Raw genomic sequence first — 110,912 nt, 5'->3', positions numbered from 1 at the left:
CTAGTAAGGTTGTATTAGGAGTTAATTCAAAATAAGTGTGAGTTATGACCTCTGCCCCCTTACCATTAGTCATACCACCACTAATAGTAACAAAGGTGAAATCATATTTCCTGAAAAACAAGTTGTATTATCAGTTTGATGTAATTTTCCATTAACACATACTTTCAATGTTTTGCATAAGGAATTATAGTTTGAGAAAGTTAAATATGTGACAAATTCTACTATAGGCGTGTGTGTGATTTCTTTAAACAGGCAGTTGATGCTGGATCCACTTTAAACTTCAGTGTGTCTATGTTGCAGAAGAGTGTCCTCTAGTGGTCTCAAGTGTCCAACTGATTATATCCCAGCAACCACCAGAGAGTGCGGTTAGTTCAAGAGACCCCAGACAAGACACATAACCCACTATTATACACTCTCCTAACCTCTGACCGCTACACTGAAATCGGAAAAGAATGCGACAATCTGTGTGTGTGTGTGTGTGTGTGTGTTTTCTTTAAAGGGCAATTTAGTTTAGACTGATTTTTACCCGGATTTTATCTTGTGTTTCCAAGCATCAAAGATCTTCTTTTTCCTGTGCCTAGAGGATCCATTAACTGCAGCTAAAAGAACACACAGTGTTTAATTTGGCCACAGACTTTCAGTGGGAAAAACATGTAAGGCAAAATGAGAGAATAATTACCCAGAATACTTCACTGTTAACAACTAATTGTTGGATTACCTTGATTTTATAATCGAGCAGACAAAAAAGATGGTTGCATTGATACAATAATATTTAATGGTTCTGTTTTCCTTAAGGGAATGATACCAAATCATCTTTATAGTCTGAAGAAGCTGACTGAAATTTTTCTAAGTCTTCACATTGTACGTGTCTTTTATTCTGCACATGCAGATTCATGGCTGTCAGCATTATATAGGAATAATAATAATAATTTGAATAGAGTAAAACATTTCATTAGTAATGGTGTGTGTGTGTGCATGTGTGTACTTGCAATCATACTAATAAAGTGTTCCACCCACACTAGGGTGCATCAAAAAACAGAGTTCCAGCATATTGATCTGTCTGGGTGCTCAAAGTGTTACCATCCATGCAAAAACAATAAATGCAAAAATATTTTTGCGATACGTGGTGATCTAGAGGTGGAACGGCACACAGTTTACTAGCTAGCTAGTATAACTTAGCTATGCTACCTCATTGTTAGCTAATGTTAGTTAGCTAAAGGTTTTGGAGATCATTTTGGCCCTTCCTATGGGCCTTATTCTATCAACGTCACAAAAGCCTGGATGAAGATTGCAACGCCGATGAAACAGCTGCTCCACCGGCTGAGAACACACCCACCCGCAAGTGTAAGAAGACTGGCACCACAGCCTTCATTCCATCAGACATTCTCAGCCGGCCGAGTCTTGTGTCAGTGGCTACACGGTTGAAGAACACACAGGCTGCCTTGGTGTGATCTGTGACCCGCGGCCTGATCGAGGAGTCAATTGGCAATTGGGCAAAGGTCTCCACATCCTACGCGACAGCAGACCGAGCACGCCGCCACACGCTGCAGGCCATCATTTGTGAGGAACACCACCTCCCATGTGCACCCTGCACTGGGACAGCAAGTTGATGCCGATGCTCACCAATGTGCGCCAGTTGGAGGAGCGTCTGACAGTGGTGGTCGGAACTGCTTGGTGTGGCAGCATACATGAAGGGAACTAACAAACCATGAGGAATGATCATCACCCGGCTGACATGCAAGCTGCTGCAGGGGTGGTGCTGCACCGATCAGGTTGTCAACATGGCATTTGACACCACCGCGTCAAACACTGGCTATCTCATGGCAGCATGTATTGCCATCCAGCTCTCACTGGGTTGACCACTGCTCTGGTCTGGGTGCCGGCACCACATCAGCGAGGTACTCCTCAGCCACATTTTCACTGACCTCAGGGTGGAGACGTCAAGCTCGCCAGATGTTACATTGTTTACATGGCTACGGGACCCCTGGGACCTGGTGCCACATAAGGACAGCAGACCATTGTCCCGCTACATTCCTGACGAGGTTGAACCACCGTTCCTGGACAAATTTTTGCATGCTGAACTCATTGCGTGCACTGCAGGAGTGCTCGACTACAAGCGAGGCGACTACAGCGAGTTCGTGCAGCTGTGTCTTGTGTATCTGGGTGCAGACGGTGCAGCACACACTCCAGTTACCTTCCAACGGCCAGGAGCACTGCACAAGGCGTTCTCAAACTGGCCTCGATGTAGCAGCACATTGAGTCGCTTCCTCAGGAGACCATCACAACGTGGCAGCAGGTGCGGAAGATTTGGACGTTTGCCAACTTCATTACGCACCTCTTCGCAACGTGGTGGCTGACCTGTGACACGGCCGTAGATGCCGCATGGAATGACCTCACAGTCTACCATCACCTGTACGCGTACAAGTCTGTTGACGAGCGTATTGCAGCATCAGCGATCAAGGCCCTGGAGCGGCACCTATGGTACCTGACAGGCGAGATGTTGCCCTTGGCACTCTTCAGCACCAAGCCAGCCAACCAAGACTGCTGGTTCGGCATTCACCAGCTGCACATCGATCCAGTGTTTCTCTCACTGGATGTAGAGGATTGGGCTGCCAGTGAAGCATTCCAGATGGGTGCTGTGAATGTACGTGCCATCAATGTTGTGAATGACTGTGCTGAGCGTGGCGTCAAACTCACATCAGACTTTGTGGCAGCATCCAGGAGCGAGGAGCACCTGCAGAATGTGCTGCAGGCAGTTGAGCATGACTGCTCTAAACAGTCAAATCTGCGCCACTGCAAGTGCAAGCTAGACCAGGACTAGGACTCGATTTATTTTTGTTCTTAAATAAATAAATGTTGTTCTATTGAAAATAAATGGTCTCAAAAACAATTACTTGCGCATTTTTGAATTGCCTAGGAAAACACCTAAAACGGCCCACCTTCAAATTTTTGACATGCTGTGTTCCACCTCTAAATCTCAATGAATTTTCCCAAAACTTTGCATAAGTCATTTTTATGTGTGTCCGAACAGAATGCAACCCCAGATAGTTTGATATGTTGAGATTAAATTTTTGCATGGCAATTTGATGCACCCTAACCCACACATCATGAATTAGTTTTTTTGCTATGGTCCATTGCTCCTTAAGAAGCTTAAATCCATCTGGTTTGTCAAATCCATTTCACCACAGCACATTCCTTCATCATCCTTTCCCTCAGTTTTAACCTTAATAAAAACCAGTTCCATCTGGCTTCACACACAAGCACTCCTTCACACTCACAGTGGGAGCGGCTTGACTGGAGCTTGTGGGGGTTATATGACCTTTGCCCCCCCCCGCCTGATATTTAAATGTTTGTTCTTTCCGTTTCTCAGACACTGCAGTAAATCCTTCCCTCACCACACAATACCTGGATAAAGGCAAGCGAGTGACATAAATTGTATTATATGGTATATTATGCTTGTGTAATATATTATTAACTCTATAGTCAGGACCCAGAATCCAAACATGTTCAAAGAAATCCTGTGTTTTGCCTGCACTTCTACCAGTGTCCAGCAGGTGTCAGAAATCCTCCACTCTTCAGATAAAATCCGAGGCTTCATCGGAGGATGTGTCTCTACAGCTTTTTCTAAAATAATAAGTGCTCAGTTTAACAAAGATTAAAACGAATGCTTTCGTATTTTAACTTTACTTTATTACAGTCTATGGTAATTGGTAAATGTTCACTGAATATTAATCGCTGCAATTCCAGAGTAGTAATAAATACAGGAAATGTATGACTAAATTACAGCATATGTCAGTTATGAAGAAATGGATAGCTGTTTATATTTTTCTTTGTTTAAAAAATGTTGTCTGTTTAGATAAAATAAACAATACAGACGATGAATTACCAATCACAATGGTGCCTTTACCATCTTTAACTTTGCCATCACCATGGTGCTGGTCACAAATAATTCTAAAGTATAAACTGATCCCACTGTTCATTTTTTAACAGGTAAGCCAACTAGCTATCGAAGATAAAATATCGTCTTACCTTTCAGGCTGCCCCGCCATTGTGTTCTTTGTCTCGCCAAAGTCATTGTTCACTGATTCTAAGCATTAAATGAAAATCCAAGTTGATCCTGTTCTCTTTTATTTTGCAACACTATTTCATTAAAAAGCTTTATGTGTTGTTTAAGGTTGCATAAAAATGTCTTGACAAATCTATCAAAATTCAACAAAATTTACTTAATTTGTAGTTTGCAAACTGTTTGACAACCAAATCCATCTTTTCAATTCTTCACAGTTTTCAAGGAAGACTGATTCAAAAGCAGTTTACATTGTTGTCGTCTTATAAAACATGTAATGAATGGTGTGTATTCTATTTTTAAATATACATCATCTTAGTGCAATGTATTTTCGTTTTGTTCAACTGTTACAGTGTTAAAACGTGTTGTTGTGTGCAATGAAACTGAAATGAACTGATCTAAACTGAGTTTAAAGATTGTAGAAAAGAAGTAGTACAACTGTTGGTATATTTAATAATCTCGTTAAGGAAGATTAATTTGAAAATATGATTTCCTTTTTGTTTTGATTCATCAAAGTCAGCGTCAACTTTATTTTCAATTCTGCCATATGTACAGGACATAGACAAATAAACATATAAGTAGACATATAAGTATTACAAAATAAAAATACACAGCATATGAGTGCACATGTCTGCCATTTAGTCAATTTCTATTCCTTTGAATAAAATGTCAAAACAAGTGTATATTTTGAAAAGTGTGTTAGGAAGTGAGAAGTTTATTGTTTGGTTTGACAGCGGTCACCGGAAGTGTCGCGTGACTGTGGGGTCGTGGACACATCTGGTGGTAACTGGAACATTTCTCCACCTCGCCTGTTTTCAGGAGTAAGATCAGAGTCGTTATTTAACATCAGTCCACTGATCAGCGCGTTAAATCATAATCCGAGTCGTGGCTAATGGAGGCTAACGGAGGCGCACTCAGCTGGTGGTGGGAGGGGGGGCTGGTGTCATGAGCTCCTCTGTGGGAACTGGTCACAGTGACCTCATCACCACACGTGTTCAGAAGAGACAGCACAAAACAACGGAGTTCAGCTGAGTTGTGAATGTTTGTTCTAGTTTGAGCTTTCAGTGGACTTTAGATTTAAAATGAATTTAAAGTGTTAAATGTTACCGAAAGTTGGATGTTATTCACCTATTTGTCGGCGTGTGACAGCGCTACAGTGAGCGGCATGGATCAATAAAAGCATCCGGGGTAAACAGCTACGCTTTAAGCTAGTTGTCAAAGTAAGCCAACTAGCCATTGAAGATAAAATATCTTCTTACCTTTCAGGCTGCCCCGCCATTGTGTTTTTTTGTCTCGCCAAAATAACTCTCATATCAGTTATTTCGACGTCTGACTTGGGTGAAAGTTTAACCGTCTTGCTTTTACTTTGAAGCAGAAGCGTGGAGGCGGAAGGGCGGATGCTGCTCGTTGCCTGCGCCTCGACACACAGAGAGGAGGACACACTCCGCGGGGGAAGCTGCACATCATCGCCGGGCGGTTCTCCGGAGATCTCTCCCCGTTGTACGCCTAGGTTAACGGTGTCGCCCCTGGGATGAATCCGCCGAGGGACGTAGCTCGGAGGCTGGCTGGTGTTCGGGGATGTTATGTCGCTAAGATGGAGGGACGGAGCTGAACAGAGACCTTGCTTCTCCCCTGCCGCTGCTCCCCTTCACTCTGCCTGGGAAATTAGCTTCGCTAGCCCGGCGCTCTGTTTTCCACCTCGCAGATAGCAAACGTTTGTTCAGTCACATCCACCAGCTGCTGAGATATTCCACCAGTTCACCCATTCCCCATCTCCTCCAGCCTCCACTGGTGTGAATTAGCCGGGGACATGAGCAGGAGAGGAGGATAAGGAGGTCGGCTTCCTGCGGGATTTTTGCACAGGCATTTTCTTCTTGGTTTTTCTTCCCGTGGACATGCCTTGTCTATGGAGGAGGGAAGCTGAGCGGAGCTAGCTGGCCGACAAGCCCAGCTAGCGCAACCTTTCCTGGCTTTTTGGATGAGTGTTCGGCTCCAGGGTTAGCTGATTTAATTTGGGATCAGCCCCACCTGTCCCATCCCCTTCCCGGGGCGAGGAGGCAGCATGGGGGAGCCCAGCCTGGACGACGCCAATGTCAAGGTGGCAGTTCGCGTACGGCCCTTCAACAGGAGAGGTGAGGGGGGGGCTGCTGTCTGCTGCACACATGACTTCAGATTGTTATTGAGACCCTGACTCAAAGGGCACTTGTGTGAATGGAGACCGCATCTGTCAAGTTTCCGGTTTACATGTCACATACAGTGACACACACACACACACACACAGAGCGAAGGGTCTTATCATCATGAATAGAACAATGCAACATCAGTGGTGTTAGTCTATCTCAGACCCATATGCTGCACAGTCTTTCCTCGGGTTTGCTAATTACCATTCTCACAGAACCATTGTCCACAGGAGACTGGCTTGATTTACTCTCCCCCTGTTTAATTTCCTGGGTGCCATTCAGAACTGACCTCCCATTAGTGAATTGAGCTGCTGCAGATTCAACGAGGATGTGGTCTGGCTGGCACATGGTCGTACAGAGCCGCTATAGGGCTTCCCTTGTGGCCGCCTGCCATCTACAGAGACTTAAAGTCAACTTGCAGTGTGAGATCTACCGTTTAAACTGTCTGGACTCTGCCTCCTCTTGCTGGCTGATACAGATGCCAACAGCTTCTTCTTAATCTGTCGCTCGCTGCAACATCAATGGCAACTCGTGAGCTAAAAATAGTGTTTTTCTTTGGTCTTTGCTTTTCCACTGTCATCACTTTCCTCACTAGCGTTAGACCAACGCACTCATATCTCCAGTACTTCCCCTGGGGAGATGCATGTCCACTCACATCCTCTACTCTAATTTTAAAAGCCGGGGTAACAAAGGCACAGTGTTGGACAAATCTGCATGCACGCTCAAACGCTCCGGTCAATTATATTCCAGATTTTCACTGTCATGGAGGAAGACAAGGATGACATTTCCTGGTTGATTGCCAAGTTGTATTTTTTTGGCCGTGGGAGACCATGTGTCCCATGAAAGGAGGAGGAGGAGGAGGAGAGATTCTGAGGCTGAGTGGTTGACCAACAACTGACCGAATAAAACACGCATCCCCTCTCTCTCTCCTCTGAGCCAGAGAAGTCGGTCACAAGACCAAGGCAGTAGATTCCCCCACTGTTCCCATTGGCAGCAGTTCACCGTGAACTCAAGTGTCGTAAAACTGAAGTGGCAATGACATTTTTGGGTGTAAGCTCTTTGCAAGGTTAGACGTTTGTTTTGGACACACAAAAATCCATGTGTATCTCTGAACATCAACCATGAGTCAGTATGCTGGGTGCTTATGAAGACAGTGGTGACACAGAGAGGTAGAGGACAGATGTGCTCTTTCAGAATTAGCTCTCAGATCAGGTGTATTTGGATTAACAGAGGTAGAGAGAGCCTATTAATACATTTCTTCAGCCATATCCCTTTTATTACCTCTGACAAGGAGCTATTAAAAGGGGATGTGGCTGACAGTTTGCCTTTTTGTTGGTCTGTTTGATTTTCAGCAGGATTACACTACTACAGAATGGATTTCCATGAAACTGAACTTGGTGGAAGGATGGGTCATGGTCCTAAAAAGAACCGATTACATTTTGGCATGGTTTCAGACAAAGATAGCAAGATTTCTCTCTAAATTTCGAGATAGGGTGTTTATTTTTTTCCTAATTTTTAAGGACAACAATACCAAGAAAATAGAAAATAATATTCTTTTCCCTTTCAGACTGGTCAAAAACCCCCATTAACATCTGCTAACATCTGACTTTTGCCTGCACTGGGAATGGATACAATCAATACTCACTCCCAGGTCGAATGACTCTGCTGTAGGCACACGTTTTTAATGGCTCTTGCTCTGATCGGCAGTCATGGAAATAAGACACCCGGGTGAAAGTGCTAATTTGGCATTTCCTCTACTGGCAATGGGACAGGAGTTAATCACCCTTTCAGCAGGTTTATGAGCATTACAAATTAAAAAAATAATAATTTAGGTGTAAAAGAGTGTGGGTAATTTTGTGTGCGGCTTGATTGAATTTAAGGGGACTGTTGCGTTGAGCCTTGTCAGAAGTACAGTATGTGCTTTACTGAGTGTCCTTCTAGTTTCCAACAGTTTCTGTATCCCTGATGCCTCTGCTCTCCTGTCAGTGTGTTCTCTGAGGTGACTGCAAGCTGTCAGCCAGAATCATTTAACTCATACCATCATCTCCCCTTTTACGTTTTCTTCAATTCTGGTGTGGGACAATGTTTAAAAAAGCTGAATTACAGCGTTATTAAAAACTTTCCATACAGATGAGAGTTTACTCTGATGGCGGCCTTGACTCAAGTTTGTAAACTAGTTTAGTATCAAACCTAAAGAAAATTTCAGAGGTTGAAGTGACGCTGGTATGAAGCCAACTTTTGTTGCTTCATAAAGACAAGCAGGGACAACATGGTGTTTGCTGACGGTTGTATGTGTTTAGTTAAAACAATTTCTCCAGGCTACAGCTACCTTTTTAAAAAAGTTGCCTGAATCATTGGCACCTGCAACACATGACCAGCTACACTGTTGCAAGGTATCAAACATGCAAGACTTCCTCCATCAGCATTGTGCATCTTCCGTTGCTCAGCATAGAATAATTAAATCATGATTTTGGTAAAAGAGACCAGACGGCAAATTGATGGCTTCCTGTAGCCAGTGGGTTTGGAAAAAGCAGTGCCACGTTTCCAGCCGTTCTGAATTGCTTTCTTTCTAGTTTCTCTGACTGAATAGGACTTCTGTCCACATCTACCAGTGTTGAGACTTGAATGATTTGAGTTAACCAGCCAAAGGACATGTCAGCTGAGAGAAACAAATATAAAAAATCGTCAGTTACATTTACCCTCTGAAATGGGAAAACTTAAAAGACAAAAATAAAATCTCCTCAGCCATTAAAGATGTTGTTCTCCATGCTGACATTCACACCTCTGCACTGCTGAGTCTTGTCCAGGCACCTCTTTTCCGTTCTCTGCTGGTGTCAGTTGCTTCAGGACACAGTAGCCATGGTTGTGGGTGGGCTGAAGATTACTCATTCACTTTCCTCTCTCACATTTCCTAAGCAGCGGTAATTCAGACCTGGGACACTGTAATATTAAGCAGGCTTCTTTTACCTCGAGGCCACTGTCCCTGTGTATCCCAGGTTGAGGAGGAGATGTGGTGTAGCTGCCTGGCTGAACAAAGGCAGGAAGGGAGTGAGTCTGAATGAATATTTGCTAATGTTGCGTAATGCCCCTTGTTCCCATGGCCGTGGCCTTCGAAGAACGGAGCAACCCCAGGCGTAGCAACGGCAGCACTCTGGTCAATCGGCTGATGTCAGGGCTGTTGTGCCAAAACCTCAGCACCGGTAGCCCAGGGAAGGACCGGAGAGAAAGCCAGTGGAAAGTAAGAGCCGCTCATGGAGCAAGGAAAGGCAGATAACAATGGGTACATTTATCCTCTCAACCACACCGCATCACACTTTCCCTACTGCTGAGGAGGAAGCCCAGCTGCAGAACTATGGGCATGTGGGTAATGTAGGCAGCAGCAGGGCAGAGAGCAGAACAGAACGTTTCCTCCCTCATCCCCAATTTGTCTGTGTTGCTCCCCATCTTTTTGAACTTAATCTCTTTCTTTCTCCCTCACTGTCCCTTCCTCTCTGGTTCACTTCCCAATTTAGCTTTCTAGTGTCTGACAGCTGAAGAATTAGAGGCCGATTCAGGTCTGGGACCATCGACACCAAGTTTCCATGGCTCTACCTCTTTTCCTGCCAGTAACAGCAATGATGAGGCTCTTTAAATAGATACTCCAGCCCTAAATCCCCACTCGTCCTGGTTTGAAATGGCACGGTTAACCTCAGATTTATAGAACTGCACTGGTTGAGATTCGCTATAGTGTCATCCCCAATCAGACTAATGGTAATGAATTTTGACTGTGGCTGGGAACTTAAGCTCATCATTTCTAGCCATTCAGAAGAGGTAGAAAACTTGTGAACCCACTGTGTACAGATAAAGTGGACATTTGCATTGAGATTGTTAGGAAAACATGCTAATAATAAGAGGATACCCCCCCCCCCCCCCTCCCCGTCGACCACCTGCAAAGCAGTTCGAAACCCTCTTGGCAGAAATAGAGGGGCAGTAGTGTGGCCTGGTACCGTTCGGTTACGATGGCTTCTTGCAACAGCCCACATCATCAACAAATCAATAAGTTGTCGTCTGCTGGAATCCGAAAAGGTTTAATTAAAATTGTCCCTGTCTATAAACTGTCATGATCAAGCATGTGTGGTGCATTGGTTAGTTAGAATAATTTCTTTATCAAGGAAAAAAGGGACTGTATTCAGCTGACAAGATGCTTATCATTTTTTATCTGCACATTTTTTGTTAGTTTTCAAAAACTCCTCAACCAATAGCCATGAAATCACCCAAGGGGAAAACTCTAAAATTTGATATGGATTTGAGGTGACTGTTATTTATGTGTGGACACTTTGGTGCTGATCCTATTAAAATGCAGATCCTTTGTATTTAAATGTGGTTTGAGAAGTAGACTGTTGGCCGTGGAGGAGGTATGTGCTCTCTGAATAACATTCTAGTTTTCTCTACATGCAAATCTCTGCTTCAGAGACGCCAGGTAATATTTCTTTTGAAAGTTCTTGTCGAAAAGGGATTAAAAAGACAATATTTTTCCTGTCTAGGCGCATTACAATGATATCAACAGCCATCTGGGGCATGATTAACTGATAACAACCTTAAACAGTCTACATGTTTATATGTATCTACATGTTTATACTGGGCACCCTGTGATGTAAATATGGTGCTAAGATACAGAGCATACTTGGCAGTAATGATTCACCTTTGGAAAAGAATAGTCAGTTCGTTCTGAGTGGACATTGAGCAGGAATGGTCACTTGTTTACATGTGAGCCCTGAACCAGGTCTTACATTCGAAGGACAGTGGTTATTATCAGAGGGTTTCCTCACTGATGTTGTGTCCTTGAGCAAACGCTGATTTGCAGCGCAGGGAGTGCTGTGACCTCTGACCCCCTTGTAAAAGGGGTCACAATAGAAGAGGATATCCCTACCAGAGGCAACACAGGGGGCAAAGATTCCTGAGCCCAGTCTCTAACTTCTCTCTCTGGTTTGTATTGCCTGCTTTTACAAGCAAGCTTTCAAATGAAGGAGAAAATCATGTGGGTGAATTGTAATCGATGTTTCTAATGTTCACACCCAGTTAAAAAAGTTTATTTAAAAAAAAAAAAACTATCATCCCAGTCAGGCCCCAACACATACTTTTTATTACTGTAATTAATTGTCTTAAGTATTTCAATCGCTGGGGCCTAAAAAATAATGGTAGCCTGCAGCTGATACATTTGTCTGCTTTACAAGTAAGCAGTTATTAAAATACATTTATTTTTTGTTTGTTTTCCGAATGACCAGTTCTGCCAGATACTGAATGCCCAGGATGTGTTGGCAGCACTTAGCCTGTGTCTACAACCATCATTAGGTCTCATTGGCAAAGACAGATGAATGGAGAGTCTTTGCAGCTTCATGAATTTACAGTGTGGTCCATGTTGATATTTTTCAAAGCTTCTGCTGGTGACTTAAACAGCAAGGCTTCTATTTGAACGTTATACGACTGAATCTGCTATCAAAACAACCTAAATATGCAACAGTTTAAATGTATGAACACTGACAGTTATCTGTTTTAAATTTGTGGAAAAGTATTCAGCTACACTGTTAAAGTCTTTCTTACATTTTTATCGGAAACGTGGCATTTTTTCCTGACGGGTCAGTGGAATTGTAAAAGGCAAAACTACAACCACTCCTTATGTTCAAAGCATTTCGTGTTTTGAAAGCAAAGTGTTTTATCATGACACAAACAGGTCAGTAAAGGACATCCTTAGGTGTGTATGTGTGTGTGTTTGTTTTGATAAAGACTGTCTTGTTGGTTAGCCTAAAGGTCCATCACAAAGGAAAAAGGTCATCTTTAGAGTCACTGTTTCCAGATCTGCTCTCACTATTGTTTGAGGTTGATGTTCAACAGGAAATCATTGTGCTACTATGCCACTTTTCACACATGCTCATTCTATATAATAGGCAGCTGGCTTAATCACGGTCAGATGAATGATCCTAAACGTTTGTGTCCTTGAAGGGAATGTAATACTTAATACTTCAAATCTAAACATCAAGTAGAAAAAAATGTGGCATGTCAAATTTGGCAGCTTTATTTCCACCTTGGGAAAGACTTGGGGGAAGATACATATTGCTGTTTTGGGAATGGTGACTACATCTGTGGTTACATGACACATTCTGCTCCGATTCATGAGGTAGAACTGGACATGTTTAGGTTGTTGTGAAGTCCAGTGATTTTAAAACTAACCGTTTGTCGTCTGATCTACAGAAAAGGAGCTGAACACTAAATGTGTTGTGGAGATGGTGAAGAACCAGACGATCCTCCACCCTGGGGGAACCAACCTTGGCAAAGCAGACCCTAGGTACGTTTGTCACCTGACGACATTTTGTGTCCATATTAATTCATTTATTCTTTTCCTGCACACCTAATTATCATCTCACCATTCAGTGCTTATGTATACATCCACCCTCCTTTGATATTTTTCCCCTGAATTGTTCAGTGTATTACAGCATATAGCTTCTGTAGCACCACGTGAAGACTTGTTGATACATTAAATAGATTCTTTAAAAGAAAAAAAGATACATTTATTGATCCAAACACATGCACAATCCCACGACATGCAGAGTAGGGAAATTTGTCTTCTGCTTTTGTCCCATCTGGTGAACATCACAGGACACACAGAGCAGTGGGCAGCCATGCACAGCGCCCGGGGAGCAGATGTTGGGGGAGTAAGGTGCCTTGCTCAGGGGCAAACTTTATCAAACATAAGTGAATTTTCAAGCTGCGACCGACCCTATCCCTTCCTTCGTCGGTTCTCAGAATTGATGTCGCATCTGCTGGCGCAAGTCCGTCACACAGCGTTGTTTCAGCTTTTTGTGCACCTCCTAACTTACTTGCCGCAGGCCAGCACATTCACAAACATGGAGTGAGCTGGAGACAAGAGAATGCGAACTGGTCAGTCTCTAGAGAAATCTCTATGCTCCCTCAATAATGTCATAATGAAGGAGCATAGAGATTCTCAGACAGCTCCTGGAAGGAAATTGCATAGACTGTAGGTAAAGACGAGGCATTCAGCAGGAAACCATGGAAAACAACTCAAGTCTTAGTGGGGCTCCTGCTGGGCAGTCTGTGCCAAAACCTTCTGTGTTACCTCTTCTTGTTACCTTTTTCTAGCGGTGTGGTTGAAGTTTCTCAGTGGCGATAACAATCATGCCTGAGAAAAACTTCACAGATCAAACGTCACAATTGGTTCACTCAATGACCAATCTGTCAAACACTACCACAGCTTTTCTCTGCATGCGTTTAACAGTTCCAATTTACCAAAATGTGAATGGATGGCGATGACGACAGGGAGTGTTTGGGGCTTGCAGTTATCTTGATTTTATCTGAGGGGGAGCCCACACTGTCAGACTTCAATAACCGTCTCTAAACTACAGGAACTACTCACAGCCATGAGACTCGGTAGCTTCCTCTCAGCTGTCACAGGTCACTTTCTATTGACCTCATCACACACACACACACACAGTTTGTATTGATACAGATAATCTGTAATCCATACTGCAAACCTCAAAACATTTCTTGTGTCCATTCCCTGACCTCTTCTTAAAAGGCTTGTGTCTAATTTGTTTGGAATGTCCCCTTATAATTATGACCTAATCTTTGGCAGGAAGCTGACCGACCAGCTGCTTACTAGTGACAGGTGTATTCCAACACAAGTCACTTGTTTCCCCTCTCTTTCCCTCTCACCTCCATGTTGTTAGTCAGCGGCTGTTAGTGGGTAATGCTGAATTGTGCTCAGGGTCTGAAGAAGGCCTGAGATCATTTTAATTGTGGTTGCATCTGGCAGAACAGGAATGTGTGCATGAGTTCAGTGTGTCTGTCTGAGCGAGGGAATGTTTCAGCAGCGATCACACCCCGCAAACCAAATGTGAAGTTAATCTTCTTATCTATAATGAAAAAGCTCTTATGAATTACAGTTTTTTTGTTCTGATTAAGCCAGTAGGCTCTGCTCCTCTGTCGATCCACTATCTTGGAGGTAAGCAGCTAAGAAAGATCTCCTTGTGACTGGTGGAGATGATCAGAAATGGTGAATAATGTTGGCCTCAGGCTGAGGCTCAGGAGCAGACAGCAGCAGTAATGTGTGTGTTTTTCAGAGGTGCCTGTGTCTGGAAGAGAGACACAAGAAAAACAGACTCCACTCTGCTCCACACTTCCCTCTCTATCAAGCCATAACTCCCCACCGCCTAGCTTCCTCCCTTTTTTTCTTAACTCTTCCGTTTCCGTGGCAACACAGGGGGAGGTTAACCCAGGGTCGCTGTCAGTGACCGTGAAGCCCCTTCCTTGAGTGAGGACATGATGGTAGAGGGGGAAAAATCCTAATTTACTCGAGCATCTGTCGACCATAAACTTCTCTCGATGACTTTTATGTTGGACAGAACAAGAGCGGAGCTGTAATGTCTCAGTCTGTGTCTCGGGGACAAAAGAGCGAGGAAGCAGCAGGAGGATGGGCTGACTGACGGCTGCCCTCCGCGTGCAGATGTCATTTTCCTTTGATTTACATTTACACAGTGTACATTGGATCATTATGTTTTTTATGCAGCATTTCACTTGGTTGCTAAAAGTTGAGAAAGTTTGCAGTGCATAGAGGAAGTTTGCTGTAAAGTTAGGATATTGCAGTTGCAAGTTGTTTGCTTAAGCTATCTGAGTTACCACAAGGATGCACTTTGTTTGAAACTTGGAAGACATACACCTTCAGTTCACCTCCATTCTACCAGTTTTATTTAGATTTCAGTCCAAATCCATTGAATAATCGTAAATGTTATTTAAGAAAACAACCACCGAACAGATTTGCACATAACTGGTGGAAGGATGGGCCAAGAAATGGGCCAACTCATTTATCTTTAGGGTGGATCAAGGATACATGACATTGGGGGAAAGGGATGTTTTTTTGACATTTCCACAGATTTCCAAGAGAATAACTCATGGGTTTTGATTTATAAAAAAAGTCAGGCACATTTAGGGGACTGATATCTACCAGCGTGTGCAGTTTGATGCAGCTTGATTGAATTTAAAGGGACAGTTTGACTTTGATGAAGGTATGTGCTTGAGTGCCATCCTAGTTTGTTCTATGCCTTAGTTCACAGTATACTGACACATTACATTTTGTAGATTCAGTAACAACTGGACAAACTGGAGCTAACTGACTTATGATGCATCTGTGGCTTAAAGGGATAATACACAAAACTTAAAATACACTCATCTACTCACCACTATGCCGATGAAGGGGTGGGTGAAGTTTGTGAGTCCGCAAAACACTTCTGAAGTGTGAGAAGTAAACTTTTTAGCAGCCGAATCTGATAAATTTGATGTAACTGCTGACCGAGAATTATAAACAACAGAAAAAACATAACATGCGTCCATACTGCTCGTGTGGGTACCTCCAATTGTCCGCAAGCCCCGTCATTTATATTCAAATCAAAACAAGGTTATTTACACCATGTTTTAAGCCTAAATGTCAGCTGATCTCTTCCTATGAGGTGCATTCACGGACCGTCGGACACACCATTGTGTACTTAAATTTGCTAGCTTAGCCACTCCGGTGGACTTTTAGGCTTAAAACACTACACGAGCAGTATGGAGGCATGTTATGTTTTTCTGTTGTTTTATTATGTCTGAAGCACAGGTCACCGTTGACTTCAATTGTATCGGATTCGGCTGCTACAAAGTTTACTCCTGAGATAGAATGTTTCTTGGACTCAAACAGTGTACCCACTCCTCAATCATCTTAGTGTTAAGCAGATAATGAGTGAATATTAATTTTTCAGTGAACTATCCCTTTCATGGCAAAGATTAGCAGGATTGTCTGACTCAAAGATTCTCTGTTAATTTAACCAACACCAGATTTTAACCAACAAAAATATTTCCTATGAACTGATTGGATTTGATAGACAGATATTTTTCAATAAGCAGCAAGACGTCAGGCCGTTCTTCACTGTCGCACGGCAGCACCAACATTAATAATGTCACCAGAGGCCAAAAGTTGTCTGTTGCCATGTTCAAATATCATAACTCTCAACTGTCATAATAACACAGCTCAGAACTGTAGTGACACTCAAAACATTCACAGACTATTTTTGTATATGGATTCTAAAATATTAATAATTTGAAATGTCCTCACTTTAAGGCTGTTTACTTTACTATTTTTTTTAAGTTAAGTTTTTCCTTCTTCCTCTGTGTGCTCTTCTTGTCGGTCTGATTCAGTTTTTCCTCCAGTAGCGCTCTCTGGGCATGCCAGATTTAAGTTCCTCTTGCTGCCACCCTGAGTGACTCACCACAGTGCTGACATTAATCCTGTCTCATGAAGTATTTTGATTCCTTTAAGCACTGTTTAGAGAAGACATGGTTTACATGGTTTTCTTTGCCATCTGGGGATAGAAAAATCTTGCATTGCCTCATAAATCGTATTCTGTCTCCTAACTGTTTTTCCAACCGCCCTGCCTGAATCACTTTGGTTAAATCACTCACCTGACCTCCAGGGATGTTTTAACCTCCAGAGTTGGAACTGCTGGCTTAGGTCACTGTGTGCTAGTGTGTCTGATAAGCAGCAGACTGCTCACCTCTGTGCAGCTGTGTGGTTACATACTGCAGTCTGCATGATGACCTGAGGCTGTTTGCATTGGACCAGTGAAGCTGAATGTTGACACACTCTCAGGTTCTGTCAGATGTCAATGAGGCGAACACAAGTGCCTTGGTTGCTGTGACGATGCACAAAAGAGGCCGTGTGGCCTTGTATCATGGACACGCACATTTTTCTGTGTATCAGCATGTGTGTGAGGTATATGTGGTGTAATAGTACTCAATAATACCTGTGTTTAAAGTATACAGCATGTTTATTGAGGAAGAAAGGTGATATTGAGGTAAAGTGTTTGACCAGTGCAGTCTGAAGTAACCATATGAGGCTGTGAGTTCTTTACAGGCCTCTAGCATAATGACGACGTTAATTAATGAGTGAAAATCATTGACAGGCCCCTGTGGCATGTTTTCTCAAGTATGTTGCTTGCTTTGAATTTATTTGGTTAGACTAAGTCACACTCAACAGAGCCGATGAATCCAGGAAACCTGAATTTACAAAACCATAATGGTACTGCAAGCATTCTGCAGCACATGCTTGTAAGTGTGTGTTGAGTTCAAGTGCATGTGGTAACTTGGGCATCTGAAAAACGTCATACGAGCCGAGTAACATTTCATGCTTTCACACTTTCACAGATCACAAATAATCTGATATAGAGAAGAAAATGCAAGCAAAATGTGTGTTCTGGTCAAAGACTGATGACGTTCGGTAGGCTGCTAAGCAGCTCAGTGGACATTGGACTTTCAATAAACCATGGGCATAAACTGAGTTACCATGGGCATAAACTGAGTTTGTTCTGTCTTCAGTGAGCAGATGTATTGAGCTGTAATGTAAACACATGAATGTTGTCCCTGACCATAAACCATTGAAATATTTTAATTTGTTACCATAGGCAACACTGCCTGTAATGCAAGGACCATTTTCGGCCATAGATATCCATCCATCATAGTCAGACAACAATATCATATCAGAAGGGCAGCTCAGGAACTACAGAGGTACCCCAAGGCCACCACCCTATCTCAGTGTGAGTGTATATAATTAGCACCAAGCTCAGGTTGGCAAGGGGAGGGAAATCACTTTGTGCTGTTTGGCTCCGGCCTGACCATCAGGACGTGGCTAAAGGATGTGGACTAATTGTAGACTAATAATGTGTTGCTCACCTTAAAACTATTTCACCAGGATGTGAGTTCACAATCCAGAATGCCTATGCACTGTAGTCTTGCTCGCTTCAGTCAGACATGCCCAACATTTAACTTAAAGCGGAGCTAGAAAATGTCTTACTTTTATGAAGTGCTTCACTGCTGGTAATGGGTATAGGATAAATATGAACCATGCAATCTTGAATTTTTCCAGGTCAAGTTTTCTGTTAAATATCTGTGAAGAAAGTCCAGTTACTGTGCAACACATCTGATCGAGGGGCTGAATGTGGAAGACACACAGATCCTTGATTTAAGTTGTTCTTAAAGCCTCAAACGCCCCTGTCATCAGCTTAGTGTGAGCAAAATCGGTTGGTGAAATAATAATTTATAAATATACTGCATAAATGTTTTACTGATCTTTTCAGAAGGATTAGATTATATTATCAAATGAGAATTTAAATACATATGCTAGCTTTTTAATTTTGAAGTTGAATTTTCAAAATTTTCTCTGAAATAAATTGAAAAGAACAAAATTGGCATCCTTATTATTCCATATTATTTTAAATGATACAGCACATGCCAATGGTGCTCAACCTGAAGTACAGTAGCAGTACGTCGCAGCTGGTAGTTTGTCACACTGTTCCACTTCTCACAGGTTTGATTCCAACCTGAAGTTAATGTCTTTTCACAGATAGTCAATTGGTTTAAGACCAGGACTCATAGAAGGCCACTTAAGAATAGTCAAATGTATGTTTTAGATCCATCATCTATTGGATGAGCCCTTACCTGTGACAACTTGGCATGGTAAATGTTTCACTTTAGACTTGATAATCTTCTGAGTTCACTGATACCCTGCAGAGATTAAATAGACCCTGTTGACCTCCATTTGTCAGTGTGGGGGTTGTGGTGTTGATGTTATTTAGCAAAAAGCTATTTTTGTTTCAACTGTCCACAGGAATTCCCTCCGAGGCATTTTCAGTTGTCAAAATACAACGTCAAGTGTTTTAGCTAAGTCCAGACAGCTTCAGTCCAGCTAACTTGAAAGTTTCTCTTTTAAACATGAGCTCTTCCTTTTGCTTTTAATTTAAAGGTGTCTTATGGTGAGACCAGACATTGATGAACATTGGAATTGGTCTTTTTGACGTTTAGCGTGGTTCTTTTTTCCATCATTTGAACTATTGATTTGTTCAATCAGTTTTTATTTATCTTGCAGCTACTGTTCATCCAGGGAGTTTTCTTACACTTCTTATTAATATAGCGACTTTGGTCACAGCAACATCAAGAGTCTCAGTGTGGACATGTTTGGTAATTACTTTCTTCTTTGTCTCCTCCGACAACTCAGTTTTTCTTTATTTTGTACATGCTCAGTTTAGCAAAAACAATGATACTAAACAGCAAGGTTCGTTTGAATCTTATAGTCAGTGAAACTGATCATAAGATTGGAGATGTGATATTAATTAAAGACAATACTGTGCTTATTTATTACTAGTAATCTTGTCCAGGGTGATTTAAAAGACCTTTGAAGAATAAACAAGAATTCCGCTCTTTTCTCAGCTTCTTTGTTGAAGCATGCAGGTATACATGGAAAATAAGCGTTTAATTAAATACAGTGCATTGTTTCAGTGAGGTGTGAGGGCACCAACCCTTTTGGACACTTCTGTTCATGCAAGTTAAAACAATGGCCTGAGCAGATTGCTGCAGTATTCACCAGCTTCAGGCCAGATATGAACAATATGAAATTGTATATGTGGCATTTAGATTTCTTTCATTTCAACTTTGGTTGCCATTTTTTCCCTGGTGCTGGATCTTCACCCTGTTTATCACTTATATTTTTCTTATATGCAAATTGCATTTTATATACTGGAACCTATGTTTTTATCTGGAACATATTGCATAGCTACTGCTGTACAGCTGTCATCTTCCCTGTATGTGAAGACCTATGGTCCTTTTCCATGTCTGTCACCACGTGCTGAATTCAAGCATTAGCCTGTTACAGTAAATGTCCTGTTGTCCTGTGCCATCAGTATGTTTCAGCTTAACATTCCAGTCTCGGTCCCAGCCTCTTTCCTTTCTAGCACCCCCTGGCTACCTTCAGCCTCCTTTCTATCCTCGATTCCTCATTCCTGCCTACATGGTAGTGAATGGTACAGTCCTAGAGAGAGGAAAAAAAAGAATGCAAGAACAGTAGAGAAAGAGAGAGGAGGGGGGAGAAGCAGCCATGCATTAAGTTATTTTTTAAATGATGGTGATCAGAGCGGAGGAGCAGGCTGAAGGGAGGAGGGACGAATAGCTTTCGAGGACCTAGGGAGGCGGGTTCACAGCTCTCCTGACCGCCTCACTCTCCCCTCTTATTGGTCGTGGTTTGTTCCAGCTTCAGTAATGGGAGCTTGAGCGCAAGACATGGGTGACCCTTCTTGCCTGCAGCCTTTGAAGCAACCATGACAGCTGTCATCACTATGTACGTCAAAACCCGCCATGCTGATCTCACCCCTGAAGTGTTTGGAGGCATGATGGCAGGCATGTAGGGAGCTCTTAAGCCCCTGAGAAGAGCGTTCAAATAAACAAACATCGACAAATCAGGAAGCTAATGTCAGAGAACCCTTTAATGGTATCATGCTGCATCAGTGTTTCTAAGAGGATGATCTTCTCTTTGTGTGTTAAGAGAATAACATGTTGTAACACAGATTCCCCCTCGAGTTTAGATGGTGAAAAGCACTTCAAACACATCTAGATGCTGGAGGTCTTGTATATTTCAAATCAGTGCTGTGGAGAACTGTCCGACCTGTGTACAGGAGGTCCTAATTGTCCATGGATTTAAAGGGCTAGTTGAATCAATTAAGCTGCAGATGAGGATTACTCTGCATGTTTTTGCTCTGCTGAACGCAGCCCGTCAGCAGTGGAACGTCAGTGAAATATGAAGTGTTGCAGATTGGACGGGAGGCTGGCGGCTTTGGTGGTTTTTAAAGAATGCACAATGGTAAAAGGAAACAGGTGTTTGTGTGTGGGTATGGGTGTGTGTATACTTGTACAGATTTCTTTGTAGGGACCATTTTTTTAGCCTACTATCTATCTACAGAGTGAAGACATTTTGGGAAAGTGATGACACTTGTGTGGCTGGGCCTCAAATTTTGACCTACTTTTGATGTTTGTGTTGAGACAAGGGATAAGTGTTAGGTTTTGATGGTTAAGGTTAGGGTAAGGGGCTAGGGAATGCATTATGCCAACGAGTGTCCTGGCTAAGATTGATGTACGTGTGCGTGTGCGTGCGTGTGTGTGTGTGCGCGACTAGACGACTCTTACCTCTGGCCTCATCGTCTAACTGTATATGCAGCTCTCTGACAGCTGCCCTCCCCCTGTGGGCAGATCCAGCGATACACAGATGTAAGAGGAAGATGACAAGAGGTTTCCAGCAGTGAAGAAGACATGAAGAGAATCAGACAAGGGCATAACAATTATGTCTGTGGAACGAAAAATGTCATTAAAAACCTGACAGGAGATGTCATTTAGAAATGAATAGGTGAATTGAGAGGATCAGGACACAAATTCTGCTGGGGTTATGGATTCTGCTCCCTCAGGGCCCATGAGTCCCGACAGTGATGTATTGCAGTAAGTCTTATGTGATTAGTGCCAAGCAAATGGCCTGATGACAGTAGTCTTAATGCAATCACAAAAAAGCATGTCAGTGACTTTTATCGTCATTTTAATAGCAAATCACATGACCATGTTAATGTTGACCCACTGATCAGCAATACATGTTTACGTGCTGGATATAAACTCCAAATGTCCATGTTTGAAGTTGATACTTTTTAGGGTTTTGAAGTATTGCGTAGAATTCTAATTACACTGACTGTGACTCTTAGTGTCACCCGTCTCAACAACCATTGACCACAACATACAAAGTGGCACCCCTGAACATCTGGACTGGTAAATCCAGAAACTAGCTGTATGCAAAACAAAAAACCCAGTCTATACACTGGCTTTGATGCCTGAGACTCAGCCAAGAGTTAGAAACACTCAAGTGAACACAAAATAGCAAGCAGTGGACTGGTTTTCGCATTGGCAGGGCAGGTATATGGGAGACACCAAAACAGTCTGACCACTTTCTTGGTGCGTGTTTGTGGGAGGACGCACCATTTAGCTTTTTGAAATCCTCCAGGCATTTTGCTGGGGATGTGTGCGTCTTTGGGAGGTGCATCTTTAAATAGGCTGTTCGTCACAATCCGTGCATGTGTTGTGTCCACAAGGTATAACGACAACACCCTGCCTGTGTTACTATGCAAGCACACACGGAAACCATTATAATGGTTTAAAATGTTGACAAAATAAGGACAACTGACCAGCAGTTGTAACCTGCATGGTGTGGGTTTTCCACTCAGAAGCATGGTGTCAGTATGTCGATTTTTAAAATGAAACGTCCAGTGGAGCTTGTTCTCAGATTCAGCTGATGACTATAAATATGACTGGGTGCCAGGTAATTTGGATGCTAAAATGAGTTAATGGCCATTCAATTTTAGCAGAGGTCCAATCTGTGCCCTGTGCCCTACACAATAAATTGAGATGTTTTATATCTGAGGGATGTGATCTCCTAATACCAGGCTCTGTGCTGTTGCATGTTTTGGATACAAATTAAAAGCAAATATTTTAAGGTATCAAAAGCTGAAGTTACACAGGCAGCTACAAAATTCATACAATTATGTGAAATAAATTGTTTGTTCAAATACACTGTTTTCCATCATACAAAAAAGACATCTTATTTTTTCCCACAGCCTTAAGTGAAAAGTGTTGCAGTTTGTCTTTTTTAACTTTATCAAGCCAAAGTCAACTTTATGGTGAATTCTGCCGTATGTATAGGACATAGAAAGGATTAAAATGCTGTTTCTCTCTGATCCCCAGGTCTAACCACATAAGTAGACATTAAGATATTAAGCACTCAAAAAAAAACTGAATGCAACATGATACACAGTCAAAAGGCACCCAAGTATATGTGAGTAGTGCAAAGCAGAATGGAGCAAAAATGCATTGAGAAGTGACAGTCATTTACACCCACAGGATGGGTAAAATGGCATGTTTTATCATTTAAAAATTATTTTTGTAACTTTTTATTTATTAAAGACATAAGAAGTAGGTCATGTGTTCTAGAAAATGTAGGTATAGTATTGACAAAGCAGGGCAGTTTACCTGTCGCCAGTGTTCTGTTCTGGCCTTTGTGTTTGGGCCTGCTTAATTTTTAGGAGGTATTTCAGTTGGTACATTATCCTGTCCTGGTCGTGGTCTGATATTTCCTGACATGCTGAAATAGCCTGATGGAATGATGGTCTGAGTGCTGAGAAGATTCGTTGTAAAGGACATTGCTACTGGCTAAATGCTCATAATACAGACGTGTTTGTGTGTGGGTTCATGTGTGTACTGTTCAAGAGTGTTTGGCATGCACATGTGTTTCCCTAGTTTTTCTGTAGAATATCACGCTGAGACTGTGGGCAATCCTCCCTCTTTTTAAATGTCAAAAATTCAATCTTAACATTCAAAGGCCTTTCCCCCACATGTCTGTACATTTCTGTGCGTGACCTGGACCCAGTAACCCCTCCACAGCACCATCTGATTCACACACTATCCCAACACTCTGCCAGCTTCAGCACCAACAACCTCCACCACCCACTCATCCGACACACACACACACACACACACACACACACACACACACACACACACACACACACACACACACACACACACACACACACACACACACACACACACACACACACACACACACACACACACACACACACACACACACACACACACACACAACACACACGCGCACACACTCACTCACAGACGTTCCCACAATGTCACCAAGTTCCAGAGATGTTTTTGTCACCCCGAGCCATCAAAGATGAATGCCCTTCCTAACATCCACAGACACACACCCTCACCAAATCCCAGAGAAGTTGGTTTTGTCATGTGACAAACAAGCCACACACAAACATACACACACACACACTCACGCTCACACAAAAGTTTGATAATGTTTTTACTAAAATGAAAAGAGGGAAGGCTTGAGGCCAGTGACTGTGACTCTCTCTTTGTCTGTCTCTGTTCACTTATCCTCTACTTTTTATTATGGAAAGAAAATCTGACAGACACTAAGATACGTAAATGATTCCTGCTCTCGATCTGGAACAACATGGGCCAACATTCAGAGTATGTTGACTCTGAATGTCTAGCATACTGCATCCTCTCTGACATCTGCACTAAATGTTTTTATCTCTCTTTCCACATGCTCCCCTGGACCTTGAACCTCCCAACTTCATCAGGAATCAGTCCAAGGTAGCGGCACACACAAACGCACACAGACATTTTTAACACTGAACTAATTCCATGGTAGTGAATCACCTTTGTCAAACAAAGAGGCCAATGTATTTCTTCAACTTACTAGTTTATGAGCTGTGTGCAACTGTAAAGGCAGTGCTATAAAACAATAATTTGTTTAAATATATTTTCCAACAGAACCTTTTTTTAAATTAGTATTTAACATATCCGGAAAACTTTTTGCTAAAAGCCTTCTTATTTACTTTACTATATATGTTGATATTTCCCTTATGTGTTTTTATCTTTCACCTGAAAATGCCCAAACATGCTACATATCTAGATTTAATTTCTTAGATATTTAAGAATAGCATTTATTATTTACCCAAAAATATACTATGAATATTTAAGGTTGTTATAATATTACTTGAGAGTACAATTTCGATATTATGATAATTAAGTCATGATTTTATGAGAAAAAAGTTGTATGATTAAAGTCATAATTTGAGGCTATCAGTTATAAGCTGGATACCAGAAGAACAGCTTCTTAAGTTATTCTTTGGTACAGGTTCCAGAGATAAAAATATACTTAATCTTTTGGCACACCAGCATAACATTATCATAAATATTAGAGCTTTCAAAAGATTGAGCTACAAACTGAGTCTATTCTGGAGTAAGAACTAATCAGACTTGGAGGAACTTGCTCCTTTTTTTGAGGAGGAAATGTTAGTTGATTGTTAGTGTTGCTGTGTTTCAACCAGCCTGCGTGTCTCTCATGCTGGTATTCTTTATACTGTGTCTCCAGGTCTTTGCCTACGATCACTGTTTCTGGTCCATGGATGAGACCGAGAAAGAGAAATATGCAGGTTTGTTTATTAACACTGTTATTGTCATGTCATCGTCAATCCAAGCTTTGAATAGAGATTGTTCACAGTTGCACAGGATGACATGCTCTGTGTGTTTGTGTGTGTGTCTCCAGGTCAGGAGGTGGTGTTCCAGTGCCTTGGGGAGAGTCTTCTCAACAATGCCTTCCAGGGCTACAATGCCTGTATATTTGCCTATGGACAAACTGGTAAATTACTGTGATGTACCTCACTGTTCTGAGCTGTGCACAGTACGCACATACCCTGACTAAGCCCTATTTCTCAATGTTGAATAAGTGAAGACAATCCTGGATCCACCCTTTTGTTCAGATCCTTGCCAAAAACGAATAGCCTGGCCCATGTCCCATCCTTCCACCAAGTTTCCTGGAAATCCGTTCAGTAGCTTTTGCATAATCCTACAAACAATAACAATAACAACAAAAAACATCCAATAAACAACAAGCCAGTGGTGAAAAAATAACCCCTGTGGCAAAGGTTAACATGTCTATTTCCCATTAATAGCAAAGTGCCTTGGTTTAGTTAAATGATTAAGAGGAGTGTCAGTGTTGATGTGTTGGGGCAGGAAGCTTGGCCAGCCTCTCCTTTCTCCAGAAGGAACAACATGCCAAAGCTCAGAGCCATCATAGATATGCACCTTGTTGCCGTGACTCAAACACGCGTCACCAATGTCAGGCAGACGTTGGAGATATCTGCAATGGTCTGATTTATTTCGTTAGGCATGATTTGCAACTTCCCCTTAATTCACCTATAATAAACTATCCCCACACTACAAATATGTCAATAAACAAGTTGGATTAATCCGTGAGGTCCAGTGTCAAGATGAGTTGTAAAATACATGAGGTTTTATTTGACAGTCAATGACTCAGAGGGAGTAGCATGACTCAAAGTCTATCATCATATAATCTCATACACCTATTATATCTCAGGTAGCAACATTACATCACGTTTGAGTGGGTGCATGTGTGTGTGTCTCTGTTGTCTGCAGGCTCGGGAAAGTCGTACACAATGATGGGTTCAGTGGACCAGCCTGGTCTGATTCCGCGCCTGTGCAGTGCTTTGTTTGACCGAACCCAGAAGGAACAGCGGGAGCAGGAGAGCTTCACTGTTGAGGTTTCCTACATGGAGATCTACAACGAGAAGGTCCGGGATCTGCTTGACCCCAAAGGGTATGACCCCCACCTCTAATTTCACAGATTGAACTGTAGGCTACAGTGGCCTAAGCACTGCCCACCTACTGAGCTGCATTTGTTTTTACATTCCCTTCCACAAGCCAAACTTTATGCAGGTTTTTATGCAGATTGTGTCTTCGTTAACATCCTGTTAGAGCAAATTTAAGTTATTGCAGCCTATTGAAATGTAATGCTTGGTGGAAGGATTTTAATTTATTTTAATAGAAGCTGGAGCCTTCTGCAGCGACCCGGCCCTTTGCTGTACGTCTTCCCCATTCTCTCTTTTCATTTCACGCTTGCACTGTCCTATTAATACAGGCAAAAAGGCCCAAACATATCTTCAAAAAGAGTTAAATGTTGATCCATAGTCCTATTAGATTAATTTACAAAGGACCCATGGACAGGAGTTTCATTGCACTGAATTGGAATTTAGAATGTCTCAAACACTTGGGCATTAACTTCAGATATATGTTACCTTTATAGGTGCTTTCAGACATTCACTGAACTCCGCAGTTCATCCATATTTTCTCCATATTTTTTAAGCAAACAGACACTATTCGGAGTCATTTTCAGTTTTAAACTACATGTTAGTTGGTAGAACAGAGAGTCTCTGGTCGACTCTGTTATCACCAGCTGCTGTGGTCAGTGGATAAAAGGATCATCATCCTGCCATGCAGTCACTGACTGACGCCAGTTCATGTCCAGCAGGTCAGCAGTAAATCAGCAGCACAGGCCTGTGTCTGCTGCCCCAGACAACATAACCTCTGACCTTCACTCGCTATATGACCTCCAACCTCTGTAAAACAGGCCAAAGAGGAGAGGGCCATCCGACAGCCATATGGGCTTTGCAGTGGAGCAGAGAATGATGAAGCTCTCAGGCCCACAGCAAGTTTGACTCAGAGTCTGAGAGCAAAGTGTCAAAAAGTGTATACTGGGGATTGTTGTAGTGGTCTCCAGAGCCAGAGTTTATTTAGTCATTCCTACTATAACAGCAGATAAAGGTGATTTAGTAAGTGGAACATTGTTGTTTGTCTGTTTTTATTAACCTGTTTTTTGGTTTCTGTCCAGGGGTCGACAAACTCTGAGGGTGAGGGAGCATAAAGTGTTGGGTCCTTATGTGGATGGCCTATCTCGACTAGCCGTGGCTTGCTACAAGGTAAAATAATTTATAATTTACTTTTTGTTTCACGTTACTGTCAATTTTAGCGATTCCCTCAATCACACCCCCAACATCTACTAGACAGAAAGAGGTTGGCTCGAAAAGTGTTTGAATTTATAACATTTTGTTGTTTAAACAAGGCCTCCTATATAAACACTCTTTATCAAATACAATGGTCAGCAAATATACAATCTTGGAAGCCATCAGCTATTGTCTGATGATGAATTAGCCTCTGGGGGCAAAGGACATTATTTTGTGGCTCCCAATCTCTTTCGTTTTAAGCACACTGTTCATACTCATAGTTTCACTCAAGTCAAATGTTCTTCCACACAATCACTGATAAAGGTGTTTTAGGTACACACGTCATTTTGACCAACCTTTTTTGACAGCTATCTTTATATGAAAACAGATATATTAGAAACTAATTTCTATCAATGTCGTTTTCCAGCAATCTAACGTGATTGGTTGAACTATAAACGAAAACCAGAAGGCTTGCAGGTCTATAGTCTTAATCCTCACCTACAACTCGTCACAGAGATTATCAAATATATAAACAAGCCAGGAGTCTGTCAAACACAGTGGCATGTATGATGCCCCACAAAAGCAGTCCAGTCTTAATTGGAAGACATTATTCTTACTTATTAATCAAGATGTGATTTCTGTTGTTCTGACAGGACATTGAGTCTCTAATGTCAGAGGGGAATAAGTCTCGGACGGTCGCTGCAACCAACATGAATGAGGAGAGCAGTCGATCGCACGCTGTCTTCAACATCATCCTCACACACACACTCACGGACTTGAAGTCTGGGGTAAGACCATATCATACAAATCAGTGTTTTCCACAGAATTGGATTCAATCTGTGGTGTTACTTGCCAGGAAGGCGTTATGGATGTTTTGACGGCCAACTGACGCGGCAGGATTTCTCCCGGTGCTGCTGATGCTGCTGAAGCGAGCTCTCGATTGTTCTGAGTGTGTGGTTGATTTAGTTTAGCCATCAATCATGTGTAATTGTAAAAGTCCACTAGATAATTGGCTTTTTCACGGCCCCCACAGGGAGTGGAGCCTTCTTCTGCTGCAGGGGGTAGGTCTGGGATGGTCACTGGGTGGGGATTGCTGCTGTCACAGTTGGAGTTAAAGGATCATGGTCACTGCAAAGGGATTGTGTACGCTCTGCTTCTACAGCCTCAGGGCGCAGAACTCAATGGCTATGGCACCTGCATGGGGGTTGGAGCCCAGAGAAGCCTTTGTCGTACTTGTTTACTTATTCCAGTATTTTTTAAGAATGAGCTCTTTCTGTTGTCAGAGAACAGTAAATAAAGTATAGAAACTCAACAGTAGCCACTTCAGATATAAACATTATATACAATATGTGATTGGTAATTTCCTTGAGGTTTGGATCCAATTCCATAGGCCCATAAAGTGCATGCTTTAAACTGCAAACTGCCATTCCATCAGAAAATTCATGTAAAAACAGAGAATAGACATGGTCAAACACATCTCAACAAGTTTTTTCTAAAAACTAGGTGGGTCTAATTCCAATAAGGATAATGAGTCTGGCCTGTACTGAGAGGCAGAAACCCCAGGCTAAGGTGCAACACTATGGATTGAGAAGGAAAAAATGTTGCCCACACTGGGAGAAAGCAGGGTGGAGCAATGGAATTACCAGCAGTGCAACGGACATGAAAATATTGTCTCTCACTGAGCACAGTCAGTGCAGTGACCAGGCATCAGCTGTCAACATAATCCAACAGCAAGCTGCAATGGTACGCCACAGTGTGACGGCTAACGAAACATTCAACATGAAGCTGCACTCTCAGCTACAAGTTGTTCTTATAGCACTTAAGGCTCCATTCACTGTTCACAGCGATTCTGCTAATGACACAGTGATAGATAGTATTGACCGTGATTTCTCCTGTTTGTCTGGGACGCAGAACTGTTCCAGGACACGTGAAACTACTCTCTGGTCCTCTGTTGTCCCAGAATCCATCTGTGTGTCATTTTGTGCACTTGGACTATACAAACAGTGTTTTGATCAATCAGCTGCTGGAGGGTGTTGTCAGCTCAGCGGTCTGACCAGTACTCTGAGAAAAACCTTAATGGCTAATTCTTCGTCCCTGCTGACCCACTTAGCCTCTGCTGCTCTCACTCTTTTTCCAGACCAACCTGTCACCAGTGAATCCTGTTAATAATTCACAGGCTTGACTGTGAGACCGTCAGCTGATACAGGATGATCTGTTTTCAAGGAACTTCCAGAGTCACGAAGTCTGTCAGTCAGTAGATTCATCAAGCAAACAGCCAACACTGTGTAGTCAGTGAGTGAATCACTTAGCTGACACATCCTGTAGTTGCTTGTATCAGTTGTTTATCTTTCACTGGGGATTTGTATTCTCTCCACTTTCTAAATACATTTATTTTCAAATAAATATATTAAAATTTCAAATGAACTGAAAATGTCAAATTAATTCATATTATTTAACAGAAACTTATTTATGACCGTTTCAAACCCCTGCCACTTAGGACACATGTTCTTTTCAGTGCAGTGTGAATGATGTTCAGAACCTATATTTGTTGTGTAGTTCAGTTGCCTGTTTATCTTCCACATTGTGTTGCTTGTTGTTACTAAGCAGTTGCTGTGTGGAGCGCTAGACCTGTCTTCAAAATGCTGAAGAAGCGAGTGGACAATAAAAAATGCTGAGTGTGCAAAATACCTTCTGAAAACAACAGTTAATAAGTTGACTGCTGAACAATGAAACAATGTTCCCAAGGCAATGAGAGGCCATACTATCATCCATCTGGAATAGTCCCCAGAGTGTTTGCTAAATTCATGCACAGTGTGTATGTAAACAGCCACATATAAAGAGGAGAAAGTGAGGGAGAGAGAAGAGAGGGACAGCTAGAGGAGAGCTGTTGTAGTAGTTTACCACTGTCATACTGGTTGTTCTAATGACAGTAACAGTACTCAAAGGTATTAATAACATCAGAAATGATAACAGCGCCAGTTATTAATAGTAACAGATCTTCCACTGCAGTAACTTCTCATCATCCTGAACCTGATCAGTGGTTCTCAAATGGGTGTCCGTGAAAAGTTAGAAGATTCATCCATTCAAATTATCACAAACATTTCTTTTACCTACTGATCTTTACTCAGTGGGTCAGCAGGAATGTTACCTGGGTCTGAATCTTCTTTGTTATTTCACTGTTGTTTTCGTCTTCATCAGTAACATGTCTTGAAAATGATGAAAAACATGTAAAATGCATAAATCTCTCATCCAGCTCTAAAGGGAGAAGCACTGAAACTTTGCCCATTTCTCTTGTATTGTTCTTTCACATTGGATGTGTATAAAAATAGGCTATGTCAAATCCTCAAATTGTATTGCTTTAGAGGATTGACTGTAGATATGGAAGTGGAGCTCATCTGCACCATCTACTGACTCAGGATCTTTGTGAAGCAGACAGCAGAGTCACTCAGTGCTGGATGAGTCATTCTGCAGCTCGACAGCTCATCAAAGGATTTCCTTTCAGTGGCATGGTGTGCTCAGACACTCCATTCAAAGTTCATTCTCTTAGTACTTTGGCCCTGTTTGTCACCAAACCCTCAGTTGTTTGCTGTTTTGATCCCTGCTTTGCTGACTCCAGACAATCTTTTGCATGTTTATCCATAATGACAAGCATGGGTAGTTACGATGCCCTGACACTTGTTCTGTGCTAAAACCTTAAAGCTGCAAAGGCTGACAAGCTAAATGTCCTTCTTGCTGATTTGGTTACTGACCCTGGTGTCATCTCTCCCGCTTACTGAATCTTTTATTTGGGAAGACGATGCCACAAGAGCTGGTATTTTCTTCTCCTCGCTATCTCACCAGCCAAGATAAAAAAAGAAAATCTGTAGATATTGACACAGATCATCACAATAAATGTCACATTGTTATTTATTTTTTGCTCTTTTTTTTTATGAGCAGAGAATGACACATCTGAGGTTGATCAATTACATGTTATATCTCCTCACCGTGAAATGCAAAAGATTGTATCAATATCTATATATGTATGTATATATATATATATATATATTGGACTTTTGTGTTGCGATAATTGTTGATTTTATTACCCGGCTCTAGTTAAAATAATAATAGAAATAAAACCACTTGGTGTTTTCCTTTTATGATAAAAGTCCTTAATACATTTATCCATCAATGATGTGCACTGAAAAAAATTGTTGGTTTCCTGACAGAGTGTAACACCACCAGGTAAAAGGGCCTGCTGCTGTACGTTAAGCTCCAGTCACTGGTTATTGCATTAAGCAGCTGTTATAAATCAATTACACTAAGTTGTTATTTCCCACTGTATGTGCTGATGTACACATTCACCAGGTTTGCCTCCTCTCCATCTGTTTGCTACAACAACAAAACCAGGTTTTATCTGTCTTTTGATCTCATTTTGCTCAGAGTTACAGATACACATCTCTTGTTTGTTTAATAGTTTGCTTTACTCTCGGCCACAGGCTGATCTGTACCAGTACTCCCAGAGGTTGATCTCTATCAGTTCATTTCATGACTGGGTCTTTTCAGCAGTGAGCTTTTTGGTTTAAAGGAACTTTACCAGGGGACCAAGATCCCTTTGAGGAACGTAAGAGCTAAAACTGTGCGCAAGTGGAGGAACGAGGGACTAAATTTAGCTGCTGTACAACAGTTTCAGGTGCTTAAAATAGACACTGCTACTGATGTCGTACCTTCCAAAGGTTTAGGAACAGACAGAGACAGGGTGACAGGGTTTTCAGAGCATTATTGATCAGTCAAACACAGATGCTGCTTCAACCCACGTACCACTTCACACATACAACAATGACTTACTGCAGTACTGATTCAATTAATTTCCATGACATTTGATTACATTTTTATTGCACAATATAAATCATCTCAAGGCCCTTTGCATTGCAAAGTGGAGACCTTACAATACAACCCAGCAGCTAGCACATGAGCCAGCACTTGGCAAAAGTGAAGGATGAGTCAGTCAGGGTTCCTGACTCCTTTTAAAAGAAGACTGAGAGCGAAGAAGTGAATGAGAGGGAGGGGAGCAGCAATAAAGAGAAGGGGAGAGAATGAGAGAGAAATTCAGCTTAATTTGCGGATTTGATTTATTTAGCTGTGTTTGTAAGCAGAAATAAATAATAGTCTGGAGGTGGGATTTACATTCAATTCTCAAGAGACTTGAGGATTTTTTGTTTTGCTCTTAACTTACATTTTTATGCTACTATGAGAAAATCTGTGTCAGAGGTCACTGGGTTGTTATTCTTGCTGATATATAATAATGCTTATATGGAAAATATTTATATTTATCTGTATTACATTTAGAAAGAACACCTGAGTAGTTCTTTATCAGATACATATGGTCAACAGAATAGCAGGTCACTGGTCCAGTGCAGACACAGGACTGCATCAGCGGACGTTCTGCTCTGGCTGCAGGTGTAGATCGGGTGTTACATTCAGCTTTGTCAGCTACTGGCTTGTCACGCTCGGCCTGAAGGGAATCTGATCTGTACAGTACAGATGGGGGAGTGATATCTATATTCTCAACAGCTCTTGGAAAGACACAGAGAGAAACTGTCGACAAAATACTTAAAGATGGGAAACCAAAGCCTGACAAAAAAAGCGTAAGCTGTTAAAGACAGTGAGAAAAGAGCAAGAATGGACCAAAGCTTCCAGCCCAATTCACTTCACAGCTAATTAATGAGGGGAGGTTTCTGAAGAAAAGTAAATGCCTCGTTATTTATCTCTGGGTTCTGTGTTGCTCTGATGCTCACAAATCAGGGCGGTGCTCAGTTGAAAGCTGTTGAAAAGTCAGCAGTTGATTGTCTTGGTGTTGAGTGTCTAATGATTAATGTTCCATCAGAGGTTGGTCAGACCTTATGTGGCTGCACCGAGCTGCTTGGAGTGTCAGCACATCACGATCTGCGTAAATGTTCCAGCTCCAGAATATTTGTACGTCTAAACACCAGGCTGGACATTACATCCCTCTTTGCCATTTGGAATCCTACCCTGAATCAGGAATCTGTACCAGCAGTAAGAAGATGATCAGGCGAAACATGGACAGAATTGAAAATGCTCAACCATGTCATACTCTAACTAAATCAACAGAACATGCCTTGATGACAGTGGCATTTATTGCTTTGAGTTACATACAGTATGTCACTTTCAAGTTGGCTGGTGTAATTATTTGTGGGCAGTAGTATTTCATGTTTAATATAGCCTGTTGTAACTAGTTGGGACTAAAAGAGACAAAGTCTGAGGTAGGATTAACTAGAATTTCCCCCCAACTTGAATAGAAAAGTGCTTGTGGGAAGGAAAAGCTTTTGATGAACAGTAAGTTACAGTAAAAATTACATTCAGCAAAGTTTAAGTAAAAAATGACAGCAAGTTTATCAGTTTACCTGTTCTCTTTAACATTCAAGTTAATAATCTGACGTGTCTTTGTCTGTCTCTCTTTTTCTAGACGAGTGGTGAAAAGGTCAGTCGGTTGAGTCTGGTAGATTTGGCTGGGAGTGAGCGAGCAGCAAAAACCGGAGCTGCAGGAGAACGACTGAAAGAAGGAAGCAACATCAACAAGTATGCAAAAACTGACCACACATTTACAAAATCATGATTGCTTGTCATCCCATTTAGCTGTTTACTTGACTCTGAACTCCGAGATTGTTTACAGCCGTGTTACATTTGTTTCCCATTTGTATTATTTCAATAGAGAGTTGTCATATCACTCTGCAGGTGCACTGAACCTGAAAATGTGTAAGAAATTATAGAGATAACGTTACAGTTTTGGAGAATTTGATGTTATTTACCTCCAGATAGCAGATTGTAGCAAGTGAAAAGCCCCTCTCATTGTTTTTGTGTGTATGTGTGTTTCAGGTCTCTGACGACTCTCGGCCTGGTGATCTCTGCGCTGGCTGAACAGGGGACTGCCAAAAACAAGACCAAGTTTGTCCCTTACAGAGACTCTGTTCTGACATGGCTGCTAAAGGTACAGAAACCATAGACTTGCGTGTCCACCACAGAGAGGAAATGCATTCTATTGTGCATTTTCTCATTGTCTCATGAATCCAACACATCTAATTTCCACTCCTTTCTCTCTCCTGTGTCCAGGACTGTCTAGGGGGCAACAGTCGCACAGCGATGGTTGCAACCGTGAGTCCTTCAGCAGACAATTATGAGGAGACGCTGTCGACGCTGCGTTACGCAGACCGAGCTAAGAGCATAGTCAACCATGCTGTCGTTAATGAAGACCCCAACGCTCGTATCATCAGGGAGCTCAGAGAGGAAGTAGAGAAACTGCGAGTGCAGCTCACTCAGGCAGAGGTGAGACAGCTTCGAAATATTTGAAATCTGCACGTTAAAGTCTCGGCTCTCCCCCGCTCTCATTCACAGTTTTCTTTCTCCAGTCTTTAAAAGCTCCTGACCTGAAGGAGCGCCTGGAAGAGTCTGAGAAGTTGATTCAAGAGATGACCATCACCTGGGAGCAAAAGCTTCGCAAAACTGAGGAGGTTGCACAGGTCGGACGAACAAACATCTAATAATTGAATAGATTTTCTGCATTTCTCTTTTTAATCCCTGCTTGAGTATGATGGGTTTGTCCTTGTGTTGTGTTTGCAGGAGCGTCAGAAGCAGTTGGAGAGTCTGGGTATTTCTCTCCAGTCATCAGGGATTAAAGTCGGAGATGACAAGAGCTTTCTCGTCAACCTTAATGCTGATCCTGCTCTTAATGAACTGTTGGTGTACTACCTGAAGGTACACACACACTGTGCCCCTCATGCTCTCATCTTCTTAATTATCTGTTTAGGTTTTCTCTAATTGACGAAACAACAGTGTCACTAATCATTAAGCGTCTGTGTAGACTCAGATTCAAAACATCACATCCCTGCTGAAATAGAAAATCCCTACAAATGCACACTGTTGGCAATATACAAACTGAAGTTGCATTTTAACAACTAATCGGCGGATGTCATGTGACTGACAGTAGCTGCTGGAGTGGAAAGCATCAAACAGCTTTCAAGATTAAATATATTGATGTTCATTGGCCTGGATAAGAACTGATGAATTCAATACAAACTTGTAGGTATAGGAGCACACTTAAGTATATGTCTATTTTAATTTAAATGTTGTGTCTCAGGAACACACCAAAGTGGGTTCCGCAGACTCTCAGGACATCCAGCTGTGTGGGATGGGTATCCAGGGAGAACACTGCATCATCGACATTACGCCAGACACTGCTGTTGTCCTCACCCCTTATCGCAACGCTCGGTAAGTTACATAACAGGGCCAGGCTCCAGTGTTAGGCAACTCTCAGTTTTGAGGGAGGAAAGTAACACTGCAAGGATCAATAATTCGTTAACAAACAGAAACATCGGGTTTTAAGAGTAAATCCGAATGACACCGCTGTTTGCATTGTGTTATAGGACATGTGTTAATGGTTCTCCAGTAACCAGTGCTCTGCAGCTTCACCATGGAGACCGAATCTTCTGGGGAAACAATCACTTCTTTAGGTAATTTTATACAATCCCTAAATGTTTTCATGTTGTGTGGAAAATAAATTGAATATGTTGTTGTTAACAATTTGAAGATGGAACAATCAGGTTTTGAGCAAATTGACCAAATGATACCAAAGATCAGAAGTAATAAACCTGCGTCCTACCTGCAGGATCAACCTGCCTAAGCGACGTTCCCGTGGAATGGAGGAAGAGTATGGTGAGGGTGGAGTCATGAAGAGCAGTGGCAGCAGTGAGCAGCTGGATGCAGATGGTGACTCAGCCAGCGAAGTGTCCAGTGAGGTCAGCTTCTCCTACGAGTTCGCCCAAACAGAGGTCATGATGAAAGCCCTGGGCAATAATGGTAAGGACACGTTGGGAAAATGAAATATCTATGTACTGCAATGTTCATAATCGTGCGTCTGTTTTCTGACTCTTCTCTGTTGTGTCCTGTCAGACCCCATGCAGGCCGTCCTCCAGTCTCTGGAGAGGCAGCATGAGGAGGAGAAGCGCTCTGCTCTGGAGCGGCAGAGTCAGATGTACGAGCAGGAACTCCAGCAGCTCCGCAAGAAGCTGAACCCGGACCGTCTGTCCACAGGTCAGTCTGGAGCGCCGACGCCCGGCCAGCAAGTTCCAGGACAACAGTCACACTACCGCAGTCTGGAGAGACTCAGCATGGGAGGGATGAGCCATTCCACCAGCGCTCAGAGCAGACTGAAGCAGTGGAACGAGGACAGGTGAGTGTCTGTGAGTGTGTCGGTATGTGCCCGCTTGTTTTGTTGCAGATTAAACATTTCCTCTTCTTCCCTGACACCCCCTGCAGAGAGGCAGTGTTGGTGAGAAGTCTGAGAAGGTTGAGGGAACAGATCGTGAGGGCAAACCTCCTGGTGCAAGAAGCCTGTTTTATCTCCGACGAGCTGGAGCGACACACTGAGTACAGAGTCACTCTGCAGATCCCCTCAGACAACCTCAACGCAAACCGCAAGGTACACAAACACACTCATGAGCAAGTATCCTCTCTTCTGTTCATAATCCATAACCTAATCACATCTGTGTGTGTGTGTGTGTGTGTGTGTGTGTGTGTGTAGAGGGATGCTGTGCTCAGTGAACCAGCGATTCAAGTCCGACGACGTTGTCGAGGGAAACAGATCTGGAGCTTGGAGAAGATGGAGAACCGACTGGTGGACATGAGAGAGCTGTACCAGGAGTGGCAGGACTACCACCAAAATCACCAAGACAACCCAGTGAGTTAGCACGGCAACTTTAAGACATGTCAAGTCTTAAGATAATAACCTTTCCTGGTCACAATGACATCACCATCAGTAGCAGGAGTGTATACATTCTTTAAATGACTGTATTGATTGTGACTTGTGATTAAAAGGTGCTAAACCTTGCATTTATTTAAAATACATTCTCTCTTTCTCTTGTCTAGATGATGCGCTCATATTTCCGTCGGGCTGACCCGTTCTTTGACGAGCAGGAGAACCACAGTCTGATCGGCGTGGCCAATGTCTTCCTGTCCTGTCTTTTCTACGATGTCAAGCTGCAGTACGCCATTCCCATCATCAACCAGAAGGGAGAGGTAGGGATACTGAGGAGTTACACAGTATAAAAGTATAAGAAATTAGATGTATCCCCCATCCATTTGTAGTGATCCCTCTGACACCTGTCAAGAGTGACTCATTGATCAACTGAAAGAGATTAAATCAGTGGATCATCACCATCGTAACAGATGGAAAAATGTCAGGGTCAAAGGTCACCTTAAGACCATAATGTTGTTACTACAATGATAATGAATATTGAAAATTCTAGGAAAAGATAAGCGGACAGTAGGATTATTAAATGTTAAATCTTCCATTGTGTCTTTGCGTTCCCTCCTCTCCCTGTGATCAGGTGGCAGGGCGTCTCCATGTGGAGGTGGTGCGGGTTGGAGGCGGCTTAGAGGACAACATAGCTGGAGGAGACGAACCAGAAAACAACCAAGACAACGAGATCCAGGATCGCAAATTTATATGCATGGTAAGACTAATACATCATCAGAGTGTCACTTTCTCCTGTGTCTATTGTGATTAGTCAGAAAGAGTCAGATTTTGCCTTTTTATTTTAATTATAAATATGTTTAAACGACCTTTGGCCTGTGCATCCTCTGCAGATTAAGATCCTGCAGGCCACTGGTCTTCCCCAGTACCTCTCCAACTTCGTCTTCTGTCAGTACTCCTTCTGGGACCAGTCTGAGCCAATCATCGTGGCTCCTGAAGTCGACCCATCATCCTCATCACCCACCTCCAAGGACCCACACTGCATGGTGGTGTTTGACAGCTGCAAGGTGAGTACTGGAGGGGGAGGAGAATCATCTTGTATAGCAACAAACTTAACAGCTTTCATAAGTCATTTGTGGGAAGATTTTTATAACAGGGGTGGGCAAGTGTTCACGTCCAGGTTGTGAATATGACACTGGGCTCTATGGGCACCGTAGGAACTGGCAGTGTCAGTGACTGAGGATTTCATCGAGTACCTCACAGAAGGGGCGGTCGCCATCGAGGTTTATGGCCACAGGCAGGCAGATGCAGGCAGGAACCCCGCCCTGTGGGACCTCAGCATCATCCAGGCCAAGACACGCACACTACGAGACAGGTAGACTCAAACACACACACTCATCTCAGTCTGGCTTACGTGACTAGTTTTCCAGCAACTGATGCAAAACCAGTGTTTTGTTGTTTCGGAGTTGTCTTCATGATGTTGTTTTTTGCAGATGGAGTGAGGTAACACGTCGTCTGGAGCTGTGGATTCAAATCCTGGAGATAAACGAGAACGGAGAGTTTGTCCCAGTGGAGGTGGTTCCTGCTAGAGATATACGGACCGGGGGAATCTTCCAGCTTCGGCAGGTAGGAACAAGCAAACTCCAGCAAACATGCCAACTTCTAAATATTATACAAAAATGTTTAAACTTATGTCCTATCCGCTATACTTCCTCTCCCTGTTCATCTGCAGGGTCAGTCCAGGCGGATCCAGGTGGACGTGCGTTCAGTTCAGGACTCGGGCACCATGCCTCTGATTTCAGAGATAGTGCTTGCGGTGTCAGTGGGCTGCGTTGAGATCAGGAACACTGCAGCAAACCCGGAAGAAGATGAGATGGACAGTTATCAGGTAGATCAGTGGAATATATCTGTCTGTCCATAGTGTCTGTTTACCTAATTTCACTAAACCTTAAATCAATTTTGCTGCTGAATTGAAGCCAAAGATGATTGAGTGACTGCTTTGTTGGACAGGAAAGAGATCTGGAACGTTTGCGGGGGCAGTGGTTAGCCGCTCTCACCAAGAGACAGGAATACCTCGACCAACACCTGCAAAGCCTGGTCAGCAAATCAGGTAACACACAATTGCTCCCTTAATTCCCAGCGATGTAGTCGTCTATAGCGTCTTCAGAGGGGCTTGCTAAATGTTTGAGTATTGTTGTGTGCACAGAGAAGACAGAGGATGACATGGAGAGGGAGGCTCAGCTGCTGGAGTGGCGCTTGACTCTGACAGAGGAGAGAAACGCCGTCATGGTGCCCTCTGCTGGCAGCGGCATTCCTGGAGCGCCTGCTGAATGGTGCGACAAATGGCAGGACGTGTTCCTGTCTCTGATTTATTAATGTTTCCTCATGTTCAAACTACATCACTTCAAGGTACAGACAAATACATGTAATGATGACAAGCTGTTGTGCATGTGTGTTCACAGGGTTCCTCTGCCAGGCATGGAGACTCATACTCCTGTCCTCTTCCTGAACCTCAAACGTACGTCACTTTTTTGGGTGTAAAACCATTTAGTTCTGATCCATACGCCGATAATTATATTACATCAAATTACGATCTATATTAAGAAACACTTTTATTGGATGAGTAATTTTTGCTTGAAGGATTGTTTTTCCACTCTCAGGCTGCTTTACAATGGTTTTCTTCTTGTTGTCACTCCAGCCGATGACCTCAGCTCTCAGGACCAGTTTGAGGTTCCTGAGGCCGGAGGTTTGGATGCGTCTCTGAGTGGAGAAGACGAGGATGACTTCTTTGACCTGCAAATTGTCAAACACTACGATGCCGAGGTGAGCATCAGGGAGGAAATGCTGTGGAAACTTCCCTCTGGAGAGTTAACTTGTGACAGCACTAGAATTCATCCAACATTTTACAGTGGCGTGTAGGCTCAGTAAGTGTGTGTGTGTGTGTGTGTGTGTGTGTGTGTGTGTGTGTGTGTGTGTGTGTGTGTGTGTGTGTGTGTGTGTGTGTGTGTGTGTGTGTGTGTGTGTGTGTGTGTGTGTGTGTGTGTGTGTGTGTGTGTGTGTGTGTGAACTGTTATCTCGTGATGCTGCCACATTCGTCAGACATCAGAGTTTGCAGATCAATGTTATCATGTTCCCTAGTGTCATCAGGTCAAATCTGAAATGTTGCAAAATAGGCGCTTTTTCCTCCCTGGGGGGCCACCTTGTGCCACAGTCTGTCAATTCTCGTCCCATCACATGATAAGACTCCACTTCCCTGCTGCTGCACTGAGCAGACACTTTCTATATATAACTATAGCGTCAGACTATGTATTTATATCTAGTATTTTACAAATCAAAAACTTCTGATCTGCAAAAATCAGCCAAATGAGTTTTGTCTATATAAATGAAATAGAGAGATGGGCTGGTGATAAAATAATGTAATCAGTATTTGTTTGAACGCTCTGTAGCACAGATAATAATGTGGCAACTCTGGTGAGGATGAACCTGCATTAAACAATTTTAAAGGAATTCCTGGAGTCCCTATGTTCAACAGTTTCACTGACAAAATTGTGTGTCGATTCCACAGGTGAAAGCAGAAGCATCATGGGACTCCACCATTCATGAATGTCCCCAGCTCAGTCGTGGTGGAGCGTGGCCCGAGCAGCGGGTATACCTGACCATCAGAGTAATGGTTCAGCTCAGCCATCCTGCCGACATGCAGCTGGTGCTGAGGAAGAGAATCTGTGTCAACGTCAATCCCGGCCGCCAAGGCTTTGCCCACAACTTCCTCAGAAGGATGTCCACCCGCAGCACCATACCAGGCTGTGGGGTCACGTTTGAGGTGGTCTCCAACATCCCCGGGGTGAGGAAATGAAAAGATGTCAGACATTCTGTGTTCAGCACAGTGGATTACTGAACACATGTTTTCAAATGTTCTGTCCCATCAGGATGCCCCTGGATCAGAGGACAGGGAGATGCTGGCCAACCTCGCCGCCAGCGCACACAACAGCCAGTCAGGAGATGAAGAGGCTGCCATCGAGAAATACCTCCGAAGTGTCATGAGTCTGGAGAACATCCTGACTCTGGACAGACTAAGACAGGTAGATGGAGAAACTGATAGAAATGCATATAAACACCCACAAAACAATAGATATGATATTTGTAGAGCTAGAATAAAACTACAAAGTGTCAATGTGTGTGTTTTGTTTTAGGAGGTAGCAGTGAAGGAGCAACTGGCTGGCAGAGGCAGGAGCAACAGACGGAGCATAAGTTCTCCATCTGTCCACAGGGTAAATCACAAAGACATTTTCAGCCATGAACTCCAGAGAATGTCCACAGAATTGGGCTCGGACTTTGTTTGCTTTTCACATATGAACGCAGTGGGAGATTGTCAGCTCAGACTCATTCACAGCGACACAGAATCTACCTGGGGGAGTTTTTGAGAGAGGGGGGTGCTGCAGAGGTCACCTTTTTGTGTTTACAGCACATTATCGCCAAAAGCTCTCTTGACATCTATTTCGGGTCCTCTATGTGTATGGCACCGCTTTTCATCCTGAGATATTAGTTTTCTTCAAGTTTATTTTAGTTGTCCATCTTCCATGTGGTTGAAAAACATCAACAAACCCACTTGCCCATGGGGAATCCTCTGGAGGGTCACCTGCTGTTTTCTCACATTGGCTAATACAGATATTGTCTGGAGTTACTACGAGGGGGCTGCCAGGAGAAACTTATTCAGACATTTGCATTTTCACATGCAGCCCCTCTGGAGAATGTCAGGAGATTATCTGGAGTTCATTGCATGTCTGAAAGCGGCTTATGAGATGATACTAGTATATTGTAATTTGATCTCTGTCCATTCTCAGCTGTCTGGAAGTAGACAAGATTTATCCACAACCTGCCTGCTGGATGATAAGGTAACGTACTTCTTGTAGAATTTATGAACATATGGTTTAAAAAAAATAACAGTACACATATCTGATAGTTATTTCACCTTTTCATGCGTTCGTCCTGTCCTCTCTGCGCCTGTCTCCTCCTCAGGGTCGATGGGAGAGTCAGCAGGACATCTTCATGCCTTCTCAGTTTCACCGCACCCTCCCCCGCCCAGCCTCCTCCCCGTCCACCTACTCCAGCTCCCTCTCTTCATCCACTACTTCCTTCGCTACAACCCCGCCACAGAATCAGGAACCAGAGCAAGGTAAACCTCCTCCCTTTAACCCCCCTCTGTCTCTACTCCCCCATGACTTTCCTGTACTCGTCCATCTTACTCTCTTACTCCTCCTTCTTTCATTCTCCTCTCCTCCTTCTTTTCTTTTCTGGGTTAATTAATTTCTTCTCAATAATCCTTTTATTTTGACGCCCTCTCCTCTTGGTCTTTCAACCCTGTCCCTTCTTCTGTCTGATGTTTCCATATAAAATATATTTTACTACAACATCCCTTGTGTCATTGTTTACATTGTAAGACACTGGGTCTATTCTCTGTTCCCATCATTCACAGCAAATGTGATGTGTAATATCTCTCCTCCTACTTCCCTCTTTTAGTTTCATGCTGTGAATGCCTTTTCCTCTCTGCTCATATTCATGACTTGAGATTAGAGCCTCTGATCATCTGTATCTCCGTCGACTGATTCATAGTGATTTGTTTTCCATGTCAGTCACAATCCCTGTTACTGTGACACATGTTTGAGATTAATTCTGTTTTCAAAATGAACAGAGTTAATCGATTTTTGATTCATTTCTGTTTCCGGTTAATAGACTGCTCCTAGAATGTTTCTCATTGTAATTGCTCAAACAACCATCCCCGCCTGCGCCGGCGGATGTTTTCTCTCGTCAGTCCTTCACTGTGTTTGGGGGTTTTGGCCATTTCCTGAACTCGCTTTTCAACTTCCTGTCTTAATCTTTCACACGTCCTCTACCTCCCGTACCTCCTCCTGTTTCCTTGCCTCCTTCCTCTCTTCTACATCCTCTTCCTCCTCTCTCGTATCCCCACCTCCCTCCCCCAGGTCGCTTAGGACTTGCTGCCTCTTATCTTTCAGTGAAGGCGCTGGTTCCTCAGATGCCGAAACTGCTAAAGTCCCTGTTTCCTGCCCGAGATGAAAAGAAGGAGCTGAGACCGTCGCCAAACAGCCAGCAGGTCAGCAGAGACCGGGTCGTAGAGCCCAGTGGCACAAACCTTCTCTATTGCCTCAACAGTTACAGTCAAGATGTCCTTGAGCAAGGCACTTGGATTTAATTTTCAGTTCAATCCAGTTTGCACTCCACGATTTTAATAGTAATCAGATCGCTGCACAGTTCACAACTTGTCTTGTTAGTCTTGCAGTCGTTGTGAGGTCACACTACACGACTGACTGACGACAGGGAGTCACACCCTACATCAAACTTTGTTTAATCACTACATAACGTGCAAGAAGAGACATGGTGAGTCTGACTGGTCCTCCTGCTGATACCTAATGTGTCATACTGCCACAGAATGACACATCAAGCTGGAGGAGGTGAAACTCGTCAGTAATCATTTTACCGTCCGAACTTGTCCTAGCCCAAGATAGGTATTTTGTTTTGTCTGAATCTGAACCGAGTAGTTCAATAGTAATTAAGATAATAATTTACTCACACACATGGATATTGTTACAAGCCAAATTGGAGAAAAAAAATTGTACAACGATTTAGTGGAACTTTGAGTGGAGCTTTATTTGATTGTGTTAAAATGTGCGTGGTAGGATCAAGGTGGCGCTAGTGGAGGAATGGATGTAAAACTGTTAAAAACTATAAATAGTAAAACATTATACTAGACTGTTACGACCAGTACATTTCCACTATAGTGAACATATGTGCATGCATACATGTACCCTCATTTCCTTGTCCTGACCTTGGTTGTTGTAACCCAGCAGCATGTGCCTCGCATTGTTACATCACCCGGAGGGGACGACAACAGAGTCAAGACCGAGACGGTGAGATTGTGCCCTGTCCTCCCTCCCCTTCCATGTTGACTCCTGTTTGTTTTATCACTTCTGTTGGTTAATCAGTAACTTCTAATTGAATTCAGAATTTTTACTTAACCAATAAATTTAGTTTAACGTCTACTCACAACTATGGCGATAGGGGAAGGGGGGTGAAGTGTGACACTTCTGGAGTCTCAGGGGCAAACTTTGTTTGAGCAGAATCCAATATAGTTGAAGTCAATGGTGAGTCCTCCTTCAGACGTAATACAACAACAGCAAAACCATAAAATGCCTCCATAGTGCTTGTGGGGTGTCATCCAAGTGTCCGATAGCCCGGACATTTAATTTTGACTTGAAACGAGGTCGTTCACATCAAGTTTTAAGCCTTCAGGAACCATCTTTTGGTTTAAAACACGATGTAAAAGACCTCGTTTCGAGTCAAATATAAATGTCGGGGCTTGCAGATACTTTGATGACACCACACGAGCAGTATGGAGGCATGTTACGTCTGAAGATAGGTCACTAATCAGCTACACTGTTTACCCTGAAACTCCAAAAGTGTTTTGTGGACTCAAGCACTTCACCCACCCCCTCCCCATTTGGCATAGGGGTGAGTAGATGATGAGTGAATATTCATTTCTGGGTGAACTATCCCTTTGAGTCAAGTTTATTTTAGTAAAACTCTTACATGCTCATATTCACATTGAAGCATTATTGGTCCCTTGTGTTCCATCTGTCCATACTGACCTCAGAGAAGTTTAATAGGGGAGTATCAAGAGAGAGAGCCAGAAGCATCAGAGACATTCTAACTCTTAGTCCCTATTATGGAAAAAAAAAACAATCGTATTTTCCTTTTCTATCGTACTATAAAAACACAGCGACTCTGGAGGAAACGCCCTAGATCTGACTAACTCAGACTGCAAACCTCTCATAGGATCTTTGCTTGAACAGTGTTATTACAAAGAATGAGGATTTAATTAAACTGAAACCACTTTACCAAGGAACTCTTTGCGGCCAGTACGGAGAGGATGAACAATAACAGTGATAAGTGGCAGTGCAGGTGGACATGTCAGTATTGTAATAAGACACAACATGTGAATCTTTCCTGTAATTCTAAATTACTGCTATCAACTTCATTTATTCTTCTGGTTCCACCTTGGTTCTTGATCAGGTCCAGACGTAAAAGGACAAATGAGGGAAATGAATACAAATAATACAACCACATAACAGACCATGCAATTGTTACCTTCCTTCCTTTTGGCTCAAAAAATGATTATAGCATATCTAGGGAAGTTGATTATTAGTGCTGATTTATTTTTTTATTTTTTTGCCTTGTCTGCATGTTCTCCTCTCTCCCTCCGTTCCTGCGGCAACTGTGGGTTTCCTGTAGACCGTTATTCTGCAGCCCCCAACCAAAGACAACCGGGCAGAGTTCCCAGAAGTCCCTCCTCTTCCTGTGCATGACCCGCATGACATCACCCCCCTCAGCCAGTCGTCAAGCGGCTACTTCTCCACTAGCGTTTCTACGGTTACCCTGTCTGATGTCCTCCAACCTTCCTCCTCGTCTTCCTCCCTCCTGGCGGCTGAGACCGTGTTACCCTCAAATCCCCAGCAGCAGCAGCAGCAGGGGGCTGACGGGAGCGATGTTGTGACCTCTCCTTCTCAGTGTGCCGCCAAGATGGCCGCCATCGCGCCACCCTCTTCAAACAGCTCAGCCAATCACAACAACGTCAAGGCGGAAAACTCCTTCTCCAAACAGAAGTTGGTAAATTCAGGAGGAGGAGGGGAAGGCTTCGAGCGGCTGGAAATCTTAATGGACGATGAAGAGCGTAGCCGTGTGGACATTCTGCCTGATTGGCTGACGGACGGGTCGTATGTCACAGTCGGAGGCAATAAGGCGGGGACAGTGCGCTACATGGGAGTGACGCAGTTTGCGGAGGGCGTTTGGGTGGGGGTGGAGCTGGATACGCCTGTAGGTAAGTACACGATTAAAGGTTTAACCAAATTACACACACAAACTAGAATGGCACTCAGAGAGGTCATTAATCCAACGAGGGCCAACAGTCTCCTTATTAAACCACATTTATATTCACTAGATCCACACTTTTATTTGGATTTATATTTACAAACTTTATTATTTACATTGGGAGCGAGTCCTCTCTACGGAAGCCGCCATGTTTTTTACAGTAGCCCAAACTGGATAAACCAAACACATTATAAGTTTTTAGGACAACTAAGGTCTCTTATGTTTGATAGGGGAGGGTGAGGTGGGGGTATTCAGCTGCAATATGAAACTTCACCACTAGATGTCACTAAATTCTACACACTGAACCTTTAAAACAAACGAACATGGTGGTATAAATGATGATGATTATGATGTTGTGGTTATGTTCCTCCAGGTAAGAATGACGGATCAGTCGGAGGTCACCGGTACTTCCACTGTAAACCGGGTTACGGGGTGCTGGTTCGCCCAGACCGTCTGTCCTGTCGTGACCGGACCAGTCGGCAGACGGGAGATTTTGCTCCTGCCGTCCATGTCCCCATTATGCGAGGAGAAGCCAATGTTGCACGGAGGGGGGAGAACCGCAAGTCCTGGAGCAGTTGAAACACAGAAGCAAGGAGCTTGATGGGAGAAATGAACTCCTTACAACCCTGCCCCACCTTCTCCTCCTGCTCCGGCTATCAGCTATGCAACAGGCTTACGCATCAGAACTAACTTACTGCCAATGCTCCTATTGAAGGAAACAACACTCACATCCATTCACTGTTAATGGGTGGAAAGAGACAATTCAGAGTGAGTTGATGAAAGACTATGCAGTGTAAGCAGAAGTCTATGAAAGGACATCTTGGAACGTAAATTTAAATGAATGGCGGTCAGTGGGACGACTGCTGAGAGTGAATGGAAGCAGATCTTCTCATGTTTGGAGCGTCAGCCCTGTTGGAGGGAGTGGCCTCGACGCTGCAGACGCTCTGCTCTGTTTTCTCTGCTGATATACACGGATGCAAACTACTCACATTTAACTATGTTTTAAATCTGGGGCAGGTAAAAAAACAAACAAATGCTGTCAACGATCACAGTGGCAGCTGACTTCTGCTGCGTTTCCAGCCTGTGATGTGTTTGCATCCCTGGATATGAAGTGTAGACCTAATGTCCCAGAATACCCTGCTCCGGCTGCCACTTCCTTGAACCCTCTGGGTCCAGTTTGCAGACTGACTGACACTTTGACTCCTTTTCTTTTCTCGAAGATGAGACTCTCCCAAAATGTGCCTTCACCACGGCTTGTTTTGCAATTTTTATTTCTGTGTATTTAATTTCTGTTGGCTGTGTTTGTGTCGAGGAGAAAGCCTTGTGCTACGTGTGAGGTGATCTCAGGGACTGTAGTGGGGAAAGGTTGAGGATGGGCGGGCGTGTGTGTGTGTTTATGTGTGTATTTGTAAATGTTGTACAGTGTTGACATGTATGCACAAGATCATGTTGTTGTAGTCGTGTTGAAGATGAGATGTGTAGAGCAGGAAAAGTGCATCCTTGTTGGACAGAGCCACTATGGGAGAGAGTTAGTTTTCTACTGGGAGGTTTTAAAAGTCGATTTTGCACTTGAGATGTTGGATAAGAAGCTTCTGTACGTGAGGCGGCGAAATGGAGGGGTAGGGGACATGATATCAGACAGAGGCTGGTGGAATGTGGAGACAAGCCTATCTGGGCTCTCTGGATGTCTGGATTTGACTGGGAGTTTTGTGGTTGTCCTCTGAAACCAGGAGGTCTATAGAGTAGTACTGTGGGGGTGCACTGGTGGAAATAGGCACGTGTGCACATTGAGGAAAAGAAAGTAAGTTATCCTGCAAGGAGCATCAGGCTTGAGAAGAGGAAGGATTTGCTTCTATGCATTTTAATGTGCTTTTATTGTTTCAAAAAAGAAATTTTAAGTTTTATATTTTATTTCTATATGACACACAAATGGGAGATGAGCTGAGATGTACGTTTTGGGAAAGTTTTTAAAACACCGAGGACTGATGGAACCTTCCTGACACATCGGCCGGAGGAAATGAAGATGATGGGACGAACTTTGGGATTTTTTAATTTTTAAAATTAATGTTTTTATTGAAAATCCTCGAGGGACTTTTAACGTTTAATACTGACCTCATTCCTGTGTAATAATTTATAGGAAAGCATTGGCAGTGCACCACAGCTGTTGGATGCTTAGCATTGGTCATAAATCTATGAGGAATGTTGACAGAATACACATGCGCTTGAAACACATTTCCATAAGTTAAAGGGCCAATCCAAAAAGTTTTCCAGATGAAGCTCAGTTTATTCCTCCTTAGCGTCTATAAACAGTCGTTCTCTGTCTCGCCTGGTGTGGCTCTGGAGGAGCTTTCTGTCCGGTCTGAGAAAATAACCCTGTGATGTCATCAGGGTTACGCCATGAAGACTACAAGGAAAGAGCAGGAAGTGCAGAGTTTGATGGACGTGTGTTCATCATGTGGGAGGGGTCTAATGAAAGAGTCACGCAAGCCGTTTCAGAAATGACCTGCGGGTAAAAGCCGGACGATTGGCTACGGAGTTGACCCACAGTTTGTCTTTCACTCAGGCACAACACAGCTTGAGGTTCTCTACACAGACACTTTCACTACAGCATCAAATCCTCTGCATTATTCAGGCGAGAGGTGGAGCAGCTGGGTGCAGCAGGAAGTGACCTATAATCTCCGCTGCATAGATCACGTGATCATATTTTACTAAAAACATCACAAACTCTCTGGTATCACTCGCAGTGGTTAGAGGATGCGCACCTCCTTTACTCTTTAAAGAATTACGTACTAGCTGGTTGGACAGTTTTTTTCTGGCAAAACTCATTGGAAATTAATGTTCAGAACCAGAGCTGTTGTAAAAGTGGGCGGGCACTGTGGCGCTCTGTGGTCAGTGGGAAGTGACCGAGTCCTCCTCAGCCTCTCAGAGGGATCGTGCTGATTGGCTGAATCTGCCAGGTTCAGTTCATATCCTTATGACGACGAACCTTAATGAGTCAGTGGACATGTTTGTGGACGTGGTCCTTCATGTCCACTGACTCACGCGTAGTCGTCGTTGGCTGTTTCTATGGTAACAGTCAATTGCATACAAAAGAATCTGATCGATTTCAGATGGAGATGATATAGCAACTTGTATAAATACATTATATGGAATACTATAAGTGCATGTAAAGGCACCGGGTATTTCCAAACACGATCGTCTTTATTGATAACATGTGTTTGTTTTTCCTCATTCCTGTATATCATGTGTTTCTTAATTCAAGAAGCGAGATCTTACTATTTATATTTAAATGCTCGTACACATGCCTTTATCGCATGAAAATTGATAAAGCCTTTTATTTGAATAAATCTTGCACAAATGGTTCCATGAAAATTGCTGCTATTAGCATTGTAAATTTACCTGTAAATGGATCAATTGATTTATCTCTCACTCTCAGTGTATCTTTCTGTTTACGAGATTGGACTTCTATATTTGTCTTTTCTTTTTCAATCCTGATGGAGAAACTAATGTCAGCGCTTTGGGTTCAGTGACCAATATATTTTTCATGCAGAGGTAACCTTTGGAAAACGAGGCACTTTGTACAGTGAGCCTTGAAGAAGTGACGGCTAGAATAATAAAATCCGCTCTGCATTGATTTTAAAGGAGGAATGAAACTCAGAGGTGTGTTAAAGCTGAAGTGTGAGACGAGGACACGGTGTGTCGCCATCTTCTAGTTATTGCCTGTGTATTTATTACCGGCCTTAAAGCCCCAGGACCCTGGAGTTCTCTGATTGGTTGGTTACTGTAGGTCTGGTATGTTATTGGTTGGCAGGTTTGTGAGGTGCTATGTAGTTTGGACTTGTTGGTTTAGTTTTTGTTAAATTGTGGATCATAATAGTTACGTGGTAAATGAAGAGTGGGAGGAAAGTTTTTGTGTGTGTGTGTGTGTGCGTGTGTTTGGGGGGGGGGGTGCTACAGGCTTTGATCCAGTTGTGTCAGCGAGTTCTTACCGAGATGGGAAGCGACCAATGGCTGCGTCTTTCCTCACGATACTTGTAGCTGTGGGTGAGAGACGCTCGCCCCCCCCGTCTCTGTGGCCGGTCGTCTTTCCCGTCCTGGTCTCAGCCTGCACACCTGGGTTCGGGGGTTAGAGATCACTTCAGGCTTCTGGCTTCTTTATGTTATTGTGCCTCTGAAACCACGAGACCATGTATCTTCCACACACTGTTTTTCATATCAGTGCTTCAGTTCATTTGCACAAACGTCTCCAGAGGGAATCAAATAATTCATCTCTGGAACAAGTAGGAAGAAAATATAACCAGATTTGTATCACTCAGATGTTTTTTATTTTTCAGCTTTCATGTCAACATTGAGGTTTTTCGGAGCAATATTCCTTCACCCACTGTTCTACTGCCAGTCATGTAAAAAGAGGGAAATCAATAATATTGCAACACAGTATTTTAAACCAGAGCTCAGCTCAAATGTAGTGGTCAGATAACTTCCCGCATAGCTCTACTTGTCTCAATGCAGGTGCAGCATCATGCATCATCAGGTGACGTGTGACACTGACATCAGATAGAAACACATGATCCACTTCAGTGATGGTGTCCAACTGTAGATTAGAGTAAAGCCTTCAGTATTATTCATGTGACTCTCTCCACCATCAGAGCCACATTTAGTCATTTTACTTATGTGTCCAAGAACTTTCACAGCGTTTTCTGATCTGAGTTTTTAGCCCCTCACAATGTTTCGCTTTTTTTTATTTGACTGTTTTATTCTTGTTTCTTTCTTTTATCGTAAGTGCTCCTGTTTTGCTCAGATTTCGGTTCCATATCTTTTGTTGCATTTGGCCTCGTGCTGCTGCAGCATCGGGACCTCTGGTTCGGAGCAGCGTGTCTCCTCTCTGCCTTAACGTGGCCTTTAAACTGGAGCCAGACCGGTTTTAGCAGGAATAATCCCAACTGCAGAACCCTCAGTGTCCTGTAAGGATTCAGCGTGAGCGTTCCAAACCCATATTAACCCACTTTCCCCACTTTGGTTTGACTATGAAACAATAAAGACGTCAAAAACCTACAATTTAAAAAACCTGGAGTCATTTGGTCATAAGAGGGAAGGCCAGTATGTCGCCCCCTGGTGGCTACTGTCAAACTTTAAATATTGCATCCCTACACTGCCCCCCCCAGCAGCGTGCCTCACAGCGTCTGCCTGCACGGGATCACATCAAACCTATATTCAATCTTCCGTTCCTGCCTCCGTAGCGAGTTTCCACCTTGTGACTACCTCTGTCCCTCGTCGCGCTCTGCCAACTTCCTCCCTGAGGCCTTTTAGCTGATAAAGAGCTGGACCTGCTTCACTTCTCCACTGTCTGCGTCCAGCTCTCTTCCACGCATTAGCAATACCCGGCTGCGAGGTGACACGGCACAACCTTTTTACAGCTTTATTTATTTTCCATTGAGAGCTGCGGCTGCTCCTCGTGTTGCATTTTAAAGACAGTCGTTAACAATATTCCTCCCAGGTACCTGCAGCCATAATAAACTGAGCTGTGTAATAATAGAAGCTGAAGTGGAGGGTTTGGTGCTTTTAAAGTCAGGGAGACATTCCTGCAAAAAAAAAGAAGCCCTTCCTGTGTCCTGTCACACATTTACATCATCAAAATGGTTTTAATGTGGCCTCGGCCTCGTCTACATTATCAATATATCTCCATCATCCCGACTAATCGATATCTCTCATCGCTACTGTTGATTCTGTGGAGCAGGTTTGTGTTGATGTGTCGTTTGTGCGTGCGAGTGCACCATCAGAGTGGTAGTTCAGTGTATGTGTGTGTATAAATATGCGCATATTAAGACTTATAAAAACAACCATCTGAGCACAAGTTTGGGTTTGTTGATTAATTTAATGGTTTTATGTAATTCTATGCTGCAATCCAAAGAATAATCCTGTGTCATAATACATTTATCATTTTCTATCATCTGAACAGTAATCTGGTAAGAAAGAAATAAACAAAAGGAAGATTAACAAGAGCATTTGTTTTTTTATTTGTACCAAGAGAAGAAATGTTTAAAGACGTGCTGAGCTGAGGGAGACTGAAGCAGACTTGCTCTGTTATGACTTCAATTCACCTGAAGGTAGGTGGTGAATAAAAGCAGCTGTAAGTCGATGGATGTCAGAGGAGATGTATCACATATAAAAACATTTCGAGTCGTTGCCCATCTGAAAGATTTTTTGTGTGCGCTGATCGTAAATCTTCTTTCTTTTAACACAATGTTCACGTCACATGGGATCATCAGCGGATGAAGGTCTCGGTTGTCATGGAGACAGATCGGCATGCAGTCACAGTAGCTAATTTCTCAAATTGTCGTCTTGTGAACTTCACCCTCTGATGAAGACTGATACTGATGAAGGCTCAGAAAAACCTGGTGAGTGGAGCTTGAGTTGGGATTTTTTCCTCCAGTTTCACTCTGAGGGTTTGTTCTTTAAACAAGATAAAACCACCTTAGTGGGAGAAGTGTCACTGCTCATTTAAGTTGCTGTTAGTAATATGGAGGATTTGCTTCAATTTAATTCAGACAAATTTTTATAGGTCAAAAATGTCTTGCGTCGGAATCAGCTTCTTTGAGCAGACGTCCCTGGAATAAACCTATTCAGCATTTCAACAATGTTTGTGTCACATGATTAAAACCAACCTGAACATATTTAAGACCTAGTACATCATATTCATAAGGTCTAAAATTCATATAATTCAGACCCAGCTGAAACCCTGGCAAATATTACAATCTTGAGGGACGTTTAAAATATTCTCATGAAAAAGTTTTCAAAATAAACTTGACAGTTTTAAGAAAACCAAAAGACCTGATATAAACTTTTCAGGGCCTTAAAATGCACCATGGTTTTATGGTCAGATGGACATTTACACGAAGCAGCTGAAAGTGAAACCTCGAAACCATTTATGAAAAGAAGCTCTGGCTTCTTAAAGCTGCACTTCCTGGTTTTCAATGATTTCAACTTTGTCTTACTGTTTTACATGAAGTGAAAGGAGCTTTAAACGAACGACTTTGCACAGCTCCAGCTGATCCTTTACATATTCTACGAGACGTGCTGGAACAGACTTCATTTCCATGAGCAGCTGATGTATGTGAACAGGACAAACCAAGACACACTGTGTGGACTGATCAGTTTTTATTCCCTTGTAAATATAATATCAAAAAAACACACCTTAAAAATAACAAATAAGGTTTATCCAACAGATGAAAAAGTAACAAAAGGCATATGTAGATCTTCTACATAGCGATTACAGAACAGTCTACCGTCCAAAAAAGGCACTAAATCTTGAAATAGAAGAGAACGAGAGGGGATTCTAAAGAACAAACAAACAGCTTCAAAATGCTACAACAAACATCCTGCTGAGGGTTCCATACTTTTCTTCTAACACAGAATTATTCAAGAGTTTATTTCCAAGAATGAAATAGCAGATAAAATGTGTTAGTCGCATTTCCAGTCATTGGTTGAATAAGCGAACATAAAGGGGTAACATCCACGTTTTATAGCTGGATGCTTTCACAATAACTGTCTTTTTCCCAGTAAAATTAAAGTTCAGGCAGCAGATTTCAGATCAGATGGAGCCTCTACAGCCCAGTCTGCCTTACTGGGAGCCAGTGAGGACATCTCAGATCCAGTACATATTTACTCTGCTGTGTTTATTGAGAAATAGACAACAATGGGTAATTATGAATGTGATCGGGAAACAGTGAATGCCTGGACACACGTACACATGTTCCAGGCCCTGATCTGATTCAGCAGTGAAGGATGCTCGCCGTTTAAAAACAAAACAGAAAGGCAACAGAGGAATGAAGGCTGAAGATAGAACTGCATTTAAACCAGAGAAGAAGAAAACGCGCTGTCGTCAGAGACAACGCACTGCGGACTGGAGCATGACTGGAAGAGCAAAATGCTTAGAGTTTTAAAGGGAAATATAATATGATATAACTTTTTTATTATATGAAAAGACATTTTCAATTTTATAGATTGAGATTTTTTTTTATGTTGAAATGTACATTAACGCAGGTGGATTAAACCCACCTACAGAACATGTGCAACAAAACAAGGCAGGAAGAAATCTGAAAGCAACAACTTTCAACAGCAACAAAAAAAGACGGCAGCTTGTCTCAGGTTTTCATTTACAGTTTCATTTAGTTTATGGTTTCTCATTATGCATGCGTGTCAAATCTTTTGTTTTAAATTTTTGCTTTCAGATTTCTTGGCTCTATAATGACACAAAAACAAGGATACAGACAATCTTTCAATTTCCTGCATCAGAATTCTAAAGTACAACTTCACGATAAGACCATGAAGGCAGCAAATTAAAGCATTTCAAATGCTGAAATAATCTCAGAACAGCACTTTGTCTCAAATGAATCCACAGATTCACTTCAGAAAGGCTTCTGCTTGGCAGACTCAAAAGAAGAAAAAAAAACATTTCCAACCCTGGGAGGGGTTGGTTTGATATTTTTGGTGTAAATAATCATATATTGATGACACAGCTACATAAGTGATGCCTCAGAGTCTAACTGCTTAAAGCAAAGACACCAGGACAGCTCTGCTGCCGCACAACTAAGAGACATTCCACCACTAAGTTTAACACTTTCTCAGACGCTCAGTCTGAGGCCAACACTGACGACGTGTTGGGACTCCACCAGGATGAGGAGCAAAATAAACTATTATACATTTATTCCATGGACTCTGAGCTGATGAACAAATATATGTTTTTTTTCTGGAGTGGAACTTCCCTTTACTTTCCAAATGAATATTTATTGGCTCGAGTTTGAGGGAATTTCCCTTTAAAAAGGACACTGAAGTTTGTTATTAGCCAGCGTGCGCTGTCTTTACAGCTTCTTTAATCCGCAGCGGCCCGGGCGGTGATTCACATTACAGCAGCTGCGGAGGAGGTGTAGCTTATACTGTAGCTTAGGGGGGTAGTTTGATTGTTAGTGAGGTATATGTGTCGAGTGTTTAACTCTGAACTAGTAGCTGAGCCTGTAAAGCACCTGGTGATCAACAACGATGAAGCCACTTCACTGTTCATATGTAGCTTAGCTTAGCATTAGTCATGTGTTTACAGCCGCTGTAGGAGACCTCCGACCTGCACTGATCCTGTACACTGTAAAAAATAAGGCACTTTAACTTAAAATCATCCAGTACATCTCATGTGCTGAATAACTAATGTCACGTCAGGGACATGGCTCCATGGAGCTGGATCACAGCTGACGTACTAAAGATAGACCGCTCCTTCTACCAGCTGTCACACAATGAAACAGAAGAGCTGACTACACTAATAACAACACAATTATCAAAGATCAGCTGCTGAAGTTGACTGATAATCAGCATCATTAAAATCTTTTAATTAATTTAATCAATTTTCCCATTGACAGGAGTTTTTTTTCTGTTGTTTTCCCCCAATGAGTCATTGTTGAAGTTAGGAGGGCACCAACAACTGAGGCGCTCTCTCACTTGCTGTGTGGCCAAATTAGCGAGTTCACCAAAGTGTCTCCGTCACTACCGATTGGAGTCAGAACCGATTAAACTGCAGAGTAATTTGACCAGGGAGTGAATGCTGATTGTATCCATTCACACTGCAGAAACCAGATGTTAGTGGATTATATGGGAGATTGTATGATTATAGAAATAATATGAATGCTTGCTGGGGGACACAGGGGGGCAGTGGTTAGCACTGTGACATCAAAGGCAAACACATCTGCAATCTTACCCAAACAAAAGTGTTTTGGATGAGATGAATATCGTGGGACAAACAAGTGGGATGAATAATGATGAGATAACAATGTCTCCTGCTAGTTATTTAGTATTCTCTCATCCAACCAGTAGTTAGACTCAGGTCTAAAGGGCTTAACCCTAAATAAGGACCCATGAGGATTTTGTTGTAAAGCAGAGAACAGATGGGACTTCTACAGCGGCTGTACTGGGGATAAATATTTCTAGATGTGACTCGTATGATCAAACATTTATATTTCAGATAAAGACGACTTCTCGTTGTGGTCGTCTGTAAAGAATCTAACTCTTAGCTTTCTGAGGAACAACCTCAGTTTCCCTAATCTTTTTTTTCCTTCTGGCTCTGTGTTCCGTCACTGACACGGACCATGAAGTGTTGGACGAGCAGCGACTCTTAAGCACCATGACATTTATCCAATAAAGTGTCATTTGAAATGAAAACTGAGTTGAAACGTGAACATGTGTGTTTAGAACACATGGCATATCGGGCACGAACACAGATATACCTACAGAGGAACACGATGCAGTTAGCTTTGCTATAATGTGACACATCTGATGCATCATTGATTAGCATATCTCTAATACATAGTTCCATCCAGGACTATCATACACTCAGGAAATACAGAAACTTTCAACTTAATACTTTGGCTAATGCTTCACTCACCTTCTGCCAACAACAAAGAGTCATATTGATAGTTTCTCTCCTTAGAAGCTAATATGTTTATATATTGTAAATAGAAATGGATCGGGGCACACATACACATACCCTCACAGTTTATATCATATATAGACTGTATATACGTATGTGTGTACGTATGCGTACATACGCCTCTTTTATATTCACGTATTCACTTTACACTTGAATCTGTAATATCTAAACAGTTTGATTAAACTGTTGAACCCTCCCAGCTGATTCTATTGATTATAGATGATCTCACAGTGATCATTCATTCTGCCTGAGCATCCGACACGGAACAGGGCACAAATGAATAGAAAACACTTGATCGTCTGGACACTCACATTTCTAGTTTTTACACAAATCTGTATTTGGCGACATGTGACATTTGTGTTGAGTCACTTTTTCTTTCGTAATCATTTGATATTGATATGGAAGCAAAGATGCGATAACAATTTGAATCACTTCCGCCAGAGGAGGTTATGTTTCCACCCCAGGCATTGGTTTGTTTGTTTGTTTGTTTGTTTGTAAAGAGGATTACACAAAAACACCTGAACGGATTACTACACAACTTGGTGGAAGGATGTGTTATGGGTTGGGGAAAAAGCAACTACTAACTTTGTTAGGATCAGGATCTTTTTTTCCCTACTTTCTTTGAAATTGTAGGATTTTTTTTCACCAATTTTAGCAATTTCTACTGGACAAGTCATGGATCTTAATGAGGAAAATCAGGCATCAGGAGTGTGTGCAATGAGGTATGCACTCTACTGAGGGTCATTCAGCTTTACCGCCTGAAGTAAGGTGCTGCTCATGGGGCTTGAATTTCTTTTTTTTAATTTCAGTAGCTCATTTTGAGTTGTGAAATTTAGTAGAAAATATTATTTTCTACAATGTAAATTGGAGAAACCTGAAAAGAATTCTTAAAATTCTAAAAAAGATCACTCATTATTTCATAAAATGAAAAATTCCAGTTGCCCATTTTCACTTCCACACTTGCTGTGAACAAATAAAAAAAGCCTTTACTAATTCATGGCAAAGATTTAAAAAACTTTTAGCAATCTGGTCGACAAGCTACTGTGCAGCAATATGTAGGGTTATTTCTATCTTTGTCATGCATTAGCCACACTAATAAAGGCTTGTTCATTTTCCATAGAGTCCTTAGGGTTATTTTCTTTCGTTGTATCTAAATCAATCACTTTAGCACCAAAAAGCACCTTTTGATTTTTTTACACATATTTCAAAACAGAAACTCAAATTCAAGCAGCCAAGACAAAGCAATGAGGTTGTGTTACATGTTGTTTGTCGTTCAAGGAAGAGCAGCTCAGACAAGTGACTGAAAACCTGGACAGCTCGAGATATATCGGAGTTTGTGACCATACATTGGAAAAAAATGTGTTCAAATTAAAATGATTGTACCCATTCTTTGCTTCCATATGTTGAGCTTATTTCATCAGGGTGGGGGGACAGAGGAACTGGTCATTTTAGTCATCTTAAGCTGTAACGTGACCTTGACTTAAAAAAAAACTAAGCTTATTCTGCTGTTCTTCTCACTGGAAGGAATCAACAGCGAATGTGAAATGTAATCAACTGTGATGACATGATTTACATAACTCGGATTTTTAAAACAAGCAGTTAAAATGAACTTAACTGTCAAATTCATGTATTTCGTTTTTTGAGGCTGTTCAGTTGTGTTGTGATCACAGTGCAAGACCCTGAAATCTTTTGAATCCCGTGATGAATACAGTGTCTGTAAAAATGCAGATTATCAAGGAAATCTGCCTAAAACATCAAGTCCTGTTACTAAGTCAGTGTCTTCTATGGAGGATTAAAAATGCCTAAATAACAAATAATAATGTGCAAAACAACACACGTTACTTTTGATGATACTCTGAATTTTCTGTCTCATAATTGAGTGATTTGTCATTTATTTCTCTTTCATTATTTGATTTTCTTGTTATGAAGGCATTTGAAATATTCCACAGTCATCTGACGAGGACTTTGACAAATAGAAGTTAATCGTTATTATTATTGTCATTGTTATAATACACTAGTAATGCCTATACGAGCATAGCAGAGCAGGTTGATGGTTGGAGGTAGGGTTGGGAGGTATCTCAGGGTTGGCGTTTACACGACTTTTGGTCATTTTTTTCCACTTATTACATTCCTATAAAATCCGCTTGCATATTAACACACCTGTTTTCTGACAACTCCAGTATCAACCACCCTCTTCAGTCATCCTCAAGCATTTCCGTCTTGATATCATTCTCCACGCTGCAGCCCGCCCCTTCCCCCCGATTGGCAGCCTTCTCCAACCCGATGGGGTCCTGGGGCTCGGACAGCACGCTGTGGATGGTGGGTTCGTCCTGGAGAGAAGGGGACGGCGGAGACCAGGACACGCCTGTCAATCTGGATCCTTCTGCCTGAGGACCCGTCCCTGTCACTAGGGAGCGGCCAATCAGAGAGGTGCCCCTCTGTACAGACAAGCTTCCTCTACTCAGAGCGGAGAACCAGCTGGGGAGCAGTGTGGGAACCTGAGCAGGGAGAAGATGAGAGAATGACTTTTGGCTCAATCTATGTTTGTTTTTTAATTTGAATCCACACTTTTTCCTGTAGATAAACCCTCCTCTCTAAGGCTACATCTGTACAACTAAGTTTTCGTTTGAAAATTAAAACGATCTCTGTCCACACAAGCATTTTGGCTAAATATCAAGTTTAATTCCCGTCCATACTAACATGGCTGAAAATGCATATCACATGACCTCTCACGTACACTCGGTATGCACATGCCAGTGTAAACAGGAAGACGTGCATGTGCTATATACCTACCTACGCATGTAAGCAGCTCTATCATTGTAAAATGCAGAATTTTACAGCACAACATCTGTTTGTCAAAAAAAAACAGGGTCAGCAACAATTTGTATTGATTTTCCATGTTGTGTTCTCTACTGATAGATGAGGAGAAGGCTGGTGGTTTTCACTCAGAAGGGGGTCACATGTGATAGGAGCCTGATGAATTAGCTCAACCAACGTTGTGACCGCCGTTTCCAAGCATCTGCGTTTCTGCCTGTCCAGACTGGTGAACAGCCCTGTGGGTTCCAAACTAAAACGAGCGTTTCCAAACTTCTCCTTGTTAGTGGCTCTAAAACTCTGGAGTATTATGAACAGCAGCAGAGTTGATGCGTTTTAAAACAAAAACGTGGTAGTAGGAAGTGGCCAGAGACGAAAACTCAGTTTGCATTGTGGAAGACAGTGGTTGTAGTCGGGCTGTACCTGGGTTGGAGATGAGAGGTCGGCTCTGCTGAACCCAAACTGCCTGGCCGAAGCTCTCTTGTCAAATAAAGAAACCTCACATCCCTGTAACAGAGCAGCAAGCAGGCTATACAATGACCACATCCTCATACTGGCAGATAAACAGTATCACAATGCTGTGACTTTATAACTACATATCCATAATGGTAGTGATGTCAATGAATGCTTTATGTTTTTACTGCAAACCATACCGAGTCTCTGGAAAGATCAGGGGGAAATTACTTAATGTATTCAAAACAGACAAACATTGTAAATATAAAAAAAACAAAAGTAGATTTTATAAAGGTGCATGTACTGTTGAGAATGGCTTAGGTGGTGTTATGATCCATGTTTAACCATTAACTTGATACATTTTATAACATTGGTAAAAAATTAAAATTACACATCTAAGCTGTTGGGTGTAAATGAATCTACGTGTACTTCACCTGGTCAGGGAAGTCATTGCCATCCACCTCGTCGCTGTTGGACTGACCTCCAGGACTCTGAACCTCGATGCCGTGACTCTCCAAGATGGCTGCTTCTTCAAAAACACAAACCTGATCATAGCATATCGACCTGCATCAACAACACACTGATGCATTCAGAAGCTGCTCTTCTACAGCAGAATATCATCTTGCTGATGCACCTGCTGGTTAAAAATATGTGTGTGTCACTGATACCCGGGTTTGTGTGAGATTCTACAGCTGTGTTGCATTGTTTTGTGTAGAGAAGGTGTGGGTCTAGAGTCAAAAAGTTGGTTAACAAAGATGTGAGTTAAAGAGAAAACGCTCCTTCATGTGCGTTTATTGATTTATTTAGAGACTATCTGAGACCTCAGCACAGCATTTAAGATAACATGCATTACGTTTCCAAGTACCTTCGTCATGCTGAGTTCTAAAGTCCCACTGATTATAACTACAGTCACCACACACAAACACAGGTAGACATTACCAATGTTGGCACGCCTCTTGATGTCTTTGCGTCTGTTGGCAAACCAGTTGTAGACCTTCAGAGATGTGACCCTCTCCAGATCAGTCAGCTTTTTTCCTGTGACACACACACACACACACAAACACACACATGGTTTAAATAACATAAAGTTGTTAAAAACCCAATAAAACAGAATCAATTCTATGTGTTAAGACAGTTGTACTCACCTTGACAATGGTAAGAAGTCTAAAGTAACTGGATGACATTTAAGTATATGTTGACTTTTAAAATCGTGACCAGACTTTCTGCTCAGTCTCAGTACTGGGCAGGGAAGAGAGAACACCACATGTTTGTCCTGTGTTCCCCTTCACAAGCCAATTGTTTCATTATCATATATTTCCACTTAATAATTTAGAATATAGGACAATATGTTGAAAAGCCACTGTACATTTGCACAATTTCAGTTACCAGCTACCAGTAGATGTTAGCCGGTGTTAGTGGCCACCAGCAGGTGTTAGGGACATAACTGTGTACTATTAGCGTTATCAAGTGTTTTGGCCTCGTAATCAACTTTACAGGCCGAACTTGAGGGCATCCTGAGGCTAAAGTTAAATCTGATTGGCTACTGGATTGTATAGCAGCATTATTAAAGGCATGTTGATGCTCAGTGGACATATCCTCCATCAAATATATAATTCATAAGTAGCTATTTGGAACAAATATGCATGAAGTTGCATTTGAACCCTGCGCCTGCTTGACTTGTTATCACAGATGAGCAACACAATGAACCCTTGTCCTCTCAGTCAATAAAAAGATGTAACTGCTTACTTTGTATTTGTGAGTCAATAAAAGTTCAGATGGATCAAGTCAAAGTTTGTTTAGTCTATAATCTACCTGGTTTATGAATGACGGCGTTGCAGGCAGTGGCGATATCCTCTCTCTTGGCTTCATCAGGGTACTGGTTATCACTGAAGTAGCTGTGAAACACACACAATTCCATGTTATAATTACAAGGCCAATCAAAAAATCGACCATGACACTCCAGTCCATCCACCCTTCCTCACCACTCCTCCTCCTCACCTCTCCATGACAGCCAGACACTCCTTCCTCCAGGTGAATCTGCTCCCTCGCCGAAGACGGAAGCCACCAGGGGCAGCGCCAAACGGGGGCGGAGCTTGTTGCCACTCCATCATGTCCTCCAGAGCCAGTGGGGCAGCTCGCATGGCCAGAGTGGCACCTCAAATCACAAATACATTACTCCATTAAAAATGTAATATATAGTCACTTTCAGAACCGAGGTCTCTTAAGTGGGAGGATCTGTGAAGAAAAAGGGGCTGAAGAAATATTACACTAGAAGATCCTGTAGAAAAGCCTGAACATGTGTGATTTGGTTGAAGAGAAAAAGTCGTTTTGGGAATTTCCGTTTTTACGTTCCTATAATCAGTCACTAATAAATATCTTTGGGACAAACGGTTTTTTCTATCAAAAAAGCAATATAAGCCTAACTTTCCTGAATGTCTATGGGATCAAGGAGTTGAGTGAAAGTAAGCAATCAAACTAAGGTGGAGTGATGATGTGTCTTTTTCCAAGCTGCTTCTGAGTTCACAGTCACTTTAAAATCCCTGCAGCTAGTTTTTATAAACTTATACATTCAGTTCCTCCACCTAAAAATACTGCACATCTAACTTATAATCATGAAAAGAAATTGTTGTATATTGCAAACTTATATATAACTTAGACTTAAATGTCAGCATCACATTGTAAAGAGTAAAGAGTGACCCGTCACATCCTGATGTACAGAAGGGGTTATTATTAAAGCATCACTCCAGTCTTTATTTTCCAAGCGAAGACACACAGACTCACTTCAGTAAGACTGTTCTCTCTTTTCATACTTTACATTCCACTCAGCTTGACACAATGTATTCATTGTTCAATGACAGCAAAACAGCTTTCTTTTTCTGAGGAGTAAAATCTCAAGATGATCATAAAAAAACGCAAACATATGCCACTGCTTTTGTTTCTTTTAATAAAACATTACATCTGCGACTCTATGTGTATGTACTGTTCTATCTCAACGTCTACTTATTACTTTATTCACTGATCTCATTCTTCAGACTCTTATTTAGTTTCCTATTTAACTGGGTTTTATTTACATTTTATTTTCCTTGAATTATCTACAACTGTTTTGACGTTCATTCTGTCTTCATGTCTTGTATCCTCTAAATTAAAGCTAAAGAATATCTCTCTCTCTCTCTCTCTTTATCTTCATATTGCAGTCATAGCTTTGAACACCAGTGAGCTGAGGAACAACATTTATTTTCTGCGCTGATGACAGAACAGGGTGTCCAGGGTCCTACTCAAGGACACAATGACAATGTGCAGAGGACATGAATTGTCCAAAAATAAACTCTGCTTTTTACAGATTAACCATCCCTTTCTCTCACTATAGCCGTTTTCAGACAGTCCAGACAATGTCCATACATTATCTGGACTTTGGCTTTCACATATGAGGAATGCAGCAGGACATTGGCAAATCTCTGGGACATTCAGGCGAGGGGGGGCACAGGGGTAGATCATACTGGAGGCAGAACATAATATAAGGGTTGGCCCTTATCGCATAAAGCTCTCAAATCTCATCTTTCCCAGTTGAAATCTATGTCTGAGTCCTCTACACGTACAGCACCTCTTCAGTTTTCTTCTGTCGCCTACAAGAAACATGACACGTTGCTGCTGTATTCTCACATGGACTCACTAGCACATTCTCCAGAGCTTTAACTAGGACACACCTAGTAAAAACTCCACAGACTGTTTGGATCAACAGACTCAGACATTTGCGTTCTCACATACAGCCCCTCTGGAAAGTTATGTTTCAGTGCCTGTCTGAGAGCAGCTTTTAGTGAAAGACTTTGTGCTCAGTCAGTGTTAAGAAACTTTAACTGAAGTCAGCAGTGTTCACAAGTGGAAGAAGGGGCAAGGTTATGTGGGAGATGGGCAGTGGTGTTACCCGGGTTAGTCTTCTCCAGCTGGTACCAGCGGAAGAAGGCTCGTTTCTTCTGCTCGCTGAGGTCAGATCCCTGCTGCAGGAGCCAATGGGAGATCCGACTCTGACTGATCCCTGGGAGGAAGAGGAGCAGCGTCAGATCTGAATCCTCAGTTGGCTGGATGCTTGCTGATACACCATGCTGCTCTGGTAGTGATTTAATGGGCCTGGTTTTCAAAGTACAGATGAAGCTGATACTCACCCGTTACCTGAGCGACCACGGCCTGGGAAATCCGCCTGTTTGCCAGAAAGGACTTAATCTCCTCTTTGATCAAAGAGCTGTCCCTTCTACAAGCACAGAGAGAATAGTGTTCACACAGAGTGTAATAAATGGCAACATTACAGAAACACAATGCATAACACAACAGTCACTCTGCTCTAACCAGCTGTAACTGTGAGTCACAGTGTGTGGACGACAGTATCTGTTGCAGCAGAACATGTGCAGGAATTTAAACCTGATTCTGTTGGAATATTCTCTGCTTTTCTGCTTTGATTTCATCTTCACACACATTCAGATCAATAACAATGATTGCTGCTGTCTGGCTGCAGACTACAAATGAGGCACTGGAGGGTGTGTGAGGGTGTGTGAGTGTGTGTACAGTCTCTGTGTTTGTAGACAGTAATACTCGTATCATATTCACATTCAGTGTGAGCTATAAGCAGTCATCATCATCAGGATTTTTGTATTAACACCTGCTCTCTTGTGTCAGGACTTATATGTTGTAATGTGGTTCAAATACCACATACACGTCGTTATTGGAATAATCATAGTTCTCCACACTGATTAGTCGTGGTTGTCCAGTTATTGCTGTGCTCTAAGTTCAGAGTCTTTTTTTATGCCGTCAGCAACAAGGTTCTTGGTAGTTTGCCAACTAGTGTAATCTAGTTTGTGTTTATGGTCTTTTTGCTGCCCCAATCGCTTTGTTTACAACTGACATCTCACCAGTAACTAAGAAGCTTCAGCTGTTCACACTGAAGCTGAAGCTTTTTCTCAGCTGTTGTGTCCATGTTTTGGTTGTGTACGGTAAAAACCAGTGTGACTAACTCTCATTATTGTACAGATATTAGAAATCAGACATAAAACCATGATGGCACAAACACAATAACAGAAAACACAAAAGCAAAAGTGACATCACAATATAAGGTGCTACAGGTTTAGAATACAAAAACAGTTATGTAGAATGTTTGAGTTCTTCCTTTCTGGAAGAAAACGAGGAACACAAATTTACTTCTACCTTATTCAGGGGAAAAAAGGATTAACAAAAACACCATTCTTTTGGGGAGCTAGGAGCATCTCTACCGTATCTCCTCATATAAACAAGCATCAAATTTTAGCAGCTACTGACTTAACAAATAATGGCTCAATGCAGAATGCAGCAAGTATCTCTACCGTATAAAACAAACGGCCTAGCTGGATTTCTACCCCATCAGTGCTGGATTGTACACTGAGGTAAAGCGTTCCTCTATAATGTCCATTACTTTGTCATTATGTTTGACCAGTGGAATGCTGGTCTATCCTTTGTTTAGCCACGTGTGGAGCTGACTTCTCCACTGGGGGAGGAAACATCAGTTTGTAAAGCTCAAGGAAGAGGACAAGCTGCTTTATTACAAGAGGTCAATTAAAAGAAGAAATACAGTTGCCAAACAACCAAGTTAGTCCTGATCATTGAAGCCGTATCTGTTGTAAAACCAACATTATGTTAGAAAACAACTTATAACCATCATCTTTGGTGGCTTCATTTTTTTTGATGTGTAATGGGCTGGTCAGCAGGTGGACCTGGTTCATATTGGTTTAGTCAGTCCTGGCCTAAGAACAGTCCAAGTTAAGACAAGTCTGGTCTGCTCTTACCTCATAAAGTCCTCCACCTTTTCATCAAGATCTATGTCCTCTTCACTGGCCTCAAACCCGTAGCCTGGTGCAGTCACACTGCCGCCAACCACGCCGAGAGGAAACCGCGGCGGTGACAGCCTCCCATTGCTGACGCCAACCAGGCCGTTCTGAGCCACCGCCGCCATAACGACAGGTGAGGCTGCTGGAACCGGCAGAGGCAGGGAGGTGGTGTCGAAGTTATTGTTGGGTGACATGGAAAGTTGGTTGTCAGGAAAGCTTGTCTGAGTGGCAGCGGAAGTCATGGATGAAGAGGCAGCGACGGTGCTGGAAGAAGACGAGGGAGGCATGTAGGAAGGTTTGTGGCTCAACTTATGTCCATGTTTCCGGTCCAGGTGGTCCAGGGTTTCCAGGGCATGGAGAACCTCCGCCTGGGTGATCCCCGTTCTCCTGAGCCTCTGGAGGAGGTCGATCTGCTCGATGGTGAAACGAGGCTCTTCACCCTGCTGGAACATCCTGAAGGACATCACAACAACAACATTAATACCAAAGAAGATTGACTGTCTCACTTTTTAACACTTCGCAGTAGGAAACCACATGTATTGAAGAGCACAAAATCCTATCAGAGCAAAACAGGTTGGTGTCGGAGCACATCCATTCATTTCTATGCTTGACACAGTCATAAACACACAACATCTCCAAAATCTTGTAATCTTGAAGTCTCCCAAAAATATTTTAACAAAATTGTAATGAAGATATAGATTTAGAAAAAAAAAAAAAAGAGCATCTGATGTAGTATTCTTCAGATCAGCTGGCTGGTGATTTGTCTAAGAGGGAAAATAAAATATTGCTTAAACATGCAGATGAGACAGTAACTATATAGATAAAGGTAACCGGTGAGACACTTAAACCTGAACAAAAGAAGAAGAAGAGAGATACTAATGTATAAAGGGCGAAGTCACATATTCTATCTCAGCCATGACCCAATAAACATTAGGGTAGAAGGATAAATAGTCAAATGTAGGTTATAACTGGTTAACAGAAAACATTAGAAGTTATTAGAACAGTGTATTTAACTGTTCCTAACATTATTAAATGCATGCAGTTATATGACACAGAAAATAAAACACAAAAAGACTGGACTAAGCGTAGTTTATAAGGTAAATGTGTACGCCTAGTTGTATATTAGATGGATATCTCCGATCTTTTAATTTAAAATTTGGCTTTCATGAAGAAAAAGGGCCAATGATTGATGCCAGGCAAGGAATCGCTGCTATAAGAGAAGCAGGACCACGTAAAAATAAATGTAGAGGCAATATCTAAAAATGACACATTTTTGAATTAAATAAAGATTTATTATGCAAATTTCTAGACATGGATGACAAACACTGCATGTAAACATAACATTAGATTTTTCACAACAGAGGTCCAGAGGGAGCCTTTAGGTTTCAATACAGAAAAAGAAAATACCACAGAGGACAGGAACTCTATGAGGAGGAATTCATGAAGCATCACATTGATTTGAAACGAAGGAGACTGGAAAAGAGAGGAGTAATTTTACGCATTGTGTGAAATGCAGGTATGCAGAGGCTTTCATCTTTCATGTCACGTTTGCTGCATGCATTGTTTTCAGGAAATGTCTTGTGTGTGATATAAATCACACATTGGCCCCTATGAATATTACTACACACGGCAGAGGAGATTAAAGAATATGAATGTAATTTTTTTTTATCAAAATGGGGTTTGATGACAGAATTTTTAATTAGTGGGATTATAATTGAAGGGATTCAATTACATATGTAACTTTGGATTTGCTTAATCTGTTAAGCTTTACATCCCCGAAAGCACCGGCAAGGAGACGATCACATGGTAAAATGAGGCAAAGTCACGTCTGCTAGCTTCCTGTCTGCAGATTTACAACACACACACGAGAAGACAGAGCGCAGCAGCTGCTATCCAGATCTGAAGTGCATTCCTCTAGGTTAAATAAGAATGTTATTACAGTGGATGTTTTTAACCCCAGTAATCACATCATGTTACCGACATGGTGCTGCAGACAAAAAAATGCTGAATTGTAATTGTATGTGGTTTTTGCTTTACTGTCATTTTTTCCGACATGCCATTTTTTCCTAAATGTGCTGTAATGTAATGTAATTTCATAATCATGGTCACTGAACTGAAGTTTTTTATTAAATATCATTTCTAAAAAAGGTACATAATCATAGTCACTGAAGTGAAGTGAAGTGAGGAAGAAGGAGATAAACAGACAAATGATGTAGCACATCTGTCTCTGTGCTTTTCTTTCTGGAGCCAAGAAGAAAAAACAGGACAAAGAATCAAAGTCAGCAGACATGTCAACACTTATAGAGAGGGAGGGTGAGGTTTACTGCGTGTGTGTGTGTCTGGAAAAATGCCAAGAAAAATTTACATTTCAGGCAGCCAAGCACCATACTTTGTGTCTCTGCTGCAGAGGATGAGTCATACTGTAGACTATTAGACAGTTAGACTGATAAACAGGATCGATATCAAAGCGACAAAATCATGGTAAAACGATTCACCTAGCTATTTTAGACAATGTACATTTAACTGATCAAAAGGATTGGCCTTAAGTTGTGTCTTAACTTTTAGACGCCAGACATGTACATACACACAATACCCCTCACTGACAAAAGAGAAAACCATAGAAAAGCTAGATTATCACATTGACATAAGAATGACACATGGGATTTAGCTCAGGTTCCTTATAATTCTCTCGATCATCTCTGAGATGTTTGATTGGAGCCCACCTATAGAGAATTAATTTGACTGGACATGATTTAGTAAGGCACACAACTGAGGTTTCATGGCTGACAATGTATATCAGAGCAACAACACAGTCAAAGGAGCTGGCCGCAGAGCTCAGAGACAGGATTGAGTCGAGGCACAGATCAGGGAAAGGCCACAAAAACATTTTTGCAGCATTGAAGGTTTGCTAGATCTACAGTGGCCTCTATGATTCTTAAGTGGAAGATGTTTGGAACCAGCGGCCAAACTGAGAGATGAGCGAGAGGTAACCAGGAACACCGAAGTCTCTCTGGCTGAGCTCCGGAGAGACTTTTGGGTAGAGATGGGAGACACTTCAAAAAGGGTAACCATCAGTGTAGTAGTCCATTGATCTGGGCTTCATGACAGGGTGTTCAGATGGAGGCCTCTCCTGAGTGTAGGTATTAACATCTACTTGATGTTTTCAAGACTCTCAGTGTGTGAGAAACAAGATTTGCTGGTCTAATGAAACCAAGACTGTGTCGAGACATGACGCTCAGGTTGCCATTCTGGATTTTGGTTTGAGAGAACTTGCGTGGTTCTTGCCACAGCCTGTGAGGAATGTATTGTATGGTTCTTGTACATCATAATGATCTGTACAAGTGTTTGTGAATTATACACGGCCTGAACCCAACTAGGTATATCAGTATATGAGATCCTTTGTAGGATTTACAATGCCTGTGTAAGGAAGATGCCAGCCCGTTTGTGTGTCCAGATAAGGCAGACCTCGAGTCTGTGGGGGGACCGAGGTGACGCAGGCTAATATCTTTTTTTCCTTCCAGAGTATAATACTTTGAGGCATCTGCTGTACTCATTTAGCTTTTTGGTTTGACTCTATGCATGTTAGTTAGATCGAGAATCTTCTCTGTCAACTGATCCATATCATAATAAACTCATATGTAAGAACAACTGAGGCTATAGTTCATTTTTTCAGCCATCATCAATATCATCATCAGACAACTGTGCAGAAGACATGTCTTTATCAACTACTAACGCTGTATAGACAGATGAGTGCATTTCTAAACCATGTCCAATCAAATGAACTTCCAACATCTCAAAGGTGACTTAGAGCAATGGGAAACACCAGCTACATTTCAGGTGATGTTATCAGATACATAATATGAAGTAAATGAGATCGGGAATAATGACTGGTCAGTGGCTGGCACCTTAACGCCAGCTCTTAAATGTTTTCATTCCATTATTTACAAACCAGCAGTGCTGTAGATGATGTAAACTCAAACTAAGACAAGCAGAGGGTGACGGACAAAACACTGAGAAAATGGGACTGAAACACATAACAGTGAAAATCTCATTTGAACTATGCTATGCTGAAGACATTCTATGACACTCGTGATTAATGGCTCCAGGCTTTTTGACATTAAGTAGAATTAACTTAATTCTCATAAATTCGGAGAAATAAGCTCCACCTCCAGCCTTTAGAGTTTACAGTAGACCGCTGCAAACAGAGACAACCAGCTGTACACAAGTCACCATCTTTAAATAGTCCACTAGGCCTTGAACTTGAACAATGTGTGACAAAACTCAGCAAGAAAACTGCTTGACTTGATGATTGGTTAACACATGCTAACTTATACAGTATCTCACTGATTTGGTTGTGTTTTTGCATACTTTCAGTAGAGTGCGGTAGAAGTAGAGCACATCCTAATGCAACAGGAGCAGGGTGGGACGTCTCAGTACAGCCGCGGGGCGAAAGCAACAATGTTTGGCCTAATTTATCTGCAAGGTTACCGTCTCTACCAGCCACACTGGCAGGAAACCAACTTTCCTCTTAAAGGTGTAACTATTGTAACAAGACACAATGACACCATGTGACTCGGAGGCAAACTGGACTTTTTCCCTTCCTGTCCTGAAAAAAGAAATGGGCAAATTATTTATCATAAGACCGGAATACAAGAGTGTATTCCATCAAAACAACCAAATCAAGGGAGGTAACCGACTTGTATACAGTGTTTGCCACAGTAGCTACCAGACCACTTTGAGATTCCCTTTGTGCGCTTCTGTCTGGACTCAGGACCCAGTCACTGAAGCTTAGCTGATGATCACCAAAGTTTCTCACCCTGGCTATACTAAATCAACCGTCACTTTCTGGAGGCCGCACTTACTCTGCTCGAGACAGGGTTCTCACTGTACCTTTAAAAGCAGTGGTCCTAGTTTTTTCTTACAGTTATTGCCTCCACCAAGGAGGTAAAGTGTCCCTTCTGCATTTGTTAGTCTGTGTGTTAGTTAGCAGGATTAAACAATAACTACTGGATGGATTACCATGAAACTTGGAAGGGTGTGGTATGGGCCAGGAGAGAACCCATACAATTGTAATTGTTTTCCCCCCTAACTTTCTTTAACATTGAAAGGGCATTTTTCAACATTGTCTTTGATACCTCAGGGAGGGATTCTTGGATCAGTGTGTGTAATTTGGTGCAGATCCAAATAAAAGTAGTGAATGTAAATGTGATTTCATAAGAGGACTGCTGGGCCTCAGCAGAGGTATGTGCTCTACTGACTACTACTACTTATTTTGTTATAGGAGGGACAGCCTCAACTAAAATGGACAGAAATAGACTGGTAACTTTAAAAACATGTATCACATGGTCTAGTTTTAAATGGATGTCAGTTGTTCTGGTTGTGGTAAATGACAATTGACACTTTGTCAGAGTTGTGTGTTATTACAGTGTGACTGGTACAGAGTAAGGACTAGTAATAATCAGATAGTGGGGTCTCACAATGCTGAAGTCTTTGAGAGGAAATTACAAAGCATTGGCGAATGGACATTATGGACATAAAATATACAATCCACAAAAGCTGAAGTCACAACCAGTGCAATACTTCAACAGTTTGAAACCTTATGTTTCCAGGGAAGGGGCTGCCCTTGACCTCTGGCCTCTCCATGGAGAGGATCCCTTTCAGAATAAGACTCTGAACCAGTAGCTAATTTACTCCTCAGACTGATATAATGTCACGTCCACTGAAGGGCAGGCATACCTCTGACACAAGTCTAGCATGTTAAAGATAAACAGGATTATTATAAAAGAACCTGGTGACCTGCCTGAAATCCCAACCAGACGTGGCACTGACTGTCTCCTGGCTGCAGCTGAGCACTCTGACAAGTTATAATTACAGTAACAACTTTAATAAGTGCAGAGTGAAATCCAGCAATAAAAGAGCAGCTGGTGCATGTGCTCACAGACTACATGGTGGTGGCCCCTAAAGTAAAGGTAGCCCCCAACTCAGATCTGTATATAGTTCATCCACTTGCATGTCAAATTACATTGAGAAAGTAATGGCTTTAATGTTTCCCTTCTTCCAGCAAAACAGACATGGACGACAGATGGTTTCTTAGGACGTTTCGCTGACAATGAAGAACTCCTCTTCAATTCGGCGTTCATCCTACAAACCAACACAATCAACCCACAACACACTGGCTCATTGTATCGCTGCTTCATCTGGAGTCCAGCGTCATGATCGAACACGACGGAATCAGACGGTGGATCGCTGCGGTTCGCACATTGTGGACAAGCTGGAAAAGTTGACATTGTGTCTGATTAAACGGTTCCCGGTGAACCACGTGAAAGCCGAATTACAGCCTGACATTCGACTGACCGGATAAGCCGGACAGAAGCAGCTGAAGTAGAGAGGAGCCGAGCGGCGAGTGAGATGCGGCAGCAGTGGCTGCTTTTTTTTAAGGAGTTTTCAGTAGTGAGTCTAGAGGGAAATGTCTCAGGAGCTAACAGCAGAGCCGAGTGAACACAGATGTAGTTGCAGCTTCACCCACCTGAATATTCCAGAGCCAGAGCCTCCGCACGCATTTACTCCGACATGTAGCTGCTGCCTCGCGGCGCCAGGACTCACCGACACTGACAGTTTTTTCCCAAAATGTCTCCTCTGCTTCTAATTGGGTTTCAATCCGCCGTCAGACAGATTCGCCTTTTGTCCGGCAGACAGGCGCCATGTTGACACTGCGACGCAAGGAACGACGGGAGTCGCAGTTCACAGAAGTTGGAGTGAGAGACTACACGCACTCCGAGCTGCTGATCACCTGAGCTCAGGGAACTCACTGCACGAGCGGGAAGAGGATCTGCTGTGGTCTGCTAGAAAAGCCAGAGTCTTGAGGGCATAATAGGACATGTTAAGCCATACTAGGACATACTAGGACATACTAGGAAGTTAAGTTATGTGGGGATGTTATGTTTAATTGCTTATTTTATTGAATTATTTGTTAATCAATGTTTTTTAAAAGTGTAGCAGATTATATAATACTATTCTTCTCTCTGCTCCTTTTCATTCAATACGTTGTGTTTGCATTTCTATTGTTTTGTTTGGTTGACTGATGAAATAAACTTATAGATATTAATAGTTCACAGTGCCAGCAGCCAACCTGGTGAGATGTTTGTACTTAAAAAAAAAAGTTTATATCTAAGGACAGTTCTAATATGCAGCTTCAGCTCTTTAATTTTGTTGCCTGCTATTTTCATCATCACTTTGTTGTTTGTTGTCACACAGGTTAACAATCAAGTAAAAATTATTTGCAGGGAAGCATCATTAAAAGTAAAGTAGCCAAAATAAAGGAGGTGAGTCATAAAAGCCAGAGTAGTAATACGTTTGAATAGAAAGTAATAGAATAAAATTATTATTTACAAATTAAATTATGTAAATAACGTAAGTATATAGCAGCAGGAAGACGTAGTACAAATTAATACTAGAATGTCACTCAGAGTACACATGCCTTCACAAACGCCCTACAGTCTCCTTATGAAACCAGAATTTCTCTACAAAATGACAGAAAAAAATTCAGGCCATCCTGCTGAAGTGAACATTACACATAATAGTATATCCAATCTCTCCTCATCCTCCACCCACAGACCTGCGGAACACTGGAGTGGACAGGGATCCACGCTGTTGATCCTGCGACATTTGGGCAACAGGAATCTACAGGTCAATTTATTTTATTGTAGTAGTCAGTATTGTAGTAGTTTTTGAAGGAAGGATCTTAAAAGCAGGGGCACTTATCCTGTTTGAGCCCCTCGTGGAGCCGACAGCGGGACCCTCAAACTCTACCAGCAGCTGATGTGTCAGGAACAGAAGAGAGCCGGCCCTCCCTGCTCAGTGGTTCTCTGCTCATTACACAGAGCCCTGCTGCTGTGCGTCCAAGCTGCCTAATCACTAAGTCATTTGTAAAACCAGCAGTGCTGTAGGTCCTGACCACCAACACTGAGAAACATCGCTGTGTGCAGCGTGAAGTGAGAAAGAACATGAGCATATTAAATTGTACATGTGATTAAAGATATTCAAATCAGTTTTTATCCATGATTAATATGAACATCAGGATGATGAATTTACGGTTTGACAATTAAGATTTGAAAGTCAACTCAGTCCGATATTAAATCTGTGCATAAAGTCAGAGTACGACCTCCGGAAGCACTTCAGGAGACATTGGCTCACTTTGATAATCTGATTGTTGATACATAATTTGTATGTTGTTTGACGATTATATGATGCTTCAACAGTCGCACATCATGGGATAAAAATTAAGATTGAACTGGAATGGCACTCAGAGCACATACCTCAGCCAAGGCCAAACTGTTGCCACACGAAACACATTCATTTTCGTCTAAATAGGCCAGATTTTTTTTATCGAGATGCATGAATTATTATTTGAGAAATTAATGCAAATGTTGATAAACGCAGTGTTAAAGAAAGTGGGGAAAAACCTGCCTTGATCCACACCAAATATCAATGGATCCTCCCTTACCCATTCCACATGGTTTCACCAAGTTTTGTGTAATCTTGCTTTCAAACAAACCAACCAACCAACAAACAGACGGGGTTGAAGACCGTATTGGCGGAGCTTATCAACATGCTTAACCCAAACTAATGAGCTACGGTTTGTCCTTTTCAAAAATCCTGTTGCTACATTTACAAAATAGACATCATGAGTGGACAGTGTTACATTTATTCTATTTATTGGTAAACATGTGTCTACAGTTCAGTATAAAATATAAAAAAATAAATGTTACCGACAACTAAGATCTAGACAGTATACTGACAGCTACAAAAACAGTGGTGTTAAAGTAAGACAAATATGTGTGTGTGTGTGTGTGTGTGTGTGTGTGTCTGTGTGTATGAGATCAGGAGGGAACCCAGATGTTGCCATGTGTGTCGGGAGCCTGGTTGTACGGAATGTTCCAGATCCAAGGCTGATCTGAAAATACAGAGAGAAACAAGGTCAGTGAAAATTAGAACAATATTACGTTTGATAAATAAACTGGCAGCATTTGTGCTGAGACAGTGTTTTCATTCAGTGACTAAAGTGGAAGAACGTGCTTCACACAAAGCTGCATATCTGAGTGGCTCCTCTTGCATCTCATTTATCATCGGTTTTCATCATTTTTAAATTACGCTAAATCAAATGCATTGCATTGCTAAAACTATTTTAATTGAATGGCCTTGCTTCAGGAATAATCCATGAATTATTTGAATAGAAATAATCATAAAATAGGATTATTCACCATAATTTTACCAGAATAGGTCTAAATAATACTCTATCTTCGGGGGCTTCAGAAACAAAAACTACCAAACTATGCATTTAAACAATGAGCACGGCAGACCGAAAATTAAATGCTATGAGATATTTAACAGGTCAACCCAGTAAAGCATTACAACAGATCATGTGGTGTTTGAAGCTGTACCTTTAGGAGAGTAGCATACAGGGGGGAGGTCAAAGGGCACAGGGAAACCAGTGGAGGACGAGGAGACAGGAAATGGATCCTTGAGAACAGGGAAAGTCTTCATGCCCTATAAGGAGACAATCATCACATCTAATAAATTATCTATGAATCATTTAGAATGCAGAATGAGAATTGTTGTTATCCAGCATGTATAAATACTTTTTTCTGTATGGCAAATGTATTTTGTGTAATAAAAATCCCATTCACTGCAGCGTTATATCTCCAGCATTCAGTCATGTGAACAAAGATCTACAAAGTTCACAAAGTTTGTCAATGTGTGTTTCTCTTACAAAGGCGGCGGGCAGATAGAGGACTCCCAGCTCGTATGACCGGACCATCACCTGAGTATTGTTCTTCTCCAGTGCACCCCATGCTGCTTTGGACAGATTGGAACTGAAGCACACACACAGAAAACACACCAATGTTTAATGTACATCTGTGTGATAAGGGAAGGATCATTTAGTCACAAATATATCATGACATGATCATTTCAGATCATTTTCAGTGGTGTGGAAGTTTTTCACGACTAGCCCAATATAAAAGACTGTTGTTGTGAGCTGTTTTGTCATCTATTAAATAATAACACAATCATATATACGTGCAAATAAAGAAGCATAAATAATTCCACACTCACCTTGTGACGACAAACCAGGCGAGCTCAGTGAAATCTGGTGAGGCTCTCATGTATGTCTTGATGTGTGGCATGGCATGACTTCTTCCTGTTGTGTTAGCCTTCCAACGGCTACGTACACACACACACAAATATAATATGTCACTGATCTGTTCAATTAAACTTGAAAAATTTAGTTCTATGGAAAGAGCTGCGTTAACTAACCAGTTACAGTATAGATGTAATGTATAATATAGTTGTAATGTGGAAAGTTGAAATGTGTTGCTTCATTACAACACCTATTACAACTGTATACATAACAACTAGCGATGAAGCGGTCACCTGTAACACCGTATACAGTGGTAAAGGTGTGTAACGGTTAGTTGTACAATTTCAGTCTTTAATCACCAGGATTATTGTGGTGATTTGGTCACTGGTTTAATCATAGCTCCTCAGAATGAGCTGAACATTCTCTAACAAGCATTATCACAATATTCAGAAATGACTTACAAATGAGATGATATTACACTTATTATAAGTCTTTTGAAAAAGCAATAGGCATGACATTGCACATTTGATTTTCTTATTTCAGGTTGTACTTTGACAAGCTATACTTTCTTCGCTTAATCGTATTATATACAATATTTAAAGATAATACTTCATGAAATAATATTTTTAGGAAATTCTAATTATACCACAATAATTCTGATAACTGATATATTTGGTCACTATAATTATGGTATGAAATATATGAAGTTTAATCAATTACAACAATATTGACATGTACTTGTATCTTTTCACCATTTATTATGCATTTAACAAGTAAAGCACAGTTTCAATGAGCTCCTTGGTGTTGTTTTGGAAAATGATGGAAAATAACATCTAAATTAGAGGTGGCAGCATAAAGAAAGAAGACTGCCATAATATACTACTGATGGTGTCCTACCAGTGAACGCTTACAGTGGGACTGAATTTGATGAGCAGCAGAAATGAACTTACTGAAAGTACGAGTGGAGCCAGAGCTGTTTCTGAGCTGTTTGGAGGCTGTAGGGAAGAGAGCCTCCCGCTGGAGGAAAACAAATATTTATATGACAACCAAATACTCACCAGTTACCAAATAATAACAGTCTGACTGTATAAAATATATTAGATGGATAAAAGAAAATACAGAAAATACGTTTCTAAAGTGACCAAATACTCACCAGTCACCAAATAATAACAGTTTGACTGTATAAAATATATTAGATGGATAAAAGAAAATAAAGAAAATACGTTTCTAAAGTGGCTAAATTTAACCTGCACTTAAAGAGATAATTTCTCATCAAATTTATCCAAAACCCATATATATATTTATATTTGAGCAAAATCTAAATGTGTAAAATAAAATGCTGCTTACCAGGATAGCCTTCTAAACTGGTCCTCACATCGTCCACTGATGGAAACACCTGCAAAAATATCAACCCATTAGCTCTTCACTTGATTTGTGAATTTATTGATCTGAGATATAAAGATGCCAACAAACACAAAACAAACAACAGCAACAACCGAATGCAAAGATGTGATCTTTCTTACATTTTAAGCTTGATTCAGCAGAGCTCTTCCATTAGCATTTTCATTACACTTTTAGCAGGACATTAATTTCCATCCAGTTTTATTTAGAAATTTCATTTTGAGTCAAGCGGTTGGTAAAAAGCACAAAAGCAGTCAAAGAGATGAGGAAGGCCGTGGTCCCAGAGCAGCTTACCAGCAGTTTGTCGTGATGGAGTTTGGAAAAGCCGAAGCAGTTAAATTATGAGGAGGAAGGTGTGGCCAAATGAAACATGAAGAACATAATTTTGTCTGCAGTCCAGATCTGCCTTCCAGCCCCAGCGAGCAGTTCATCATTGCAGCGTGGCTCATCAACACTGCCGGGAGATGGTTCACAGAGGAGAACGATGAACCCAGTCCCATCGTGTCCAACATCCTGGCAGAGCTCAGGGCTCTTGATGCTGCGGTGAATTTCCCACCCTCCAAACTAAAATCATGTTCCGGCGAGTTTATCTGCTTAATATCCTCTTATTGGCAGATACCACAGCCAGTGAAGACTTTTTTATCCAAAATAAAAGTCTCTCCATTCCTAGTTTTATCTTGGAGAACTCAAATTCAAAGTTGCCTTGCCCGGACAGCATGTGCAAGATCCACCGAGAGATTCTCAGTTTTCAGGTCCGGGGACAATGAGAGAAAATCAAAAAGCTTCCGCCAGTGTTTGTTGAAGGCGTTCATAATAAAGGAAATATGGAATACATGGCTAATACTAACTGATTTGGACGAAATTCAGTGGAATCCGTTCTTGCCTGTGTGCCACACACTGTCACACATCGGGATATTGTTGCCCCCTCATGCTTAATAGAGGTCAAAGTGTTGTTGTCATCAAATGCTGCTTTTAACCCTAAACAAACTCGATCATAATTTTTAATTAAGCCAGTTGTTACCAAAACAACTGATGTGCTGCACCAACTCACTGAACACAATATGCTGCATCACTCATGTAGAGGACCATATTCACTTCTTGCTGGAGGAACATACCAAGTGCACGGGGGTGTCTGAACGAAGAGAGGATTTCCCAAGCGTGGTCAAGGTGCGCTGAAATTCCCCTGCCAACCATTTGGTCTTATCCAGTCCCATGGAGCCAATGCTGGAGAACTGGCCAATCACAGGCCATCGCTCCTCCCCGGGAATTGGTTCTGCGTGGTCATGCAACAGCTTTAAAAAGACCACGAATGGAAGAAAGATATAAAAAACACAAATCACAGTTAGAGACTATATGATACATGTCATTGTATCTTTAGAGACACTGAGAGCATTTTGGTATTATCGAATTCATCAAGTCCTCACAGTGATACTTACACCTGTTCTCAGCACTACACATCAACCACATGATGCTGGTTGAAAGAACAGTATTTCTTTAAGTATTGACCATTCATGTGATTGATAAAGTAATATCCACTTTCAGATTGTTACCCTAAATTCCAGCTTGTCTAGATTTGAGTAATTTCAGCTAATTTCAATACAATATAAGAATGAATGTGCAGAGGCTTCAAACTCATCACAGATGTCACAGTCAGTGTCAAGTTTCCTTATTGGCTAGTAATGCTACATGGGATTGTTTTGTCTTTGTGTCTTCGATTGCTTAAAGGAAGCTCTGGAATTTAAAAAAACTAGATTTATAAAATGCAAAATGCCAAATTCACATTTCCCTTTCAGCAGCATCCGTGTTTGCTCATTGATTTATTGCATTTATTAACAGCTTTCACTTTCTTAAGTCATCTGTGTATGCAAAGCCCTTTAACAGCAAACTGTAATGTCTGTTGGAAATTCCCACAAACAAAATGTACGGAGGGGATTTTAGTATGAGTGTGTGCAACTTCCTGCAGTATCGTTCCATACGTGATTTGTAGTTCAAGGACATCCCTTGGGTAATTATAAATCTTTTTTATTCTCATATCCTTTATGTAACACGGAACAAAAAAAAACTGCACTGAAACCAAAAATCACTCTGCTCATCTCTTATTGCAGTGAGAATATAATCAGATGCAGCTATATAAAACCAAAGGTCATGATGAAGTTACTGTTGACTTTTCTTTCAGGGTCGACTGTAGATTAGTAAGTCAGATAAGTTAGCAAGAGAATAGTGAGATGAGAGAGAAAGAAAATAATTTTTTACCTTCCGCAGCCTCAGGTGGCCCCAGCGCTCCATGTTTTCACCAACATACCTGCCTGGGGTTGAGCCAACCAGATACACCCTGATAAGAAAACAATAATGTGAGTGTAACCTGCAATCCCATTAAATTCATAAACAACTAAACTGAGCTCAGCGGCACGATCACGATAAAAGTGATCACTCATGTGCGAGGTTCTGCAGGTTCGTCCCATTTACCTGGTCTCAGACAGGTCATGCTCTTTGATTCGCTGGATCCACTCCTCTAGTTCTGGCACGCGGTACGACGCCAGGTATTCCAGCAGGTCCCTCTTGAAGAAGGTGGGCGACTCACCTGCGCTCGCACCGCTGCCCTTTGGTAACCGAGGAAACAGAGGGCTCATCCACATCCTGGTTGGGAAGTGATAGAGTCAGGGCTACATCCATGAACAAACCTTATATCTGGATATGTTGCAAACAAGATGAAACGACTGATAATATTCAAAGGTTGGAAGAGGTTTCAGACTCACCCCTGTGTTTTTTGGTACCAGTCGGCTCTGATGAGGTTGGAGGTCAGAATGACGACTCGGAAGCCTTCCTCATACCACAGCAGCATCATCTTGCTGCACAAAGACACACACAGGATGAATAAATAAATTACTTTATAGATACAAAACCTTTCAAATTAAAGTTACGTCATGAAAGAAAGGTTACGAAGATAAAATACCATTAATGATTCAACCATAGCAGTACTTAAGTGTTACAAGAAGAGATTTAAGAAAGAGAAATGCAGCTGAGGGGCCGAACAGGAAAAAATTCGATCACCTTTAGTTACAAGTAGATATTTAAGAACAGTAAGTGTAGGACCCTGCTTTAGGATCTCAGGCAGCGATCAGGCTCATTGGGGATTAGCAGATCGCAGATGTAGACAAGAGCAGTAACGTCCTACAATCAGTTATAAAACTCACAGGTGACCAGTGAAGGGAAGGATTGGTGAGACGTGGTCACTCTCGTACTATATGTTATGACAGGGTCTAGCAAAGGCCAATGCTAAGCAAATATCAGAGGTCCAAGTTCACCAAAGTTGTGGATTTGCTCATGTAAAAGAAGTTAATGTTTTATTTGCTGCCTCGCTCACACAGATTGGAAGTGAGGGAGCCGAAGGTTTCCCTCTGATACATTTTGTATGTGCGAACTGTGAGGAGCGTTTTATATAATTTATAAATTTTGTGAAAAGTTGATAATTCATAATTTCATGTAGAATGTACAGAGTGGCATAATGATACAGGGCTGCAACAGTGTAATAATAATAATGGTAATATGACATGTATTTGTGGGATATCATGTTTCAAAGGAATTGATTCTTTCTTTTCTTTTCTGTTAGGGTTATTGGCCGGTCGCAACCAACGTCAAGGTACATTACCGCCATCTACTGGTCAGTTGGCGGTGGTTTTATACTGCTTGATCTATTATGTCCAACTTAACCTGCTCCGGAGCAGTTGAGCCGTTCAGCATGAGTTACCACGGTGAGGAAACGAGATTAATAGAACTGAAAACACTGAAGTAAACCTAAAGTTTATCCGGATAACTTAAAATCCTGCTTCCTAGACAAGTCCTCAGGACAGGTATGATGTGTTAGCCACAAAAATGGCAAGTGAAATACAAGGCAAGGAATGCAATTCTTACGTGTGGTGAGTTCCAAAAGCAATGTCCAGCTTGGCCTGTCACAGAAAGTCACAGAGGTTAAACAGAAGAACAGAGTTTAGGGTTAAAGAACAGTCTCTATAACATACATTTTTGCCAACAACCACTAAAGGGGAATTCATGAATTTTTTTCACTGATAAAAGGCGCAAATGGTTATTCTGGGATTTCAAAGGTTTTGTATGTACCATTCATTTATAAACATATGGCCAAGGCTCTACGGACACTGAAAACACTTTTGCTCCACCCTCACCAAGAGAGCGCATTTGCTGATATGTGAATATTTTTTAACATGACATCACATCCTTTATTTCAAGTGTGAGAATGATCCTTGCATCAAATCTGCAATTCATCAAGTAGAATTTGTGTATTTGCGATTAAGAATTTCAGAAGGCGCAACTGTTCTACAAGTTTGCAATACCCGAGTCATTTTTCTCCATGACTCAGTTGTTTTGCACCAAACGCAGTAGAATTGGCAAGTTTGACCTGTCAGAGTGTTAATTCTTCAGAAAAACCTTTGCTACACTAACTCCTTTTGTGTTGCAATGATTGTGTACCTGGCAGAATCGAACATGTGGAAAAGGTTGAGCCTGCTTGAGTAGCCGGGCCTTAGCCTCTCTCTTATCTCCATGAACGATCAGGACTGGAAGATCCCTGAAAACACAACAGTGTATCATAGTGAAAACTGCAAAAAGAATTTTAACAAATTATTCAAATTTGAGGCTTGAAAATCTTTTTACCTAGCCAAACAATCTACCTCCTAAATATTCAGAAAGGATGTTGTAACTAGAAAGGATTGTTGGTGGTTTTTTATTCAGTATCATGAGAAAGCAGCTCATGATAATACCAGTATAATACCAGCCAAACTAGACACAGGGATCTGAAACAGGGATGTGTTTGTGATCATGTGACGGTTGCAGAGAAGCAGAGCTTACCTGAACTCTGGTGGGAACTGGTTTACCATCCAGGCAATATCAAAGCAGTAGTTAAACTATGAAGAAAAAGAGAATATTAATGAACCAAATCTGTCTACTCACTTAGCAACGAGATGTAAACTTGAGCCTACAGCCATGCTAGCAGCTCTGAGAGGCTGTTTGTAAGCACAGCAGTACTTTGAACTAGATGCTAATGTCGGCAGGTATAACGTTCACAACGTGTTCCATCCTCAAATACAGCTGAGGCTGATGTGAATGTAATTCATTTGACAGAATACCAAATTAAATTTCCGCCTGATGATGACACTAGACAACTCGAATGACACAAGAACGGCGCAAACCTACAAAGGCCAAATAGTCTCCTTAAATTCAATCAAGCTATACCTAATTGCACACATCCATAGACACCAGCTCCCTTAATGTGCCAGATACATAAATATTCAGTGGAAATGTAAAAAATAACAACCTCGCAATGTTAATCTGATCCACATTCACACAAAAATGTAATTCATCCTTTCCTGACCCATAGAATATCCTTCTAACGATTCTCATTGTGAACAGTCAAGTAGTTTTTGATTATCTTGCTTAAAAACAAAGCAACTTACAAACATTGGGGGAGGTTAAAGGAATCACCCTGGTCACAGATATTTATTTTCTGAGCACCAGAGCTGCACAACATTTCATAGCAATGTCGCCAATAACTGTTGAAACTTTAGACAAAAAAGAAAAAGAAAACTGTGTCAACCTCATGGTGGCACAAGAGGAAAAGTCAGGGAACCATAATCATCTGTAGCCTTTGACCTCTGGAGACCGAATGTCCATAACAAAAGAAGTTGGCTGTCGACCAACTGAGAGCCCTGAAGCCGTCACAAGCATGGCTTTAAAAAAAGAACTAGAATTATTGCCTCATGGTTAATAACACCACTGCCAACCAGTCTAGTTGCAGTTTACTTCCATATCTTTTGGATCCAGGCTTGTATGTTATAGGTAGTGAAGATTTTGAAGGAATTTAATAAAATGTATTGATTGTGTTTTGTCAGAATTCTGAATTCTTGAGTTATGGGCAAAACTGTGAGGTCACAGTGACTTTGACCTCAGACCACCAAATTCTTATAAGTTCATCTAAGAGTCCAACTGAATGTTCGTGACATATTTGGAGAATTTCACATGAGGTAATCCTGATATATATATCGTATTCATGAGAGGATGGAGGTGCAGACAGAAGAACAAGCAGAGGGACAAACAGATACGTAATCCCTCTTTTTATACTGTTACCAGTGCAGAGGCATGAAAATTGTTACTCACCTGAACAGATTCTTTTAAGGTCCCAAATAACGGGGAGAGAATGTCTAAATGAAAAGATAGAAGCAAAGAATATTTAATGAAACTAATTTATAAAGGACTGATGGTGACAAATGTGAACACTGTTTTTGAAAGCATTAACTTAAAAATGATAGGGTCCTGACATTCCAACTGGTCAACTTATTGTGAACCTGTGCTCATGTTTTGTTTTTATCTTGAAATGTCAAACCAGCAAACTTAATCATGGGAGAGGTCACTCACCTTTCATGTGCAGCGCTCCAGTGTTGTACTTCCTGTCCAGGCCCGTGACCTTGTTGAGGTAAAACCTGTAGGTGTCATTCAGACAGGGAAAACTGGTTTCGAAGAAGTCATCTGGCTCATCGATGTAGTAGAGGCGGCCGTGGGGACTGGGAGGCCGCTCATCCTCCACCTTGGCTTTCTTAGCCTTGGGAGCTGGAGAGATCTTCTTTGGTAGGTTACTAACGCTGTTCGCCTTCACGTCCCCATCATCATCACTATCTGAGAGAGCCCAGCCAGAACCATCTGACACCTCCTTCTTTCGCTTTCCAGCCAACGAAGGACTAGTTTCATATTTGACCGGATTCAACAGGTTCTTCGCAGCCAATTGTCTGGCCTCAGATCCGATGGCAAGTGAGGATACAGAAGGTTGGACTGGTTCAGCTTTCACCTCCACAGGGGCTGATGCTGGTTCTAGTTTCGGGACAGGGGGAGAGGCAGACCGACGTGGGCTGTGACTGGACACAGCGGCTTGGTCGGGATTAGATTGTCTAGTCCCAGAGGGAGGAAGAGCCTCATCATTGTCATCATCGCTGCTAGAGATGGTCCACCTGCCGTGCTGACTGTCCTGTGACATGCCTGAGCAGATACACAGAGTTCAGACATCAGATGATCAACAGGATGAGGGAGCCTGTGGTGACGCCACTGGTCAGTCATGTTTAGAATAAGGAAATATTGATACATATACATTTTACCCTGATGCTACCTGCGTAGTTACCTCTAACTAGTCAGTCAATTTGTTAGATTAAATATAAAAACTATATTAACATATCAGTTATCGTTAAGTATCCATTACGAAAATAACTGTTTATAACCTAATGGAGACAGGTTTCATTAGCAGAGTGACGTTTGCAGCTGAGAAATCAACTGGAGCCTCTGACTGAAATACACAAGTGTTATAAAATCGAGCCATAAAACGTGTAAAAAGACCGATTATACAAGCATGCAAGATAATGCGCAAAGACAAAATGTCAGGCATACGTAAAAACACGAATTAGCTGTAGAGATATACACAGCGATGTGTTAAATAACCAACATGCAAAGAGAAAACGAGATAAAAAATGAGAAACTGATAGAAATTATATGATTCTATTGTGACGAATCTGTTTGAACAATGTGCGTGTTTACTTTACCACGTTTAGATAAGAGACCGCAGTGCAAACTTCATTCAACACCACAGTTTGTGTACAAAATACCACACGGGAGGAGGTGAACACGGAAAATGTGTCCGGGTCACAACAAGGTCTCTTCGTTAGTTCCGTCGCATCGGCAGGCTCCCAAAACTATCGGCTATATACAAATATCTTCTTTTTGCCTTGATATAAAAAGTAATAACTATATTGTTACTTACTATTTAGTTAGGTGTAGTAATACACTACCGTTCAAAAGTTTGGGGTTACTTAGAAATGTCCTTATTTTTCAAAGAAAAGCAGTGTTTTTTTCTGTGAAGATAACATTAAATTCATCAGAAATACACTCTATACATTATTAATGTGGTAAATGACTATACTAGGTGGAAACGTCTGGTTTTTAATGAAATATCTACATAGATGTATAGAGGCCCATTTCAAGCAACTATCACTCCAGTGTTCTAATGGTACATTGTATTTGCTAATCGCCTTAGAAGACTAATGGATGATTAGAAAACCCTTGAAAACCCTTGAGCAATTATGTTAGCACAGCTGAAAACTGTTTAGCTGCTGAGAGAAGCTATAAAACTGAGCTTCCTTTGAGCTAGTTGAGTATCTGGAGCATCACATTTGTGGATTCGATTATACTTTCAAAATTGCCAGAAAAAGAGAACTTTCATGTGAAAATCGCCAGTCTATTCTTGTTCTTAGAAATTAAGGCTATTCCATGCGAGAAATTGCGAAGAAACTGAAAATGTTCTACAACGATGTGTACTACTCCCTTCAGAGAACAGCACAAACGGGCTCTAACCAGAGTAGAAAGAGAAGTGGGAGGCCCCGATGCACAACTCAGCAAGACGAGAAGTATATTAGAGTCTCTAGTTTGAGAAATTGACACCTCACAGGTCCTCAACTGGCAGCTTCTTTAAATGGTACCCGCAAAACACCAGTGCCAACGTCTACAGCGAAGAGGCGAGTCCGGGATGCTGGCCTTCTAGGCAGAGTGGCAAAGAAAAATCCATTTCTGAGACTGGCTAATTAAAAGCAAAGATTGATATGAGCAAAAGATCCCAGACATTGGACAGAGGATGATTGGAAAAAAGTGTTCTGGACAAACGAATCAAAGTTTGAGGTGTTTGGATCACACAGAAGAACATTTGTGAGACCTAGAACAGGTGAAAAGATGCTGGAAGAGTGCCTGACGCCACCTGTCAAGCATGGTGGAGGTCATGTGATGGTCTGGGGCTGCTTTGGTGCTTGTAAAGTGGGAGATTTGTACAAGGTAAACAGGATTTTAAATAAGGAAGGCTATCACTCCATTTTGCAACGCCATGCCATACCCTGTAGACAGCGCTTGATAGGAGAAAATGTCCTCCTACAACAGGACAATGGCCCAAAGCACACCTCCAAATTATGCAAGAACTATTTAGGGAAGAAGCAGGCAGCTGGTTTGCTGTCTGTAATGGAGTGGCCAGCACAGTCACCAGATCTCAACCCCATTGAGCTGTTGTGGGAGCAGCTTGACCGTATGGTACGCAAGAAGTGACCATCAAGCCAATCCAACTTGTGTGAGGTGCTTCAGGAAGCGTGGGGTGAAATTTCTACAGATTACCTCAACAAATGAACAGCTAGAATGCCAAAGGTCTGCAATGCTGTAATTGCTGCAAATGGAGCATTCTTTGACAAAAGCAAAGTTTGAAGAAGAAAATTAATATTTCAAATTAAAATCATTATTTCTAAGCTTGTCAATGTCTTGACTATATTTTCTATTCGTTTTGCAACTCATTTGATAAATAAAAGTGTGAGTTTTCATGGAAAACACAAAATTCTCTGGGTGACCCCAAACTTTTGAACGGTAGTGTATATACAAATATATCATTCTTAATGTATTATAAAATGATAGTTATTATTGTCATGATGAAATAATATCGATATTATCCCTTTGATACACAACATGGGTCAAAAGTGACCCGATGGAGTTTTAATTGTAAATATCTAGATTTATTTCATCATTCGTAATTCCAGGAATTCCTCAATTAACTTGTTTTTGATCATCAGGAATTCTTATTTACATTTGTCCTTTTTTCCTTTTTTAATAAAAATGATTTTTGTATCACTACCCTTCTAAGCCACAACTTGTGTAAAAAATGAACTGTATTCATTTCACATTATTTCATGCATGGCTGTGCTTCTTTGCTATATCTTTTAAAATCTATTTATTTAATCATTTAATATTATTAAGTATTCATTAAAATATCTTGTTTTTGATTACCACAAATCATTATTTTCTTTTTGTCTGTCTTCATTTTTGAACTAAAATAGTTTTTGTTTTTGTATTACTACATCAACACAAACATGGCTTTTGTATCAAAGGGTTAAAATAGTGTAGAAGTAGCTGTGTTCTTCTTGTGATCCATCTATTTTTTCCATCTATCTATCTATCTATCTATCTATCTATCTATCTATCTAACTATCTATCTATCTATCTATCTATCTATCTATCTATCTATCTATCTATCTATCTATCTGTGCAGTTCTACTCCTTTGCACGTGGTGGCAGTGTTACACATCTCAGTTGTTGGTTAACCTTCATAAAACCAAAGAAGCGTGCTGCGGTCTCTTCCTGCAGTGGTGTGTTGGTGTGGAGAGTTTCCTCCTCCTCCTCTCTGCATACTCCAGTCTCTGAAACAGTGACAAGGCTTCACCACCTGAGTGGAAGAAGGAGTTTACATCATGGCGTTGAACCTCACTATCAACACGAGCAACCCGCCTCTAGGTGAGTGTTTGCTTGCAGGGATCTCGGAGCAGATCCTCCAGGGGGAGCGGGGTGTTGTGCACGCAGGCAGCCGGTGACAGTGGGCTATTTGGGGTGCTGCGACGTGTCAGTCAGCTCAATGATTGACACTATGTGGGGGAATGCTCCTATTTGAAGTCTGTTTGCGTGCATTAAACTGTGCTGCTTCAGGGAACGTGAGACGTGATCATACCCTTGTTTACTGTGGAAGGTACGAGAGAAACAAGAGCAACAATAAACAACAAAGAAACAGTTTAGTTTCCGATGCGTCTGTTAAATGTTGTCTATTGACCAGTATAATTTAATATTAGAGTCCGGGAAACTTAGATATCACTATGGATGCCGAAGCAGTTGTGTAGTTTATTTGGCGAAACAGCAACTCCACCTATGAAAGGAAACTGGTTGGACGGTATGTCCATATCGGTTTATACAGGGTGGGTTACCTAGCGCATTCAGCCGGCGGCTCCTGACAGTGTGCAGCGCTGTGGACAGCTAACAAGCTAACGCTAGTTAGCATGCCGTCGTGGCACACGCAAAACAACAACAAGTGAACACTTTAAATGTAATAATGACAGATTAAACAAAACTCGTCCACTCTCCTCCACTTTATCCACTGCAGACATTTACCACCGGGAAACTGTCTGTGAAAAGTCTGCTTGAAAATGATTGTGGACACTGCACATAAAAGCAGTTGACACGCTGAAGTTAGCTAATTGTCGCTAGCTCAGTTCAGGTTTACACATATACCACGTTACATGTTACTAAAGTGTAGGTATACATGGACATGTGTTATTTTAAGTGTGAGAGATGTGTTCGATAGAGTGTGGACACGGCTTTAAACCAATATGAGCTAATAGAATGACTAGCTTTAACAGGGAATGAACAGCGCCGCGACGCGTTGGCAGTGAGAACAGCAGGCTGATGCAAGCATCCTGAAACGTGGTGTTGGGTGGGGGAGTGACTGTGATGTGCACATTTATTTCTGTTGCTGTCATGTACTGTTTGTATCATCTGTTGAAAATGTAGATAGTGTTGCAGTTTGCTAATCTTTTTCTAGATTTAATTTAAAAAGTTGTCTATAGAAAAAAAAAGCGATGCAGCAATGCCGCTGTCATCCTATTAGCTACAATAATTTGATCAACTGAATACTTTAGTACTAGTGTGCTCGGTAGCTAGATCAGGGGACCAGTTCAACTTGTTCCTGGTTCAGCTACACATGTGAAGATTGCCAGTCATCCAGTAAATTGTCGTTCTGAAGGGAAGAAGCCCTTGGGCTAGCAGAGAATCTTCTGGAATCTAAAGCATATCCACTTCCTCTTGACTGAAGCTGATCATACTGACAAACCCTATACACAAACTAACAAACACGTGTGTCCTGCAGGTGCGCTGCTGGCAGCCGAGCATCTGAAGGGCAGTGTCCAGGTGTCGGTGGAGGAAGGCAAAGACAACCGCCTTCAAGTCTCAGAGTATGTGACACAATTATAACATCAAAGTTCACAGATCTAGCTGATCGTCAACAGGCAGTGTAGAAAAAAGTAAATAAATGACAATATGTAGAAACATATACATTTTTGGAGATTATTTGGAGCAAACTGAGTGAATCTCTTCCATGTTTTCTGGGATTGCCCCTCTATTAACCTTTTCTGGCAGTAAATAAATGCATTGAGAGAATGGGGAGGATAAATCTCCCACTGACCTTTTGAGGCAATGTACTGGGGGAAAATAGTCAAAAGACTGACAAGTGTCAGGGTAGTGCTTATTACAGATTAAAAAAAAATGTCTGAAGACAAGGGCATCGAAAAAAGAAGCTGGGTAGATGCCATGCATAGCGAATGTAAGATGGAGAACTTAACTTTCTCTTTCAGATTGGATTCAGACATATTCAATACAATCTGGATTAAATGTATCTTAACAACTAGATAGGACTTGGTGCATTACTACATATGTGTTTTTGTTGTTGTTATGGAGATAATGAAACACTAAACAAATGGAAGAAGTAAAAAGTACACTACAGAGAGGAGCCTTATCTGGTAAGTACAGCAGGGACATACACTCCTGATCAAAATCTTAAGACCAGTTAAAAAATTGCATGAATTTGCATTTTGCACTGTTGAATCTTAGGAAGGTTCTAAGTAGAGCTTCAAAATGCAAAAAGAAGAAATGGGAACAAGAGCCCAAAAGTTGTGAGCAGGCAATTTATTGAAAACAACAATTTAACTGAAGTAGGCTGTTCATCAGCTGATCAAAAGTTTAAGACCACAGCTAAAAAAATAAAAAACCCTCCTAAAACAGAAATTAAAGTGTCAAAAACGCACTCAGTAATGAGTAGCTCCACCATTATTGTTGATCACTTCAAAAATTCGTTTTGGCATGCTTGATGCAAGTGTTTCCAAAAGGCTAGTGCGAATGTTGCGCCAAGTGGTGAAGATGGCTTGACGAAGGGCATCCACTGTCTGGAACTGAAGTCCATTTTTGTAAACTTCCCTCGCCATCCATCCCCAAATGTTCTCAATTGGATTAAGATCAGGGGAACACGCAGGATGGTCCAAAAGAGTGATGTTATTCTCCTGGAAAAAAGTCTTGGTCAGACGGGCATTGTGAATTGGAGCGTTGTCCTGCTGAAAAACCCAGTCGTTACCACACAGACGAGGGCCCTCAGTCATGAGGGATGCCCGCTGCAACATCTCCACATAGCCAGCTGCTGTTTGACGCCCCTGCACAACATGGAGCTCCATTGTTCCATTGAAGGAAAAAGCACCCCAGATCATGATGGCGCCCCCTCCACTGTGCCGCGTAGAAAACATCTCAGGTGGCATCTCCTTGTCATGCCAGTAACGTTGGAAGCCATCAGGACCATCAAGGTTCAATTTTTTTCTCGTCAGAGAAAAAAACTTTCTTCCACCTTTGAATATCCCATGTTTGGTGCTCCCTTGCAAAGTCTAAACTGGCAATTTTGTGGCGTTGAAGGAGACGTGGCCTTTGAAGACGTTTCTTGTTTTTGAAGCCCTTCCTTCGCAGATGCTGTCTGATGGTTATTGGGCTGCAGTCAGCACCAGCAATGGCCTTAATTTGGGACGAGGATCGTCCCGTGTCTTGACGGACAGCCATTCGGATCCTCCGGCTCAGCGCCGGTGAGATTTTTTTGGGTCTACCACTTGATTTTTTTTTGTTCCATAACCCTGAGGATCTTTTAAGAAATGCAAAATGACTGTCTTACTGCATCCAACCTCAGCAGCGATGGCACGTTGTGAGAGGCCTTGTTTATGCAGTTCAACAATCCTACCACGTTCAAAGACGGTGAGCTTTTTTGCCTTTGCCATCAAGAGGTCTTCACAGTGTGATTACTTGACAGGAAATGACATGGAATCCAAATTTTTGCACAGATTTTGGCTTTTAAAGTCTGTGGTCTTAAAATTTTGATCAGCTGATGAACAGCCTATTTGAGTTAAATTGTTGTTTTCAATAAATTGCCTGCTCACAACTTTTGGGCTCTTGTTCCCATTTCTTCTTTTTGCATTTTGAAGCTCTACTTAGAACCTTCCTAAGATCCAACAGTGCAAAATGCAAATTCATGCAATTTTTTAACTGGTCTTAAGATTTTGATCAGGAGTGTATGTGTTCAATGGGGTAAAAATGTAAGTGCATAAATAATGTTAGAGTATGAATATGAGGAATAATGCATATGCATATTGTATGTTAAAATATAGAGAGATGGACATCAGCATTTGACAGGAAATCTACTGACAATAGACACCTATGATATGGAATAGTTTTCAGATGAGGACATATTTCATTGCCTTGTCCACCCATTTGGATCTAATTTATTCATTAATTTCATCTGTTAAAAGGAAATTAAATAAGAAATTGTTTAGATATTTTAATAATGGTTAAAAAAAAAACATTATTTAGAAAATCTCTGTGTTTATAGATTTAGAGCACGCAGATATATCACTTCTTGTTTTGCCTGTGCCGATGAATCATCTGTTAACTGTCCCTTCCTCAGTGCGATCCAGTTCAATGATGCCAACTCCATCAGTCGGTACTTGGCCCGTGTGGCTCCTGCTCTTGGCCTCTACGGAGCCAACATGATGGAGCAGACTGAGGTGTGTATAGTTGTATATAATTGAGATTTATTGCAACATTTGGTGTTTCTTGGTTCTTATTTCTGATTATGTCTGCAGGTTGACCACTGGTTGGAGTTCAGCGCTCGCTGTCTGTGTGGCCAGCCCAGTTTGACCGTGGGGCTGGGGGAACTGGATCTGGCCCTTTCCCTGCGCACATTCCTGGTTGGACATGCCCTCACCCTGGCGGATCTCTCTGTCTGGGCTGCCCTGAAAGGTCAGTACCATCCAGGATGTGGCAGTTTGGACCTCTTCCTCTTTTACTCTGTCTGTTTCAGTTTGGAATTTCTGCAGGTGAATGGGTGAAATGCACAGCTACAGGTTGTGCTTGATTCTTCACAGGTCATGAGGGATGGCCAAGCCAGGGCAAATCCTTCTCCCACGTCAATCGCTGGTTCTCCTTCCTGAGCTCACAGGTTGCCTTCACTGCAGTGGACAACAAGTACACCACTAAGAAAGCCTCAACGACCAAATCCAATGTAAGTTGAATTTCATTAATTTTCTTTTTTAACTAATAAGTTTGATAGAAAACAATGTTTGGTTATGTTAAATCATTGAACTGAAACTGTAAATGGATATTTAGTCCGGTGAGGTTGACATGGAACTTTACACTTAGCAAACATAAAGAAAAGTGGAATAGTATATGGTATTGAAATTAATACATATTTTAAGATTAAAAATATTTAAAGTAAATGTTTCTCTCCTGTATTCCTGACTGCCTGTGTTCTACAGTCGAGCGAAAAGAAGGCGGATGTCGGAAAGTTTGTTGAATTGCCAGGAGCTGAGATGGGCAAAGTGGTAGTTCGATTCCCTCCTGAGGCCAGCGGGTAAGGCTCAATCTTCATCTGACCTAGGGGATGCTCAGATTACAACCATTAGATCCCTCAGTGTGCGGTAGCGCCCTGGTCTATTTGTTAACAGGTACATTTATCTGTCTCTCTAGATACCTGCACATTGGCCATGCCAAGGCTGCTCTGCTCAACCAGCACTACCAGCTCACATTCAAAGGCAAGCTCATCATGCGCTTTGACGACACCAACCCAGAGAAGGAAAAGGAGGACTTTGAGAAGGTGAGACTTCCAATTTCCAGTGGTGAAAGAATAATTCCCTTAAGCACATCTAAATAGACAAAAATGTAAAATAAAAAGGGAAAAGTATCACATCCACTTCTATATCACAGTAAAAGCGGATATGTACTTACTCATTATACACTTTATAGAATTGAAAGTGAAAGTACGTGCATAGTTCAGTACTCCATTCTATTACATAATAGGCATTTGCCTCTTCTGTATCAACTTATGGGGTTTCTTTTGTTACGCTTTGCTCTACTGAAACGTTGAATGTTTCCTGCCTGCTCTGATTCGATCAGTGGCTCAATCCCCCTCTCGTTATTAATTACTTATAAAAAAACTAAATTATGTGAACATATAACACAGTGCATTGTAAAATTTAGTGGAGTAGAAAGTACAGATATTTGCTGTTAATATGTATCAGATTAAAAGTGAAAGTGTACCTGAAAATGAATCAACCCAAGTACATTTTTCATGTATCTGTACTGTAACGAAGTTAAATGTATTTGATCCCAACACTGCAAATGTCTCAGGGTAAATGGGAAAATATAAATGATTAAATTGTGAATTATGTTATTTCCGAACCACCTGTTAGAAATGAAAAGAGTTAATGTTCTTATTTCCAAATGTCGTTGCTTCTCCTCAGGTGATCCTAGAAGATGTCGCAATGCTCCAGATTAAACCCGACCAGTTCACCTACACCAGCGACCATTTCCCCATCATAATGCGATTTGCTGAACAGATGCTAACTGAGGGCAAGGCCTACATCGACAACACCCCCCATGAGCAGATGAAGCTGGAGAGGGAGCAGCGCACTGAGTCCAGCTGCAGAAATAACAGTACGACTGTCAATCACAGTGAACACTGAAACTACAATATGCAAACTTGCTGAAGCTACAATGTGCAACTTCTCTCTCTTCTGCAGCGGTGGAGCAGAACATGAAGATGTGGTCTGAAATGAAAGCTGGAACAGAGAGTGGTCAGGCTTGCTGCATGAGGGCCAAGATTGACATGAAGTCCAACAACGGCTGCATGAGAGATCCCTGCCTGTACCGCTGCAAGACGGCTAGCCACCCCCGCACTGGAAACACCTACAAGTGCTTAACCTTTTTATGTCTTTTTAAAGATTTTTTAAATCAAATCATCTGGGATATTTGCATAAACTGTTTTTACTATTTAAATATTTACTCAAATCAGTTGTGGAAACTGACCATCTCTTTTCTTGCAGCGTCTACCCAACATACGACTTTGCCTGCCCCATCGTGGACAGCTTGGAGGGTGTGACCCATGCTCTTAGGACCACCGAGTACCATGACCGGGACGATCAGTTCTACTGGATAATCGATGCCTTGCGGATGAGAAAACCCTACATTTGGGAGTATGCCAGACTCAACCTCAATAACACAGTGCTGTCGAAGAGAAAGCTAACCTGGTTTGTCGATCAAGGATATGTCGATGGATGGTATGTTTTTTTAATTTTTTTTTAATAAATTCCCTCACTTTTCCTTCTCCTCCTCTTAGTGTTCGCTTTTGACTAATTCTCACCTCATTCTCCAGGGATGACCCTCGCTTCCCCACTGTCAGAGGAATCCTGAGGAGAGGAATGACTGTGGAGGGTCTGAAACAGTTCATAGCAGCCCAGGTACATCTGTTAGCCATAGTTAGAGAAGTCAGGAGATGTTTATGACAAAGATGGAACCCTTATTTTCTTAAATGGAAAAATAAACCTTTCCCTCCGTCCCCTTATCTTTGTTATGGATGTTTAATGCAATTAATGTATTCAACAAAACAAATAAACACCATAACCGTTCAGATTTCTAGAAACTGTGATCAAAAATACATAAATTTGACTGATGATCAGCTCTCAGCAAATTATAGAAATAGTTATCATGGTTTCAACTCCCTGCCTCTGAATTCAAAGACTGAGGGCATGATAACTTCATCTGGGATTAACAAATCAAATCTGTAACTGCTTCCAAAAAGCCAAATTAGCTGGAATACAGGATTATCTGAGCATATTAAAATGTAGAACATTATAAACAGGACGGCACAATGTCATCATTATAGTCAGAAATGTGATGATTATGTAATGAACAAGAAATTCAAACAAATTTTCCTTTTCCTTTTATTCTCTTTCCAGGGAGGGTCAAGATCAGTGGTGAACATGGAGTGGGACAAGATCTGGGCTTTCAATAAGAAGGTACATTTTTCCTCTTTTCAATAATCAATGTGATGCTGTACATCAAACAATACAAATTATAGACAACATTGATACCAATATGCAGTTTAATAGTTAGAGAGACTGATAAGAGTGACCAACCCCCGTCAACAAGTGAATGGCTTGGCTTTTGCCACAACAGATATTTGCCAAACTCCAAATGGATCAATATATAGTATGATGCATGAATGTGCTGCGGGGCCTACTGAACACTTGTGCTCGGGCAAGTGATTGACAGAGGTACACGTATTTGCCCGTGGATTCACTGCTGGCACGGCTTCTTTCTGCTTTGCTGCTCTCATTCTGTTTTAACACTTTCATTTGCCACCTCTTCCCCTGAAGCTCATCAACCCACCATTACTCCTCATTGTCCCCACGGTGACACTGAAAACCTCACAAACCCAACCGGCTACTTCATTTCATGCCCCTGCTCAGTTGTTTGTGTATTGTCTTTTGATCTCCTCATTTTCATCTGTGTGGACGTCCGTGTCACTTTCTCCCATTTGGTTTGTTCTCGCTGGCACCTGCTGCTCCATCCCCGAGTCAGAGATAGAAGGTGTGACATTGATGAGCGAGATCCAAACCATAGTTAGAAAAGCTGATTTTATACTTCTCAGGACCGACACTAGTCTCCCTTGAGTTAAACATGGTGGGGCTGAACACTGACTCCCAGGACTCTCTATGATGTGGTGATAATGGCAACATTTAGCTTGTGTTGGAGGTTTTATAACAACTAGCTATTTCTGTTTTTACAAAGGGATCCATATGCATGTTTCAGATAGCCCGCTCCTCCCTGCCTTCTTCAGACAGTTTCATGTTCCCACAGTTCTTTCCCGTCAACTTATCATTTAAAGTGATACTTTGACAGTAGATGTTCATTTTGGATGGTCCAAATTCAGTAAACACAGGCTCGCAAAACCCATTATTATTTTGTTTAGTGGATCGATCAATAATGAATCAGTGATTGACAAACCTCGAGCAGAATAGGTTTGTGTTGTTTTAACCTGAAGAGGATTTCAACCCAAGGCAAAAAAGAAAAGTAAATCTGAGTCGAGGCAAAGTGAAGAGAGTTCAAGAGAAACAAAACCAGGACGTTTTAGTGATGAGGGGAAACTATGTAAACAGCCCATTCTGTGTAAATGTGTCTCTACCTTTATCCTCTCTCTTCCTCCCTCCTTATATCTGACATTGAACAGCATCTCACTCTTCTGTTTCCAAGCTGCCAATTAGCTGTCTGAAGGTACTCCTCCTCCTCCTCCTCGTCTTCCTCATTTTCACCCACGCGCTCTCCGTTTTCATCATGGGCTAGTTTCTCTAAAAATCCACCTGCAGTCTTCACTATTTTACCAGCCAAGTAGAGTACGGGGTAATAGATACAAAGTTGTGCCCAAAAATGTCAGTTTAACCTGTTAACGAACAAAGAGAAGGCGCGTAAGAGGAACATCAAGAGTTGTGTAGTGGTCAGATTAGAGCTTGAACCTCAACTAGCTCCCAGGTGCAGAACTGTACATTATCTACAGATTAAAAGTCTAAAAAAAGTACAGAACTTTTTAAGACCTTCACAGAAAAAGGTTGAACCCTAGATTTTGTATTTGTCAATGTAAATAGTAGTTATAACTGTTGTTTGTGTCCTTAACATCTGCTGATGGTTGACAACTTATCATCAAACTATTACCGAAGACCTTCAAGTGTACAAGGGATATTCATTATCTTGTCTAATGTTTACAATAGTTGTTGGCTGTTTGGAGGCTCAGTGACTCAGTGATAATAGACAAGTTCCATTTTTAGCAAAAACGTCAATTAACCATTTATTTATTAAAAAATGTATCAACTCAATGAACTTGTTAATCTGTTAATCTATTTTCTTTCTGCCCATCTGCAAAAAATGTGTTCACTTAGATGTCATTTGTCCCTTTGCGATTGTACAGTCTTATTCATCTACCTGTCTTTGCAGTATTTCAACTCAACTCTGACTATAAAGCCTGAAATAATACTTCATAAAGAGGCTTTGCCCTAGTTGCCCTCTGAACCCCTTGGCCTCTTGGCCTGTGCCCCAAGCCCTCATAGGTAGCAATGGGTTCTTTAAAAGTCTTTAGCTTTGTTAACACTAGACGTCATGGTAGCTTGACGTTTTAGGAACTGCCATTTGCCTGTACAACTCTTTTCACAGCAACAGTTTAATAATAGAGAAGAATGTGAATTTGAACGTTCAGCGAAACCACATTATCTTACTAAAAAGGAAAGTGAAGCTCTTTCTGTCTTTCTGTGATTTGGGCCAATTTAAAACCAACAAGTGCGATGGTTTGACTTTATCGTTAGATTATCCAAATGCAGAGTTAAATCTTAAATAAACTTTTTTTTTTTACTTCACACACTCCTAGCTCATGCATACCCAGTGCAAAATCCTCCCGCCATCCTGTTGTCCCCTCCGTCTCTCCCCTTCTTTCCATCCATTGAATCCATTGCAGCGTTTTCATTGAGAAGTTTCCTTTTAATATTTCTAAATCCACTTAAACATCTTTGATATATATGTGATATTTAAGAAATGCATCATGCCTTATCTCCTAAACCACGACTATCACAAACAGCCTTTAATCAGGTCAAATTCACTCCTCATTCTGTTTTATCATTCTGCCCTGTTTACTGCCAAACACCTTCTCTACCAACTGCTTCCTAACATGAGATCATTTTACAACATTTGATGTAGGAAAATAAAATATGACTGATGTATAACCTCCGATATGTATATTATAAATTTGATGCTATCAGATCATTATTTGGAAGCATCCACAATCTATTCTTCACCAAAGTGATGCCCCTACTGATATGATGATTAATTGATCTATTCTGCAAATCATAGAGCTGGAAATCGGGCTCCATCACACTCCCACTGGCTGGTAACATAGTGACAGAGGATGGAGGCTTAATAAGCAACTGAATAAACTATTGTTTCCGTGACCGGCAAACAGACATGATCCACTCATGATCCAAGTTTTCTGTTGCCACTCATCTTTTTGTCGAGACTCTGACTTCCTCTGTTTGGCATTGAGCAGATCAGGGTATTTTTATGCTTTGACTGAAGCTGCATCATTTTATGCTTGGTCCTTTCATTACACAGCATTTTGTTTTTGGAGATTTCATGAAGCTGCTGTCTTCTTCTTCTGACCTGTTTTGTGTCTGTTTCTGTCTGTACGTGTGTGTGTGTGTGTGTGTGTTAGGTGATTGATCCAGTAGCCCCCAGATACACAGCTCTGTCCACCTCCTATGTGGTTCCTGTTTCTATCTCAGAGGCAAAGGAGGAGATGAAGGAAGTGGCCAAACACCCAAAGGTTAGTGGTCTATCACCCTTCCTCTCATTGTACATTTTATATTTATCTTTCAATGCTTAGTGAAAGTAGATTGGTTTATTTAAATTAGCTGAGATGTTTCTGAACACTTTATCTTATTTTTCGAAACCCTCTTCATGTACCAATAGTCATCTGAAAAACAAAAAGAAAACAAGGTGTCTGTGGCCATTGCAGGACTGTTATTCACACGACCAACATTTAATTCTGACCATATGAAATGATTGGTCTGTTGGTAACCAGCTTTGAGTCTTCATAAGCCGTAGAGACATATTCCGCTGAATTAGAGTTGATAAAATTTAGTGAGCGATTCACAGAAAATACATCTTCTAGCAGATGTCAGTCGGTACATGTTCATGTGTTTTGGGGGCATACCTTTGATGAGGGGACTGATGGAAGGGGATGAGATATATCGGTTTCTTTTTCTCTAAATGTAGCCTGGTCTAAACAGCTCTGCCATGATAACCAACCATAGCTTTAAAGAAATGTACCAGTGTTTTGCATTATTATACACAATGGTGTTTGTAATTTCCAATGCCAATGTTTGAAGTAATGCAAGGGTGGTCACAAACCTTTTAGGCCAATTTAAACCATAAGGAGGTGATGGTTTCAATGATATCGAAGGAAGCCACTGGACTCAGCTTTGTTGTGATAAAAAATCGCAAACCGTAGAGCTCTTACTGGAAATACACCAACTGCTGGTGTGCTGACTGCTCTCATCCAATGAGAGCAGTCAGCAAAATGATTTCCATTCTAGTAATTTATATCAAATTATGAGGCATCAGGTTTTTGTATTAAGATTTCCAAACATCATAGCTTATGAATGCTATGTGCTCTGTGGTCAGAGCTTTAATGCATTCTCTGGCCACTTTGGGATATTAACAATCTCTAATTCAAAAACCAGTATGTTTCATTGTAATGAATCTGCTCTGCTGAGCATAGTCTCTGCAAGTCGATTTTGAGGTCCATGCACTGCATTTAATTAAAACCACTGAGCCCCAGGAGGGTGTGGGGGAAAAAACATTTTGGGTGATACTTTGATTTCTGCGCCCGTCCAGAACACAGAGGTGGGCATGAAGGAGGTCTGGTACGGACCCCGAGTTCTGATTGAAGGAGCAGATGCTGAGACTTTCTCAGAGGGGGAGATGGTCACCTTCATCAACTGGGGCAACCTCATTATCACCAAGATCAACAAGTATGTGTAATCATTTCTCAGCAAATCCATCTAGTTGTTAAGTATCACATGATGTTGTGTCAAGGTTTATGATATGCTTTTTCACCCATTCATGTTTTCATCCCTTCTCACCACTCAGAGCGGCTGACGGTAAAGTTGTGTCCATGGAGGCTCGTCTGAACCTGGACAACAAGGACTACAAGAAGACAACAAAGATCACATGGCTGGCTGATACAACCAGCGCCCCGCTTCTGCCCACCCTCTGCATCATCTACCTGCCTCTCATCTCCAAAGCTGTCATCGCCAAAGAGGACGACTTCAAAGAATACATTAATAAAAACAGCAAGGTCTGTCCTGCAGTGCTTGCACCCAACCTCATCCTCGCGTGTCTCGTTTACTTTGGTTGTATATATCATTTCTATTTTTCACTCTTTCAGTTGGAAGAGAAGATGCTTGGAGATCCCTGTCTGAAGAACCTGAAGAAAGGCGACATCATCCAGCTCCAGAGACGAGGCTTTTACATCTGCGACCAGCCTTATGAGCCAGTCAGGTGAAGTGTTTGTGTGCCTGAACCACCCATGTTCATAGAGGACATTTCCCCTGTCTTAGTGACTTTATTGTCTTCCTTTCTGCGTCTAACTGTGGTTAACATCTGTAGCCCTAACAGCTGTAAGGAGAGCCCCTGTGTCCTGCTCTACATTCCTGATGGTCACACCAAGGAGATGCCGACTGCTGGATCCAAGGACAAAGGCAAGAGCCAGACCTCCAGCAAAACAGTGAGTGCCTTTCAAGAAAATGTATAACATTGGTCAGTCACTAATAAAAACAAACTTTGGTCCAAAAGTTTTGTCCGTAATCTTGTTTACAAACAAACTGACAGGAAAGTTATACCCCTCATTGAAGGAGGTAATGACCCAACAGAAGCACTCAAAGTGTTTACACAGTAGTGCACTTTGATATTTAGTTTTGTAGCATTTACCATTTATGGGAGTGACAAATCTAAACTGTATTGAGCCCAAATGGAAAGACGGGAGTAAAATAAAGTTGGATGAAGATCCAGTTATTTTTTGTGATTCTCAGATTTTCATTTCTTGCTCCATCTGTAAATCTGTCTTACCTCTCTTCTTAGCCCACCACCACCACCAAGGCTGCCTCTAAGTCTGCCCAAGCACCTGCCCCTAAGTCTGCCCAAGCACCGGCCTCAGCCTCAGCTGGTGACCTGCTCTCCAGCATTGTAGCACAAGGTGAAGCTGTCCGCCAGCTAAAGACTGCCAAAGCCCCTAAAACTGATGTGGACAAGGCCATTCAGCAGCTGCTCTCTCTCAAGGTGAATCAGCTGTTACTTAAAGAAAAATAAACAGCAAATCACGATACTAACTGTTAATAATTCAAATGATTTGCTATTCATATCTACCTTTTTTTTCATCTCTCTCTCTCTCTTGCAGGCTCAGTTTAAAGAGCAGACAGGTATGGACTACAAGCCAGGTATGGCCCCTCCCACCTCAGCTCCAACACCACCCATATCTTCATCAGACCCCACCTCCTGTCCGTTCACCCGAGTGACCCAGCAGGGTGAGCTGGTCAGGAAACTGAAGGCAGAGCAGGCACCCAAGGTACGTTCGCGTTTGTCTAATCATGTCCACAAACCATCGTCCAATAATCGTTTGTGTTCACGTTTGCATGTCCACTCGCTCTTCCCGCCCACATCTGGTTGTCCAATCATCCCCCATGTGCCAAGGCATTTGTTTCCCTCTGTGGATTTCGAGTGACTTGTCCAGTCATTTTTCATTCGTCCATTCAAACTGCGTGATGTGTCCAGTCATTGTTCGTGTCTGCACGCGTTTGACGAGTCATTTCTCATGTCCCATACAATTTGCATGCCGATGAAGTTTATCTTTAACTACCTACAACAATAAGCTGGTTTGTTGATGGTACTAGGACCAGATTGACGTAGCGGTGAAGCAACTCCTCGCTCTAAAGGCGGAGTTTAAAAAGATGACTGGTCAGGATTACAAACCAGGGATGGCCCCGCCCACTGCCGCCGCTCCCCCTGCTCCTTCCCCTGTGACCAACTCTTCTTCAGGTCTTTATGAGCGCGTTTCACAGCAGGGGGAGGTCGTGAGGAAACTGAAGTCTGAGAAAGCCCCCAAGGTATCCAAATGCAGCATGGCAGACAGTAGAAAATGTTGCTTATTTATGCCCAAATAATATTTGTGAATATAAGTTATAAGTTTTCCGAGACCCCAATTACATATTTGTCCACCACTGGATAATGCAGTGTGGTAGGAAAACATTAAAGTGTCAGGATGATTTCTGAGAAATGTTGCAGAATTGGAAAAAAAATTGCAAAAATGTATTTCCAACATTCTCTTTCATTTCACTATAAAAACTATAAATTTGTTGCTTTTATACATAAACTTGTTGTTTTGGAACATTGGTCGGTCTAACGAGATGTTTCAAGACATCATCTTGAATCAAGGAAAACTGTGACGGAGTTTTTTTAAATGTGACTGAGTGTAGGACAAGGTGTTTTGAATAGGTAAACATAAAAAAACTAAAATGCCCCATAAATACTGGATTTGTGGAAGAAAACAATAACTGATGTAAGTGAATCAAACATTAGTCTGAGCTTTTCTAAAGTATAGCTTGATTCAACACCAATGATGATAACGTTTTAGACTGGTCAATAATGATGAAAATGAATGTAGGTGTAACAGCTTATGATGTTTATACAAATTGTTTGTATCAAGACGTTTGAGCTCACATTTTAAAGGAATATTAACATAACTTCCTGATGTTAATTGTGGACAGGTGATGTTACAACAGTGTTAAACCATTTCAGAAATATAAAAACTGGTATTAACTGATTGACTGTATCCATCTTGTCTCCAGGATCAGGTCGATGCTGCAGTGAAGCAGCTGCTTGCCCTGAAGGCAGAGTACAAACAGCTCACAGGTCAGGACTACAAGCCGGGGGCCGCTCCAGTTCAGAAAACCCCTGCTCCTGTCCCGAGCAGCCCCAGCCCTGCACCTGCTGCCACCGGCATCCACGAGAAGGTTGCTGAACAGGGAGAAATGGTTAGAAAACTGAAGACTGAAAAAGCTCCCAAGGTTGGTCCAGACTGTTTCCCTTGCTTTGAGACGTTCTACATTGTTGTATAGTCGTGCATTTGTTCACTGCAGCTTTGATGACATGGCTCTCTTCATGCTCACTGTTCCAAAGGATCAGGTAGATGCTGCAGTGAAGCAACTGCTTGCCCTGAAGGCTGAGTACAAACAGCTCACAGGTCAGGACTACAAGCCGGGGGCCGCTCCTGTTCAGAAAACCCCTGCTCCTGTCCCGAGCAGCCCCAGCCCTGCACCTGCTGCCACCGGCATCCACGAGAAGATTGCTGAACAGGGAGAAATGGTTAGAAAACTGAAGACTGAAAAAGCTCCCAAGGTTGGTCCAGACTGTTTCCCTTGCTTTGAGACGTTCTACATTGTTGTATAGTCGTGCATTTGTTCACTGCAGCTTTGACGACATGGCTCTCTTCATGCTCACTGTTCCAAAGGATCAGGTAGATGCTGCAGTGAAGCAACTGCTTGCCCTGAAGGCTGAGTACAAACAGCTCACAGGTCAGGACTACAAGCCGGGGGCCGCTCCTGTTCAGAAAACCCCTGCTCCTGTCCCGAGCAGCCCCAGCCCTGCACCTGCTGCCACCGGCATCCACGAGAAGGTTGCTGAACAGGGAGAAATGGTCAGGAAACTGAAGACTGAAAAAGCTCCCAAGGTTGGTCCAGACTGTTTCTCCTGCTTTGAGACTTCCTACATTGTTGTATAGTCGTGCATTTGTTCACTGCAGCTTTGACGACATGGCTCTCTTCATGCTGACTGTTCCCCAGGATCAGGTAGATGCTGCAGTGAAGCAGCTGCTGGCTCTAAAGGCAGAGTACAAACAGCAGACTGGAAAGGATTACAAACCAGGAGCCCCAGCTACTCCTGCCCAGACCAGCTCCTCCTCCACCAAGTCCAGTTCTTGTCCACAGTCCCCGGAGCTGTTCTCACAGGTGTCCCAACAGGGAGAGCTGGTGAGAAAGTTGAAGTCTGAGAAGGCCCCCAAGGTAAGGAGCCAATCACAGGCTGGACTAAAAAACAGCATCAAGTGGAGAGTTACAAAAAAAAAATTGTGCTTCTGTTTCAGGATCAGGTGGATGAAGCTGTGAAGAGTCTTCTGGACCTGAAGAACAAGTACAAGACTCTTACGGGAGAGGACTACAAACCAGTGGCTGCTGCTGGAGGTCCTGGCGGAGAGGACAAAAACCGCAAGGAGAAGGAGAACAAGTCTGAGAAGCAGGGAGGTGGAGCTGGAGGTGGAAAGAAGAGTAAAGGAGAGAAGGCCGGGCAAGGCAAAGAGTCTGCAGGAGGAGCTGGAGGAGCAGGAGATGGTCAAGGAGCCAAGAAACAAACACGGTGAGGGACTGGATAGAAGTGAAAGAGCGGTCAAGCTGTAGATCCTGAAATTGTTTGCAGCCATACTTCAAGATGTTAACGTGCTAACCGTCATCCCTCTGACAATAAATACAAAGACCATTGTCAAATATTGAGGAACAAAGTATTGTTTTACTTTTTGCATCTGAAATCAACTTTTCTGCTTTAAACCCTTTCTTTCAATCTCTGTATGCAGACCTTTCATTATGATTTCTAAACCTGTTCACACTCTTCACTGTGGTCACCCTCGCTGTGCAGACTGATGGATATATTTATTTTCCTATTGCACATTCAGTGAAAAAAAGCATGAATATGTGCCTTTATTTCTGTCATTTTCTGAATTGACCTGTAGACTCAGAATCTCTGAGCCAATAAAAAATATTCGTACTGAAATGTTTTCTTATAGTGTGTTCAAATTAAATAAGTTTATTGACTTGTGTGACCAGCACATGCACAGTGACTTGACAGTTGTTGGATTAACTGGGCAATGACTTAGCTTTGGCTGTTAGCCAATGCTTGTGCTAATTTGGATCCTAATAAAACACAACTGATAGCTGGAATCAAGTAACAGATTCCTATTTTTAGAACTTGCCTGGTACTCTTACTGTTTCAGACTTCTCTCCAAGCCTTCGCCTTTATGTTCCATCTCTGTAAAGTAGTGGCAAGTTTGTCCTCTATTTCTGATTCTCAGTGAAGTCAGGAGAATCTCAAAATCTCATGCCGACTGTCGCCTGATGCAAATCTATGGCTTTTTGTGTCTTTGCATTGACTTTGTATGTAATCGCATCAAGGATAAATTCACTTTGAACTTAACAAATTAAAGATTGTTAGCTTCAACAGAAATACTGGGGGGACAGTGGCATGAAGGTGTTGCGGATTTAATTCAAATTGTAGAACACTATTAAACTTGGATACTGAAGATGGATCATCTGTGAGCACAGCTTAATGACTGAAGGAAGTTTTGTATTGGATATGGTGAGTCTAATTAGTTGGTGTGGTTTTCATATGCTTGATTAGTGTGTGCTTTGCTTTGAGACATGCTGCATGACTCTGTGGATGTCTGTCTGTCAGCCCTCCTCGTTGGTCCAGACTCAAATCTCAACACTGAGATGACTTTGTACAAACAGTTATGATCCCCAGAGGACGATTCCCATTGACTTTGCTGATACCTGATTTTCTCCGTCAACCACTGGAGTTTAACATTTTTGTCCTATCGTGAAATGTCTAGAGTATTATGGGATGTGTTGTTATGATTGTTGGTAGGGATATCCATGGTGACCAGAGGGTGAATCCTAATTATCAGCTGACTTCTGCTTTAGTGCCAAGCAGCTCAACATTGTGTTTTGGTTTATGATCCACTACAAACCATGGAAATTCTCATCAGTCTCTGTTTTATTCAGATTTAATTACCATAGCATGCTAAATTAGATTGTAAACACACTAAACATTGCCTGCTTCTTAGCATTAACATGTTGGCTCTATCACCTCCTCACTGAGCTGTCAGCATGGCTGTAAACTCTTGTTTATCTTGTCTCGTGCTCACTAGAAAATTTTCATGTGACGACCATCTGAAGCTGAAGAAGATTTTTTTAATCTAAGATGCAAAAAGTACAAAAAGTAACTTGTTCCTCAAATTAAAATTAAAATCATGATAATAATTGGGGATTGTCACTTTGCAGTTATGGTGAAGCTCGGTCTGAGTGTTTTGTCAGTTAGGAGCAGGAAACTGGTTTGCTGGCTGTGCATGACTGGTTAGATTGGGAGTCGCTGTGTCAATTGTTACACTGGATCATTGAACCTGCAGCTCTCTGTGCAGTAGCTGTTGAGTAGATAAACTAACAAGTGATCGACTTTACATATATGTATATTACATATAAATTCAGTAATTTTTGCATTCGCTTCACAATAACTAATTTGTCATCCTCTTGTCAGGTTGGGCTTGGAGGCTAAGAAAGAGGAGAACCTGGCTGACTGGTACTCTCAGGTGAGTCGAATAAACACACATCTAATTGTATACGTCTAGATGACAATAATTATCATGTCATAATAATTAATTATCCAACATTATGTTGCTTTCCCCCTTCAGGTCATTACTAAAGCAGAGATGATTGAGTATTATGATGTTAGCGGCTGCTACGTGCTGCGGCCCTGGGCCTTCTCCATCTGGGAGTCGATTAAAGAGTTCTTTGACCGGGAAATTAAGAAACTTGGTGTGGAGAACTGCTACTTCCCCATGTTCGTTTCTCAAGCTGCACTCGAGAAGGAAAAGTCCCACATCGCAGACTTTGCTCCAGAGGTAAACAGGACCCAAGAAATAACAGAAAGTAACAAAATATATATAAAATGACAATATTTCCAAAAAAGCTAAATATTTAACTTAGCCGCCAATTCTTTTGAACAATTTATTAATTGGGGTTTTGTGATCTTTGTCAGGTTGCATGGGTAACCCGGTCAGGAAAAACCGAGCTGGCAGAGCCCATTGCTGTCAGACCCACCAGTGAGACAGGTCTGAACCACACGTCTTTAGCGGACACTACTGTATATAACTATGCTGAAAGACAAACTGATGTAAAAACATTTAAATTGTATTAAATGAAGTTGTCGGTGAGGTCTTGGTGCTCCGTCATGTTTGGTATAAACCTCTCTCTGTCTCCCTCTCAGCGATGTATCCGGCATACGCTAAATGGGTCCAGTCCCACAGAGACCTGCCAATCAAACTCAACCAGTGGTGTAATGTTGTGGTCAGTGTCCCCTTTTAATCACATCTACACCATTTAAATGCACATCTCACATTCCACATATATCTTGTGTTATTATTTGAATAATTGCGGGCATTTACAGTTGAAGTGTTATCTCTCTTTTCCTGCTCTTCCTCCCTATAGAGATGGGAGTTCAAACACCCTCAGCCTTTCCTGAGGACAAGAGAGTTCCTGTGGCAGGAGGGACATTCAGCATTTGCCACCCAAGAGGAGGCTGCTGAGGAGGTAATAGATCCCTGGAACCCTGATCTGGATGTATCAGTGCTGAGAAGCTGTGATAGAAATGTTTAGGTAAACTACATTTTGTATTTTTTCAGTACTAAAGGTAGTTTTTGTTTTGGCTTGTATGTGTAAATAGGTGCTTCAGATCCTGGATCTGTATGCCAGGGTGTATGAAGAGCTGATGGCGATCCCTGTGGTGAAGGGGAGGAAGACGGAGAAGGAGAAGTTTGCAGGAGGAGATTACACCACGACTGTGGAGGCTTTCATCTCTGCCAGTGGGCGAGCCATTCAGGTAATGGAGAACTGTATTAATTCACTGATTCCTCTCATCCACTTGCACTGATGCCAGCCGGACAAAATGTTTGATTTGTAAATCTCCTTTTTTCAACACGTTATCCACATGCACTCAGACACTGATGTTTTTAAGACACAAAGTAAACTTGTTAATTTGTCACTTCCTCAGGGTGCTACATCTCACCACCTTGGCCAGAACTTCTCCAAGATGTTTGAGATCGTTTTTGAGGATCCCAAGAGGCCGGGCGAGAAGCAGTTTGCTTTCCAGAACTCCTGGGGGCTCACAACCAGAACCATCGGTGTCCTCACCATGGTCCATGGAGACAACATGGGACTTATACTGCCACCCAGGGTCGCCTGCCTGCAGGTAGAATCCCTCACAAACCTATTGTCATATTTTTATATGAACTAAAATAATATTTGAAGAACATACCCCTGCGAAAGTAAACCCCTAACCTATGTTGAAAACTGGTACGTACAGACAAATATAGCATATGTTAAATTTCTAAAATGTGTCCATTCTTTCCCAGGTGGTCATAATCCCATGTGGAATCACTGCCTCTCTACCAGAGGCCGAGAAGGAGGTGCTGTTGGCCCAGTGCGCCAAATACCTGAGCAGGCTGCTGGACGCTGGCATCAGGGTGAAGTCTGACATCCGAGATAACTACTCCCCAGGATGGAAGTTCAACCACTGGGAACTCAAGGTCCTTAATAATTTTGAATTGAATGAATATTTAAATGATATTTAACATAGTTTAGTAAGAGCTTACCCATCAGACTTACAGTCTGAAAAAAGGTGGAACGAATGGTTACACAATCCCCTAATGCTGTTGTTTTGTCTTTGTGTGTCATCCAGGGAGTTCCTATTCGTCTGGAGGTTGGCCCTAAAGACATGCAGCAGCGTCAGTGCGTTGCAGTGAGGAGAGACTCTGGTGCAAAAGTGACGATTCCAGAGGCAGAGGCAGAGACAAAGCTGGCAGCCATGCTGGAGGACATCCAGACCTGCCTGTTCAAAAAGTAGGACACAGCACTACGCACCAGGGTCAGACACTGAACTGGTTTCAAAGAAGAGTTATTGAAAAGATGTTACTTGAATCTGACTGGAATGCAGCAGAGAAACCTGTCTGAACATGCTCTTAATCCCAACGAAAGAATTTCTATACATCAGGCTTCAATTTTTAACGGAAAAAAAAAAGAATCAGAGGCTTTGGCATCCAAACTCACAATCATTATCATGTCAATCAGACTTCTACACTGTTTTTTTGGGAATAAGACATTTGTGCTTCCTCTGTGGATATTCCCTTGCTACAGGACTGCTGTTATCATGATAACATTAAGCTGTGATTAAGGCAAAAAGAAAACTGCTGTATTGCAGTTGGTGTAGCTGAGTGTCTATAACCTTCCTGTTACCAGCCAGCTGGGGATACATTATGTTAGAGAGTATGTACATAGACAGATAGCCAGCGATAGCAGAGAATGCATGACAAATCTGTTTATACAAGAAAATGTATTGAAGGGTGTGTGTGTGTTTGTCAGAGCTTCAGATGACCTGAACAGTCACATGGTGGTTGCGCACTCGATGGAGGAGTTCCAGAAAGAGTTGGACCAGGGCAAGGTGGGTAACATTACCCTCTCTGTGTGTGATACATTTCAAATATCCGTCCTCACCAGAGTAAATATATGATGTTGTGGTTTGTCTTGTTTTCATAGATTGTGCAGATCCCATTCTGTGGAGAAATCGATTGCGAGGATTCCATCAAGAAAACCACTACCAAGTATGTCCATCGTCTCACTGACTGTCATGAGTCAGTGTCTTACAGCATACTTAATGCGCACATGAAAATATGGATTCAAAGAGTACAGGGTTAAATGTTCAGTGTGTAGAATCCATTTTAGGATAAGGAAAACAACAATTCCTAAAATTTGTATGATTACACAAGGGTGAGAACATCACTAGGATTATTTTATATTCAATCTTTGCTAATAGATTCCTGTCAGCTGAATCTTAAACACTGGACCTTTAAATTGCAGTTGCTGAAGGGGTTAAAAACAACACACTGCATGTTTATGTGCTGCAGCCATTCAGTATTTTCAGTCAGGGTTTTTGCTCTTGAGTACTAATTTTGATCATTTTAACATGTTTTTTGCTCTTGTTCCATCAGGGACCAGGACCTGGAGCCTGGAGCTCCATCCATGGGAGCCAAGAGCCTCTGTATTCCCTTCTCTCCCCTGAAGACGCTGCAGCCTGGTCAAGTGTGCGTCAACTGCAACAAGCCGGCCAAGTACTACACCATGTTTGGACGCAGCTACTGAGAACATGGAGGATGAGGATAATAGTTCCTAGCCTTTCCGTTTTTTTTAATCTCCTGTTGGTGTCTGGGTTATTAGGGATATGGCTGTAACTGGATGGTGGTTTTGTTTCTGTATTTCTTTCACATGTCAATATTGTTGCAATGCATCTGAAAGGATGTGAGGTTGAGAAAAAAGTTCTCTTTATTACGTTCTGAGAGTAAGGACTGGTGCAGTTTCTCCCCTCCTCTCTATCCAAAAGAATGGAAGTCACCAACAGTAACCTGTCGCATAATAACTCCTCCCTGTCGGGCAGGTTTGTCATCATATAACATGTCATCTGTTGGAGTCCTTCTAAATACCACTATTTAAATTGTAAGAGCAGCTGCTGGATTTGGAAATGTCTAAATTATTGCTCTATTTTTTGAATTTTTTATAACCCCAATTAAAAAAAATTATGTTTAGTGTTCTTTTTAATATCATATTTTTGTCAGCATTGATAAATTGAGAGGCCTTTTTGAAATCTGTCAAAACCCAAAACGTGAACCAATGGAGAGGGGAAAAAAACATCCTGAGTAACATATTGTCATCATCTTTCTGGGTAGAAGCTCTCTTTACTTACCTTCCCTCGCGTTTCTCACAGCCACTCTGTCTCAGGAACTCCAGGTATTCAGGCTTGTAGGTGGGGTGTTACTCTCACAGATCTGTCAGACGCCCTCCCTCTGTTTGTATGACTGGTTTCAGACTGTGGCTCAATACAAATCCTACAGCTGTGAGGAACTCTGTGTGAGCACAATACCAAGTAATGTGGCCTTCTGCCACATCTCTCCTGTGAAAGAATTCTACAACTTGTCTATAATAATAAAATTATAATAAACAAGAATCCATAGCAAAGTAACGTGTGGCTTTTTAAACTTTCTTTAAAACATGAGAATCAATGCACTGCATTACCTCATTAAGTATTTGTGTCGGCCTAACTTATTGGAAGATGATGTAGAAGAAAAATTGTGTGTGTGTATATATATTGAACTACGGACATAAAATGAACCACAAACAAAATGTACAATGTAAATGTAACAGATACAACAGTGTGCAATCACACATTGTAGCATTATATTGCATTTAACATTGTTAGATTAAAAAGTAATACATTTTGACAAGATTACTATATTTACTTAGTAATATATATTTAGGCAATTATACAATGTAATCATAGGGGATAAAAATGCAAACTTCCTTGA

At 41.8% G+C, this 110,912-nt stretch overlaps 4 protein-coding genes across 13 annotated transcripts; 2 read left to right on the top strand and 2 right to left on the bottom strand.

The window, feature by feature from the left end:
- Positions 1 to 5,474: 5,474 nt before the first annotated feature.
- Positions 5,475 to 52,199, top strand: kif13ba (kinesin family member 13Ba). 5 transcript variants are annotated; one of them, XM_053420968.1, is made up of 38 exons: positions 5,475 to 6,195; positions 12,472 to 12,565; positions 24,291 to 24,303; positions 25,088 to 25,148; positions 25,262 to 25,354; positions 26,152 to 26,332; positions 27,404 to 27,491; positions 28,169 to 28,303; positions 33,979 to 34,091; positions 34,389 to 34,500; positions 34,623 to 34,835; positions 34,919 to 35,029; positions 35,130 to 35,264; positions 35,647 to 35,777; positions 35,933 to 36,019; positions 36,175 to 36,365; positions 36,459 to 36,738; positions 36,825 to 36,987; positions 37,090 to 37,245; positions 37,434 to 37,583; positions 37,895 to 38,020; positions 38,154 to 38,327; positions 38,478 to 38,635; positions 38,754 to 38,886; positions 38,993 to 39,148; positions 39,271 to 39,370; positions 39,467 to 39,593; positions 39,723 to 39,778; positions 39,959 to 40,083; positions 40,826 to 41,101; positions 41,187 to 41,339; positions 41,451 to 41,528; positions 42,102 to 42,152; positions 42,277 to 42,433; positions 43,272 to 43,369; positions 44,124 to 44,183; positions 45,565 to 46,150; positions 46,574 to 52,199. In XM_053420968.1, the coding sequence occupies exons 1-38, from the start codon at positions 6,126 to 6,128 to the stop codon at positions 46,777 to 46,779; spliced, it is 5,397 nt and encodes a 1,798-aa protein (XP_053276943.1). In that variant the 5' UTR covers positions 5,475 to 6,125; the 3' UTR covers positions 46,780 to 52,199. The 5 variants fall into 5 exon arrangements, with proteins under 5 accessions (XP_053276943.1, XP_053276936.1, XP_053276929.1 ...); XM_053420961.1 differs by having other exon boundaries at positions 44,121 to 44,183; XM_053420954.1 differs by having other exon boundaries at positions 43,239 to 43,369.
- A 1,139-nt stretch (positions 52,200 to 53,338) lies between these two features.
- Positions 53,339 to 72,497, bottom strand: LOC128438412 (homeobox-containing protein 1). 3 transcript variants are annotated; one of them, XM_053420986.1, is made up of 10 exons: positions 72,311 to 72,497; positions 65,743 to 66,237; positions 64,096 to 64,181; positions 63,858 to 63,968; positions 61,934 to 62,090; positions 61,748 to 61,830; positions 60,875 to 60,970; positions 60,370 to 60,464; positions 59,906 to 59,989; positions 53,339 to 59,166 (listed from the first exon to the last, which is right to left on the bottom strand). In XM_053420986.1, exons 2-10 carry the CDS (start codon positions 66,234 to 66,236, stop codon positions 58,864 to 58,866), a joined length of 1,509 nt encoding a protein of 502 aa, XP_053276961.1. In that variant the 5' UTR covers position 66,237; positions 72,311 to 72,497; the 3' UTR covers positions 53,339 to 58,863. The 3 variants fall into 3 exon arrangements, with proteins under 3 accessions (XP_053276961.1, XP_053276969.1, XP_053276977.1); XM_053420994.1 differs by having other exon boundaries at positions 60,370 to 60,461; XM_053421002.1 differs by having other exon boundaries at positions 60,370 to 60,458.
- A 1,984-nt stretch (positions 72,498 to 74,481) lies between these two features.
- Positions 74,482 to 85,037, bottom strand: tdp1 (tyrosyl-DNA phosphodiesterase 1). The gene is made up of 16 exons (XM_053419821.1): positions 84,919 to 85,037; positions 83,750 to 84,364; positions 83,492 to 83,535; positions 82,187 to 82,242; positions 81,809 to 81,905; positions 81,236 to 81,270; positions 80,080 to 80,172; positions 79,790 to 79,960; positions 79,577 to 79,655; positions 78,439 to 78,615; positions 77,270 to 77,318; positions 76,873 to 76,939; positions 75,898 to 76,005; positions 75,554 to 75,656; positions 75,225 to 75,330; positions 74,482 to 74,737 (listed from the first exon to the last, which is right to left on the bottom strand). Exons 2-16 carry the CDS (start codon positions 84,360 to 84,362, stop codon positions 74,664 to 74,666), a joined length of 1,872 nt encoding a protein of 623 aa, XP_053275796.1. The 5' UTR covers positions 84,363 to 84,364; positions 84,919 to 85,037; the 3' UTR covers positions 74,482 to 74,663.
- A 2,483-nt stretch (positions 85,038 to 87,520) lies between these two features.
- eprs1 (glutamyl-prolyl-tRNA synthetase 1) lies at positions 87,521 to 110,554 on the top strand. 4 transcript variants are annotated; one of them, XM_053437605.1, is made up of 37 exons: positions 87,521 to 87,691; positions 89,091 to 89,175; positions 91,713 to 91,812; positions 91,891 to 92,047; positions 92,173 to 92,309; positions 92,563 to 92,657; positions 92,774 to 92,900; positions 93,547 to 93,739; positions 93,826 to 93,997; positions 94,129 to 94,362; positions 94,458 to 94,542; positions 95,041 to 95,100; positions 98,337 to 98,447; positions 99,521 to 99,657; positions 99,776 to 99,983; positions 100,074 to 100,186; positions 100,295 to 100,412; positions 100,766 to 100,963; positions 101,082 to 101,249; positions 101,575 to 101,787; positions 102,529 to 102,747; positions 102,860 to 103,078; positions 103,191 to 103,409; positions 103,522 to 103,740; positions 103,821 to 104,089; positions 106,040 to 106,091; positions 106,194 to 106,403; positions 106,541 to 106,613; positions 106,769 to 106,848; positions 106,990 to 107,091; positions 107,225 to 107,380; positions 107,552 to 107,749; positions 107,913 to 108,086; positions 108,239 to 108,399; positions 108,919 to 108,997; positions 109,093 to 109,157; positions 109,545 to 110,554. In XM_053437605.1, the coding sequence occupies exons 1-37, from the start codon at positions 87,649 to 87,651 to the stop codon at positions 109,693 to 109,695; spliced, it is 5,400 nt and encodes a 1,799-aa protein (XP_053293580.1). In that variant the 5' UTR covers positions 87,521 to 87,648; the 3' UTR covers positions 109,696 to 110,554. The 4 variants fall into 4 exon arrangements, with proteins under 4 accessions (XP_053293580.1, XP_053293431.1, XP_053293345.1 ...); XM_053437456.1 differs by lacking the exon at positions 101,575 to 101,787 and having other exon boundaries at positions 87,522 to 87,691; positions 100,784 to 100,963; XM_053437370.1 differs by lacking the exon at positions 101,575 to 101,787 and having other exon boundaries at positions 87,522 to 87,691.
- Positions 110,555 to 110,912: the final 358 nt, after the last annotated feature.

The sequence above is a fragment of the Pleuronectes platessa genome, chromosome 1 (genome assembly GCF_947347685.1).
Source record: "Pleuronectes platessa chromosome 1, fPlePla1.1, whole genome shotgun sequence".
NCBI lineage: Eukaryota > Metazoa > Chordata > Actinopteri > Pleuronectiformes > Pleuronectidae > Pleuronectes > Pleuronectes platessa.
Note: the sequence above shows the minus strand (reverse complement) of the source record. Positions and strands in the feature narration are given on the sequence as shown.

Coding starts and splice junctions, on each gene's coding strand:
- kif13ba (XM_053420946.1), top strand. CDS start 6,126: ATGGGGGAGCCCAGCCTGGACGACGCCAATGTCAAGGTGGCAGTTCGC. Junction 25,355..26,151: donor ATTTGCCTATGGACAAACTG/GTAAATTACTGT, acceptor TGTTGTCTGCAG/GCTCGGGAAAGTCGTACACA. Junction 28,304..33,978: donor TCACGGACTTGAAGTCTGGG/GTAAGACCATAT, acceptor CTCTTTTTCTAG/ACGAGTGGTGAAAAGGTCAG.
- LOC128438412 (XM_053420986.1), bottom strand. CDS start 66,236: ATGTTCCAGCAGGGTGAAGAGCCTCGTTTCACCATCGAGCAGATCGAC. Junction 64,182..65,742: donor AAGGTGGAGGACTTTATGAG/GTAAGAGCAGAC, acceptor CTGTGCTTGTAG/AAGGGACAGCTCTTTGATCA. Junction 61,831..61,933: donor TGTCTGGCTGTCATGGAGAG/GTGAGGAGGAGG, acceptor TGTGTTTCACAG/CTACTTCAGTGATAACCAGT.
- tdp1 (XM_053419821.1), bottom strand. CDS start 84,362: ATGTCACAGGACAGTCAGCACGGCAGGTGGACCATCTCTAGCAGCGAT. Junction 82,243..83,491: donor CCTTAAAAGAATCTGTTCAG/GTGAGTAACAAT, acceptor TTTTCTTCATAG/TTTAACTACTGCTTTGATAT. Junction 79,656..79,789: donor CATGACCTGTCTGAGACCAG/GTAAATGGGACG, acceptor TTTTCTTATCAG/GGTGTATCTGGTTGGCTCAA.
- eprs1 (XM_053437605.1), top strand. CDS start 87,649: ATGGCGTTGAACCTCACTATCAACACGAGCAACCCGCCTCTAG. Junction 106,849..106,989: donor ACCAGTGGTGTAATGTTGTG/GTCAGTGTCCCC, acceptor TCCTCCCTATAG/AGATGGGAGTTCAAACACCC. Junction 107,750..107,912: donor CCAGGGTCGCCTGCCTGCAG/GTAGAATCCCTC, acceptor ATTCTTTCCCAG/GTGGTCATAATCCCATGTGG.